This window comes from Prionailurus bengalensis, chromosome A3 (genome assembly GCF_016509475.1).
Source record: "Prionailurus bengalensis isolate Pbe53 chromosome A3, Fcat_Pben_1.1_paternal_pri, whole genome shotgun sequence".
Classification (NCBI taxonomy): Eukaryota; Metazoa; Chordata; class Mammalia; order Carnivora; family Felidae; genus Prionailurus; species Prionailurus bengalensis.
Genome location: NC_057354.1, coordinates 4,276,289 through 4,417,001, shown reverse-complemented (window position 1 = coordinate 4,417,001; position 140,713 = coordinate 4,276,289). Strand labels below are relative to the sequence as shown.

The window sequence follows — 140,713 nt, the reverse complement described above, 5'->3', positions numbered from 1 at the left end:
GGGGACCCTTGGGTTGCCCCCATGTTTTAGCTGCTGTGAATAATGTTGCTATAGATGGGTGTACAAATATCTCTTCAAGATCCTGCTTTCAATTCTTTGAGTATATACCCAGAAACAGAACAGGATGGTTTTATTTGTAATTTTTTGAGGAAATGCCACGCCATTTTGCACACTGGCTGTAACATTTTGCATTCCCACCAACAGGGCACAGGGGTTCCAAATGCTACATACCCTCTCCAACGCTAGTTATTTTCTTTCTGATGGCTGCCATCTTAATGGGTGTGAGTATCTCATTGTAGGTTTGATTTACATTTCCCTAGTGATTAGTGATGTCGGGTATCTTTATGTGCCTATTGGCCATCTGTGTATCTTTTTTGGAGAAATGTCTAGTAAAGTCTTTTGTCCATGTTTAAAACCAGGTTGTTTGATTTTTGTCATGGAGTTTTCAGAGTTCTCTACAGTCATCCCTTATTGATTTTCAAATATTCCTTCCCATTCTGGGGGTGATCTTTTTACTCTGTTGATCCTGCCTTCTGATGAACAAAATTTTTAAATTTTCAGGAAATCTACGTTTTCTGTTTTATTTTTTTCTTTTGTTGTCTGTGCCTTTGGTGTCATATCCGAAAAAAAAAAAAAAAAAAAAAAAAAAAACCATTGCCAAAGTCAATGTTGTGACGTTTTTGTCCTGTTTTCTTCTAAGGTTTTTACGGTTTCAGGTGCTACATACAGATCTTTGATCCATTTTGAATTAATTTTTTGCATGCGCTGTTAGGTAAGGGTCCAACTTCATTCTTTTGCATATGGCTACACAGTTTTCCTAGCATCATTTATTGAAAAGACTATCCTTTCCCAATTGGATGGCGTTGGCCCCTCTTAATCAAAAACCATCCGACCATACATGTAAGGGTTTATTTCAGATCTTTCTACTCTATACCATTACTCTGTTGGCACAATAGTGTTTTGATTACTATAGCTTTGTGTCTGTTTTCAAGTCCTCCAATTCTTTTGTTCTTTTTCAAAATTGTTTTGGTTATTCAGGGTTCCTTGAGATTCTATAGGAATTTTCGGATGGGGCTTTTCCACTTCTGCAAAGCAGAAACGTTAAGTGTGATTTTGATAGGCATACACTGACTCTGTAGATGGCTTTGGGTAGTATGGACATCTTAGGAATGTTATGTCTTCCAGTCCGTGAAGGTGGGATTTGTTTCCCTTTATTGATATCTTCTTTGATTTCTTTCAGTAATGCTCTGTAGTTTTCATTGTACATCTTTCACCTCCTTGATAAACTTCTAAGTCTTTTTCTTTTTGATGTCATTATAAATGAAATCGTTCCTTTTCAAGTTGCCCATCGTTAACGTACATAAATGCAGCTGACTTTTGTATGCTGACTTTGTGTCCTGCTACTTTGCTGAATTCATGCAATAGTTCGAACAGTGTGTGTGTGCAGTCTTCAGGGTTTTCTATGTATAGAATCGTATCAGCCAGGAACAGTGATAATTATACTTTTTCCTTTCCAATGTGGCTGCCTTTTACTTCTTTTTAAAAAAAAAAAAATGTTTACTTATTTTGAGAGACACAGGGTACATGCACATGAGCAGAGGAAGGGCAGAGAGAGAGGGAGAGAGAGAATCCCAAGCAGGCTCTGCACTGTCAGGGGGCAGCGTGGGGCTCGATCTCACAAACCGTGAGATCATGACCTGAGCCAAAAATCAAGAGTTGGACGCTCAAGGTGCCCCTATTTCTTTTTCTTGCCTAATTGCTCTGGCTAGGATTTACAGTACAATTTTGAACAGAAGTAGTGGTCCCTTCCTCCTGATCTTAGAGGAAACATTTCAACCTTTCACTGTTGACTATGATGCTCGTTGCAGGTTTTCCTAGAGGGCTTTTATGTGAAGGTAGCTTCCTTCTGTTTGAGTTTGCTGAGTGGTTTTATCAAGAAAGGTCATCCAAGTTTGTCAAACGCTTCTTCTGCATCAATTGCAATAATCCTGTGAGGTTTTCCCTTCCTTCCTTCCTTCCGTCTGTTAATGTGATATGTTACACTGATGTGTACTTTCGTTTTATTGTCGCAGCTTTACCTGGCTTTGGGATTGGGGTAATGGTAGCCTCATGAAAATCAATCACTCCTTAGAATCACAGTGCAGCTCTTTCTGCCCATGGGTCCTATCCCTGTGCTTTAATAACACACACACACACACACACACACACACACACACACACACACACCATTTTTTTGCCCAGGGAAGGAAGGAAGGAAGGAAGGAAGGAAGGAAGGAAGGAAGGAAGGAAGGAAAAGAATAGAAAAGATAAAAGAGACAAGAGAAGAGGAGAAAAGAAAAGAAAAGAAAAGAAAAGAAAAGAAAAGAAAAGAAAAGAAAAAAGAAAAGAAGAGAAAAGGAGTTAGGAAGTGTTTACTGCTTTTCAGTTGTTTGGAAACATTTGGTACTCATTCTCCTTTTAATATTGAGTAGAATTCAGCAATAAAGGCATTGGGTTCAGGACTTTTCTTTCTTGGGGGATTTGTGATTACCGATTCAGTCTCCTTACTGGTTATAAGCCTATTCAGATTTTCTACTTCATCATTTAATCTTGGTGGGTTTGATGCTTCTAGGAATTTGCCCATTTCATCTAGGTTATCCAATTTGTTGGCATACAGTTTCTCACCGTAATCTCTTATAATCCTTTTGTTTCTGTAGAATTGGTAGTAATATCCCTACTTTCATTTCTGGTCCACGTAGCTAAAGATGTGACAGTTTGAGCGATCTTTCCAGAGAAGCAACTTTTGGTTTCATGCATTTTCTCCGCTGTTTCTCTCTTCTCTATTTTGTTTATCTCGGCTCTAATCGTTATTTCCTTCTTTCTGCCAGCTCTGGGTTTAGTGTTCTCTCCTTTTTAGTTCCTCAAGTTGTAAATTTAGGTTGCTGATTTGAGATCTTTCTTGTTTTTTAATAATGTAAGCGTTTATAGCTAAAAATTTCCTTATTAGTACTGCTTTCACTGCATTCTGTAAGTTTTGGCCTGTTGTGCTTTTGTTTTCATTTATCTCTAAATGTTTTTAATTTCCTATATTATTTCTTCTTTCACCCACTGGTTAAGAGTGTTGTTTCCATTTGCACAGATTTATGAATTCTCCAGCTTTCCTTCTGTTATTGATTTCTAACTTTATCCCGCTGTGGTTGGCGGAGATCCTTTGTATGATATCTCTTTTTTTTTATAACATTTTTTTTTCGACGTTTATTCATTTTTTTTTGGGACAGAGAGAGACAGAGCATGAACGGGGGAGGGGCAGAGAGGGAGGGCGACACAGAATCGGAAACAGGCTCCAGGCTCTGAGCCATCAGCCCAGAGCCTGACGCGGGGCTCGAACTCCCGGACCGCGAGATGGTGACCCGGCTGAAGTCGGACGCTTAACCGACTGCGCCACCCAGGCGCCCCGATATCTATCTTTTTAAATCTATGTAGACTTAAGTTGTGGCCTTATATATAGTCTATCATGGAAAACGTCCCACGTGCACTTGAGAAGAATGTGCACGAGCACAGCTGTCGTTGGTAGAGTGGCTTTCTATACCTCTTAAGTCTGTTACGTGTTAACGTAAGCTTTTTAAGAAAACACCTCACAGCAAATATCTTAGGCTCTGTGGATGAAGGGGAAACTCAATAATGTATGCACTTTTATAACAAGAGAGGAAACTAACTTCACAAATTTTTGATTGATACAATGAGAAATGTGATACTAAATATATTTTTTGTTATTAGGTCTACTCATAAGAACAGAATAATTTTTCACTGACAACCCTTGTGAGCAAAACAGCTGGAATAACATTTAATTGGTGACCAAAGTCAGTGTCCCCGATCATCAAAACCAATCACATGTATTCACCTATTAACGCTGATCTGTACTGAGATCTTCTGTTTTTCATCTTTGAAAGGGTACACACGAAGGTACTGCCCAAACTGGGACCCGTCCACAAGCCTGTGATTTTAATTAAACAAATTCATCACATACAAGGCAGTTACAGAATTCTATTAGGTTTTTCTCCTGATATTTGTCTCGTAGCGTGTCATTCCATTACAGATTAATCACTGCCGATTGACAGCTATGTGGAAGCCGCTCTTTGCAGAGTTTAATGGATTTTGAAATATATAGATTTCCTCTGAGCTTGCATCAAGTTCTAAAAAACACTGCTTGAAATATAGAGTGAGCTCAAAAAATCAACGTACTGCAAGTTTGCACGGGAGTGGGATCTTCCCTCTAATTTCAACTTTTGGCAGCGTGGGAAGTAGCTAAAGCTCACGTTACTTGTGACTCAAGCCGTATTAGCAAAGTTGAAATGACTTTATCACAATGTAAGTTTTGTACATAAGCACTGTATTGCCTGTTAACGTTAGTTTGAATGTACCAAAAAGCATTTTCAAGTCCGTGACAAAATGCAACTTCCAAAGCCATTCAATGTATTCTAGTAGTCATTGAAGGAGGCTCTTTCTACCCGGAAAAACTTCAGGGGCGCCTGGGTGGCTCAGTCGGTTAAGCGTCCGACTTCGGCTCAGGTCATGATCTCTCGGTCCGTGAGTTCGAGCCCCACGTCGGGCTCTGTGCTGACAGCTCGGACCCTGGAGCCTGCTTCGGATTCTGTGTCTCCCTCTCTCTCTGCCCCTCCCCTGCTCGTGCACTGTCTTTCTCTGTCTCAGAAATAAACATTAAAAAAAAAAAAAAAGAAAAACTTCAGTCTCGGCCCTGAGCTCAAACCACCTGGATAAAACCTTACTACTGATAGGCCTTCAAATTTCCATGTTAGGACAAGTCAGGATATTCACTGTGTATTTCTGGCAGAATTCACCGGCCTAATGATGAAGCCCACCAGAGCAAATGGAGGTCACGATGGACACTACTGGGTCAATGAAAACACGACACATTGCAATGTGTGCCTCCAAGTGCCCGCTGAGGGATGAATCTGTGAATTACCACAGGTGCGCTCACCTTCATCTCCAGGAGCCTTGCACGTCTGTCCAGCTCGGCCCCACACACCCCACCGCCAGCTGGGACACATCTTAGTTGTGCTAGATTCCTGTTTCACCCATGCTTTTTTATCAGCCTTCCGGGTATCCTCACCTGGCCTTGTTCAGTCCCGACTATTCGCAGAGGCTGATTCTTCGGTCCCTTTCTAACTCTGCATCAAGCCCTCGACCCGCAACCACCACGCGGTAACCTCTCTCTGCCCTGTCTTTAAACGGCCGTGGCTCCCAAAGTGCTGGATTCTGCAAGCAACTGTTCTCCTTGCCAGGCTAATTTTCTGAAGTTCGGTTCTTGTTTTTGTTTTTGGCCCCTGCACACACATGTATTCAGCTGTTGCCATCAGACACCGTTTGATGGACCCACCGGTTATAAACGGCTATTTCTCTTGGCTAACAAACGAGCCACTTTGTAACTTATCTTGGCGGCAGATCCTTTTTTAATTTTTTACGCGCGTGAAGACATTCTGCCACGACAAGGTAGCGGTTTAAATCTTCCGGGTTCTTTCCCGCCCGTTACCTTCCTGCGATGCGCGAATGCTCAGGAACGCCGGCTCTGGCGGTGGCAACGCGTATCGGACCTTTCAGAGCGGCTGTGGCACCACCGTGCCGCCGCCGTGATGGATGCTATGCAATTTGAGAACGACAGGCCCCACGCTCCGTCATGCCCTGCAAGCGTGACATTCACAGTCTGCTTTCGTCTTCCTTTCTTGTGCTGACACGAAAGACACGCACGGGTCATTTTTTGTTGTAAAGAAGTCACAGGAGGGGCGCCTGGCCGGCTAAGTTGGTAGGGCGTGCGACTCTTGATCCCGGGGTCATGGGTTCGAGCCCCGCGTTGGGCGGAGAGCTTACTTTAAGAAATAAAGAAGTAAAAAACAAAGAAGCCCCCGTGTGCGGTACCGGTGACACTCAGATGCCGCTGGGTTATAGCTGTGTGACTGCAGCGTGCATGTTCCGAGCAGCAGGGGAGAGCGGTGAGAGCGCCGCATGCAGTGCCCCCCCCACAGCGGCAGGAAAACACCCACGGAAAACATGTACACAAATGAGCACGGCTGTGTTCCAATAAAAGCGTATTTATGGACACTGACATTTGAATTTCAAGTAATTCTCATGCGCTACAAAAGAGTCTCCTTTTATTGTTTTCAACCATTTGAAAATGCAAAAAAGTAATTAGCTCATGGGCACATAGAAACAGGCGGCAGGTCAGATTTGGCCCGCGGGTCAAAGCGGTCAACCCCCGCCGTAAGTTAATATATGTTTTCATATCTTTAAAGTTCATAGTAATTTAGGAAGTTCTATAGCTAACACTTCCACAAATCTAAAATGCAATGACTTAGGGGTGCCTGGGTGAGTCAGCTGGTTAAGCGTCCGACTTCGACTCAGGTCATGAGCTCACGGTTTGTGGGTTCAAGCCCCGCGTCAGGCTCTGTGCAGACAAGCGCAGAGTCTGGAACGTGCTTGCTTCGGATCCTGTGTCCCCCTCTCTCTGCCCCTCCCCAGCGCGCACATACGCTCTCTCTCTCTCTCTTCCTCTCTCTCAAAAACATAAAACAAACATAAAACAAACATAAAACAAAATAAAATAGAACTGATGAATGCCACAACAAGGCTGAACCTCAAACACATTAGGCTAAGGGGAAAAAAAAAAAAAAAAACAGTCACAAAAGGCAACATATCCTATGACTGCATTTACATGAAATACCCAGAGCAGGTAAATCCATAGAGACAGAAAATAAATTAGTGGTTGTCAGGGGCTGGGGGAAGGGAATGGGGAGTGACAACTGATGGGAGCGGGGTTCCTTCTTGGGGTGATGAGAATGTTCTGGAACTAAATCATGGTGATGACTGCTACAATCTCGTGAATACACTAAAAACCACTGACCTGTACACTTTAAAGAGAGAAGTCACGTGGCGCGAGAAGTGTGTGTCCATAAGAAAGGAAGTATGTCTCCATATACTACGCGCACCCCTCGCCTTTTCCCCTCACCACTAACCCCGGGGCCAATTTGAGGGAGATAAGAAATGCAGAGACACTGAAATCAACGGGTCAGCCAATTTACAGCTAACACACCGGTAGGTTCAATCTCAAAATGCTTGCCTCAAGGAAGGGAATAGAATCGGAGAGGCTTTCTACGATTGTGCTCAAAGATTCTGTGAGCGGTCCTGTACGTGGGCTCGAGAGCCCTGAAAACGAAACCCATCTGAGACCACCCCTCCCACGTGCTGAGTTAGCACAGTCGAACGCGGGCGCGTCTACACTGCTTTTGACTGAAAGTTACCGGGACGGGTGAAACCGAAGAGCTGGCAGCCGGGCACGGGGCAAAGACACCCAGGGACAGTCTGCGATTCCCCAGCCCCGGGGCCATTCGGAGCTGTTCCTGCGGTGCCTCCCCTCCCTGAGGGAAGATCCCTCCCTTCGGGGACAGATAACCATTTCTCTCGTGCCCTCCCACCGCAAAGGCTCGCTTGGCCGGTAACCAGAATCCAAACTCAATGGGCTCCGGGAGTGAAAGGCAGAACCCGAGCAGGAAAAGAATTACGGCCTGAAAGCACAGCACGGGTTTGCCCACCTGGATCGGCATACGGCTCGCCTGCACCCGGGGGGACGGACCTGCGGGCACCTGGGCACGGAAGGAAGTTCACTCTTTCCCGGGGACGAGGTTATTGATTTGAGGGCATTCTTTTAGGAGGCACGGATGGCTGCTTCAGCAGTTCGCTGTTTTGACTAATGTTCTGAACGCTGCTCTGTACAAAACGAAATGGAAAGGCCAGAAACACTTTGGCATAAGATAGAGGAAAGAATTCAAAGACTTCAGGAGACAGGAATGCTGAATTGGAACTGGCCGATGCTTCCCACTCACCAGGACTCCCCCCGCCCCCCACCCCCAACCGTCAGGTCTCCCGTTAGGCCGGGAAAGACTCCGTTTACCTTTGCCTTGAGGAATGGACGGGTGGGGAAGACGTCAGTCTTTTAAAATGAGCTTTTATTGACTGTTCTCCTAGCCTGGGCATGCTGGTGGTAGGCACTCCAATCGGTTACTGATCGACTGCAGTGGAGACGGGGGAGAGCGAAAGGCGGCTTGTACAGGCGGCCACAGACTGGCTACAGTTATCCTGACAGGCACCAGGGCAGGCATGGCTACTCCATTTGGCAAGACAGTATGATACCCTCGGGATCTTTAGCTGCTGTTAATTAATGACAGGGTTCTCAGGAATTAAAGTGACAGATGACCCTTTTTTCCTTCATAAAGTAAGTCCAGATCCAATGACAGCAGGCCCAACTTCAGAACGTCAACAAAAATCAAGACACGAGAAAGTCAAGGCCTTGTATCTAATTCTCAACGCCGGATCACTTTATCCACTCCGAGGCTCCAGACTCGAATAGATGTCAGGTGGCCTTGAGATCTACACGATCACCCGGGCAAGTTTTAAGTTTTCTTCCTCGCATTCCCCAAAGAGACATGTGCTCGAAGAAAACACACCCCCCCCCCAAGTCTTTGGTCTGCCAGAGATTTATTCTCAGTGGGTGCTAATTATTTGGATACCAAGTACCCTGAACTCTACCATTATCTGCCATTCCCAGGAAGGGGTATGTGCTCCAGAGATCGACGGGGTTGTGATCAGGGCCACCCAAGCCAGGCCCATCCTAGGGCTATTTTCTATTCCGATGTAAGCAACTGGCAGGGACCTCCCGTGCAGCATCAGAATCCCCTCTCGGGCTTACTAAGGAGGGCGTGGACCAAGTCCCGCCACCGTAGGCAGGCCAAAAGGAAAACAACGCAATCCCCCCTTGCCTCCAAAATCAGAATCAAAAGCAGTATTGTGTCTCTGAGGAAACTATCGACGGTCATCACCACCAAATACCGGGGAGGGGTGTGCTCGCCGATCCCTGTGACACCCCGACAGAGCCCACGGTCCGCCACTGAACACAAGGTCGGTGAGGGAGCACAAATTTCCCCAGGCGGCTTCTCCACTGGTAGAGAAAGTCCCGTCTCTCCCTGCTGGAGGAAACCAACACAGTGCCCGGAAACCGGTGTGCGCTTCTGACTCAGCGCACGCATCAGATGTCCTTTTTTATTCCTTTCCAATCCTTCCTCAAAGTTGTCTCACGCTGGGACAGAAATCGGTCCCCTTGGACACCTCACGCGACAGCTCACTGAAAGCATCATGTTGACAGACCAGGAAGGCAGGAAGGAACAGCTGCGCTGCGGATCTGTTTAATGGCTTTTCTGCACCAAGAGACCCTTGGAGGGGTACGAGCGTGTTCATTCATCATCCTGCACGCTGGTTACTGAGGCAGGAGTGATACTCAGACATTACCAAAAGGCATGTGGATCTCAGTAGAGAACTGGACCGGGAGCCGGGTTTTAATTGGACGCGACTTCCCATTCTCTCCACTGGGGAGAAAAAGTGAGATGTTTGAGTTACGTGGGAGAGGCATATGGGGGGGGGGATATTTAACGTTGTACATGCTGGCATTATGAGCACGTGCCGGTCCACATATACATGTGCGCATGCACACGGGATGCACACGCATCCAGCCAAGGGATGGATGGCAGTGAACGCTCACTGGTTTTGCCAGGCCGGTACCCCCAGTGCCTGTGGGGGAATAATGACCCTCAACTCCAGTCACGTGGTACCGGAGGAGGAGCCAAACAGAGAACCATGCTCCTGAGGTCACAGGACTGGGCAAAAGGCTCATGCCAATCTCATGCCAATCATAATTCCTTGTGGGGGGGGGGCGAGGGGGAGGGGAACATTTCAAGTGGCAAGACACAGAAAACTCAATTAAAATGGCTTTTGCATGAAGAACACCCAAGTGCACGGATAGAACACTACACATGGGACGTACTTTTTCTTTTTCAAGAACACAAGGAACACTGACCAAGCTAGACCATATTCTGGGAAATAAAGCAAATCTCACACAAAGTATATTTTCTGCCCACAAAGGAATTAAAGTAGAAACCAAGAACAAAAGATACATGAAATAGTCTCAACTCTTTGGAAATTTACATACTTCTAAACAATCCATGCATGGGTCAAGGAAAAGTCATAAGGGCAGTTAAAAATATTTTGAGGGGCACCTGGGTGGCTCAGCCGGTTAAGCATACGACTTCGGCTCAGGTCATGATCTCTCGGCTCGTGGGTTTGAGCCCCGCGTCGGGCTCTGTGCTGACAGCTGGGAGCCTGGAGCCTGCTCTAGATTCTGTCTCCCCCTTGCTCTCTGCCCCTCCCCCACTCACACTCTGTTTCTCTCTCCTTCAAAAATAAACAAACGTTAAAAAAATTAAAAAAAATTTTTTTGAACTATGGGATGCCTGGGTGGCTCAGTCGGTTAAGTTTCTGACTCTTTGTTTCAGCTCAGGTCTTGATCTCATGGTTTTGTGAGTCTGAGCCCCATATTGGGCTCCAAGCCGACAGTGCAGAGCCTGCTTGGGATTCTCCATCTCCCTCTCTCTCTCTGCCCCTCCCCGACTTGTGCTGTCTCTGTCTCTCTCAAAATAAATAAATTAACTTGAAAAATTTTTTATATAAAAAATATTTTGAAGTAAAAATTTGTGGGGCACCTGAGTGACTCAGTGGGTTAAGCATCTGGCTCTTGATTTCGGCTCAGGTCATAATCTCATCGTTTGTGGGATTGAGCCCCACGTTGGGTTCTGCACTGACAGCACCTGCTTGGTATTCTCTCTCTCACTCTCTCTCTGCCCCTCCCGGCTCATGCTCGCTTGCTCTCTCTCTCTCTCTCAAAATAAATAAACAAACATTTAAAAATATTTTGAATTAAATGAAATGAGCACAAAAGTCGAAGGGTGAAGCTAAAGCAGAAAAAATACTTAGAGAAAAAATAATAGCATTAAATACTGGAAAAGAAGATATCAAATCAGTGATCTGAGAAACTTGAGAAACGAGAAGAGTAACTTGAACCCAAAGCAGAAAGAAACAAATAATAAAGATAAAAGCAGAAATCAACGAATGAAAACAGAAAAATTATAGAGAAAAATTAGTCAAACCAAAACCTGATTCCTCGAAATTGCATTTGTAGTTTTAAATCTTCAAAACAAAACTCCAGGCCTAGATGGCTTCAGAGGTGGATTCCACCAAACATTTAAGGAAGAAATAATACGAATTCTCACAAAATCTTCTGGAAAATGGAAGGAAAGAAATTGCTTCCCAACTCACTTGTTTAGGCCATTATCCAACACCCATACCTGAATTAAATATTCCAAGAAAAAATAACCTTCAGGTCCTTATCCCTCACGAACATCAAATTGTCAAAAAATCTTAGCAAGTCGAACCCAACAATACATAAAAGCAGTAATACATACATCGTGACAAAGTAGAGGAGGTGATCCTGGAAAGGCCAAATTGGTTCAATATCCAAAAACCAATTAATTGTAACCAATAGACCAGAGGAGAAAACCCGTATGAACACCTCAATACAAAAAAGAGAAGAAAAATTCAAAAAGCATTTGACAAACCTCAACATCAATTAATGATGAAAACTTCCCACAAACCAGGAGTAGGAGGAACTTCCTCGCCCTGATAAAAATGCAATTACAAAAAAATCCACAGCTAACACCGTACTGAACCGTGAAACACAGTTTTAGCTTTCTCCTAAAATCAGAGCGATGCAAGAGTGCCCACTGTCACCACTTCCATTCAACATCATACTTGAGGCCCTAACTGGTGGAAGAAGGGAAGAATAAGAAAAAAAAGTCACATAAATTGGTGATAAAGAATAAAACTCTCGGTTCACGGATGACATGATTATGTAGAATTCATACAAAATTATAATTTTTAAAACTTCTAGAGCTAATAAATGAATTTAGCAAGGTCACAGTACGCAATGTTGATTCAATCAATTGCATTTCTACACACTAGCAACGAACGATTAGAAAATGAAAAAGTTTGAAATACCAGTTACAAAGGCATTAAAAATCATGACATGTGTAGGCTAAAATCTAACAAAACGTGCAAAATCTGCATGCGGAAAAATACCCAAAACGGATGAAAGAAATCAAAGAAGGCCTTGGGAAATGCAGAGATATTTTGTATCTTTGTATTTGGGGTTGGAAGACTACATTTTATCAAGGTGTGAGTTCCACCCCCCAAAAAATGGATCTATGAGTTCAGTACAACACCGATCAAAAATCCTAGGAAGATGTTTGTAGAAATAGACAAGCTGATTCTAACATGTATAGGGAAAGGCAAAGAGCCTAGAAATGCCGACACGGTTTTTAACAGAAAGAAAAAAAAGGAGGGGGGGGGGGTCCTGCCCGGTGGCCTGGCGTGTAAGGAGATTTGAAGTCACCGCTCCATCCTAAAGCAAAAGACCGCACAAAAACCTGAACAAACTGAGAAATCGACAAGGGCTCTGGGATCCTCCAGAGGGGTGAGATGGAGACAGAGCAGGGGCTGGAGATCGAACATGCTGGAGCGCCGTGGCCGCACGAGGGGCCTGGCTCTGACCACCGCACCCGTGCGCCCGGCTTCCGGGTGTCCCTCCCGCCCCGTCGGCGCCCGGAAGCCGCCCCTTTCCCGCCTCCGCCTTCGGCGAAACCTACCCGGGCCTTTGTTCCGGGGCCAGGCTGCGGGGCCCTTCCCTTTGTGCCGCGTCCCTCCTCGACTTGCGCTGCGTGGCGAGTCCCCCGAGGCGGTAACAAGGCCACGGGGTCGGCCGCCGGCCCCCAAATCGGCGGCGCCCGCAGGTGGGGAAGCCCTGCAACTGGGGCGCGGGGGCAGCGCCTGGCGGGGACACCCGAACTGTCGTCGACCAGTTGCAGGAGGCTCCGTGTGCACTGTTATGAGGGGTCACAACTCCGGCGGGGGGTGGGGGGGGGGGGCGGGCAGAGCTAGGAAGACCTCCACTTCTGCCGTTCGCGTCCCGGAGCCCGCCGGGGCCTCGGCTGTGGGCATCAGAGAAAGTTCCGTGCTGCTTCCGGTGGGGGAAGGGCGGCCGGAAGCGTTTCCACGCACGCAGGCGCCCTCCGTGCCTCTGCTCCCGGGTGGGTGCCCGCCGGGGAGGCCGTTCCAGCCGGGTGCTAGGGGGCATGGCCGGCCTGGGGGCAGCGAACCCCCGACCCGGGGCCGCTCCAGCGCTCCCGTCCCGCCTGAGGAGGGAAAGCAGGAGCAGAGGCAGGGGGGAAGTGGGCGCAATCTCACCGAGGGACTGGGACCACCCGGCGGGCCACAGACGCTCCGGTCCCCCGCACCTGGCCGCGGCCTTTCTCAAGGCCTGTTCGCTGCGGTGCCTTCTACCCCGCGCATCATGCCCAGCTCTCGGCAGATAATTAAAAGGCCGAATGAAAGGTACTGTTAAGAGACAGAGCAAGCATCAGAACCAGACTCGGAGATGACAGCAGTTTTTAAAAATTAAGGGTAACATGCTCATCATTTTTTACTATAATGTTTATTTATATTTATTTATTTTGACACAGAGAGAGAGAGACAGAATCTGAAGCAGGCTCCAGGCCCTGAGCTGTCAGCTCAGAGCCCCACACGGGACTTGAACTCACAAGCCGTGAGATCGTGACCTGAGCCAAAGCCCCACGGTTAACCGCCTGAGCCCCCCAGGCGCCCCAACATGCTCATCGTTTTAATGGGAAAAGTAGACAGCATGCAAGAACACATGGAGGATGTAGGCAGAGAGATGAAAATTCTAGGAAAAAGTAAAATGCTGGACAGGCAACGCTCTGTGACAGAAAAGAAGAATGCCTTTGTTGGGCTGATCGGTACGCTGGATGCGGCTGAAGAAAGAGTCTCTGAGCTTGGGAATATGACAATAGAAAGTTCCAAAACTAAAAAACCAAAGACAAAAAAGCAAATAAATAAAAAACCCTGAGAAGAAAATGGAACAGAATATTCATGAACTGTGGGACAACCAAAAAAAAGTGTAACATACCCATGATAGGAAGAGCAGAGGAGACGGGAGAAAGGGGTAGAAAAGTCTGAGATAATAATGGTGGCGAATTTACCCAAATTAATGTCAGACACCAAAGCACAGGTCCAGGCAGCTCACAGAACCCCAAACAGGATAAATGCCAACAAACAAACAACAACAACAACAAAACAAACACCTACGCATGTCATATTGAAACTTAAGAAAATCAAAGATTAAGAAAAAATGAAAGAAACCAGAAGAACGGCGACCCGGGACTAGCTGGGGGATGGGAAGTGAAAAAAAAAAAAAAAGAGAGAGAGAGAGAAACCAGAAGAATGATCCACCTCACCTACAGAAAAGCAAAGATAAGATTTCTCTCCAGCTCCTCCTTAGAGACCGCGCAAGCAAGAAGAGAATAGAAAGAAATATTTAAAGCATTTGGAGAAAAAAAACCCACCAGTCTAGAATTCTGTATCTTGGGAAATTATCCTTCAAAAGGGAAAGAGAAATAAAGCCATTGTCAGAAAACAAACCAACCTCAAAAACTGAAGGAATTTGTTGCCTGCATTGCAAGAAATGTTAGAAGAGGTTCTTTAGAGAGAAGGAAAATCATGTAGGTCAGAAACTCAGACCTGCAGAGAGGAAGAAAGAGCACTGGAGAATAAGTGAAGGTAAAATCCAAACTTACTTTGCTTATCCTTAATTGATCTAACAGATGTGACTTTGTTCAAAATAATATCAACAATATGCTCCATTACGTATTGATACATGTACATATCTTATGTGTGCTTCTATATGGTAACATGGATGACAGCAATGGCACAAGAAATGGGAGGGAGGGATGAGGAATAGTTTCTTCTTATAAGATCTATAACTAGGGGCGCCTGGGTGGCTCGGTCGGTTAAGCGGCCGACTTCAGCTCAGGTCATGCATGATCTCTCGGTCTGTGAGTTCGAGCCCCGCGTCGGGCTCTGGGCTGACCGCTCAGAGCCTGGAGCCTGTTTCAGATTCTGTGTCTCCCTCTCTCTGCCCCTCCCCCGTTCATGCTCTGTCTCTCTCTGTCTCAAAAATAAATAAATGTTAAAAAAAATTAAAAAAAAAAAAGATCTATAACTGTACCCACAAAGCAGTCTAGTGTTATTGGAAAGTGGACTTGGATTAGTAGTAAATGTATGGCAAACTCTAGGGCAACCGCTGAAAACAAAAATCTTTTAAAGGAATACAACGTATATGCTGAGACAGGAGAAAAAAAATGGAACCACATAAAGAGCTCAAATTGACAAAGAGCAGAAAGAATGGCAGTGGAAAAATAGGAACAAAGAATAAAGGCAACAAGTAGAAAACAGGAACAAATATGATAGGTATTAATCCAGTAATACTAATGATCCCTTTATTTTTTTAAGTTTATTTATTTATTTTGAATGAGAGATAGAGCACGAGCAGGGGCAGGGCAGAGAGAGGGAGAGAGATTCTCAAGCAGATTCTGCGGTGTCAGTCCAGAGCCCGATGTGGACTTGAACTCAGGAACCACGAGATGGTGACCTGGGCCAAAATCAAGAGTCGGATGCTCAACTGACTGAGCCCCCCAGATGCCCCTTAATGATCACTTTAAATGTAAATGTAAGCACATCAATTAAAAGACAGAAATTGTCACTGTGGATAAAAAAAAAAAAAGACTCATCCATATGTTGTCTACAAGAAACCCATTTACACTTGGACACATACAGAGTAAAAGTAAATGGATAGAGGTGCACCTGAGTGGCTCAGTCAGATGAGCATCTGGCTCTGACTCTGATTTCTGCTCAGGTCATGATCCTAGGGTCCTGGGATCGAGCCCTGCATTGGGCTCTGCACCAAGCATGAGTCTGCTTAAGATTCTCTCTCTCCCTTTGCCCCTCTCCCCCACTCTCACTCACTCTCTCTCTCTCTAAAATAAAATTTTAAAAAGTAAATAAAGATAATGCTAATGCTCATTTAAAAAATGGGAGAAGCTACATTGATTTCAGACAGAGCAGACTTCACAAAGAAAATTGTCAGGGATAAAGACGGCCCTTACATCATGAGAAAGGGGTCAGTTCTCCAGGAAGACACAACAGCCCTTAATGTGTGTGCATCTAACAACAGAGGATCAACATGCTTGAGGCAAACACTGGAGGAACTGCAAAAAGAAATGATGAACCCACTGTCCAAGTAGGAGACTTCAAACCCCCTCTCTCACAAATGGGTAGATTCAGCAGTCAGAAAACCAGTAAGGATGTCGTTAAAGTTAATAATCCTGCCCATCAACTGGATATCATTGATGTCCGTAGAAAGCTTCATCCAACAAGAGCAGACTCTTCTCAAGCTCACATGGAACATTTACCAAAATAGACCACACTCTGGGCCATAAACCAGAATATAAAAGATAGAAGCATACAGTATCTTCTGTCAGACCACAATGGAATTAAAGCAGAAAGCATTAACAGAGAAACCGTTGGAAAGCTCCAAATATATGCAGATTAAATAACACGTAGGTCAAAGAAGAAATCACAAGAGAAATTTTAAAATATTTTGAATTAAATGAGGGGCGCCTGTGTGGCTTAGTTGGTTGAGTGAACGACTCTTGATTTTGGCTCAGGTTATGACCCAGGGTCATGGGATTGAGCCCCATGTCTGGGTCCACTGGGTGTAGAGCCTACTTGAGATTCTCTCTCTCTCCCTCTGCCCCTCTCCCCCGCTTGTGCTCACTTGCTCTGTCTCTCTCTAAAATTTAATTAAAATGTAAAATAAATAAAATATGCTGAACTAAATTAAAATACAACCTTTCAAATTTTGTGGGATGTACTGAAAGCAGAGCTTACAGGGAAATTTATAGCACTGAGTACATATATTGAAGAGAAGAAAGATCTAAACTCAATCATCTAGGGTTCCACTTGAGGAACTAGAAAAAGAAGAGCAAAATTAAATCCAAAGTAAGATGAAGAAATATATAAAAATTAGTGCAGAAATCAAAGAAATTGAAAACAGGAAACCAGTAGAGAAAATCAACAAAACCAAAAACTGATTCTTTGCAAAGACCAATAAAATCAATAAGCTTTAGCCAGGATAGCTAAGAAAAAAAGAGAAGACACAGGGGTGCCTGGGTGGCTCAGTCAGTTCAGTGTCCCAACTTTGGCTCAGGTCATGGTCTCATGGTTCGTGGGTTCGAGCCCCGCGTCGGGCTCTGTGCTGACAGCTCGGAGCCTGAAGCCTGCTTCAGATTCCGTGTCCCCCTCTCTCACTTCCCCTCCCCCGTGCTCACTCGCTCTCTCTCTCTCAAAAATAAAACATTAAAAAATAGAAAAGAAAAAGAAGAAAAAAAGAGAAGCCATAAATTACTACTAATATCAGAAAAGAAAAAGAGGATGTCACTACAGATCCCATGGATATTAAAATTATACTCAGGGAATATTATCAACAACTCTATGCCAACAAATTCAATAACATAGAAGAAGTGGATGGGTCAGTTCCTTGAAAGACACAATCAGCCAAAACTCACACAAAAAGAAACAGACAACTGAATGGGCCTATAGCTATTCAAGAAATTTAATCAATAATTAAACACCTTCCAAAACAGAAAGCAACAGGCCCAGTTTGGTTCACTGATCGAGTCTACTAAACTTTTAAGAAAGAAATCGTACCGATTCTCACCCATCTCTTTCAGTGGAGAGAAGCTGAAGGAATACTCTAACTCATGCCTCTGAGGCCAGTGTTATTACCCTAACACCAAGACCAGACAAAGACAGTACAAGAGAAAACTACAGACCTACATCTCTCATGAACATAAGTGTACTATATATTATATTAGCGCATTAAATCTAATAATATGAAGTAACATCATGACCAAGTGAGATTGATCCCAGATATGCAAAGCTGGTTCAACATTCAAAAATCAGTTAATGTGATCCATCATACCAACGGGTTAAAAAAAATAATAAAACCACAATGCATATTACTAAGTATAAGAAGTTACATATTGTGTGATTCCAAATATATGGCATTCTGGGAAAGGCAAAACTATGGAGACAGTATAAAGATCAGTGGTTGCCAAGGGTCAGGGGAGATGGAGAGGCAGAGTACAGATGATCTTCAGGGCAGAGAAACCACTCTTTATTACACCGTAAAGATGGATATGTAATTATAAATTTGTTCAAACCTTTAGAATATATAACACCGAGAGTCAACCCTAAGGTAATACAGACTTGGGATAATGATGTGTCCACATAGGATCATCCATTTTAATAAATGCACCGCGTGAGGGGGGATGTTGATGTTCGGGGGCTCTGTGCAGGAGGTCTATGAGAAATCTCTGTGTCTCCAATGCTGCTGGGAACCTAAAACAATTAATTTATTTAAAAATGAACGAAAATGGTTGGAAGGAAGGAGGGAAGGGGAAGGGCTGGAGAGGGCAGAGGAGGGGAGGGGAGAAAAAGACAGTCCGTGAAAAGCCTTGTAAACATTTAAGGAGACTGCAGCTTATCCCAAGAGCGTTAGGAAATGGGATGGCTGTTGTATTCATTTTCCATGGCTTCTGTAACAAATAATCACAAATCAGGGATTTAAAAGAAGAGAAATTTATTTTCTCACGGTTCTGGAGGCCAAAAGTCCAAAATCAGGGTGCCAGTGGTCCCCATGCTTCTCTTGAAGACTTTAAGGGAATCCATCCTTCCTCCCTCCCTCCCTCCCTCCCTCCCTCCCTCCCTCCTTCCCTTTCTTTCTCATTCCTTCCTCTTCTATGCTCACCTGGCTCTGATATTCCCTGGCTGTGTCCACCGAAGAATCACTCTAATATCTGCCCCTATTTTCACATGGCCTTCTCCTCTGTGTCTCTTACAAAGACACTTATCATTGGATTTAGGGCTCACCCAGATAATCCAGGATGATCTCATTTTGAGATCCTTAACTGAGTTACAACTACAAAGACCCTTTTCCCAAATAAGGTCACATTCACAGATTCTGGGGGTTAGGACATGAACATCTCTTTTGGGGGACCACCCTTCAACCTGCTACAATGTTAAGCTTCTTAACACACATCTATTGGGTTGCTGCATTAGTTAAGCCTCTTTAGGTGACATTTGCAACCTACTCTGGCCACGGTAAGCCAAAAAGGCAGGGGAGGGGACACATGGGGGTTACTGGAATATCACTGGGAAGGTGACAAAATTGAAGGAAAAGTGAACTAGCTGGCTTTAGAAAGGTCCAGGGCAGCCCCAGCAGTAAAAAATCACGAGTTACTACTTTAGATCAGGGGTTGGCAAATATTTTGTGCAAATGACCAGATTGTAAATATTTTCAGCTTCGCAGACCGTACAGTCTCTATTGGAACTGCTCAACTCTGCTATTGTACACGAAAGCAGCCACGGACAGATACAAAGGAATGAGCATGGCTGTTTTCCAATCGTTATTCCTTGTTTATTTATGAAATTTTCCAACTTGGGGCACCTGGGTGGTACAGTTAGTTAAGCGTCCAACGCTTGGTTTCGGCTTAGGTCGTGATCTCACGGTTCATGGGTTCGAGCCCTGTGTCGGATCCATGCTGTCAACACGGAGCCTGCTTGGAAGTCTCTCTCTGTCTCTCTCTCTGAGTCCCTCCCCTGCTGCTCTCTCGGTCTCTCTCTCAAAAATAAATAAACTTAAAAAAAAATTCCAACTTGGTTTTCAAAAGCAGGAGAGCCTCTCATTAGCGCACGGTGGTCACATGCCCACATCATTGCTGGGACTTAGGGTAAGGTGGGGAACAGCCAATAGATGGACCCACCGAAAACGAGTGAAATTGAAGAGTTTGTTGCCCACAGGAAAACCGAGATGCTATTACCAACAAAAGGGAGAAAAAGGTACGGCCAGCATCCTAGTATCTAGACCCATGCAGAATGCGGGACGTGCCAGGCACGGAGGGCCCTGTATGAACACGAGGCATCATGACTGTAGCTCTCACGAAGCCCAAGGCATACGTGATTGTGGAGTAATAGACAGAGAGGCACACTCCAGAGGAGAGGAACATAGGTCCACCACAGGGTGCCTCAGTCTCAGCACCACGGACATTTGGGGCTGGATAAATCTTTGTTGTGGGGGCTGTCCTTTGTTGTGGGGGGACGTCTAGTAGCACACTTGGACTGTATCCACTAGATGCAAGTATCAAACCCCACCTACCTCTCAGTTGTGACAACTAAAAAGATCTCCAGACTCTGCCAAAGGTCCCCTTGGGTGCGGGGCGGGGGGGGGGAGGGGGTGCAAAAAATGTGCCTGGTTGAGGACCACTGGTCTACAAGAAAATACACTAGGGGAACCTGCTCTCTGCTGGGGAGTCAGAAAGGCTACCCTGGGGAAATGAAGGATGAATAGAAGTCACCTGGACCAGGAAGAGGGCGTCACAACCCAAATCGAGAGAACACGGCAAATGCAAAGGCTCTGTGGCTGGAGACAGCGGCGGCAAGCTGAGGAACCGAAAAGGGAACGGCAAGGCTAGACCCAGCCACGCGGAGTGTGGCTCTGTGCGAAGCCACCGCGATATTTTAGCAAATCAGCGACAGTAAGATAACTAAAACAAACGAAACAAAGCAGCCACAAGAACAAAACTCCCCTGGCTGTAGAACAAAAGCCAGCAAGAAGACGCACGTTGGAGGCTGGGGCTGTAATCTAGGTGAGACAGGCCAGCCCAGTTGGTGGCGTTGAAGACGGAGAAAAGTAAAAGGATTCAAGGTCAGGGGCATTAGGTGATGAATGGCAAATGGGGTGAAATGGACAAGTTTCAGGCATGCCTTTTAGGTTTCTTACCTGACCAGAAGCGGCGATAAGCATTCGCCAAAGGGCTGAAAGAGGACGGGGCGAAGATTAGTATGGGTGGAGGGAGCCCATGCTGTCAACTTTGCCCAGGTTGCATTTGAAATGCCCTGAGAGGGGCGCCTGGGTGGCTCAGTCGGTTAAGCGTCCGACTTCGGCTCAGGTCATGATCTCGTGGTCTGTGGGTTCGAGCCCTGCATTGGGCTCTGTGCTGACAGCCTGGAGCCTGTTTCAGAGTCCGTGTCTCCCTCTTTCTCTGACCCTCCCCTGTCCATGCTCTCTCTGTCTCAAAAATAAATAAATGTTAAAAAAAGAATTTTTTTTTTTTTAATAAAAAAGAAATGCCTTAAGAGACCCCAGGAGCTGTTGACAGAGAGGTGGATGTGTAATGGCCTGGAGCACAGAGAAGGACTTAGGGCTGGGGAGCTACACTTGGGAGTCACGGGGCAAAAGGGTGACGGAATCTGTGGGTGGGGGTGCAAATACAGAGCGAGAGAGAAGGCCTAGAGCGAGCCCTAAGAACCTACCTTTAGGGGCCACCTGGGGGGGCTGGGTCAGTTGAGCATCTGACGCCTGATTTCGTCTCAGGTCATGACCTCAAGGTTTGTGAGTTCAAACCCCGTGTCAGGCTCTACGCTAACCGTGGAGCCTGCCTGGGATTCTTTCTCTCTTTGTCCCTCCCCCCACCCCTTCAAAATACATAAACATTTTCTGGAAAAAAGGAAAAAAAAAATGAATCTTCAACATTTAATGGCCAAGAGGAGGAGAAGGAGGGGTTGGCGAGAGAGGCCAGAGACCAGTGGGAGAAACCTTGGAAAGCTGGAAGAGTGGGAGGTTTGTCTTCTCTTTTATTAATGTGTTGTATTAGATTATTGATTTGAGACCTGCCTTCTTTTCCAAGAGAGGCACCTACAGCTATAAATTCCACCGTAATTTATATGTGACACATCCTGTACATCCTGTACATTTCCTTACGTTGTGTTTTTGTTTTAATTCTCCTCAACGTTTTTTTTTTAACTTCTCTTGTGATTTCTTTTTGGCTCTGTAAGTTATTTAGAAGTGTTGCTCGATTTTGAAAATCTTCAGGTTTTCCTAGGTGTCTTTCAAGTGGGGGTTTCCATTTTAATTCTGCTGTGACCAGAGAATGTACTTTGTATGGTTTTAATCTTTAAGAATTTGAGCCTTGTTTTGTGGTCCAGCTGATGGTCTATCCTGGAGAATGTTCCATGCGCTCTTGAAAAGAATGTGTATTCTTTAGCCTTTGGGTCTTTTCTATAAACGTTAGGTCAAGTTGGTTGAGAGTGTTATTCAAATCTTCCATATCCCTGTTGATTTTTGGAAACTGTGATAAAAACACAAGACATAACGAGGCGCCCGCTTGAGATTCTCTCTCCCTCTCCTCCTCTCTCTCTCTCTCAAAAAAACAAAACAAAACATAAAATGTACCATCTTAACCATGGTTAAATGTACAGTTTAGTAATGCTAAATATGTTCCCATTGTTGAGATAGGGATCTCCAGAACTTTCTCATCTTGCAAAACTGAAACTCTACACCCACTAAAAAGCAACTACCCTTAGCCCCTCATAACCGCTGTCCTACTTTGTTTCTGTGAATTTAAGTATTTTAATTTTTTTTAATGTTTATTTACTTTTGAGAGAGAGAGAGACAGAGAGAGAGAGAGAAAGAGGCGTGAGCAGGGCAGGGGCAGAGAGAGAGAGAGAGAGAGAGAGAGAGAGAGACAGAATCTGAAGCAGGCTCCAGGCTCCGAGCTGTCGGCACAGAGCCCGACGCGGGGCTCGAACTCACACACTGAGAGATCGTGGCCCGAGCTGAAGTCAGACGCCCAACCGACTGAGCCACCCAGGCGCCCCTCTGTGAATTTAAGTATTTTAGACACCTCATATAAGTGGACTCATACAGTATGTATCTCTTTGTGACTGGCTTGTTTCACTTAACATAATGGCCACTGGCTCATCCATGTTGTAGCAGGTAGCGTGTAGTATGTTCATCCTTTTGAAGCCTGAATACTATTGCCCTGTATGCATATACCACATTCTGTCTACTCAGTCATCCATCCGTGGGCATTTGGGTTAATTCCACCTCTTGGCTATTGTCAATAGTGCTGCTATGAACAAGAGTGTACAGATACCTCTTTGAGACCCAGCTTTCAGTTCTTTGGGGTATATACTCAGAAATGGAATTGCTGGGCCATACGGTAATACTATTTTTAATTTTCTGAAGAACTGCCATATTGTTTTCCATAGCTGGCGTACCGTTTCACAGTCTTACCCTTGCTGACTTTTTTTTGTCCAGTTGTTCACGAATTGTTGAGAGCGAGGTATTGAAATCTCTACCTACCGGTATTGGATTGTCTATTTTTCCTTTCGGTTAAGTCAACCTTTCCTTTATTTCTTTGGGTTAATCAATGGAGGTTGATAATATCCATATACATTTATAATTGTCATATGTAACTCACATATTGACTGTTTATCATTATGAGCTGTCTTAAAGTCTATCTGATATTAATATAGAAACTCCAGCTTTTTTTTTTAATGTTTACTTATTCTTGAGAGAGAGAGAGCATGAGCGGCGGAGGGGCAGAGAGAGAGAGGGAGACACAGAATCGGAAGCAGGCTCCAGGCTCCGAGCCATCAGCACAGAGCCCGATGCGGGGCTCAAACTCAGGAACCATGAGATCATAACCTGAACAGAAGTCGGACGCTCAACTGACTGAGCCACCCAGACACCCCAGAAACTCCAGCTTTTTAATGTTACTGTTTGCATGGTATATCTTTTTTTCTATCCCTTTGCTTTCAACCCATTTGTGTCTTTCAATCTATGGTGTTTCCATGTATAGATAGCACATAGTTGGGTCTTGCTTTTTCATCCATTCTGACAGTTTCTGTCTTTTGAAATATTTAGTCTATTCAAGACTGGATATGATTAGATTTATGCCTGTCATTTTAGATTTATGCCTGTTTATTTTCTATCTGTCGTATGTCTCTCTTTTGTTCTCCTTTGCTGTCTTATTTTATGTTAAATATGTTTTCATGAATCACTTTGACTTGTCTATTTTTTTTGTACTATCTTTTGAGTTATTTTATTAGTGGTTGCTCTAAGGATTCCAACATGCATTTTAATTTAGCACAATCTGCTTCAGAATACTAAATTTCAGTTACATACAGGAACTTTCTCCAGCATGTCTCATTTTTCTCCCCGTCCTTGGCGTCATTATAAACGCAACCATACAGTGTTAGGATTATTGCTTTGCCCAATCTCATATTGTGTTCAAAGGCAAGAGAAGAGACGGAATTTACTTATAGAATCTGTTACATTTACCGTTTCTGCTCCTCTTCATATCTTCTCATGAATTCAAGTTACCGTCTGGTGCTAATTTCAACTTGAAGAGCTTCCTGTAGTATTTCTTGGAAGGCAGATCTCCTATCAACAAATTCTTTCAGTCTTTGTTTATCTGCAAAAGTATTTGTTTCACCTTCACTTTTTATATTTGCTAGGTATGGAATTCGTGCTTGACAGTGTGTTTTATTTCAGCATGTTGAGTATGCCATTCTACGCCTCTTGGATCCATTATTTCTGATGAGAAGTCAGTCACCAATCGTATTTCCCTTGTCGCTTTCATTTGACATCCATCTGTACGATAAATAGTACTCCGTCCCCTTGCTTTCAACCGGCAAGTGTCTTTAGGTCTGAAGTGAGTCTCTTGTAGGCAGCATATGGATGGGTCTTGGTTTTTTGTTTGTTTGTTTGTTTGTTTGTTTGTTTTAAATCCATTCGGACACCCTGTTCCTTTGGATTGGAGCATTTAGTCCATTTACATTCAGAGTCGTTTTTTTTCCAGAGTCATTATTGATAAATATGTACTTAGTGCCATTTTATTACTTGTTTTTTTTTGTTGTTGTTTCTGGAGATTTTCTCTGTTCTTTTCTTATCTTTGTCACTTTTGGTCTTTCTCTTATTGCTTTCAAGAGTAGGGGCATCCAGGAGCGCCCAGCTGGCTCAGTTGGTGGAGCGTACAACTCTTGATCTCCGGGTTGTGAGTTCAAGTCCACTGGGTTCAGAGGTTACTTAAAATCTTAAAAAAAGAAAAAAGAATAGGAACATCCACAGGCAAAAACGTCACAGATTTCATACTTAACTGAAGTTTCATAATTTTCATTAATAAATATCAGTTTATTGTATGACTTTGACCAATGTCCAGCGGGTTATGGTGGCTATGTTTGACAGTTTTATCCAGCTTTTTAAAAAAAATTTTTAATGTTTATTTATTTTTGAGAGATGGGGAGAGAGAGAGAGAGAGAGGGAGAGAAAGAGAGAGAGAACATGGAAAATGGGGGAGGGAAAGAGAGAGAAGGAAACAGAATCTGAAGCAGGCTCCAGGCTCTGAGCTGTCAGCACAGAGCCTGATGTGGGGCTCGAACCCATGAACCATGAGATCATGACCTGAGCCGAAGTCAAGACACTTAACCAACTGAGCCACCCAGGTGCCCCTGTCTAGCTTTTTTATTTTTTAAGCTTATTTATTGAGAGAGAGAGTGCAGGGGAGGGGAGAGAGGGAGGGAGAGAGAATGCCAAGCAGGTTCGGTGCTGACAGCAGAGAGCCCCATGTGGGGCTCCAACTCACGAACTGTGAGATCATGACTTAAGCCAAAGTCAGATGCTCAACCAACTGAACCACCCAGGTGCCCCAACTTACTTTCTTTTTGAATATTTTTTAAATGTTTATTTATATTTGAGAGAGAGAGAGAGAGAGAGAGAGAGAGAGACAGTGTGCAAGCAGGAGAGGGGCAGAGAGATGGAGACAGAATCCGAAGCAGGCTCCAGGCTCTGAACTGTCAGCACAGAGCCCGGCTCGGGGCTCGAACTCACAAACTGTGAGATCATGACCTTAGGTGAAGTCGGACGCTTAACTGACTGAGCCACTCAGGTGCCCCCCTCCAACTTACATTTTTAAAAACACCCTGGATACTTGTATAGTTAAGTATTGCTCATAAGAAAGCAATTAGTTAAGTATTGCTCGTAAGAAATACCCCAAATGTATTGGCTTAAAACAACACATGTTTATTATCTCATAGTTTCCGTAGGTCAGAAATTTAGAAGCAGTTTACCTTCATGCTTCTGATTCACGTTCTCTCATGGGGTTGCAGTCAAGTTGTCACCTGGGTCCTGACTGGGGGTCAAAATCCATTTCCAGGTTCGCTTCCTTGGCTGTCGTAGGAGGCCTCAGTTCCTCACCATGTGAGTCTCTCTGGAGGGTTGCCCATGACGTGGCATCGGTCTTCCTCCAAAGCGAGTAATGCAAAAGACAGTGTAACCGAGATGGAAGTCACAGGGTCTTTTTATGACCTAGTCTGAGAAGCCTCACGGTGGCCCTGCTTCGCTGCGCTCATTAGAAGTGAATAGCTAAGTTCAGCCCCCACTCAGCGGGAAAATTAAACACCACCTCTTGAAGAAAGAAGTGCTTGAGAACTTTAGGATGGCAAATGAGTCACCTTAGAGAAACAGAAGGAAATTAAGGGGTGGAAACCATACCCTCTAAATCATTATAGACACAGCTGCCAGATTATTCTCATCATACGAAGGTCTGTCCACGTGATTTTCCTGCTCAAAAGTCTTCATACTTTTCCATTGCCTACACCCGACGGGACGAAGCTTAAAGCTTGTAGCGTGTAATTCAGGGCCCGGCTGCCCCTCTCCCTTTCCCGTGGATCAACCGAACGGAGACATTCTTCTTCCCCACGCCTTTCCTTCTTGTTCCTCCTCCCTAAAATGTTCTTTCCTCCGATCTCAACTTGCCCAAATCCTTTCAGTACCCGCCTTGCCATCTTTGGATTTCTTTCTTTCTGATAAAGTGACTTAGCAAAATTCAAAAAGAAAATGCTTTGTGGATGTTTGGAGAATGGACTGTAATAGAGCAAGGATAGACGTAGTCGGGTTTGTTCAAGGCTATTGCAGACATGGGAGTGAGGGCTAGTGGAGACCTGGACCGAGTGGGAGCAGTGGAGACAGAAGTGGATAGATTGCATGTATGTGTGCTCTTGCAGTGGAACTGATACGGGATTTGCCTTAGCACCGGGTGGGTGTGCAGCACCATGGAATCAGGGATGGCTTCCAGGTGTTTGGCATTGCTCATTGTGGAGCTGGTAGCCCTATTTCCTGTGAGAGGACCACATTTGGGGTGCTCATGCCGATGTGGAGATGCCCACAGGGAAACCTATGGTAAGGTCAAGGGACAGTTAGGTCAATTAGAAACATGGGTCTGGAGATCAGAGAAGACACACTTGAGAGTTCTCAGCCTACAGATGGTTTTAGGATGGGGCATGGGCGGGAGCCCCCCAGGAAGAGAGCGGAAGAAGAGGAGGGTCCACACCTAGTTCCTGGGGACCTGCAGGATCTAGAGAACAAGCAGAGGGACAGCTCAGAGGGAGAAGTCTGAGAAGGAAGAGCTGAAGGGATAGGGAGAGAGCCAGGAAAGTGTGTGCCTTGGATGCAGAGAAAGGATAATATTCCAAGGAGGTTGCAGGGGCGCCTGGGTGGCTCGGTCGGTGGAGCGAACGACTTCAGCTCAGGTCGTGATCTCACGGTCTGTGGGTTCGAGCCCCGCGTCGGGCCCTGTGCTGACAGTTCGGAGCCTGGAGCCTGCTTCGGATTCTGTGTCTCCCTCTCTCTCTCTGGCCCTCCCCTGCTCATGCTCTGTCTCTCTGTCTCAAAAATAAATAAAAACATTAAAAAAAAAGAGGATTGCAGCTGTCTGTGCCCGTTTCTCTTGCATCATTGAATAGATGAAAACGGGGAAGTGTTTTTGGATATGGAAAACTTTTGGCGTTGGCAGGTGTAGTTCAGTAGCAGGAAGGAGACAGAAGAATGAGAGCAGTGTGGTGAAATGGGATGGGAGGATGGAGAATTTAAACACTTGGGTATTTGGTCTACACTCGCCCAGTAAGACCCTGCAAACCACACTGTGTGGCCTCCTAAGCCTCTCCCACGTGTCCTGGCTTCATCCTTACGCCTGCCTCATTCTCAGTTACCACCAGGTCTCACCTGGTCAAGTCCACTAACAGCATCCCCGCCTCTACTTTGCTCCTTCACATCCTTTCTCCACGGCAGCCAGAACGACCTTCGGAAAACCCTACATCTGATCGCATCACTCCTGTGTTTCAAAGCGTTCAATGGTCACCCATTACCCTGGGGATGAAGTCCAAACCACTTGCGAGTTTCTAGGTCATCTGGCTCTGGCCTCCGTCCCTCCCTCTCTCCCCCCCCTTTTCCCACATCTGCCCTCTAGTCCTTTTCTCTCACCGTCACCTTCATTTTTCCAACTGTGCCCCACGGTCGTCGTCCTCCAGGTTCAAGTCTGAAGTCTTAGCTTAAACACAGTTTCCCTAGAAAGACCTTCCTTCACCTCTCCTTGAAGCCCCTCCCCTCTACACTATCATCCGAGATGGCTTTGCTTTTCTCTGCCATTCGCACCAGGCAGGCTGTGTCTGTGCTTTACGACCGTGTCACAGCACTTAACACAAAGTAGGCGCTCAGTAAATATTTCTTGAGTGGATTAAGGGGAACCAAGTTCTCATTTCCATGGTAATGCTCCGCCAGAATCTTTCTTCAATGGGAAAATATCTTAAATGGCTTTATTTACTTTCAGCAATGTAAGCTAATGTGGACATTTTAGATGAGGCTTTTCAAAAATCAACAGGTCAACAATATCTCGGGAGGCAAGACCTAGAGACTCAATTATTCTACATCATTGCGACTTATAGATCGAATGTAATGCTTTCATTAAAGGGTTGTTTGTTAATCCAGTTAATAATGAGTCACCTGTTGAGGTTGAACGAGAGGTGAGTGAAACAATCCCTGATTCTGTAGGAGTGATTAGTTATCCATATATTAATTTGCCTGCTTTCAATTCAGGCACTATTAAAACAAAAAAATCCAAGGGGAGAGGTAGTAGGAGTTTAACAGCCATCCATTCTTTGCAACGTTTTCAGAAAGCAAACGAAAATGAACGCTGAAACCAGCCAACAGCAGGGGCACTCATTAACTTAATGCACTTTAATCTTGTGAATAGAACCTAGAGCTTGAATCATGGAATCTGGAACTGCAGACTTCCACCCCCAGCCACCTGAAAGACATCTCCACATGGCTGTTCTGATGGCACCTCCAATTCAGCACATCCCAATCTGAACTCGTTATCCAACACATTGTGGTTCTTTGCGGAAACCCGCCCTCCTCCTGGGCTCCCCGTTTCACTGCGTGCCACCTCAGACACATAGGCTACCGGTCTCAGCAACATCTTCCTGGGTGCGCTCCTTGGCCCCCAGAAAGTGTCAGGTTACCACATCTTGGGGACAATCTCACAGCAGCCACCCTGGTCCCTTCTCAGTCTCCTGGATAACTCTCACTGAGGCCTCTTAAATTCCTTTCCCACCTCCATGTCCCCCTCCATAAAGCCTCCTGCCTCAGGTATGGAACTCAGCTTTGAAAACCCAGATAAGCTCCTGTCACTTCCGCAAAGCAAGTAAACCAAAAGACCCCCCAAATATTTCATCCCCATCGTAATAACTCATCCTTACTGAACACTGATTGTGTGCAAGCTCCGTGATCAGTGCCCTGCATATGTTATTGCGTGAAATCCTTCCACATAGCCCTCAGTTAACATCCTAACTCCTCACCAACATCTGGCCTCCCTGTCCTGCCCACTTCATCCAGGCTTCTCCCTGGCTCGCCAGGTGCCAGTGGCAGTGGGCTTCGCGTTGCCAGGACACATGGCAAGCCTTGGCTCCTCAAATGCTCTCTGCTTGGTCCAAGCTCGCTTGACTTCTTTCGTCCTATGACTCTCAGCTCAAATGTAAGTTTCACAAAGAAGCCTTGTCTGATGGTCCAAAGTTGGCCCCTCCTATTATCATAGAACACCAGCATTTGTTACCTTCTGTCATTACTTTTGTTTGTTCCCTGTTCAGCTCCCTCAGTAGAAGGTAGGCTCCTCCAGGACAAAGCCCAGGTCTGATTTGTTCACCAGTGAGCTGGAGGAGTAGCATGGGGCCAGATGATTGGGGCGCTCCATAAACAGGAGTCGAATGAATAAGAGAAGGAATGAACGAAATCACAGTTCCCGGTAAGCACTCTGGAAATGGTCGCTATCATCAATATCCTCGAGCTCACATCTCTAGTGCTCTTTCTCACCGACCCGGGCTTTCTCTCCAAGCACCCAGATCTGAAAGTGTTGACGTCCCTGCTCAGATCTTTCTATGATGATCACAAGCCTATCACTTTGGTATCTCCTACTACGTGCAGGGAACCATGATGTGGGCTTAAAAAGCATCATCTCAGTTATCCTTACCGACTACCCCACGAGGTAGACTCTCGTTTCCAGGGCATTTGAGAGCAGTTTTGCCTTCTCGGGCCCTTCTTCTATAAAGAACTATTTAATGTTATATATTACACTGCATCCACTGGTAGAATTCGTATACCAATTATACAAATACAATCCAGGCTGGATTCATTATTACAATATTCATTGTTATTCTGATTTTGAAGGAAATGGGAACATTTTCGTGGGCCCTGGACACTAGGCCCAATAGGTCAGCCCTGCTCTTGTGCCCCGTTGTCAGGTGAGAAAACTGATGCTCTCAGGACCGAAAGTCACGGCGAAGAAGAGTGGAGCCGGGACCCGAACCCAGGACAAGAGCGAGTCTGGTCTTTAACTTCTATCCGGAGTTAAAACCCCTGGGACCCACCCAGGCTGTGCTCCAGGATCCCTTCGGGGCGCTCTTTCCTCCCCGGGAGCCCAGAGCCACCAGCCCAGGACAGCCTTTATGCCCCGCCCCCTCGCTCAGGCCCCGCCTCCCGCCGGCTCCCGCCGGCGTCCGGGCGCCTGGAGCCACGACTGAAGGGCAGCTCTCTGTGCCCCGCCCCTTCCCCGGACCAAGGCGCGCGGCCGCGGGGGGGCGGAGCCGCGGGACCGCGCGTGCGCTCGCCCGCCTCTGCCCGTGCGCATGCGCCGTGTTCGCGCGCGCTCGCGGGAGAGGATGGCGGGGGCCGCGCCGGGCGCCATCATGGAGGAGGACTACTTCGGGAGCGCGGCCGAGTGGGGCGACGAAGCGGACGGTGGCCAGGTGAGGGGGGGCGCCGGGCGCCCCCGACGAGGACCGTTGGTCTCCGTCGCCGGCGGGCCGGCCCCGCCCCCGCCGCGCCGGGCCCCGCGGTCACCGAGTGGTTCAAGCACAGCCCGCCCCGCCCCCTCCCCGCCCGGGGCGCGCTCCCCGCGCCCCCAGAGCGCCCGCCACCCGCCTTCGTCCCCGGGCCAGCGGGGCCCGCCCAGAGCGCCGCTGCCCGTCGAGGGGCGAGCACGCGGCCTCTGTGCGTCTCCGTTTCCTCCCTTGCAAACGAGTGGGGGCGGGGACGGGGCGGGAGACCGGGCGTGAGGTCCCCCGGCGCCGCGGCCGCCTCGCTGGGGTCTGGGTCGCGGAGGGGCCGACCACCCCGTCGTGTCACGACGGGGTCCCAGTGGTCACTCCCTTGGGGCCGGCCTCGGCCTACCGGCCCGCCAGGCGTATAAGGCACGAACTCGACGGCGGATCGGGCTCAGAGCGCCAAATTTGAACAACTAAGTCGCTTAGAAAGTCCAAACCAGCATCATGAGGGGGAAAGTGCAACTTTGGGCTTTCGTAACACGTGTTTTACTGTTTGTAAAACGTACTTTTCGGTGCTTTGGTCTGATCCAGTCAATCCTTCCATCGTTGACCTGGAGGGGTTTGGTATGGAGGCTGAGGAGGGGTCTTCCCTTGTCCCCCCATCCCCCCCCCCCCAGGAGGGTTGGGAACTCCGACCTGGTAGCCCCAGCCCTGCCAGTGTAGTCCAAGTTTATTCTAATCTGAAAACCCACCCGAAGTGCTTGTTTAACATGCAGCTTCTCAGGTCCCTCCGCTGGAGACAGACAGGTTGGCCTGGAGGGGAGCCTGGGGATTTGCCGTTTAGCAAGAGTGCACATCAGGTGTGGGAAATACCGAGCGCTTTGAAGGAAGGACGGAGTGGGGCGCAGGTGGTTGAGGGGGGCAGGGGTGCAAGGGGGGCTTGGGAGCTGAGGATCGGAGATGCGAGGACAGGTGCTGTGTTTGTGGAGCAGAAAGGAGTCCTCGGTGGTGAGCCGTCTGGTGGATGCGGCGGCCCGGGGTCTGCGAGGGAACCAGGTCTGAAGGGCCTTTGACGGCGGCTGAACGTGACTTGTTCAAGAGTGTGGGGCAGGGAGTGACAGCACAAGGTTCGTGTGTTCGGAGGCAGCTTCAGCGGATGGCCCGTGCTCGCGCTGTCTCACTCCCCTCGCAGGATTGCGAGCTGGCGAAGGAATGGGGACCCAGCCCAGGTCCTTTGTCTCCACCGCCACTTTATCACACCGCTGGACAACCAATGGGACGTGAATGAGCTTAGTGGTGGCTTCGTGTTCCGAGCGTCCCGTTCACAACGTCACAGCACTGGTCACTCTGGGCCTTCCAGGCATGACCTTACCACTGACGCATATCCAGGGGCCGTCTAGACCAGGGCCCTCGTTTTATAACCCGACAGTCCACCTTGTGCCCTAGTGTGTGCCGCTAGGAACGGCAGAGCCAAGCGTAGATAGACCCCGCCGACAGGAGGCTGGGGAGTCTCGCGTTTGGGGAACTTTCATCGTGACCCCCATTCAGTGCACCGACCCTCAGAGGCTCTCGGTGATGAGAGGGGTGGACCAGATGTTCCCTTCACGTACATGCTGACTGCTCGGAGGAGGAAGAGGAAGTCCAGCAAGGTGACCGAAGGGGCGACATGAGCTGGATTTTGAACGGTGGGGGCGGGTCAGTTTTCGTGACGCCAGGTCTGCTCGCTTGACGCCACGTTACTGGACCTGAGAGGCGGAAGACGCGCACGGAGGCCACGGTGATGTTAGGTCCAGGTGATGACGATTCAGAGCTGCTGAATGCCGGTAGTGCAGTCTGGCTTCGGGTTGCCGGTGGGGGCTGGCAGGAGACGAGACCGGCGGGGTGGCAAGTGAAGGGTTAAAGTCACGCTAGAGGTTGGAGAGCCTTTCTGAGGGAGACTGGAAACTTTACGCAAGAGAGAAGCATCAGACGTGCGGCCTGTGAAGACCGTGGTGGCGTCAACGTGGAAGGTGACCGAAAGGGAGGCGTGAGGCTGAGCCGCCCGGGACATACTGCTCCTGCAGGCACGCACAAAATAAGGAATGGGAAAGGCGGGAGGAAGGGCCGGCGGGAGAGACCTGTGGGAAGCAGAATGGGCGGGTCCTCACGACGGGACGCGCGGTGGAGTGAGGGAGCAGAGGGTGTGAGGGTGACTCACACCTTTGTGAGTTTGGGGTACCCGGTGGATGACGGAATCCTTTACTAAAACATAGGTGGTAGGACAAAGATCTGTTCAGAGGTCAGTTCTGGACCTAATGAGTTTGGAGAAGTAGCAGGCATCCGAGGGGCAGTGAGAATAAACTGCTGACACTTGAGTCTGGAGCTCGAGAGAAAGAGATCCAGGCCAAATTCTAGATTTATGAGCAGGGAGGTGGCATCACCCAAGAAGAGGTAGCAGGAGAGAGTAGGGCTGAGGACAGAGGCCCCAGAAAACAACAGACCCACAAGGACGAGTCTCGGGGTGAAGGCCAGCCTTCCTTCACGGCCTTGCTCCAGGCTCCCCGCACAAGGCAGGTCTGAAAGACTCCCCAGTCCCCGCAGAAGGAATCTGCTCCCAAAGCATTGCTTACAGAATTGCCCAGGGGTGGGCAGACTTTTTGGTAAAGGACCACATACTAAAGATTTTAGGCTTTGCCGGTCCCTGTCACGACCACTTAACTCTGCCGTGACGGGGAGAAAGCAGCCATAGACAATATGTAAAATTCCAAAAAATTCTCAAACGGGTGTGGCTGTGTTCCAACAAAACTCTACTCAGAGAAACAGAAGGGCTGGATTTGGCCCTGAGCCGCGGTTTGCTGATCCCTGGTCCAGCTCTTACACCATCATGTTAGTCACTTGCATGGAAGGTTGGTCTCTCCTCGTTTGTAAAGTCCTTTGGCAGAAAAAGCTAGATCCTGTCTTCTATTTCCGGGGATTTCTAGAGGCAAGTACGGTGCTCAGTACAGAGTAAGCATCTAAAAAGCATCTGCCTAGTAGTTGGGATGACCGTGTTAACACCGGATGGACCTTGATGTCACACATCATCCTGCTTTGTTCTTAGATTCAGTGACTTGCCTAAGGTTGTTTCCACACAGAACAGGGCCTAGTATCCAGCCAGTCCTGCTGATTGGAGGCAAGTCTGTGATGTCTGCTTCCTAACAGCGTATTGATGGCTTGTGCCTTCGAGAATCACTCTATCAGTCTTTGTTGGAAAGCATTAAATGGCACATGTGAAATAATAATAGTGAAAACAATAATAACTGACATCTGTTGAACTCTCACTGAACGTCAGGTGCTAGGCTTGGTTCGTCCAGAAATTGGATTACAGAATCCTTCCAAAAGTCCAATGGGAGCAGCCACTGGTATGATCTTTAATAGAGGAGGAAGCGGATACCCCGAGAGCTTAAGTACCTTGCATGACCACCGTACACACGCGTGCCAGCATGTAGTTGCGATACAGACCCCCTTGGTGTGGTCCTGGATTCCATTTTCTTAGCCACTCGTTACTTGTCCAGCCCACTTCCTGAGATGATCACAGAAGTCAAATGAAGTAACGTATGTGGAATGCTTTTGAAATGGACAGGGTTCTGCAGATTTAAGGTGAGATTGCAGGATACTTGCGTTGATGAAAAAGTAGCCTGGCTCTTTTTATCACCAGCAGGAGGATGATTATGGAGAAGGAGAAGACGATGCGGAGGTCCAGCAAGAATGCCTACATAAATTTTCTACCCGGGATTATATAATGGAGCCCTCCATCTTTAACACTCTGAAGAGGTGTGTGAGAAAGGTCATGTGTGTGGGGAGGAAGCTGGGGAACTTAGAGACAGTGTGTAATGGACCCAGAGGGTGATCTGCAAAAGCCAGAATAATGTGATTTGGGAATGGAAAGCTTCTAGACCCCACCCCACCCCACCCCACCCCCGCTTTAAAAATCTTAATATCCTGGCTATCTTGTCATTGATCCCCATGCCCGCCTACATTCCTATGAGTGTCCTAGCTTTTTTTGTTACCTTTTCTAGGTATTTTCAGGCAGGAGGGTCTCCGGAGAATGTTATCCAGCTACTGTCTGAGAACTACACTGCCGTGGCCCAGACCGTCAACCTGCTGGCCGAGTGGCTCATTCAGACAGGTGCTTTGTGGGTGGCCCCGTCCTGCCTGGTCACCCCCCCCCCCCACCTTTTTTTTAATAGACCTTTGGATCATTATAATGCTGATAAACCGGAAAGGCCTTGTTTGTTTTCCTGGTTTTTAAGATTTCTGTAAGTGGGAACTGAACTTCTTACCCATGTTCATCTGCTTGATTCCTATCTTTGATTCACTAATTTGAGGTTTATGGGTAGCCTGCAAATGGGATTCTCATGGAGCTGTTTTCCCTACCATGTTGTAGAATTATGGGGTCAGACTGTATACCCTCACTGCGTCATTTCTAAGAGGTCTCTTGTAGCAAGCGGTGGATGATGGATAATTTAGGCCTGGGTATGATTGTGGCTTTTAGCTAATCTGATCAAGGTAGAGCCTCACTGTAAGGCCACTGAGCTGGGTGCAGATGACGTCATGGAGTAGGTGCTGCTGGAAGGCAGTGGGTTCCCTGCTGCCCCAGCTCCTGAACACGGTGCACCTCTCACGGCTGGCATCTGCTCTCTTTGCACCCTGTCGGGTATGTCTTTCTGTCCTCCTGCCTGTCTGTTTTGGCAGTTTGTCCTTGTCTTTACCGAGGCGTCCAAGATGCTGCTGTCCTTTCCGTGAAGGCAGACGGCCTTCTGTGTTCTGCCTTGGGCTCCTTTTTTGGGTCTTACCATTGACCAAGGTTAATAAGTCTGAATTTTTATGAGTGGTCCCGAATTCCAAGTGGTCAGAGGCAATTCTGTGATCTTTGGTTCACATACAGACTTTTGACCTGTCTACTTTTTCCAAAGTAGTGTAACAAATTGAGAGATGGCCATTTTCCATCTGGCTGTTTTCATTTTCTTTCAGGTGTTGAACCAGTGCAAGTTCAGGAAACTGTGGAAAATCACTTGAAGAGTTTATTGATCAAACATTTTGACCCCCGCAAAGCAGATTCTATTTTTACCGAAGAAGGAGAGGTGAGGAGTCTGTCTTCTTTTTCTAATGCCAGTTCTTGGATCTTTTGCTCATTCCACGTGTGCAGTGGAACGTGGCGTATTAGGTAAGTAATGCAAAAAGTTGGGTCCTAAAATCAAGGTGTGAGACAGAAATTGTGTAGAGTCAGAATTGCCCTCAAAATGCTCTCTGCAGGGTAGTGAGCTCTTGCACACTGAGAGGCGCACAGGTGGTGAACTAGAGAGGAGGACTGGCAGACTCACACCTCTCACTTCTGTCGACTCTCGAGCACCGGTCCTGGGAGTGGTGTGGGGTACTCGCCCGGGTCCTCCAGGAAGCAGACGCCAGGACGGGATTCTGTGTGCAGGAGATACGAACAACACGCCTGTGAGAGAAGATGGGCGGGGGCTGGGGAGCCACGATGCAGGTCTGGGCTCAGAAGGCAGAAGGGAGGAAGGAAGGTTGGGGGTGAAGAGCCTTAGGCGACCGTGCAGTTTTCAGAAAGTTCCAGCAGTGTCAGTGGGTGTCTTCAGGCCACAGTCCCCTGTCACTGGAGCCCCATGTCTCCTGGGAACCAGCCTGCCGGGAGCCCTGCCGTACTCGATTGGTGGCTGGGAGTATCCGGCGGGCAGCTGGCCTTGGCACACGTGGGAGGTGGACTCAGAGGGTCTGTCAGTCACACAGTAGGGGAGCTGAGAGACACGTGTTCGCGGCCACCACACATGGCGATGGCCAAAACCTCTGCCCTATCAAACGGCCTTTTCCTCTTGCCAAGGGCAAGATGTGGCATATGCGTTACTTGTGCCTGTGCTGCGGCCACACTACGTGTACTTCCCTAGACTCGAGTGGCTCCAAGAAGCGCTTTTCAGTGACTCTGGTGTGCGGTTGAGTCCTCCAGAAGCCGTGAGTGGGCTTTCAGGGCTCCAGCGCTGCCCCTCAGCTGCCCGTGTGGCATCGCCAGCTCTGGTCTGCTTCCTGTGCCAGGACCACAGGGCTGGAGCTCGACGCTCACGGGGGCTCTTCCAACTGGAATGTCCAGTGGTTGTTTATGCGATACCGTCTTCACTAAAGCTCAAGCGCGGCCTTTTATCTCGCCGTCCGTTTGTTTGTTGGCAGACCCCAGCTTGGCTTGAACAAATGATTGCACATACCACGTGGAGAGATCTTTTTTACAAACTGGCTGAAGCCCATCCAGACTGCTTGATGCTGAACTTCACTGTTAAGGTAGGCAGGGGACTAGTGTCACAGAAAAGGCGAAGGTGTTTATGAGTGAGAGTTATGTTAGTTGGGAAGTGGTCTGTTTCTTTTGAAAGGTCGTATTTGCTTTTTGGTAAAGGTCTCCATCACTTCGCCTCTGTAAATCTGAACAGTGAGAAAGAAAAGCATAGAATATGTATATGTGTTTTTGGATCAACGTGGACTGTGTTTTAGGATTTGGCAGGAACGTATTTTTAGAGTCCATCGTGTGCTGAGAGGACCCTTTAAGAAGGCCTGGTTTGGGGCTCTTGGCTGGCTTAGTTGGAGCATGTGACTCTCGATCTCGGGGTCGTGAGTTCGAGCCCTACGTTGGACACGGAAATTAGTTTAAAAAAAAAAAAAAGAAGGCCTCGTTCGTCCACTTCATGTTACACACGAAGAAACCGAGATGGGATGGTTAGCCGGGGCCACAAGCCTAGTCAGTGGTGAGGCGGGGATCAGAATAAGCGTTTGAGACCTGAGACCAGTGTTTGCTTGTCCCACCTTCCCACGCACACTGACGACAAGCCAACTTCCTGTGAAACGTGTGGTCACTACCTGTTGACACTCTGGCCTCTCGTTTTTGTATCGTAGCTGATTTCGGACGCAGGGTACCAAGGGGAGATAACGAGCGTGTCCACAGCCTGCCAGCAGCTGGAAGTGTTCTCTAGGGTGCTCCGTACCTCTCTAGCTACAATTTTGGACGGAGGAGAGGAAAACCTTGAAAAAAACCTCCCTGAGTTTGCCGTAAGTTCTTTGTGTGTCTCAGAAGGCGGCCGTGCATCGGGGTCCTGCGTTTTCAAACATGAAATGCTTCTTCCCTGGAGAGAATGTCCAGGTCAGAAGGCCAGTTCCAGCATAATAACTTGCATGCAGAGTGGTTGGGGGTTTGGCTCTTTTGTCGACATCTGTCACTGCCGCAGTTATGGAGCCCCAAACTCTCTCCCCCTGCAACGTTCCAGAAGATGGTGTGTCATGGGGAGCACACGTACCTGTTTGCCCAGGCCATGATGTCCGTGCTGGCCCAGGAAGAGCAAGGAGGCTCCGCCGTGCGCAGGATCGCACAGGAGGTGCAGCGCTTCGCCCAGGAGAAGTGAGAGACAGTGTTTGTGCTCGTCCTGGTCCTGTCTAGGTGCTCCCCGCAAAGTTCCCCCTTCGCCCTGTGTTCACCGGCAGAGACTCTAGGCCCTCCTCTTGACAGACAGATTGACTCCCTTCTGTCTAGTAGAGCTAGAAAGGTCAGGGTAGTTTTAGATACACGGAGAGAGCTTGCTTTCTGAAGTTTGGCTTTGATGAGTATTTTATAAGGTACTTGATTATTGTGCAGTTCACTGGATCTGTGACCCTGTGTTTTCATATATTAGGATTCATCAATAGCAAATGATAGCGGTCCTGAAATAGTTGTTCAGTAGTTTAATTGTTCTGTTGCGGTCCATATCTTACGGAATAAAACTAGCCCTTGCTGGCTTTATTCTCTCCTAACGGAGTCTTAATAAGACATGAAAAGTGAGTGGCTCCTCTTGGAAAGTCTGCAAGCTGTATCCAACCCTTCTTTCCCAGTTAGCTCTAAATGCTGTTTTTGTGGGTCAGTCAAGATACCAGTGAATGACAGACATATGAAAAAAAAGGGACCCAAACAATTCCAAGAATGAGGTGTGGGAAAAAAGGAAGGAAAGAGGCAGAGAAGGAAGGAGAGGGCAGGGAGCCACCTTCCTAACAGTGGGATCTGTGCTTTCCCTCACCCAGAGGTCATGATGCCAGTCAGATCACCCTTGCGCTGGGCACAGCTGCCTCCTACCCCAGGGCTTGTCAGGCTCTTGGGGCCATGTTGTCCAAAGGAGCCCTGAATCCGGCCGACATCACGGTCCTCTTCAAGATGTTCACAAGCATGGACCCGCCTCCTGTTGAACTTGTAAGTTGCCTTCATTTTAATAATAAGGTGGGACCCCCTCCATCCCGATTAGAAGGGTTATTTTGGAAAGCCTGTGTTTCTCCTAAGTCTCTGAATACAAATTCGTTTCTGTCCTTTTCCTCATCCTCCCCCGTCACGTCCTCGGCGGGCCCTCACTCCTGCCGTAAGCGCATATGGACTGACCTGACGTCTCCTCCGCGCGTTCCTTTTCATCGAGCCGTGTGTGTCTCCTCAGATCCGGGTGCCGGCCTTCCTGGACCTGTTCATGCAGTCGCTCTTTAAACCAGGGGCCCGGATCAACCAGGACCACAAGCACAAGTACATCCACATCTTGGCGTATGCTGCCAGCGTGGTTGAGACCTGGAAAAAGGTACCATCAGTTCTGAGGATCGATGCACTTTTAGGGGGACAAGTAACCTCCTCTCTTTGGTGTTATTTGGGAATTTGGGCTGTAAGAAGTCATGAGCCCAACTAGTGTCAGAAACCTGTTTGTAGTGTTCGTGCATGAAATAGTCGAAGTGCTGAATGTCTCAAGAGAACGTGCATAGCATCTGTTAATACCTTTCACGCTGGAATTTGAAGCGCGACTACAGAAATAAGCAGGTCCCTCTCTGCCACAGGCCCAGCCTCACTGGCTTGTTCCTGCACGCCGGGCGACTCTGACGGGTGGCAGCCGAAAGGACTCGACTCCAGGGACAGGGAAGGGGGTTTGCAGAGAGGGGTAGCCTGTAGCAGATGACCCCAACTGCAAGGCCACCGGGACTCACTAACTCTGTGTGTGTGTGTGTGTGTGTGTGTTCAGAACAAGCGCGTGGGCATCAACAAAGATGAGCTGAAGTCAACGTCAAAAGCCGTGGAGACTGTTCACAACTTGTGCTGTAATGAAAACAAAGGGGCCTCCGAGCTAGTGGCCGAGCTCAGTACACTTTATCAGTGCATCAGGTGAGCATGTTAAACCTTAGTTCTGAACTTGATCCTTCTGGAGGAAGTTGGTTGAATTTTCATTTTATTAAAAGCTTATGTATTTAACAAAAGCTTCAGAGACACTGATTTCAGTTTTTTTGTAAAATGTATATAGAGGACTTTAAATTGTTTCAGCAGCACGAGTACTTCTCAGGTGCTTATCTGCCGGAAGTCTGTTCATGAATTAGCCTGAGGAAATGGAAGACCAACCAGAATTACAAAAGCTGCTTTGAAGGGAAGGGTCTATTTACCGTAAAAATCAGGCCAACGAAGCGTTGCTTGTGTAGAAGTGACGTGATCACAGCAAGGATACAGACGCCTGCGTTGATCAGACGGGCTCACAGAGAGGGTGGTCCTCTTAGGTGTTTGAGGCTTTCCCCTGGTAGTCTCTACTAGGGACCGAGAGAGGGTTTGCCAAATAAAACTTCAGCCCAGTCCAGGCTCCCTGAGAGTTCTGCATTAACGATCTTCTTTTAAACCAATAGTGGTTGAAAATAAGCCAGTTACTGAGTTTGGGTCCCTGTAGCACACGTTGAGAGGATCCCGGCCTCCTGAGACCGTCTCTCTGACCAGCATCTCCTTGGCAGAGCAGAGGGAGAGCCACTTGCTGGGATAGATGGGGTGGTGGTGGTTCTTCTTTTAACTTCATTTAAAGGAAGCATTGTGCCCCATTTTCCCGTAGGTTCCCGGTGGTGGCCATGGGTGTGCTCAAGTGGGTGGACTGGACTGTGTCAGAGCCGCGATACTTTCAGCTACAGACCGACCACACCCCGGTACACCTGGCCTTGCTGGACGAGGTACGGGGGCTGCGGGGCCTTGGGCGGCACTCCGTGTCCGTGCCTTATCCTGCTCGTGCCTGTCCTGCCGGTACCTCTGTCACTGAATCCACAGGCTACTCGGTACAGAGCTAGTGACTTTTTATCCTCAGGGAGGATTTTCCTTTTAAGGAACTGGTTTTGGGGTGCCTAGATGGCTCAGTCTGTTAAGCGTCTGACTCTTGATTTTGGCTCAGGTCGTGATCTCACCATTCATGAGATTGAGCCCCCCACCAGGCTGTCTCCACTGACAGCATGCAGCCCGCTTGGGATTTTCTCTCTCCCTCTCTGCTCCTCCCCCTGCCCCCAGAAAAAATTTTGTAATGTTTCCCGATCTATTTTAATTTTTTTAATGTTTATTATTAATTCTTGAGTTAGACAGCACGAGCAGGGGAGGGGCAGAGAGAGGGAGGGGCAGAGGGGGAGACACAGAATCGGAAGCAGGCTCCAGGCTCCGAGCTGTCAGCACAGAGCCCGATGTGGGGCTCAAACTTGTGAGCCACGAGATGACCTGAACCAACGTCGGATGCTCAACCGACTGAGCCACCCAGGCGCCCCTATTTTTGAGAGAGGGAGCACAAGCTGGGGAGGGACAGAGAGTTAAGGGGACAGAGGATCTGAAGCAGGCTCTGTGCTCCCATCAGAGAGCCCGGTGAGGGGCTCGAACTCGGGAACCATGAAATCGTGACCTGAACTGAAATCAAGAGTTGGACGCTTAACCACTGAGCTTCCCGAGGGTCCCAAATAAAAAGAAAATTTAAAGAAGGAACTTGTTTCATTGGCTCCATAGATTTCTCAGTTTTTAGCAAGTGTTCCGAAAGGACGAGCAAAGGCACGGAAGCTGACCGGCTTTGGGCGAGGGCTGCCGTCATTAGCCGCCCGCTGTCTGCCGGCCGCGACGGTGATGGCGGTTCCGGGCACCGATGGTGAGCCCGGGGGCCCGGCCGCGGTGCTCAGCGAGGCCCCCTTTGGCGTGTTTGTAGATCAGCACCTGCCACCAGCTCCTGCACCCCCAGGTCCTGCAGCTGCTTGTTAAGCTTTTTGAGACGGAGCACTCCCAGCTGGACGTGATGGAGCAGGTGAGCAGGCGGCCCACGGGCTTCTGGAGGCTGGGGAGAGGACCCGTTGTGACGGATTTGTCTGCCCCCGCCCTTGTAGCTTGAGTTGAAGAAGACCCTGTTGGACAGGATGGTTCACCTGCTGAGTCGAGGTTACGTACTTCCTGTTGTCAGTTACATCCGAAAGTGTCTGGAGAAGCTGGACACTGACATTTCACTCATTCGCTATTTTGTAACTGAGGTCAGCAATACACCGTTTGTTTGTTTCACGTTTCTACTGTTAACGCTAGCGGCGCCTTTTGGCTTAATTAGTTTATTTTGTGCCCAGCTCTGAGAACCGTGCTCTCTGCTAATCGTGGTGACAATGGTTACATACCATTTACCAAGCACATCCCACCTTCAGGAGCCATATTATGTGTTTTGCCCGTAGAACCACCTGGGGTCTTAACGTTGGAGGCTCGTATTGTCACCGGGGAGCAAAGAGCGGGGAGGGGAGGGTGACTGTCCCCAAACTGTCTGCCATTTCATCGGATGATGGTGGGACGCCGCTCGTGGGCTGTGTGGGGAACGACCTGCTGCTCTCTCGTCCTAGGTGCTGGACGTTATCGCTCCCCCGTACACTTCTGACTTCGTGCAGCTCTTCCTCCCCATCTTGGAAAACGACAGCATCGCAGGCACCATTAAAACAGAGGGCGAACATGACCCCGTGACGGAATTTATAGGTAGGGTTGGGACGTACGTGTCCCTCCGCCGCGACCTTGTCACCGTTCACCTCCTGTTTCTAACCCCGTGCCTGTTTTCCTTCTGTGTTAAAGCTCACTGCAAGTCTAACTTCATCCTGGTGAACTAATTCGGTGCACCCTCCGGAGCTGACACAGAACGTTCCGAGACCAGTTGTGGGAAAGCCCTCCCAGGAGCCGTTGCCGAAGAGGCCCCGTCCGCATCTTGGGACCGGGCCCTGGGGGAGGAGGTGGGGACTGTGGAGCCGCTGCTACGGGCGGCCCCCTCTCCTAGGGGCTCGCGCTGCCCCCAGACCCTGCTGCCCGTGTTCTCCCCCTGGCGAAGGAACGGAGTCCCTCCCGCGGGTCGCGGCGAGCTCAGGACCAGAGACTCGGAGATGAACTACCTTCCAAGGTGACTTTTCTCCCAAGAACCCGATTGGTTGACATTTTGTCATGTTAATTTTCCAAGAACAAATTAAAAAGTCTTTCTGCTGGATCGGCAGGTGTAGATCCTGGTGGTGTTCTCGTGTGTAAATAAGGCACGCTCAGGCTCCACTCCCGCGGGGAGTCGTGTATTTTATTCATTACCACTCGGGTGATCTGAGATGGCCTTCTCCACCCCCACCACTGATTCCCAGGTGAAAGAACAACTGGTGATCAGTCTGACCTCGTTTACCACATTATAGGCCACCGCTGCCCAATAGAAAACCAAATCACGTACTGAGGAGAACAGAGACCACACTCTGGCCGGGCACACGGTGCTGCCGGCCCCGGGGTCTCCGCCCTCCCATTTCCGACCCTTGAAGGATGGCTTCCCCGCCAGCTGGGCAGCCGTCCGCTCGGGTCAGCCCCGAGTTCCTGCAGACGGCGGCACTCCCGGCCCAGCGCCCTCAGCGATGGGATCCCCCCTGACGAGGGCTCACGATACCATCTCTTAAACCCCTGCTCTTCCGGAGGCCTGGGTCTTAGACGATGGGGTCCCCGAACGTGCAGTTCTCCTCGATAGCGAGGTTGTAGTCGGCACCCTTCCCGTCTTTGTAGGTGCTGGTCACTATCCGCATCCAGCCTCGCTCACCCTGTGGCGGGGGGGGGGGGGGCACCACACGTTCGCTCATCCCCGTCTCCTGTGCCCCCCGCTGCCCGTGCGCTGCCCCGCCACCGTCTCAGGCACCGTGCCTGCCCTTCCCGGGACCCCTACTCAGAAATACCTTCTGTGAAATACTTTGGCTTGGTTAATATTTAACAAGCGAGGTACATGGCCCTGTGAGCCCAAAGAAAATTAATGTAACTAAAATGTTGACTCTTCAAGCCGGATGACTTAACTACCTATTAATATCCCCGGTTTATGGTCTTTTAATAAAAACACTGAGTTCATCACTTCGACATTAATCACTCTCCCCCACTTCATAGTAATGAATTTGTGTCTTCAGCGGTTAATGGTTAATACTGGGCCTTAGAAATGAAAATTCTGGCAGTTAATTTATCTCCCCTGGATTTTTGACCCAACTCAAAAGTAGTTTTGAAAAAAATGCCGCCGTATTGGGGCGTATCTCCTAAGAGAGCCGAAACTGTGCCGGCAGAAAGGATGAGATGGTTGCGAAGGAACAATCGGGCTGAACCAAAAGTTCCAAAACAGCGCTTTGCAACCAGGGCGGGGTCCCCAGGAGACACTTGGCAAAGTCCAGAGACATTGTTGGTGGCCACGTGGGGCGGGGAGGAGCCACTGGCGTCTAAGGGGTAAGGGGGAATGACAACCCTCCCCCGACGAAGGATCTGACCCTAGATGTCACCGGTGCTCCTGGGCCGGAGCAAGGAGCCCCCCAGCCCCCGCTCAGCGCTGCAGTGCCCGGCTGCGGAGCCTGGGGGAGGGTGGGGGGAGGGCCCTTACCCACGGTTCTCCCCAGGAGTTGCGGACGATCCAGTACTCCGTGCCGTCGCTGACACCCCAGCCGGCCACAGAAATGACGTGGTTTATGTAGGCCTTGTCGTGGTACTCCGCATAGATGCCTCCCGTGTAGTTGACCATCTTCTCCGTCGCCATGATACCGCAGCTGAGCGCCAGCGCTTGAATCAGCACTCGGGTGGGAAGGACTCACCCCCCCTTACAGACGGTCCTGTGGACCCAACCCGGGTCGCGCATCGGGACGACCCTGCCCGAACTTCTGTCCCTCACTCGAGTGTGCACACGTGTGCGTGCGCTTCACCCTCGCTACGATCCCAGACGCCCTACGATCCCTCACACGCCCAGACAGGGAAGTCGGCCCCAGGGAGGGGGCGGGGTGGGGAGGTGACACTGACTGGGGCCCCTGTGCCCAGCTGGCAGGGGGCTCCGGCTCCTCACCTGATGGGGCCGTTGGCGTAGATTTCTGCCATCATCTTCTCCCGCCCGGAGAGGGAGCCATAGTCGCCGACTTTCCAGAGGGTGTAGTTCTGGATGGCATGGCACTCTCTGAATTCAGTACAGGTTCCACACTGGTTAAACTTGTCGCACTCTGCGGGACAGCACGCGAAGTCGGCGTGAGACGGGCCCCTCGGGGACCCGCGAACAAAGAAGCACGTGCACACGCCCTCTCCACGCTTAACTAACAATCGGGAAGCATCTTGCCGACAGGTGCTGCCGAACTAGGCTCTTCGTCCGGCTGCGAGGGAGCGGGGAGGACCCCCTCCCCAGGCTTCGGCAGGGAAGAGCACACAGCTTAATCAGCTCATAGTAGGCACTCAAGAGCGAGCCTGTTCTCCTTTAAAGGCCAAGAGCAGGGTCTTTTCACAACACAGCTGAAAGGAGTGGAATTAAATTATCAGCTTTTAATAAGCTAATTGTATTGTTGGCTAGTGAACAGGCCAATACATTTGGAAAACATTAAGCATTTTCTTATTTATTTATTTTTTTGGTTTGAGGAGGTTTCAAGAAGTAGGCTAAAAAAAAAAAAAAAAAAGACCAAGTGTGGCTCTTAGTTGTGTAAGAAAACACCATCCCCTGCGCTGTCCCCGGGCCCTCAACATCCCACTTTGCACCCCTCCACCCTGCCCTGTTACGGCTCTCGTGTTACCTACTTGTTACAATTTCCCAGATTCCTCCCCCAGGACCACAGGCTCCTTGAGGCCTAACCTGCTGGTTTCGTTTGTCCCCAGGACACCAAGTGCCCCAAGCCCAGTATCACTGGCAAGGGACAGATCCGCGGCCACATTTGCTAATACAAAGAGCGGACTATGTACCGGCAAACAGTCGGCTCTGCTCAGTGGCACTGGTGGGTTGGAGGGGCCTGGCCTAGGCTGGACGAGACCAGTGCAGGGTGAGGGAGGGCAGGGCCCCTGGGACCACCTGATCCCCCATCCTGCAGAGCCTTCTCCCCTTCACCTGCCCTCTCCTTGGTTCTCTGACCCCTGTTGTATTTACCACTTCAACAAGACTCACCCAACCAGTCTGGGGGAATTCGTTCTGGCTGGGCACTACGGCTCCGGAGGCGACGTGAGGGCACCGTGGGTGTGGCCCAGAGTATGCTCGGGCCCTGAGAGGGCACTGGGTGCTGCCGGAACTCACCCTTTTATGGAGGGAGAGGGCAGGGGCGGAAACGCACTCGGGCTCCCCCTTCCTCCAACACTGCGGTCTCAAATGTCCCATTAAGTTCATCCCAGTTCTCCGCCCTGGCCAAGAGGGAGCTCTGCCAGCGACAGGTGACTTAACGGCCAATTACGGGCTGGACCTCCTTTCCTTCGGCTTCCAAGGAAAGCAGCCTAGGGCTGTGCCAGCTCCCGAGACTCCAGGCAGGCTGGCTCTGCTGGTCCCTGCAGGACCCCTCGGCCCCACCCCTGCCCGTGTGCTCACAGCCCAGGCCGGGGAACGAGCTGATGCCGTGTTCCAGCCGGGCCCTCGTGCCTCCAGTTCGGGGCTGCAACCCACCTGCAGGCCTGCTTTCCTCACCCACCCTGGAAAACCTTCTCTTCCCTCTGCAGGGCTCACCTTACAGACGCCCAGGAAACCCCCAAAACGCCAACATGGCAGAACCCAAGCACCGTGGCCAGTCCTGGCCACAGGGGACACGAGGCTGGAGACACCCGCCCCAGGTCTTTTCTGGGGGTCTTCTCAGGAAGGACCGTGGACTCCCAGCTGCCCGCTCCCCCAGCCCCACGGGGTTCAATTTCAAGGTGGCGGGGGGCTCCCCGCTCCGTCCCACCCTCCCCCAGCGCCCCAGCCACGCTTTCCCCGGGGGGACGGTGGGGGCGGGCGGGCACCTACCTTGGTCCTTAGCCTGGTAGTTGTTGCAGGTCTCGTCGGGGATGCCGTGCTCGTGGGCGTACCCCCACACCGGCAGGTCGTTGCCCCCCTCGCAGGAGCCCGCGTCGCCGCAGTCGATGACGTGCTGCACGGACAGCAGGGTGGAGGGCCAGGCCCCCTTCCTCTTGATGTTGATCCGGTCTGCGAGGGCAGCACGCGCACCCGGTCAGCGCCCGCCCCTCGGGGTCTCCGCACTCCAAGGCCCCCCGCCCCAGCCCTTCCGGGCACGGAGGCGTCTGTCCACACCACTGGCCACCCAGTGCCAGGCGGGCAGGGCCAGGTCCTTCTGCCCCGCTGCCCGCGCCTCGGAAGGGCCTGCTGAAGGGCCCGCCGGCCCCCAAGACAAGAGCGCGGGACAGGACAGTCCTGCCCCTTGAGGCGCCACCCCCACAGCAGCCCCGGGGCCCCCTCACCTTCCTGGTGTCACCGCACAGACCTCCACTCATCTGACCAGCCCCGTGCCTTCAGAAACCCGCCGTCAATCTGCGCCTGCTGCCCCTTCCTCCGTGCTCCCTGGCCGCTCCTTGGCCCAGAGAGCTGTCCCTGGGGACAGCCCTGTGCAGCCCCCGGGCCTCCCCGGCCGCGCCAGCTCCAAGCAGCTGCCGCCACCTCACCTGCTGACGACTGCACGTACTTCCCTGGGCCCGTGTCCCGCAGGGCTCAGCTCCAGACCCCAAGCACGCCGCCTGACACGCAGCAGGGGTTCACGAAGTACCAGCCGCGTAAATGAGGGAACGAATTTTCTTTTCCTGACCCGAGCCCGGCCCTGGCTGCTGACCCCGGGAGGTCACGCCCCTGGCAGCTCCTGATGGAGGCTCCCCAGCCTCACACCCCGCGGTGCAGGGCCTGCGGGCCAGGAGAGGGCCCCCTTCGCCCTACTGCCCTCTCCAAGCCATTTTGCCTCCACCGGTCTCGGTTTCCTTCCACACGGCGGTAAGGGTGTCCCCGTTCTTGGGCTGATGCCTGCTGGTGCACGGGAGGGTTTGCCCTCAGCCTCAGCCCCAACCCCCACCCATCCGAGGGCTCTCCAGATTCCACTGGAAAACTCCAAGGCAGGTCCCTCGACTCCCTGCCACCCGGGGTACAGGCTTTCTGCAGCCTGCACCCACCTTCTGTGGCACATCCCTGCCCGCCCACCCGAGGCCCAAGCGGGCCCTGGGCCCTCTCTCCCCCATCAGTACCTGCACACACGTGGACCTGCCTCCCCTTCCTCCCTCCCCCCTCTCTCGTCCTTCTCTTTCTTTTTTTTAATGTTTATTTTGAGAGACTGAGGAGGAGAGGCAGAGAACATCCCACGCAGGCTCCATGCTGTCAGCGCAGAGCCTGACGTGGGGCTGGATCCCATGACTCCGATGCTTAGAGCCACCCGGGTGCCCCCGACATCGGCAAAGGGCCCCTGAGCCCCGCACGCGCCTCCCCACACACTGCAGTTCTCTGCTGCCTCGTGAGGCTCCCGGCAGCCCTCCGGGTCTCCATTCCCAGCCCCGCTGTCCCTTCGGCGCCGGGCCAACCTGGCTGGGGTCTCCTCCCCACTGAGGAAGCTGCTCTTGGAAGGCCGAGGACCTCCATGCTGCCAACTCTGAGGCCTACTTCCCCAGCCTCGTCTCCTCCGGGCCCTGCCCGGCAGCGGTGGGCAGCAAGGCTGCTCCATCCGCGGCCCGGTCTGGCCTCCCCTGCACCCGGATCAGGCGTCCCCTCCCTCCCTGACCCAACCCCCGGGGGGGGGGGGGTCAAAGACGCTCCCCGCGTGGCCCGAACGTAACTGGAAGTTCCTCTCCACCTGCTCGTCTTCCTCCATCACCCACAGGTGCTTGTCCACACCTGCTGTGCGCCCGGCGGTTCTCAAAAACAGTCAAAGCCCCGACCCGTGGGGTCCCCACACAGGACAGGGAGCCCGCGTACAGAGGCTCTTGTAGGTCAAGTAAGCATTCTGTGCTCGCTCTGCGTGCAATCGCGGAGGGTTTCCAGTGGGACAGAAGTACAGTCCGACCTGGGGCTCAGTAGACAGGTGGACGGCAGGGGGGCGAGGGGGCAGAGACCAGGCGGTGCCAGCGCCCGGGGCTCAGAGTAGGGGTGCAGCGATGGGGGCTGCAAAAAGCAGAGGGGTTCAGAACATACCCTGCAGGTGAAACCGACAAGATCCGTCCCAGGATCGAAAGGGGGGCGGCGCTAGGCTTCCACGGGAGCGACGGGAAGGGTGAGTGGCTCGGCCAGGTGGGGTGGGGGGACTGAGGCGTGAGGTGTCCGGGCAGAGGGAGGGCAGCGGACAGCTGGTGTCACGGAGGCGCAGGTGAAGGCTGAGACCCGGGGAACCCAGTGCTCACGGGGAGGGGGAGGAGCTGGCAGAGGATATGGAGGCGCAGCCAGGAAGTAGGAAGAGCCCCGTACTGTGTGGTGAAAGGCGGGGACAGCGCGCCAGGGACAGGTAGGTGATCAAGCGCGACCGTGGAGGGCGAGGCCCGGCGGCTGACGGCTGCACCTGCCGGCGTGGCGGCCCCTCGCGCCGAGTGGGAGGTGAAGGGAGGCTGGACGGGGTCCGAGGACGGAGGAAGGGGCCCGCAAGTGGGGCAGTGGCTGGGGCGGCATGGGCTCCAGGCCTCCTGCGCACGTGCTCCTGGCGATGGCCGGGTCCAAGCACAGGGCAAAGGGCCCGGGGACAGGAGGAGAGGCAGACCACGACCGGCTGTGTTAGGTGGCAGCCCGCCGGGCCGGCGCCCCTGGAAGTCCCCTTTTGAGGGCTTCTGTTTTCTCAGTGAAAGAGGAAGAAGGGTCCTGCTGCTGGGGGACAGCGTCATGGGAGGAGACGGTTGCCCCGGAGAGTCCGCTCCGGAGATGCGGCAGGGCTGACCCTCTGAAAATGGAACCAGGTCGAGGGCTCGCCCTGGTGACCTTTGTGGCTCTTCTGTCCATCCCCCACCCCGAGGGCCACCACAAAGGCCCTCTTTCAGTTCCGCGCTGTGAGCACCATGCCCGCCGAGGCCTTTGCCCTGACCCTCCGCCTGGGCCTGCCCACACCCTGCCCGCCCGGCCCAAGGCCTTGCAGGGGCTGCAGGGGTTAAGCCTCTGGCTCCACATCCCAATCAGGGGGCCTCCCAAGCCTCCCACACCTTGGAATGGCACCGCAGCCTATCTGCCCCCCTTCCTCCTCCTTCCGGCAGGGCCAGAAGGATGCCCCAGACCACCCCCCTCCACTCCTCGACCCAAAGACGCCCAGCAGAAGTCCTGGCCCAAAGGCCAGGCTTCTGGGCTCTACTCCCAGCTGCCACTCACACCACACCCGAGTCTCCTGACCTCCTTGCCGGGGACCTCAGCTTCCTCATCTGCAAAGTGGGAACAGTCCCAGGGCAGCTCGGAGGCTTCAATGGAGCCACCAAGCCTCAGAAGCGGCAGCGGCCTCCCTGTTCTTAATCAAGTTAACACAAGGCCACGAGTACACCAGGCCTGCCCAGTGAGCTGCCCCGCGGGGACGAGGCCGTGGTCCCCTGCCCCCCCAGCCAGACAGCCCCTTCTGCAACGGAGACCCGTCACTGGAGGCCCCTGGGCCGCCACTGGAGGTGGCGGAGCCCCTCCCGCACCTCCCAAGCCAGCGTGAGGCTGAATGGAGGCCCGAGGCTGGGGGAGGTCTTTGCTCCCTGCTCTCCCAAGGCAAGGCCCAACAGCCCTCGTGGGTGGTGTGGCCCTCAGCTTCCCCTCCTTCGTCCCCTCACCGGGGCCAGGGGCCAGATGAGAAACCCGGCCAGCCTTGCTCAATATTCCAAGCCCAGGATGGGCGTCAGCTCAAATATGAGCTGCTGCTGCAAAGCAGTTTCACTTCCTCGTCCCCAAATACTGGCAGGGGACTTTGGGTGAGTCTCACCTCTGGTCTGATCCCAAAGGGCCGGGGTCACAAGCTTTGGGGGAGAAACGGCACCTGGGAGCCGCATGTCACGGGGCGGCTGGCCCTCGTCCTGTCTGCCACCCACGGGCCCCAGGCGGACGCACAGTCCAGCCTGCAGTACTTTGGCCTTCCCTCCACGGGGAGGAACCGCAGAGGTCACAGGTCAGCTCCCCGAGGCTGGAGAGGCTCGGCCACCTCCCGCCCCGCGCTGAGCCCTGGCGCAGAATCCCGGTGGCTGCCTGCGCCGCCCAGGAGGCAGTGTGGACAGGCCTTCGCGGCCCACGGTCCGGAGGGGCTGCGGAAGCCCACCTACCCGCCATGGCGCTGGTGCTGCCGTGGGCCCAGCAGGAGCCGCAGTACTGGGGGATGTGCTGGTTCCTGGTGACACTGGCGTAGTTGACGCCGTTCACGTTCCGCCAGTCCCAGCTCTTGGGCAGGTCCCTCGGGGACAGATACTCGTGAGGCCGGGGGTACGTCCTGGGAAGAGACCAGCACGAACAGATACAGCGCCCGCTCCCCTCCCCAGAATGACAGGCTGTGGGAGCCAGCGCCCGAACCCCCAGGGGAGCCCCTCTCCCAGGGGGCACCCCAGCCCCCCCCCCCCCAGGGGGTCGTGAAGGAGGCAGCGCAACCCCACATGCGGGAACCACATGGCTTCCTCGCAAGCCCCCGCCCCCACCCAGGCCCCCAGGTGAGGCTTGTCCCACCTTCCAAAGGTAAAGAAAAAGAGCGATCCCCCCCCAAAAAACACAGGATCTGGATTTGACCCTCAAAGGTCACGGGAGGCAGGCAGCACGCCAGGTTCCTGGAACCCGGGGGAGCCCGGGGTGGGGGGCCCGGCCCCGCGCGCGGCCGACCTGCGCCCCAGCTTGGACAGCTGGTCCCCCCGCAGGGGCAGGCGGCAGCTGTGACCCGCTCGGAAGTAGGGCCCGGCCCGCGCGCCCGCCAGCAGCAGCAGCAGCAGCAGCAGCGGCCCGGACGGCGCCATGGCTCCCGGCCCGCCGGCCTCTCCCAGCCCTCCCCGCCCCGCCCGGGCCTTAAGCCGGCCGCGCCCGGCGACACACCCCCGGGGCGGGGCCGGCCGCTGGCCCCGACCCCGCCCGCCGCCCCGCCGCCAGGCCCGCGGCCCGGCAGGTGCAGCCGCCCCCGCAGCCCGCGCGCGCATCCCACCGCGAGGCCCGCGCGCGGCCCCAGGTCTGCGCCCCGGGCCTGGCCTTCCCGGCCCCGTTCCCCGGAGGCCCGGGCTCTCCCCGGAGAGGCGCTCCCCGTATGCCGAGAAGGAAGGAGAGATCCGTCTAGAAGATCCCCGCCCCCCCACCCGCCCCAAGGAGAAATTCCACCGGGCCCAGAAATCATTACCTCTACGTTCCAACTTCCAAAGATGCTTGAAAAGCTTTCCTGCTAACAAAACGCGTCATGGGTCAAAGGGGAACCGAAAGCAGAAGTGGGTCCCCGAGGCCCTGGTTTTACGACCTAACAGTGCCTCCCTCCCTCCTGCTCCTCGTGGGTGGCAGTCACTTGAGCAGACCCACTGGCGGCCGCCTTCCTCCGGGAAGAAGAGGTCCAGGCGCTTCATGCCAGGGGCCTCACCGGCCGTGGGGGCCACGGACGAGCCCACGCTGCTCTTGCGGGGCTCGAATGGGCATTCCGTGGCCTCCCCGCGGCCCCTCCCTCTGCCCGCGCCAGGCTGGCCATCAGACGTGAACACGCGTGCCTCGTGGGCTTCCAGCAACTTCCCAGACCACCCTCGGAAGCGCTGAGGTGGTCGGGGAATCCCGGCAGAGCGGGGAAGCCTGTCTGGCAGAGCCTGTCGGAGCCCGGCGGGCCGCAGAGGCAACGTCCGGCCCTGCTTTACCCGTCCAGAAGTTTAGTCCCTGCTCCTGAAAAGCCGTTCGCTGAGGCACCGCGCGGACGTGGGCTCTAACCACTGACGTGTCCTGTAGCTTCTTGCGAAGTCGGCTCCTGGTTGGGAGGTGGGGTGGGGGTGGGATGGGGCTGCCTCCTGGTTCTGGGAGATCAAGCTCAAGACTGCACTGGGGGGAGGGGGCAACTGAAACCCGGCCTCCAGATGCTGGTTTGCCCCAGCACGTGTCCCGAGGCCTGGCCTCAGAGCCCTTTGCTCCACTCTGGGTAGGAAATGTGTCGCACAGGCTTCCCCTGCCGCGTCACATCCACTGAAGTGAATCAGGTCACCCACGTGGGGGAAGAAAGCCAGTGGCTGTCCCTGTCATGTCACCGGGTGGGGTATTCCTGAAAGGTGGACTTCTGGTACCTTCTAAAGAGGAAGCTAGAAGTTCATCACTGCTTCGGGACAGCCAGAGTGCTCACAACATGGCGGGTGACAAATATCTTGGAGACCCTTATCTCGACAGACGGTCACGGTCCAGACGGCAGTCACGTGTTTTACAACATCAGATCCGAAGGTCCAGGATGGGGAGGGCTCACTCAGTGCTTCCCCTCTGATGGCTGGGCTGTGAGGTCTGAGGCCTCATCCCTAATAATGGGTGAAACTGTGCTGACCTGTAAGTTTTTCCACCGCAGGGGCTGAGGGCAGGTCACCCGAAGTGGCCGCTTTGGCGTGAAGGTTACTCTCAGCGGAAGGCAGCTGAGACCCTGCGGGCTCAGAAGGAACGTCTGCCCCTCCCTTAACTCCATCAAAGAATCTAAATTGTGGGTCTTTCCCGGAAGAAAGGTTACTGGCAGAGATGCATTTTATCTGGGCCACCCATCTGTGTGGCAGGACCGTGGACGTCTAGTTCCCTGCTCTGCTCTTATTGAAAGGGCGGGCCTGAGCTCGAGCTAGCTCGAATAAAGGCTCTTTGCTTTTGCATCGGACTCGGCTCCCTAGTGGTCTTTGGGGATCACGAATTCTGGGCATAACATTATCTCCGTGTGAAGGGCACTCCTTCCCTCTCAAGTCCCAGACCCCGTCCCCCTAGTTCAGGTCACGTATGCCTCATTTTGCCTGACTGTCTTTGGAGTTTCTGTCTGCGTGGATTCCCGGTACGCACGCCATTAAGTGTGATTTTCTCCTGTTACTCTGCCTCGTGTCAATTCGGTTCTTACTCCAACTAGAACAACCTTTGAAGGGGACCGGAATCCTTTTTTTTTTTTTAATGTTTATTTACTTTTGAGAGAAAGAGAGACAGAGAGTGAGCAGGGGAGGGGCAGAGAGAGAGGGAGACACAGAATCCGGAGCAGGCTCCAGGCTCCGAGCCGTCAGCGCAGAGCCCGACGCGGGGGTTGAACTCACGAACTGCGAGATCATGAGCTGAGCCGAAGCCAGGTGCTTAACCGACTGAGCCACCCGGGTGCCCCAAAGGGGACGGGAGTTCTTGCTCCCCAACATCATTCATACCGCAGTGGGCGAGCTGGCTGCTCTGAAGATGCGCTGGGTGTAGATACTGCGGACGCAAGCATGTGACCCTGTGCTCAGCCGGTGCCCCGCTCGGTCTGACACTGGCTTTTGCACCAGGCCCGGGTTTTATTTTGCTCCAGGCCCTGCAAATTCTTTGCTGGGCCTGACTGCTCACTAGGCCTCTCGGGGTGGTCAGGGTCAGACAGAGGGGTGGTGTTTTAAGGTTCCCTGACCCAATTGTAGCCTGAGACGTGGGTCCCCTTCCCGCTACCCCCCCAAACACCAAGCAGTTCTCAGACACCAGTTGTGTGTCTGATTTTTCAGTTCAAATCCTGACATGGTCTGGTGCCGGATTCCAGTCCTACAAGACTGCCCCCACCCCACCCCCCGCCCCCATCAGAGGCCACTTGTGAGCCCCAGGCTGTCACCTGTGCTTCTGGCCGATCGACTACAGATTGGAGGTTCCAAAGACCGCCCCCCACCCCCCAACCTTACATTCGATTAATTTGCCAGAGCAGCTCACAGCACTCGGGGAAATACTTACATTTACCAGCTTATTAAAGGATAAGAATCAATGGCCAGATGAAGAGATATGGAGGGCGAGGTACCCAGGAAGGGGGCGGGGCTTCCAGGTCCCCTCCGGAGGCCTCCCTCCCCACCCTGCCTTCCATTAACATAACAAAAGACTTTTATCGCCCCGAACGATTTCACAATTCCAAGGCTTTAGATTGCTGTGAGCTAGAAACTGTGGACAAAGACCGAATACCTGGGAGAAACAGATTTTGGTCATCCAAGTGACCAAATATGAAGTTCCTATAAATCACGACATTGCAGGTGGAAAGTCAGGTGGAAAGGTCTGGAAGCATCAGCCCTGTGGAAGGCAGGTTGCAGGGAGGGGCGGGGTAACGAACAGGACCTCTGGAGGTGGCAAGTTGGGACACCCCAGGATCTTCCTGACAAAGAAGCAGCTCACGCTCGAAAAATGACGGAAAACCGGACAGGAGGAGGGGTAGGGAGTCCGGACATTTCAAATCACAACTTTCAGGCCGCCTGGGTGGCCCAGTCGGTTAAGCGTCCGACTTCGGCTCAGGTTATGATCTCGAGACTTGTGGGTTCGAGCCCCGCGTGGGCCTCTGTGCTGACGGCTCGGAGCCTGGAGCCTGCTTTGGGTTCTGTGTGTCCCCCTCTCTCTGCCCCTCCCACTCACACTCTGTCTCTCTCTCTTTATCTCTCGCTCTCAAAAATAACTAAAACATTCAAAAAAATTAAAACCACAAGTTTCAAGGCAAGGAGAAGGAAGTGAGGTCTCATGTGATCACCCTGTCGCCTCGGCCCCTGTGATGTCTCAAACCCGGGGAGCCAAGCGGACGTGGGGCTCTCTCTCACCTCTGAACTTGGCTGTGGTCTGTGGGCGCCTGTGTGCCTGGCTGACCGCTATCAGAGCAGGCTGGCTGTGTCATTTTGGGGGTTACTGGTGTGGCAGGATTTTTTACCACAATACCCGGGACTCATTGCTGCTTCGAAGAATGAAGAGGTGAACACAAAATGAGCAGCAGCCAGAAGTTTCTTAGACCGTAAGATCCGAAACAGAATAGTAGGAAAGCTCTCTCTACAGAGAAGGGACGTTGCGAAAGTGAATGCCTGAGGACTATAGGCGAGGGTCCTTGGTTGTTTTTTTTCTTTATTTTACTTTTTTAAGGTTTATTCATTTTTCAGAGACAGAGCGTGAGCAGGGGAGGGGCAGAGAGAGAGAGAGGGAGACACAGAATCCGAAGCAGCTCCAGGCTCTGAGCAGTCAGCACAGAGCCCGATGCGGGGCTCGAACTCATGAGCCGTGAGAGCATGACCCGAGCCGAGGTCAGACGCCCAACCCAACGAGCCACCCAGGGTCCTCGTTTTATAACGTTCTGGTCAGCGCCCCCTTCCCTGCCTCCTGGTTCCTTCTCAGGTTCTACCCTTACTGGCTTGACAGCTCTGGGCACTGGATTGTCCTTCCCGATTGGCTCATTTCCGTTGTACAAAGGGTGGTCTGTGGCCATAAAAACTTAGGTCTTTTGTCAAATTCGAGGGCAACCTGGGGGGGGGGGAGGAAGTGGGGTCTGTTCCATTCTTAAGTTCCAAGATAGGTGTCTTCCCCCTCCCCCACTCCCGCCAGGGACCTCAGGCCCTAATCTTTCCCTCTCTGCCCACTGAATCCTACAGCCACTGGGTGGGGGACTCCTTTCCGCCGACGCTTCCGAAACACGTTCCATTGAGGGGGTGGCTGTGGACACAGGCGAACCCGATTTCGGCCCAGCGGCTGTGCCGAGAGCAGTGTTGGGATGAACTGCTGCTGGTGAAGTGGGTTTGGCCCCGGAGCCCTCGGAAGGGCACGCAGATCAACTCGGACGGTGCCTGGGACCCAGAGGAAGGCACCTGCCTGAACTGGCCACCTCCCCCAGTGGCTGCCCCGGGTCCCGGTGGAATCTACCCTCAGGATCTGCTCTCTTCAGAGCAGAGCCACCGGACCAGCAGCTTTGGGGACTTGGCAAACCGGACTCCCATTCGGTTTCGACTCCACTCGGCTGGTTCCCGACTCCACTCGGCTTGCCTGAGGGCATCATCGAGATAATGATTCCTCTACTCTACCCGCCTGGGCTGGAGGAGGCTCAGGGCAGGGCCCCAAGCCCAGCTCATCTCTGGGGCCCCCGCTGCCTGGGCTTGGCTCTGGCCGCTGCCCTCTCAGCTATGGTTAAGCCACCGGCAAGGAGTCTGGGGCAGCATCTAGAAGCTATGTGAGAGCTCAGAGCCTCCCCTGAAACCGCTACAAAGTGCCTCTGCCCCCAAGTGCGTTCGCCGCCACACCCTCTCCCGGCTGCACCCGTCCGCTCGGGAGGGAACGCGGCTCCCTGGGGCCCCACCGGCAGGCTGACCCCCAGCATCACCTTCAGAATGCACGGGGCACAGCTGGGCAGGCCACATACAGCCCACTCGGGAGCTGGCCCGTGACCAGAGGGGTCCTGGACACTGAAGGACTGATCAAGCCTACGGCCTCCCTACAGTCAGGCCGTCAGCGGTTTGTGGCAGGTCACTGTCCCAGCCCTGGGGATACAGCAGAGGTAAAGTCCTTGGGGCATGCTGGAGACAGGGGTCCTCTGGGGAGTTTGGTCTGGGACGGTTCTTTTAGCCATCCAAGGGGTTGCTGGGATTGAACGATGAGGACATAGCCATGGAAAGTGCTGGACTCTTAAAACAGAAGGATGTATGCAAAGGCCTTGAAATACAAACACACTGGTAAGCGTGACCAACTGGAAGAATCCAGTGGGGGTCGTGAGTGGCCGGGAGGTAGGCAGGGGTGAAGTCACCGGAGAGCAAATGGGACCCTCTGCGCACCTCCCAGACCTCACAGCCACAGGGACCCCAGCTTCGACCTTGCACCCCAGGCGATGCTCCCACAAGAGCCTGCCCGGTTCTGCCCCCCTCTCAGGGCAGGCCTGCACCTGGCTCTGCTCCGGCTCCCCCCACAGGCCCCTGACAGGTGTCTCCCATCAGGGATCAGAATGACGACACATCAACTGTGGCATGAGGGTGAAGAAGGTTGGTTTTACGCTGGTTGCTGCTAGTTTCCCGGAAGGCAGTGGGCGAGGTTTGATTTCTGTTTTATGAGATCTTGTGACCATGGGGAGGGTGAAAGGAAAGAGGCAGGAACGGGGGGGGGGGGGGGGATGGGGAGGTCCAGGGGTCCTGTGGTCGTGGGTGGTAGAGCTGGTGGCGATTGGGGGTGGGTGCTCCCGGAGAGGTGGTGACAGTGGACGCATAGGACCACGCACCTGGGAGGTGGACAGACCCACTTACCGACCAGAGGCGAGGAGGAAGGTGAGCTGAGCCGAATGGTCCAGATGCCTCAGATGCCCAGCTGGAGGCCGTCTGGCCAGCCTTCTTCTTCTTTTTCTTTTTAATGTTTATTTATTTTGAGAGAGAGAGAGAGAGAGAGAGAGCACAAGCAGGGGAGGAGCAGACAGAGAGGGAGAATTCCCAAGCAGGCTGCGCACTGTTTGCACAGAGCCCAGCGTGGGGCTTGAACCCACCGACTGTGAGATCGTGACCTGAGCCGAAATCGAGAGTCGGACACATAACCGACGGAGCCACGCAGGCGCCCCAGCCGGCCTCCTTCCCGACCTTGAAGCGTATCCCTAGATGTCAGGGTCCAAAGACCCGGGCCCCATCTCCGTTTCTGCCATGTTCTCCTGGGAGGCTCCCTCTCCAAGCCTGTTTCCACCGCATGTGGAGAGCACCTTGCTCCAAGGCGGGCCCAAGATGCCAGAGAGCTGGGCGAAGGCCAGCGGGAAGGGGGCGGTGCTGTGCCGTCTCTGGGGTGTGGGGCCCAAACCTTCCTCTTCCCGGAGGTCCCTCAAGCCCCCACGTGGTGCTCGGCCAATATTTGTTGGGTAAACGGATGGATTTCTGAGACTTTACAGCAGAGGTTTCTTGGGCAAATATGGGGCCTTGAGCCGTACGTGTTCTTGTTTGATTTCGGCTCCGGGTACTGGGCCATACACACGGTGCTTATCTCTGCTGCTGCCACGGCATAACGCTGACCAGGAGCTGCACGCCTTGGGAGACGGGAGACATTCGGCTGAGGTTAGCGTGGCCACCCACCTCCAGGGTCACCGCGGCCCAGGGGACGTGATGTGCGTGCACCTGCGTGTGCGTCTCCTCCTGCAGACCCGCAGCACAGCGTTGACTCTACCCGGGCCCAGAGGCTGGACGGGGGTGGAGGGCAGCCCGGCGAGTCCCACGAGGTGCGGCGGTGGGGGCGACGGGCTGCCCTCCTCCGTGCAGCGGGGCAGCCCGGCTTTGGTGGAAACCAGCGATGTCTTCCCGGTTCTCTTCTCTTCTACTGACTTATTCATCCTCCCAGAACTTTCTTTCACAGTAAGAGAACACGCAGAGAAGCGGAGTACAAGAAAAGTAGAACTCAGTTCATCTGATGATCTGCCCACACCCGCTGACTCACTCATAATGGCCCCTCAGATGTCAGTTTCTTGCGAAGACATTTGGAAAAATTTCTGCTTCTGAATCACAAGCAAACACTATAATTCAACAATCTTCTCTGAGTTATTCAAGGAACTTCAATGCGCTCAGAGGTGGAAGGATCAGGGGTGGATGAAATCGATGAAATCTCTGAGTACCGTGCTTTTCTCTTAACTTCGTTCGCCAGATGGAGGCGGGGGTGGGGGCGGGGCTGGATCTGACCACTGAGGGGCATGTCCCGGGGAAGTCTGGAAGCGGCCGATTGGGGGTTTCTGGGTGACACTTGGTTTTCCTTATCGTCTTAGGGCTGTTCCCATAATAGAGTCAAGTGTCATCCAGGAAAAGGCCGGCTACCACCGCCTCTTCTCGTGGACTGATGGCCTCGGCCTGCCAGGGAGAAGGTGTCACGGCTCAGGGCCGGCCTGGTCGTACTTTGCCCTCTCGGCGTCCCTGTCCTGTGGCATCACCCACCGTGCAGTCGCAGGGAGGCTTTTGCTCCTGCCCTCTGCCTTCTCGGGCGGTGCTCTAACCAGCCTCTGCCACAGCCCTTCTTCGTGGGCAGAAAATGACTTTCTCCTTCATCACAGACCGTCGCTCTGAATCCCTGCTGCTGTTCAGGGCGGCGGGGGGCGGGGGGGGGGGCGCCTTCAGCCGGGCTGGAGAACGGACCACGGGGAATGGTGGCCTCTCAAGGGCCACTGTTCACCTGCGTCCCGGGAAGGGACCATTTCTGTGAGTCTGAGAAAGGCACACACATCCGCCATTTCCCTGGCTTTTTGCTAAGCGGGCGTCCGAGGAGAGCTCTTTCCTCGGGGGAACAGGTACCTTGGTAAAGGACACCAGAGCGGAGGCGGTGGGGTCTGTGCATCAGACCTACCGCTTTCCCCTGGGCTCCCTCCACACGGTTCAAGCCCAGCGCGGAGCCCTCTGTCTGTGCCCCTGACACACAGTAGGCACGCAGTTCCTAGGTGCCGAATGAAGGGCGTCGTCCACGCATCTGCCTCCAGCCTGTGACGCCCGTGTGAAAAACACTGCCTGCAAAGGGGTGTTGGGGGGCCGCCCCTGCCTACTCTGTCTTCCTTGCAAACCCGGGACTCAGGACCATCATCCCATTTCACAGCTGAGAAAATTCAGATCTGGGGAGGAGGTGGGCCCCCCTTTCGAGCGGCAGGGCCGGTCCCTCCCCCCACCCCTGGCCGCAAAGTGTCCCTGCCCAGATCTGCCCTGCCCCGCACAGCATCCGAAGCTCAGACAGCCACCCAGACTGAGTCAACACTGCCGGTGGAGCCCAGAATCAAAGCAAACAGGGCTCCTCTGCCCCCCCTCCCCTTTTTGCCAACTGCCCCATTAACAGAAAAACCTTTTAAGCGCCCATCTGGAAAGCTGGCCTTTTCCCTCCCTGAGCAAACTGAGATGACCAAGGGGAATGTGCTCCAGGGTGTAGGTTTGGCGGCGGGGGGCGGGGGGGGGACCCCAACACACTGGCTCCTGCTCATACAGCAAAGAATGAACACAGGAAGATCAAAAATGCCCCCCTGGCCCGGCCCGGCGGTCCCTGCGGCAGCCAACACGGGCTCTTTCAGCAGCCCTGCCGGCCTCTGCTTCCCATAATAGCTCGTGTGGTCGTTCCTTCTACGATCTGCTCCTGGCGCCCAGTTTTCTTGGAACCGTTTCTACTTTCAGTCTAGACCACCTCTTAGGGGCCAGAGAGAGAGGTCCTCAGGCACCACGCCCCCACCTGGCCCACCAGGACATACTGGTGAATAAATACATCATGGGCTTTAAGAAAATTTGCCATTCTGGGGCGCCTGGGTGGCTCGGTGGGGGAAGCACCCGACTTCGGCTCGGGTCATGATCCTGCAACTCTGAGTTCGAGCCCCGCGTCGGGCTCTGTGCCGACAGCTCGGAGCCTGGAGCCTGCTTCGGATTCCGTGTCTCCCTCTCTCTGCCCCTCCCCCGCACGTGCTCTGTCTCTGTCTCTCTCAGAAGTGAACAAACGTTAAAAAAAAAAAAAATTAAAAAAAGGAGAAAAGGAAAGTTGCCATTCTGAGCATGGCCTCAGCCCTGCCCAGCTGTCGGTGTGCGCTCTAACATTTACTGAGGCCCCCTCATGGATCGGGCACTTTGGGGACTCAGAGGTGAGGTGACAGGGCCGGCGGGGAGATGAGGCAGGGGCATAAGTCATTAGCAAACACAGCCACGTGCAGACACTGTCCGCTCAGTGCTGGCGAGGCCGCGGGGTCCCTGACCCAGGGAGCTGCCAGCAGGACGACGGGCTCCTGGGGCACAGCCCACGGGCTGCCTTGGGCTTTTGCGCTCTGATGAACAGGGGGAGGGCGGGGAAGGCAGGTGAGGGGTCACCAGGAAAAGCAAAGGGTCGAGCAAAGGCAAACTCGGGGCCGGCGGGGGGTGGGGGGGTGACTTCTATGGGAGCTGAAAGGCTCATTCTGCCTGCATTTTGTACCTTGTGAAAAAGACTGCTAATTCCATGCAAATTTCCTGCTCTTGAATTTACACTTTCTTCTCTGTACTTCTCTGCACCACACTTCTTCTGTTTGCGGCTGGCGGGATTTGGACCAGAAGCGTCCGTACTCAGGCGGTCATTCGGATTTGAGTAGGAAAAGATTCCAAACTTAGAAATGTTGCAAGAGTATTCACCTTGCACTCGGTTTGCAAAGATTCACCGACTGTTAACATTTGGCCGCATGCGCTGAACCTGTCTCTCTCCATTTACCACATTGTTACTGTTGTTGCCCAACTGTGTGAGAAGACCCTGGACCCTGAATATTACATAGTACCTTTTGAAAGCAAGAATTTTCATTTGTGTAACCCTGGCCATGATCAAATTCCGGAGCTGTAACACGGATTCACTGTGACTCTCCAAGCCACACAGTCTGTATTTAAATCTCATAGTTGTCCTGGGACCGTCCCTTACGGCAACTTCTCTCCTGGCCCGAGACCAGACCCAGGGGCCCTGGGTGCTCTTGGCTGGCACGTTGCCTGTGAGGTCACTGGACAGCGGAGGACAGGAGTGCGGTGCCGGCATCCGCAGGACAAAGTCCTTGTTTCCCATGTGGGTTTTCTCTCCTAGGGTGCTGTTCAGCTGCTCTTACTTTGTGGCTGAATCCCTTGGGAGAAGGAGAAGCTATTTTCCAGCAAAAAGGCCACGAAAAAGCAGTTAATGACTTTCCCGTCCGTATCACTGACCTCGTTTCTTGGGCCTCACCTGGCTCGTAGAAAGTGCACAGGGTTTAGGAGCTGACTGTCAGGGTGGGGCTTGGGCCGAGGCAAGGCAGACCCCTTGGTCAAGGTCACCTGTCAGAGGCAGGGGCAGGGGCAGGGACAGGAGCAGGGGCAGGAGGGCCCGGGGACCGGTTTTCAGTTCTGCCTTTGAATTCACGTCCAGGGGCCTGTGGCTTCCATGGAGAGTTCCTCCACCAGTTCAGGGACTGCCCACATCTGTCTCTGTCATTTCCATATCCCCGGTTCCCAATGTGTGCCCGGCATATGGCAGGTCCCTGTCTGTAGCTGTTGGGGAGCCTGGCAAACACTGGAGAGAGGCCTGGAGAAGCAGGTGCTCGCCCGGGGTGGTTACCTGCTTCCCGGGGGCTTGAGGAGAGAGGCCCCGGCCTGGGAGAAGTTCTACAGTCCTCAGAAGGGCAGGGATTGGCGTGTAAGGCAGGGCGTGAACCAGCGTGGCGGGAGAGGGAGGTGGCCACAAAGCCGACGGCCCCACGTGGAGGCATCCAGAGCTCTGACGGCATCCTTGCCAAGGAGTGAAGTCCAGGAAAGGGGCTGGAAAGGAAGTTTGGGGCTACGTGGAGAAAGGCCTCGATGGAGAACCACGGAGTTTCGATTTAATCTCTCTCTTTTAAAAAGTTTATTTATGTATTTGGAGAGAGAGAGAGAGACAAAGATTGCAAGCAGGAGAGGGGCAGAGAGACAGAGAAAGAGAAAATCCCAACCAGGCTCTGCACTATGGGTGCAGAGCCCAATGTGGGGCTCGATCCCACAAACCGTGAGATCATGACCTGAGCCAAAACCAAGAGTCGGATGCTTAACCGACTGAGCCACCCAGGCGCCCTTAGATTTCATCTCTTGATAGTTTCCCCGACTCCGAAGAATCACATGTTGCCTTCACAACTTTGGCCAAGTTCAAAAGGACACTTTCTCTTATCATTTTACTATTACAAATACTAGTTATTTTTTTCTATTAACATTAAAGTAGACAAAGTAAGAATAAAAAACTGTCCCTTCATGGTCCACCCCCGAGGGCCCCTCTGTGCTGCCAGTGGCTGTCAGACCAGTCCTTAGGAATCACAGCTGAAGAGCCTGGGAGCCATGGCCAGTTCCTAAGGCAAAGTAGGGGCATGTCTCACCAGTCCTGTGGCTACAGTGAAGTCACTTCATGCTCTGGGATGTTGTGGCCTCATCTGTCATGTGATGGGCTTAGACAAAAGGATTTCTTTCTTCTTTTCTTTTTTTTTAACGTTTTATTTTTTGAGAGAGACAGAGCGTGAGCAGGGGAGGGGCAGAGAGAGACAGAGACACAGAATCCGAAGCAGGCTCCAGGCTCTGAGCTGTCAGCACAGAGCCCGACGCGGGGCTCGAACCCACGAGCCGCGAGATCATGACCTGAGCCGAAGTCGGACGCTTCACCAACTGAGCCACCCGGGAGCCCCTGGACAAAAGGATTTTTAATAACACACCTGGCTTGGTCAAGGAAAGCTCCCTACAGGTGGTCCGGTCACCCCCGATCTGGGAGCTGGGAGCTTGTCATAGCGTGAGCCCGGGGCCAGCGCTGGTGCCCCGAGTCCACCGTGGCAAGACCCACACCTGCTGTTAGACCACCGGGCGCTGTGCACAAAGACAGCCTCTGGTCTTAAACTCTAGGAAGTGACTGGGTAATATTCTGTGTTGGGAAAGGAAGAAACACCCCTCTCACCAGGATGATAGCAGAGTGGGGGCTGGGTCCCTGGGCTGGACACACCCTTGGAGCAGTCACACTGGGACGGGCTTGGGTCAGCTGGTCCCATCACCGCAGTGCCCAGAGTGTGTGGGGGTCACACCAGTGAAGGGCGGCTCCAGAGACGGAAGGTTCTGCGAAGATCTTACACTTGGACGGGAAGCGAGGATGCGTGAAATCGTACACATTCAGATCGGCCAGTGTGGTAACCAGATCGGAGCCAAGGTAAGGAAAGTTCTATTCCTAGGACCAGCTTGCCTACTGCCCCTAGGTGTAGCCGGCAAAGAAATATCTTAAGTCAGCAGGTGAGACAACAAGTCAGCAGATGGAAGGAAGCACTTGCTGAATACTTGCCTCCTTAAACCACACCCTTCGTTAAAGAGACACAGGAAGTAGTAAAGGCTTAAAGCGTCAATTTAATTCATGTTAATTTCATCATCAGTTACATGCCACCCATGTTTACCTTTATGACTTTAGCAATGAATTTTTCATATCTAAAGATATGAAAACGCTGGGCTCACTTGGTTAAGCGTCCGGGACTCTTGGTTTCAGCTCAGGTTATGATCTCACGGCTCATGAGTCTGAGCCCTGCGTCGGGCTCTGGGCTGATGGTGCAGAGCCTGCTTGGAATTCTCTCTCCGTCTCTCTGCCTCTCCCCTGCTCACATCTGTCTCTCTCAGAATTAAAAAAAAAAAAAAAAAAAGAGTAATTTTCTCAAAACAGTTTTCCAGTTTGTTGGGCAACTTTTTACAGCATATTACTAAGATGCCTTCCTTCTCTCATGTTTATACTGCAAAGTTTAAAAAAAATCAACATGTTTGATTTAGTATGAAATAGAAAACTAAGGAGGCAAACCTAGAAGTTTTGGGGTGTGGTAGCAGAAACAATTAAAATACAGTCTCTGGAATGAATACGAACGCGTGTTTGTTCTCCCCACCTAAATTTTTGTACAAAGTGCCTGCTTCAATGGCTGATACTATGAAAACAGATGATACAGCCTAACAGGTCTCTAACCTGAATTTGAATCCTAATTTTACACAACTGTACTGTGTAACAGCTGATTGTTCCCTTTGCCATTCCGAAATTACTTTCACTAGTATGAACCGCATTAAAAATGTAATTGCATTGAGCGTGAAGTTCTTAAAAAATTGTGGTAAAACTGGGGGGCCTGAGTGGTTCAGTTAGTTGAGCATCTGACTTCGGCTCAGGTCAGGTCACGATCTCACTGTTTGTGAGTTTGACTCCCGTGCCGGGCTCTGGGCGGACAGCTCGGGGCCTGGAGCCGATTCTGTGTCTGAGAATTCTGAGCCGATTCTGAGCCGATTCTTCGGATTCTGTGTCTCCCTCTCTCTCTGCCCGTTCCCTGCTCACGCTCTGTCTCTCAAAAATAAATATGACATTAAAAAAATTTAAAAATTGTGGTAAAATACAGTGTACTGTTTATCATACAGCCACCTTTTTTTATCATTTAACCACTTTTTTTTTTTTTTTCCTGGCACTGTCTGTCTGAGAGGGCACAAGTGAGTGAGGGCGAGAGAAACAGAGAGAGGGAGAAAATCACATGAATGACAGAGAGGGGGAAGCAGGGCTCACTCAAAGTGGCTCAAGCTCACGAACTGTGAGATCACGACTTGAACTGAAGTCAGATGCTTGACCCACTGAACCACCCAGGGGCCCCATCCATCTTAACCATTCAAAAGCAATTTTTTTAATGTTTATCTATTTTTGAGAGACAGAGTGCGAGTGGGTGAGTGGCAGGGAGAGAGGGAGGCACAGAATCGGAAGCAGGCTCCAGGCTCTGAGCTGTCAGCACAGAGCCCACTGCGGGGCCCAAACTCACGAACCGTGAGCTCATGACCTGAGCCGAAGTCAGAGGCTCAACCGACTGAGCCACCCAGGCGTCCCTAAATGTTTATTTTTGAGAGAGAGAGAGAGAGAGAGAGAGAGAGCGAGCATGAGTGGGGGAGGGTCAGAGAGAGGGAGACACAGAACCCGAAGCAGGTTCCAGGCTCCGAGCTGTCAGCACAGAGCCCGATGCGGGGCTCCAACTCATGAGCCGTGAGATCATGACCTGAGCTGAGTCAGACAGTTAACCGACTGAGCCACCCAGGCGCCCCATCCATCTTAACCATTTTTAAGTGCACAGTTCAATAGTGTTAAGTATATTCACCGTGTTGTGCATCTAATCTCCAAAGTGCTTTTCCGTTTGCAAAACTGAAACTCGGTCCCCAGTAAATACTAATCCCCCACACCCCCTTCCCCAGCCCCTGGCACCCACCCTTCCACTTTCTGTCTCTAAGAATTTGAACTCTTCTCGGGACCTCACAAAAGTGACATCACACAGTATCTGCCCTTCTGTGTCTGGCTTATTTGTCTCAGCATAACGTCTTCAGGGTTCAACCACGTTGAAGCCAGTGTCAGAATCGCCTTCCTTTTTAAGGCCGAATAATAGTCCATTGCGTGGATACACCACGTTTGGTTCCTCCGGTTATCCGTCGACGGACTCACGGGTCGTTTCCCACTTTTGGCTATGGCGAGTAACGCAGCTACGAAAAATGAAAGTCTTCTAACGTGGGTGTTTAAAACCTGGGGCAAAGAATATCACTGCTTGGAAAGGAGTTGCCACCTTCCCATGCCACAGCGATGAGCTGTTCCTGAGTCAAGCACGCGGAGAGGTGGGAGGCCCAGCCCCACTGCTCTGAAATGGGGAGATAATCCGGAGGGAGGCTCGGGAGAGGAATTGCGGGGTCCCGATAGGGTCTGAGCACTTACTCCACAATCACGTTGTCTGGCAGTCCCAGCCGCACCGACTACTGATTACTTGGGGTCATAAGAACTGTAAGAGACTTAAATTTATTTATTCTTTCAGACCCAGAACAGTGCAGGTAATTTACTATGAAATAGAGTCTGGTTAATGAGACCAAGGCCCGAGCAGAGCCATCGCTTATAAGACATGGCTGGGAAAACACCCTTGAGGATTTTAACATAAATGAATATATTTTCATTGCACATATGTGCTTCTCCAGGGCAATGAAAGGGGCCATTTCAGTAACTGTTTCCATATTAAGAGCTGTGCGCGTTCCTATATTAATAAATACTGTATATGTGATTGAAATTGTCATATGTTTCAAACAGTTACAAGAGCTGTACGTAATTTTGAATTGTATGCATCCCTGATCATGAAAAATGCACATTGCTAAAAACCATGCCTAGATGTCCTAGTTATGGGCTTTTTGGGAACACTGCATGAAAATAAATCCCCAAGTGAAAGGAGATATTACTGTGAAATCAGATAAGAATTCAGTCTATTTTCATTTAATGGGATCTATACTTTACTAGCTTGAAGCACTATACGGTGAAATTAGAGATACACTCACTGTCGGATGTGAAATTGTAAATTAACAGCTTTAATGTATACAATGGCCTCCACTTAATAGGAGCAAAATCCATTTTAATATTTTATGTGTTGGCATTTTATGTAAGGGGTTCGGGTGGGGAGAAAACACAGTCTTCATACTCCTGTTTAGTGGGGGCAAGAGGAAATTATACAGTGGTGGAGTGGGCATAAAACGGGCCCAAAAACATCCGGGGAGAGAAAGGGCGGCCAGACAGACCCCACCAAGCAGGCCCAACGGCGCTCACTGTCCGTCTCTGGCCAATCTGCTGGCTCACGGGTGCCTCTCTGGACCTTTCTTGGGGTCCCTCCGTACACTGACCTCCCCTCCTGCCGTTTTCAGTTCTGGGAGGTGATTGGCAAGGAGCATGGGATCGACGCGGCGGGGGGCTACTTTGGCGACTGTGCCTTGCAGCTGGAGAGGATCAGCGTGTACTACAACGAGGCCCACGGTAGGACACTGTGCACGGGTGGCCGTGGTCACCAGCCCCAGGTGCACGGTCGCAGCAAGGTCTGGGCAGAGCAGCAGGATCCCGAGGGTGACAGGTCCCCGGGCCTCGTGCAGGGCAAGGACCCGGGAAGAAGTCACTGGGGGGGAGGTGGGGGGGGTAGCGGGGGAGGGGGGAAGGGCATGTCTCAACACCAGCAGGTTAAGCACCAAGTTTCCTTTTTAGTTTTTACATAAAAACCGGAGTCCCTTCCACGAGGGACAGCATCTCTGTGGTTGGCCAGACGGCAAAAGAGAGCACGATGGGAAAAGCAGTTCTGAGGTATTTGAGAGATGTGTGCCCTCGCCGTAGGCATCAAGGACGTTATTTCAAATGTCTTTCTGCCAGAGACACCTTCTAGAAGAATGCCATTTCCTTTGGCCGGTGTCACAGGGTTCTATTTTGACCGAACGTTAACTTCTAGAAACGCGGGTGTCTGCCCACTTCTTCCGACCTTCCTCCACAGGTGGGAAGTACGTGCCGCGGGCCCTGCTGGTGGATCTGGAGCCGGGGACGATGGACAGCATCCGCTCCAGCCAACTGGGAGCCCTCTTTCACCCGGACGGCTTCATCTACGGTAGGTTTTCCTGCAAGGCCTCCGGGACCCGTGAGGGTGCCCCCTGGCGGGCGCCCCGTCCCCCTCCCCCTGGGGGCCAGGTAACCGGCCTCCTCCCCCCCCCCCCCTCCCGCACAGGTAACTCTGGGGCCGGCAACAACTGGGCCAAGGGCCACTACACGGAGGGCGCCGAGCTGGCCGAGAGCGTGCTGGACGCCGTGCGCAGCGCCAGCGAGGCCTGCGACTGCCTGCAAGGCTTCCAGCTGGTGCACTCGCTGGGCGGCGGCACGGGCGCGGGCATGGGCACGCTGCTGCTGAGCCGGATCCGCGAGGACTTCCCCGACCGCATCCTGAACGCCTTCAGCGTCCTGCCGTCGCCCAAGGTGTCGGACACGGTGGTGGAGCCCTACAACGCCGTGCTGTCCCTGCGGCAGCTGGCGCGGCACGCCGACGCCTGCTTCTGCATCGACAACGAGGCCCTGTACGACATCTGCTTCCGCACGCTCAAGCTGGCCGCGCCCAGCTACGGCGACCTCAACCACCTGGTGTCCCTGACCATGAGCGGCGTCACCACGTCCCTGCGCTTCCCGGGCCAGCTCAACGCCGACCTGCGCAAGCTGGCCGTGAACATGGTGCCCTTCCCGCGCCTGCACTTTTTCACGCCCGGCTTCGCGCCGCTCACCAGCCGCGACGGCCGCCAGTACCGCGCGCTCACGGTGGCCGAGCTCACGCAGCAGGTGTTCGACGCGCGCAACGCCATGGCCGCCTGCGACCCGCGCCGCGGCCGCTACCTGACGGTGGCCTGCTTCTTCCGCGGGCGCATGTCCACCAAGGAAGTGGACGAGCAGATGCTCGCCGTGCAGACGCGCCACAGCGCCTGCTTCGTGGACTGGATCCCCAACAACGTCAAGGTGGCCGTCTGCGACATCCCGCCGCCGGGGCTCGGCATGGCCGCCACCTTCGTGGGCAACAGCACGGCGGTGCAGGAGCTGTTCGGCCGCGTGTCCGAGCACTTCTCGGCCATGTTCCGGAGGAGGGCGTTCGTGCACTGGTACACCTGCGAGGGCATGGACGTCGGCGAGTTTGCCGAGGCCGAGAGCGACATCCATGACCTGGTGTCCGAGTACCAGCAGCTTCAAGACGCCAGAGCGGTTCCCGAGGAAGACGGAGACGTCGTGGGGGAGGCAGAGATGGAACCGGAAGACGGGCCCCGGGCACCTGGCGGGGCCGTGTGAGCGGCGGCCGCAGGGAGCCCCCCTCTCGCCGGGGCGCCCCGGGGCCGCGCGACCGCAGGGACCTCAGGGCCTTCCGCCGGCATCTGCTGACCTTCCAGACTCCGACGTTCAGTGCACCCACCCTCTATTAGCTGGTTTGAAATAGCAAAGCGAATTCGTGGGGGAATTGCTCCCTTTGGGCCGTTCCTGGGCGCACGGCCCCGTGCCAGGCATCGAGACCCCCCGCCTGGGTCTCGTGGGCGGCCTCTGCAGCCCACGCTCGCCTTCGACCCCCTCGGGCCGCCCAGCGGCACCCGGGAGCCCTTGCCCGGCATCCTCGCCAGGTGTCTTACCTCGGCTTCTCTGCCATGCACTCTGCCCAGCACCCTACCTCCTGGTACTTGCTGGCCTCCGGAAAAGCCAGGTGACTAATTGGTGCGTGGGGAGCTCCGCAGCCGAGGCAAAACGTGAGTCAGCATCCACTAGCGAATAGTGCAGACCTCGTGTGTGCCTGTCAGAGTACTAGCCGCAAAGGGAAAAGGGAAGGACCAGAACGAGTGGCAGTGCCTGATCCACTGAGACACCTGGCCAAAGACACCCCCAAGCAAGCAAGACCCACCAACTCCAAACCTCTGCTCTTTACTGCTGCACAGCTGGCTTTTAACATACACGGTTACACTGTCGGTTCCCTCTTAGTGCTGGGTTCTGGGAATTCATGAATCACTGTCTTCGGTTTCCCTTGTAAAGGCTATTTCAAAATGCCCTTTTCACTTTCAGTCAGTAATCACCTTCTGAAAATGCTCTGTGGCCTCTGCTCTTTCAGAAAGGGCACACGGCGCGGTGCGCCGGGCAGCCATTCGCATGCAGGAAGGAGGCAGCACCGGGCTGGCCGGTGTCCTTCTCGGTTCCAGGAGGACGCCGTCTCACGAGGGAACTTTCACAGTTCAAATTAATTTGCCGAAGTCGCCATAAACGTCGGCACGACGAGACAGCTTTCACCGTTACATGATTTTCATCTGCTCACGTTACAACAGGACGCAATACACAAGAGTGTAATTGAATCATCCATAACTTTTTAATTAAGGTTTACCTATTTCTGACATACAGCACAGCCATCCCTTCCGGGCCCATAAGGGCTTTAATGGCCTTCTGGAACGACCACTGAGCTATACTATATGATCCGTGGTCAGTCAGCAATGGGAAGATGCTCCGACCTTCACTGCAGGAAATATTTACTTGCAGGCCACCAGGTTCTCTCCCGATTCGTTTTTGTCACCTGCAATAATACAGTAGCAGGTGGACGGATGACAGTACCTCCTTCAGAAAAACTTCACTCCTTCCCATATGCATTGTTAAGGAAGTAACGAAGACACGTACAGAGAGAAAATTAAGTCTTGCTGTCAGTATCATGACAAGCCTTCTATTTACAAAACTTAAAAAAAAAGTTGTATACACTTTCTCCTTGTGGTTCAAGCACTAAAAACAAAAGCAGATTTAATAAGCTGTTACCTATCCACTCTCAGAAGTTCATAACTTCTTAGAAGCCAGAAAAGACTTACGACCTCTGAGTTTACAAGAATTTATACACACGCTTCCTCTAGCAAGCACTTTCCTTCTCAAATCCGAAAAGGCAATCAAGTAGATGCAAGGAAGGATACAGACCCAAATTAAAAAAACCAAAACCCAAAAAACCTGCTGATTTATATTGCTGTCAAGATTTTTGTTGCTCAATAGTAATCATTGAAATACAAGGAAATTCAATTTTAAATGGCTAAATTGCTTTATTTCAGACTAAATAAATTCCTTTTCTTGGAGCCTAACCGCCCAGACTGATTAATTTGAGTAGTTAAAAATATTTCAAAATGTATCTCACCATCCTACTCTTTTCTATGGTAGGAATAGATTAAAACACACACAACACACACACACACACACACACACACACAAGCCCACCAGAAACCAAAAGAAATCTGTCCCCTCAGATTTGGAGGAGCCTAGTCCTTCAGTGGTACAGTTGCCATGGCAACACTGGTCTCAGAGACGAGAGACCCGGGATCAGAATTTGAGAGCTTGTCCGGTTCCTTCACTTCACTCCCAAGAATGCTGCGCGAGCAGAGATTGATGAGTCCCTCAGAAATCACTCACATGGTTAGTGAAATACCCACCACTAGGTTTGATCAGGGTCCCCTGGTCATCTGGACATAGTAGTCCTGCCAGCTGACCCCCAGCCCCCAGGTCTAGATGCAGGAAGTTTACTTTATCACAGTGATCAGTTCAGGATTTTTAACTACAGAGAAAGAGGCTCAAAGAATCTTTGCTGGGTGGTAACCTGGCTATTTTTTACTTTCCCCCTTTCCCTAGAAGCAACCCTGGCCCCGAGTCTCACCTTCATTACCTCCCAAGCTGACCGAGGACGTCTCTCTAGTTACTCAGCTGCAAAGAATTCAGCCCTTTGACCATCAGCTTCGTCCATGAAAAAGGCCTGATGGCCTTGAGATTCATTTATTCCTGTCCCTGTAATGAGAGATGCTTCCTAGTGCCTTGACCTTGGGGACCTCAGCGCCGGGAACTGGGGTGCCCTGACTTTAGAACAGCACAACAGCCCTGAGGGAAAAAGCTCACGAATGGGGGGGGGGGCTTGGAGTGGCTACTGCCCCACGGCCACCACCCCCCCCACCCGCCCCCCATTCATCCTGGAGCTCTTCCTTGAGTGCCCTGGGCCAAGAATGAAATAAAACCTACAGGTCAAGTGTCCCGGGGCGGGGGCAGGAAACTGCCTCCAGAAGGCCGAGAACAAAGACATTTTCTTGGGCTCCTCCTCGGCCCTGCTCAGTGGCCCCGAAAACTTATTGTCAGCTTAAGTACCGTGGTGAGAACTGGTCCTGGCAGAGAAGCTGAACAGTGTTTCAAAATTTCCCGTTCACATTTGATTTCTCCGTTCTCCAAAAACAGTGAAAATCAAGCAATGAACTTTGCAGTGGGTGTTTTACTCAGCCAAGTGCTTCCAAGTTTCAAAGGAAGATAAAAACAAAACATTTGCAACAAGTCTTCATGCCTGAGTATTTAATGAGTAAGCCAGTCACCACACAAACGCCACCGAGCTGTCGTCATCCCCGCGCCCCGAGACCTGCAGGCAAGAATCTTACGAGATTTAACTTCAGCTCTGAGGAGCGAGTTACTGAAAGGCTCTGCCCCACTCCCCGTGCGAAGTGCTCCCAGGACACAGATTCACCCACAAGACCATGTGAAGCACGTTTCTTGCTTAAATCCCGACATTAGTAATTCTTCTCCACAGGTGTTAAGTGTACAATAAAAAAAAAAAAAAAAAAAAAAGACCACACTGTAGTGTTTTCTCTTCTAATCTATGCTTTTAGCAATTATTTTCATTATAACCCATCCGCCACTCTGACGTGATTTCGTAGTTCAAAGATAAGGGACGGTGAAAGCCTCACCAAGAGGCTCCTTTTGTTAAGTGACATCACACAAAAGAGAACTTTCTATCCCGAGACATTTAAAACATGGTTCTGGCATCCCTCAGCTCACTAGATACCACAGCTGCTTGCCCCAACTTAAGAGACTCTGGCTCGTGAGGTCCTATGCTGCAGGTACGCAGAGTTCCTCTGAAGAAAAAGCCTGAAGGAAAACACACACCAACAGCAGGAGTGGACCATACTTCGATTTATTGGCATCGTCCATCTAGAACAAGACAGGGGTTTTTTTGTTTTGTTTTTTGACGAAGGGAGGTGGTTTCCAGTCGGCCATAGCATATACCCACACATCTTCACCTTGAAAATGCAGCATTTCAAGCTCTGGGCGGGTCTGGGAGGAAAAAAGAAAATGCAACAGTTGCGAGTTCTTTGTGTTTTAACTGTCCGGCACGACCGTGGCAGTGACTTCCTTGTCATGAGCTAAGATAACTCTGGCGTCACTTCACGTGGCTAATGCTGACCCTTGGCTCTTGGCTGTAGAAAGTGCCAGTTCACGTGCACTGCCTCAGCTGCACAGGAACTTCCCTTCTAAGTAGAACCAAGTTCTCTCCTAGCAATAAAGAAACTACTCGGCCTTTCAAAAGACACTAAAAGCCCCCTGTGCTGATGGGCTGGGGTCATCCCCTGCAGGACCTCGGGAGAGCTGTTTTGTTCTACTGGATCTGGATACTACTTTCTGACCCCAAGGACACCACAAGGTCAAGGGAGCGCGATGCGCAGCGTGGCTTGGCCATGCTGCAGAGGCTCAGTGACTTTGGCAGCCAGGTCACTTTTAAGACAAAACAACCCAACGTAAGACCAGGTCTCATTACTTAGAATTATGAGGGGAGACAGAGAGCCCCTAGAAAAAGGGCTTAGAAGAAGGGCTAAAACACCGCATCTCCAGACTCATGATAAAATATTTACTAATTCAAAATGAAAATGAAAAGTGCTTAGGGGAGACGGTTCCAATAAGTAAAATTGCTCATAACCACAAGCTGCCAAAGGATGAATATTTATCACATTTCTCTGCTACTGCAGGTCTGAAGCCTTGTTTAAAGCAAAACAAGAAAATTAAGTCTGAAAAACAGCTCTCTGGTTATTTGCCTTGTTTATCTTTGAAATAACAACGTCAAGAAAAAGGTTGAGAGATCACGTCACTTTAGCAGTTTGGAGCGAAGAGTCAGAACTTCTCGAGTGTACGAAACTGTCTTTTACTGCACAGGATGTAACTCTACATGACCGACACCTCTGGAAAAGTAAAACGCACCAAGCACTCAGAAAGAATAATACATTTAGCAAAAGCAGTTTTCACTGCAGGGTCTTGGATTCTGCTGCTCGATAACTTAGCAGGACCCTGGCCTGTACTCGCAGCCCTGATGTTCAGGAAGCAGTCCTTTGTGAGAACACTGGCAGACGTGGGGGAAATGAAGACGCAGAGCACTGTAATTTGTCATGCCCCTGAACTGTTACATAACTCTGACGGCAATTACAAAAGCGGGGAGTTTATCCTCCGAATTATTTGATGTTGTGCAGACAAATGAAACAGGTTTAATTAAAATAAGATGGCTCTCTACCTAAGCATTGCTAAATGAGCTGAAAATCAATGTGCCAATTACTTCTGCCTGTCAGGGCCTGAAACGAGATCCTTTTATGATGCCGCGGCACTTGTATCACCTCTGTGCTTTAAATTACTACCCCACGGACTAACACCTAAATGTACTGGTTGAACGAAAAACGGGCAGGATTGAAAAACTAGAATTACTTCCGTTTCACGTGCTCTAAGAACTTAAGATGCAGCTCTTCTAATAAGTCAGTAACTTACCGATTACTCCTTCTTCACTTTCACAATTTTCACGGTGCTGCCAGAAGTCTTCTCGGCATTTGCTTTGAATTCTGTCTTCAGTGCATCTCTCACTGCTTTTGCACAAATCTGGGAGTATCGGATGTAGCTGGGAGGAAATCAGAGACAACATACAATTCATTACCAATGACCCAGCCAGACTGGCTGTGTTACTGTGATTTTTTTTCTTCCCATACGTTAACTTTTGGTTTGGTTGTACAGTATAGTTGCACTGGATTTAAAGTTCACCAGTGCCAGAAGGAATCTATACAGAGCAAAATGTATATGTACTAAAGTCTTAAAATGAAGACTTAAAATGAAATGTACTAAAGTCTTAATCTTGGTGTTTGCATGGGTAATCTTGGTTTCTCTTCTTTGTACCCATTTAATACCTGTTCATTTAAAATAGAAGACTCACAGGTATTTAAAAAAATCCTACAGCAGAGGAAATAGACTGAAATGTTATGAGAGGCTCTGACAGAAGGGGCATTTCCCCCCACGTCTCTCCTCGAGATTTTTTCTTTACGCATGTTATTCTTACAAGGTAAAATACATAAAATTAAAAGAGAAAAACTATTTTGAATTCAGCAGTTCTTCCTCGGAGTAATTATCTAAAGGTTTTTCTGGAGAATACTGGATTTTGTTTCATACGTCTGCCATTGAAGATACTTCCCAATCAAGGTTTCTAAATTAAACCTAAAAGCTCTTTGAGAACATCATCAATTCTAACAAAAGATCTAACAGCCTGCTTCCTGTTTGGTAGATGGACTCCCATCAACATCTTATTTTCCAAAAGATGTCAGTTCAGTCTTTATACTTTTTGAAAACAGGAAGGCGGGGGGAGGGGGGGGGCTGCTGCTGTCTATTTTCTCATGTTTCAGATTTGTTTTCTGGGCCAGAAGCAGGCGTTCCAACGCCTGTCTGCACAGTGACTAATTGGGTTGACCTTCAGGCTGCTTAATCTTTCCGGCTACTTTATCCACCTGTAGAAACGAGAATAAAACAGAAGACTAATATTACTGGCCCCACTGGTGGATGGGAGGAGACACAAGTGTGAAGGGCAGGGCCCAGCACACCTGTCACAGAGTAGGTGCTTGATTCAGTGGCACCCGTTACAGGGACTGTCATCCTTCCAAGGCCACAGATCCGTGCTCACCCCCCCCCCCCCCCCCCCCCCCCCCCCCGCTCAGGTCAGGCACCTGCTGGGCTGCTCAGCTGTCCCAGTCATGGGCCCACTAGAAGGTGTCCCTCTGGGCAAGTCACAAGCGCTAGCTCCATCGAGGGCACAAAGAGCTCAGGTGCGAAGGCCGCACCGCTGGTGCCCCCATGTCACTAGAGGTCGTGTCTTCAGTCGCGTCAGTACGTGAGCCTCGCAGGAGCACCGCCCCCCTGCGTGCAGCGCTCTCCAGTGTACAGGGGCCTTCCCCCTTCTCACCGGGCAGGAAGCACAGGCATGTGCGTGCTGGGCAGAAGGCCGGGGCGCTGGCAGCGCCGGGTAGGGGCACGAGGACCCTGCACGCGGGTCCCGGCGTCGGCGCGCCTCGCGTTCACCCGGGGCGCTCGTGGGGGCGCGGCCGCACCCCCAAGCGGACGAGCGTAGGTGCTCGGCCCGCGGCACAGGCCACGCGCCCCGCACGCTCGAGGCCGCCCCGGCCGCCATCTTGGAGCCGCGCTCCCCCGGCCGCGACCCCCGCCGCGCTGGCGCGACCTCCGACCCCGGGCCGCGCCGCCGGCCCCCGCCCCCCAGGCGCGGGCCTACCTGAGTCCAGCCTGTCGCCAGTACGCCACCATGATGTCGCGAGAGTGGGCGAGTCGGGCCAAATCGCGAGGACGCCTCAATGTCGGCCCGGTGCGCGGCCCAGCTGCAGGAAGGTCAAGCCTGTGAACCGGAAGAGGCGGGACTCCGGACCTGCCAATCCCGCCTCCTCTTGCCCCGCCCGCCGGCCCGAGCAGCCCCTGCTGCCCCGCCGCGGAATCCCCCCCGACGCCGGGAGCCAATGGGGACGCGCGGCCGGGGCCTCGCGTGCCAATCCCCGGGCGGGACGGCCGGCAGCGCCCCCCGATTGGCTCCGCGGGAGTCCCGAGCGTGTTCCCCGCGGGCTTCCGTAGTGCCCCGGCCGACGCGGCCGGGTGAAGAGGGCAGCTGGGGGCAGCGCGGGACACGGCCCCCACCTCAACATCCCCCCCCGCCGGGGTCACGGCCCCGCCCGGACGTCGGCACGGAACCCTTGAGCCCCCACCCCCGAGAGGCAGGGATCAAAAGCGAACCTCGGCCCTGACACAGCCTTGGCTTTCGGGGTGGTCCCCCGACGTGCGACAGGACGGGCCAGGGCCTTGCTGGCGGCGCGCGGGGACGGAGGGGGGGGGGTGGGGGAGCGCGGGCGGGGGGCGGGGGGGCAGGTGACCCAGTGCATTCGCAGGAGGAACAAAATCTCTCTTGCGCTTCACAGTGATTAAAAAGAAATTATCATCAGGAAACACATCATAGTTAAAAGTTTTCAGGAAGAAAGGTTTTTCTTAATATAGCTTCCATTTTTAATATTAAATAGGATTAAGGTGCTCCATGGTCCCCGAGTCTAATCTGCGAACACCGTCCAGTTTAGTCTCTCAAACACATCTACTTGCTGTAGATTTGTATTTTAAAAGGTAAAAGCCACAAACTACCAGCTATTTCACTGAAAGTAACTACACTGGAAAATGAAAATTTCTAGAAATTTATCATTAGGTCAGAGTTAAAAAAAAAATCAAACAGGAAAAAAATTTGTTCAGAAATCGTTTTATCATTAGGGCATTACACCTTTTTTACAAGTATAATTTACAGAAATTATACAAGGCAACTTTTAAATCAAATATCAGTATTTTCCAATGTTTTGTTTAACTGAAATGTTATTTCAATTGTAAAAACCATCTCCGGTTACAAAAAATAAAACCTTATTGGATTTCAGTTGCTTTTACAAAAGTCCTAAGAAGTCTTAAGCTAAACAATACTCTGAGTAGAAAAACACTAATTTTTAAATAGTTTGCTATAGTATTTCTGTGGTTTATGTACATATATTAACTGGTTTCTTTTCCAGGAAACCTGAGGAGTTTGTTACATTAAGCTTTGTAAAATAAAGACAAGAGCTAATCACCTTCTAAGAAAAATACTCCGTATGCAACAACTGCACGTATCAAAGATATTATTTACTGGTTGGGAACTGCCTGCCTACAAAATGGGAAATACGTTTTCAGACCGCAGCTGCCCCGTGGTATCCAAAGTAAGGATTTCCCATAAATAAAAGCTGCAAAGCAATTCACAGAGTGGTTGGTTTAGGTCAATGCTTCTTTTCTCATCATTATTCTTTTTTTCTTCCCCTCCGCCCCCACCATATTACTAAAAACACTGAGTACCCGGGATTTATGCTTCAGGAAGACATCGGTTTGAGTAATTTCAAATGACGTACAGCTCTTCATGTAAAAAAGATGTTTTGTGGTCACAAGTACTTCAAAAAGTAATTATATTCAAATAACCTGACATATCATGCTTTAGCAATTACGGAGCCAGGATTTTGACACACGGCAATTTGTAAGTTAGGCAAATGTGAAATGCTAGAAGATGTGTACAGCTGTTCTGTTTCAGTTTGGAGTGCTGCAGGATTTCGGTAATGACTTTATTTTTTCAGTGAACATCACCAGCCCACGGGAGAGCACGCCAAGTCATAAAGTACAAATCCAAGGGAGGTGATACCTTTCCCTAAGTTACAAAACTTTGGCAAATTAACACAGAACTCTTTAATACGATGAAATCCTTTCTGTTGCTGTTGGGAGTCATGTATTCTTTTAGTGATAATTTTCACCCCGAAAATGTCATTGAAGTACCAAAACCAAACACTGTGATTTTTTAATGATGGTTTATAGCAGAGCAAGTTATTTTACACAAATTAGCATGTCCTTTTAAGACCATGTAATTTCTCCTTTTAAAGAGCACCCCCTCACGCCAGCTCGCGAAGTTTACCGCAGCGGGGTAACTGCGTGAACTTAGACGGCTCTGCTTTGTTCTGGGGTTGGTCCAAAGCTAGGTAGAGTTCCAACGCACGAAAATCTTTAAAATACTACCTTAAGGGAGATTTAACGCGCCAATGAGATTTTCCAAGTACTTTTCGAAAACTGTTAAATTTTCACATAAATACTAGAATCCTCACAATTAGATGGTCACTTCAAACCATACTACTCCTGGATGATCCCTTGTATTTAGAAACCCCGCACCTCTTTGTTTTGATCCAAAGTCATACAGCTTTCCTTCAGCTTAAAAAAAAAAAAATCCTACCTAAAATATAGTTTTATTTTTTTAAATAACAAATAAATACATTGCCAGCTTGCAGAGACCTGGGGGGGGCGTGGGGCCTTCGATCCTCACTTCTCTACAAATGCCGCCGCTGCCATCGGTGTCCTTATGCTCCCTCTCGCCGAAGCCGCCAATTCTTCAATCTCGGCATTTAACTTATGTATTACCCACTCCATCGCTTCTCGGCCCTTCAAAAAAAATTCAATACATCTATTCTCACCATTGAGAGCGAAGGCACGTATCACATAAATGGCACATCAGGAAGTAACAAGGAGCATTACAAATGTAACTAAATCTCACCGGGATGGACCGTTTTTGTCCTTGCTTTTTTTTTTTTTTTTTTAAATGTTTATTTATTCTGGAGAGAGAGACAGAGCATGAGCAGGGGAGGGGCAGAGAGAGAGGGAGACACAGAATCCGAAGCAGGCTCCAGGCTCCGAGCTGTCAGCAGAGCCTGACGCGGAGCTCGAACTCATGAACCATGAGATCGTGACCTGAGCGGAAGCCGGAGGCTTAAGCGACTGAGCCACTCAGGCGCCCCTGTCCTTACTTTTTGTTCTTTAATATTGTTTACCAAATTATCGAATGCTTTGGGCAACTAGATTGATCTATAAACTGCTTTTTCTTTTGCATGCAAAAGATGTTCTCAAAAGAACCTACAATTAAATGATAGTGATGGTTTACTTATTTCTGATCAGAGCGGTCCCTTTCTTGGGGGGCCAAAAGGTCAAACTCGGTTTTTCTTTTTATGTCCATTATTTTAAACCAAAATCCTGCAAGAGGCCCTGAAAGAGCTGGTCCCTGACTTTTTCTTCAACCATTCTCTCCTGGTGCTTGATGCAGTTCCTTTGCTGGAAATGCTTCCTAGCATCCCCCTCACAACCAACATGCCCCTCCTTCAGCACTCAACACAACACTCATTAAATACTCATGTCTTTTTGTACCTTTCCTTTCCTAACGACGTGTGATTAACGTTGACTTCTTCTTAGTTCCATGAGGGCAGGGACCATACTTGTTTTGTCCCCTGCTGTATCCCTAGTCTAGCCTAGCCCTCTGCCTGGCACGGAGAATGCAGCTAGAAATATCTTTTGACTGCCAAGTAAGTATAGTAAACCTGTGTTACAGAAGAGTGCATTATGTACCTCTTTCTCTAAACTTATTTTGTTTTAAATCATGCATTCTCCAAGGGGCAAAAATCAGTTGGGGGTTGGGGGAGGTGGAAAAATCTCACTCTTTTTAGGTACAAAGCATATCCACCTATCCATGGTGTTGAGTGTTAAATACTTTCATGAGCTGGTGGCTGTTCGAGAAAAAAAGGTCTGTGATGGACCTGGGGGTTGTTGGGCGGAGACAATAATGAAAAGGGTTGAGAATTGGGTGTTTTAAACAATGGCACACAGTGACACATCATCAAGCACTTCCCACATGCTGGGCCCTGGGCCACACGCGCTTTCCATACGTTGTCTCATCTCATTTAGTCTTCATGCCCAACCCGGTTAAGATGGCTAACTGACCTCCACTTCACAGATGGGAAACTGAGGCACAGGAAGGTTAACCTAATTGTCCAAGGTTGAAAGGCTGGTAAGAGTTACAGCCTGCACGTAAACCCAGTGGGGCTAGACCCTACTGTGCAAAAAACGGCCTTTACGGATGCTCACCGCATCATGGTTCAGAATCCGTTTTCCAGGACAGACACACGTTTGGTACTAAGCTCTTCCAAGAAAGGAAACCCAAACCCAGGAGTAACAGCATAGGGAGCAGCCTGACTTACTTTATTAGCATTTGAAGATATCGTACTCGCCATTAGTCCTTCAAGGTAACTGCTGAGACTGACTCCTTTCACGGTGATTATGGCTTCTTGAGTCAAAACAGTTCTGGAACAAAACACATCCACACAGCTTCAGGATGACCTTGCATTTTTCAAAGAAATATATGACTTGAATAAAAAATTCAAACACCCTGTAAAATAAGTTTGTCAAAACATTTTTTTTACTCACTTTCCTGGGTCCTGAGGATGTGGTTTGTATATGAGTCTCTCATCTACTGAAACCATATTTGTAAATGAAATCTACAGAATGAAAAAGAAAAAAATCAAACCATTTTGGAAACCAAGATTAAAAACATTCCCCAAATTAACTCACAAGCCCAAATCTTGCTAGGTAAATACACAAATAAATCACTTTGATATACTGCAAATCCGGAACTTAAATTTCACCATTCACTGCTTTCTTTTTATTAAAAAATAATATAACAAAAGTGTTATCGTCACAATATGCACACGATCCCGAATTCAATTTATTGAGTGCTGACCCCTAGAAATAATCAGTGGGCTCATGGGAGCAGGAAAGCTCGAGGCTGCAAACAGGAAAGACAATGCAGCACATGAGCGCTGATTTCCTGTTGAAGAGTATACATGCGCCTGTGTATCAACTATAACAGAGACCACCGCCCCCCCACCGACATTAAGCCGAATAGTTTTAAATTAAAAGGGAGCTCAAACTTACATTAGTAGATTTAAGTTCCATTGTTCTGTCTACGGGATCAACTACAGAATGTTCTTGCACGTATGTTTTTGTTCTTGCTGCACCAATAAGCTAAAAAGAACATTCACAATTAGTAATCAGAGGAGGAAGGGTTTCTTAACAAGTAAACCAATGTTTTATTTCAAGGCAGAGACCTGTTAACATCTCGAACTGAAAAATCTGCTTCCTAAACAACAGGAGGAATCAGACAAAGGTCAGAAAGGAGGCCCGTTTGAGGGTCACGAGAGTTCATGCGCCATGAATGAGAGGGGACTAACAGACACACAAAACCCTTCCCAGAGGCAATTAGCGACCAGCCCAGGGAGAATGCACGCAGTATAAAGCAGACCCCGAAACCACCAAGGTGTGACAACGGAGCACTGAGCCCGAAACATGGAAATCAGAATATCTGGGTAAACACGGCGTCTAGAAAAACGAGAGCTCAAGAGTCTGTCGAGGCTTTGCTAGAGCAGCCTGAGGGAGACGGTGCCGTGGCTTGGTTCTCCAGGGAGAAAAATGGCCATTTCATGACGGAGGATAACGCATCACATCCGACATCACCCGCTGGGCTGAGACCCCAGACCACCCCCCGACCTTGCTCATTTCTGTGTCCTCACTACCGAACACGGTGGTTCGTACCAAGGAAGCCATCAGTACATTCCTGTTGAAAAATGGGTCCTTTGGTTTTCTGAGTGGATCTATCTTCCATAAGGAGAAACTCTAAAGGAAACAGAGTCCATTCATTACGCCAGAACTCTTTCACACTGTAATGATCTGGCATTCCGGTTTCTTACTGAAAGCCTGCTCACATGTAAAGGAAGAGAATTCTGTTTTTAAACATACGGGGAGGAGTGTCAGACCTTGGAAGAAAGGTGGCGAGAGCAAAGTCTGAGGATAGGCTCTTCGCTCAACGCGCACGAGCCACCACTGACCACGGCGAGCGCAGCTAACCACCACCACCAGCCCACTGCTTCCAGACCTTACTACGGGCCTGGAGCTGCCGGCCAATGCAGGAGGAGCAGAGCAGAACTCCTTTTAGATTACAGAGCATTAGCCGGCTTCCTTCAGAAGGTTTTATCGGGTGCCTTCATGAAGACTGTAATAATATTTCCAATTCATTATACACTCATAACTCAAGTTTATTATCATACAATTTGAACTGATGCGAAAATGACACTCAGAATCGGCTCCCACAACCTATTTGAAATTATAATGTGGTTTAGAAAACTTCTCTACAGCAGTCACATTTCCACAGGAATAAAGACGCACTTACAGATTTCACAATGGAAGGCAGTCCCCACTCTGTGCTGAGAAGTCTATGGCTGTGCAACTTTCCAGAGCGATCTATATGCCTGTCCAGTACGTCCACCCCAACCACACTCGGGTTCATAGGGTTTGGGTATTTCTGCATTGCAGCTGTCGTAACGGTTTCCCAAGGGTGGCTGTGGACAGGAACCAAGAAAACCAAATGCTTGAAAACATACGCATATAAGCTAAACCATTTTCATAACCCAGCAAATCATTCTTTACAGTTGGAAGTTTAATTAATTTAACTAGGGAAAATTATTTTCTGAAACACCGAGCGAAAGATGATTCGGGGAGCTCAATCTACATTTTAAACATGTACGGAAATCAGTATTTTTTGAGCACACGGGCTGCTACATGGTACAAGTGATGTCCATAAAGATAAACAGAGCCGATGATGCATTACAGTACAGTTTCGCACACAATCTTTCCTATTTACCCGTGTTCACTTTCACATGCGAATCCTGTTGCTAAGAACCACTGATTCATAACCATGTATTTACAAAATGTGTTCTATGGAAACAAGCAGCAAAAATTATTATCATACCATTTACTCTTTTGCCTGGTCCCAAGTCCCCAGAGTTATAAAGAAGTTAACAAAAGTTAACGAACTTATAGACGCCATAAATTCTTTTAGGGATTACAAGAAGATCCAGAGCCTTATGGATTTGAATACCGTAATATTAAAAAAAGTATTCTTCTCTAGATTAAGGTAATAAAAAATAGTGGCCCCTCCAGTCAATCTTTCTTTATTGCCTTCCTCAAAGGAGTGATTCTGATTTGTTTTGAAAGGGTCACACACTACCACAAAGTGCTTTTAAGGTACTCCTAACACACTCTCTTCTAATATTCTCTCTCAGTTATTGTCTTCTTGAAAAAGCACACGTGCTCGGAGGATTCAAAATGTGATGTACACGTGTTCGCTTCACAACCTGTACGAAGGTGATGCTGCTACAGGAGCCATCCTCCTCCAAGGAGCCCCTTATGAAGGACAAGGGGGGGTGAGAGGTGACCGGGCCCACCGGCAGTCTGATGCTACCCTATCTGTGCGCGTGTCTTCGCTGAAAGGAAAAAGAGGTCTGGAGATGATGTTTCACCACATTTACCCATAAACCACACAGCATTACTTTTTCTCTTTCTAAAAGCAGAAGAGGGCGGGAGGCCATTAATCTGGTTCAGCTTTTCAGAGAACCAAGCCTGATGCCGCCTCCTTGCCAACAGAAGGGAAATGTCAACACCATGCATTTCCCAGAACCCTGGACAACCGGTGACATGACTTCTCATGTTTTCATCTTTGCCACTGTATAAACGAACCCCACTCTGTTTTTAATCTCAAGCTGTATTTGGCAAACAGTGCAGGTATATAAGGGGAGCTACTTCATAAATCTCAACGGTCCGCACACACAGAAGTGATACAGGCCGAGCACTCAGATGGTTACCAAGGCAACTATCTAAAATGAAAGTCAGATGAACCCTGTCCCTGTCTCCATCTAGTCATATACCACGGTTAGCTGGCTTCCTTGCACTTATCTCTTCCCCCGATTCCCTCCAAAAAATTAATAATTGCATGGCTTCAGGGTGGTTATGTATTATTTGTAATATAGTCCTTCTCTTCCGTGAGCCAACCTGAAAACATCGGTGTTGACTTAACTTGAACTGAGACTGCTTTATGGAACATCATCAGCTCAAACATTACGAAGGATGCATGCTAGCAGTCTTCCAGCAATTAATCTGAACCCTACCAATGTAATTATGTGAAAAGACACTCAGAATGGCACCAGAGGGCAGGCAGAACCTTACCCACCTGCCCAGGTCCTTCACCTATAAAATGAGGTGGGCAGACACTTAAGGACACACAAAACTCCAGCCAGGCAGCAACGATGTCTTGATTCATCTACCAAGATGTAACCAAAGAACAGCCCAGGCACATAGTAGACATTCCTATCTGTTGAAGGAGTCAATGGATGGCTTCACCTGGATGCCAACTATAGGTGAAGTCTCAGAAGGAAGTGCTGGACACATATGGGCAAGACATGGAATGAGGACTTGCGATACTGTAGACAGTAGAGCCCTCAAGATGGGAAACACGGCAACGCAAGATCTGTGCGGGAAGATGGTAACTTCCAGTTCAGGGCGGAGTTTGGCGAGCCCACAGGACGTGTGAGCAGAGATGCCTGGTGAAGACCTGAAGATGAGGATTTGAGGTTCAAGAGAGGCTGGAGCCCAAGGTACAGATCTGGGCGTCCTAAGTATGGATGTATCGGCTAGGACCCTGACCGAAAAGCCCGGATTATTTGGGGAGAATCGGGGACAGGGCTGCTGCTCCCAGGACACGTACGGCCTTTATTTGCACACGTCTGTCTTCTGGGAGGAGAGTCCCAGCACTCTCATCAAATCTCAGAGAGGTCTGTGGCACAAAGATTAGAATCACTGAAATGGCAAGACGAGAAGGCCAATAACAGAATCTCCTTGAACTTTTAGGGGAAGAGGGGGAAACACTGGCGAGAAGAGCAGAAAGAGTAGAAACGGTAGCAGAGAGGAGTGTTAGGGAAGACAGAGAGAAGAAAGTTCTAAGGAGACGCGGGGACTCCAAATTTCAAAGAACCTCTGAAGCACTGACATCCAGAAGCAGACCGTCAAACGAACGCCATCCGTGATGCCAAGGGCTGAAACAGAGTAGTAAAGGCTGTTACCGGGTAGGGAGCAGCACAAAGACCACAAATCCAGGGTCTTTTTTTACCCAGGAGAGCCAGCACTGGGGAAAGAGGAAATCTCCCCTCTGATTCTAACATTCTATACATTCCGGGACCCGGTGGACTCTTGGATGAGAGTGGGTCACCGAGGACGCAAAAAGTTTACAACTTCTTTTAAAACTGCCCTCGGAATCATGGTTTAAACGATCAAATGGCTGAACTAAAACATACTTCGAAGCTATGAAAATTAAAACAGTGTGGCGGCAATAACAAGATCAGAGGAACAGAGAGCAGAGAGCTCAGCAGTGGATTCAAATGTAAAATCACAACAGTGTGTAGGACAACGGTGGCATTTCAGAAGAGTGACAAGAAGACGCATTAGCCCGCTGAGGAGTGCTTCCCTGGATTAACTATTAGGATTGTTTCTTTGCCCAAAAAATGATAATAGCTGCTTAAACGCCTGCTTCGTTTGTATACGGAACCGCGGGACCAAAAGGGAATTTCATTCCCAACGTCCACGTGGGGTCAAGGCCTATTTTGTTACCAAGAACTTTTTCCAACCAAGAGACGTCCCTGAGCGTGGCCTCAAAGACATCTCTTGGTGGCAGGCCCTGACGGCACCGTCATCTTCCGTGTCTCCGGTGCAAACGGGAACCCAAGGTCACGCAGTTTGCTGGAACCAGAGCTGGACCTTGGACTCCAATTTTCAGGCTCCGTTCCTCAGGTCTCGAGCTGCCGGAAAAGTTTCGCCTCCTGGTCGTCCGACCTCACCCGGTACCATCCTCCTCCCGAAAGGTGGCCGGGCGAGGTGGCCCGGCGAGGAGACTCGCCCACGCCTTCCCGCTGGGTTCCGCCGGGGTGGGGGGACCCGTCCTACCGGGTTTGGCAAGGCCGATGTGACAAGCAGGGCCCTCTGCCACCCGAGTGCAGTCGAGGACTTCCGTGCCCGGCGACGCCCCCACCAGCCTGGGGGGGGGGGAGGGGGCCTCCCTGGGGGGCGGGCCGCTAGTGCCCGTCCCGGGCCTCCCCCACAGCCCGGGCGGCCGCGGGGACTGGGCGTCCGAGGGCTCCCTCCTCGGGGGACCCGCTCCGGGACGGCAGACCGAGAGTCCCCGCCCCCGGGGCCCCTCGGGGCTCGGGCCCAGCTCCCCCAACTAGGCCCGACGCCTGGAAGCTTCCTGAGGGGCGCCCCGGCCTCGCCACCACTCCCGGCCCAACCTGCCCTCCCCACCCTGCAGTTGCCCCGTGCGCCCCGCCGACCGGCCCAATTTCCTCAAACTTACTCAAAGACGTGCTCTGAAGTCCAGATCTTCATGGTGCCGGCAGCCTACGCGATGCCCGGGCGGCGCTAGGGCACAATGAGGCAAAAAAGCCACACTTGCCCCCGCCCCGCCCCCCAGGCCTCCCCGCCGGCCGCGCAGCGCGCACGCGCCGTCGGGCCCGACGCGAGGGACGTCCCGACGCGCTGCCCCACGCCCTATCCCGGCCCGGGTTTTGCCCCGGTCTTGCGCGCGGCGCAACGAAACCCCGCCCCTTAGCGCCGGGCGCAACGCGCCGGCGCAGTTCCGGGGGCAGCGCCCGGGGCCGCCGGCGTAGGCGCTGTGCTGCGCAGGCGCGGGATGCGCCCGGCCGGCTGCCCCCTCGCGGGCGTCGCCGGGAGCGCTGACCTCTGGACAGAGTTGGGCCGGGCCCAGCGGGTGCCTGGGCGCCCTGGCCCTGCCCGCCTCGCCTGCAGTTTCCCGCCCGGCTCCTGGCTCGCCTTATGCTGCCAGGCCTGTAGACGGGTCCAGTAAACCCGCACACGCGGACGGTCCTGTGGTGTGCGCGTGAGCAAATTGTCATGGCACCTCGTTACAAAGTTCCAACCAACTCTTCTCTTAACCCGGACTGTGGGTCTCCAAAGTCATCCAACCAAACAACCAGCCGCCTCCTGTCTCTGCCCGGACTGCGGGGGCCCCAAAGTAATCCCACCAACCCACCAGCCAATCAGCTCTGTGCTTATGCTTCTTGCCCTCCACGCGGTTAGGACCCCCAGGTGGGCGGAAGATACGTAGACACGGAGAAACTAACATCAGACAGTGTGATTGATGCCCAAATGAAAGGTGCATTTAGGAAGAATGGGTCCTAGTTGGAACAGAGGAGAAAACTTCATGGCCCTGGGTTTATAGATGGGTCTTATCTCAGATGTCCCCCCCTGAGGGACACCTCTCATCACCCTTCCTTAGACATCCTCCAACCCTTAGTTCCTCCATCACAACATCCCACTACATTTTTCTTAGCATGCATCAGTCTATGAGACTGTCTTATTTGTTTAACTCCCACTTGAATGCAAGCCCTTGAAGGCAAGGATCTTGCCTGTTTTGCCCAATAAATGATTCTCAGCACCTCGTATATAGTAAAGGTTCAATGATTATTTATTGAAAAATGAAATAATAATTTGTGGAATGAACGAATTACTGAGATCATCGGGTGTATCTGTTTAACTTCCACTAGACTGTAAGCCCTTGAGGGTGAGGCTCTTGCCAGACTCGTTCCATGATTCCCTCATCCCTACGTAATAATTATTGGCTGCCTAAGCGAGTGAGTCACTAAGAAGCGAGCGCCAGGCAGGAATGGCCTGTGATGTCATACACAGGTGAGCCTTGCCCAGTGAACAAAGTGCCAGGCCTAGGTTTCAGGCTAAGCCCTCCCCTCCCCCCTGCCCCTCCTGCCCCTGTGCCTAAAGGTACAGCTTGCCATTTTAAATGATGGCTGTGGACAAAATCTTTACATCTGGTTACTTAGAAGCCGGTTGGAAGCAGTGCCTCATTCTTGTTCTTAGCTCGTTTGATTGTTAAAAACAAATAAAAGCCAGGTTCATTTAGGAGGGAGGATAATTTTTTAAAAATAGCTCAAGTCCTTTATATAGAAAAACAGAAAAATTACATTAGGCAGGAAGGAAATAATATGGTTGGGTAGTTGCTAAGTGCAATTTGCGGTGCCTAGGACGTAAAAAAAAAAAAAGCTCTGTGGTACTTGGAGTGAATTCTTGGGGAGGTAATGCTTTGAAGGCGGCCCAGAGTGGCTCAACCTTGATTAAGATGCGAAGTTAATGTTGCCGGGTGTTTAAAACACTGGTTCAGGACCCGAGAGCACAGAACAACCTGTCCCTGCTATTCCTGGAGCTCCACGGAGCTCTTCGCCATCCAGGATTCCTATTCTGTTTATTCGAAAGAACACCATTCTTCCCCCTCGTTCGAGATTTCTGTTCTTCAAAGTTAGGAAAATTAATGGACACCGATCTCCCACTCTCACGGTATCAGTCTATTGATGTTACTTGCTGCCTCTGGAGTGAGTTATGGGGCCAGGGGCATGGGAGAGTGGGACTTTAGGACCCGATTGTCTTTTCTGTGCACTTCCCCGAGGTAGAAATAACATCACCTTGCGCTTGGACTTAGAGAGCAAGACCTTTACACGTATTATCTCCCCAGAGGAAACAAATGATTGGTTTTTAGATAGCTAACAATTGCATCACTGACTGTGCCTGTCACAGAAACAGGGAAACTATTAGCAGGTCATAACTTTAACCTGAAATGAAGTAGGTGACTGGCCCTCACGGCAGTTGCCCCAGGGTGACAGCCAATCCCCAGGTCTCCACACCCTTCCCTGTGTCTGGGGCTGGAGGGTGGGCCCAGGGAGGGAGGAATGTGAGTGTAATTCCAACCGTCAAGGTACTTCTGGCTGAGGATCCAAAACACAAGTCAAGAGATGACTAGAAGATACCCAAAGTGAAGGTTAGGAGTTTGGAGCCAAGAGATCATGGCCGTGAACCGCAGTCCCGGGGGCAGGCGTCGTGGAGGACGGTGGGCAGAGCACGAGGCTCCTGGGGACTGGTGGTGTGGGCACGCAGAGACCGGGCCGTCAGGACAGGTGGATGAAGTCACACATCTCAGCTTCAGCTGGGCCCCAGCTCCTTTTATGTCCTTCCAAACCTCCGTCCTTCACAGTGCCATCTTCACAGTTTGCCTGCCTAACCTGTCCCATGATGACTTAATGTTTTATATCAGCTTCTTTGTGAGTACGTTTAAATGAAACCTTGAATGGCTACTACTGTCAACAGAATGGGTATTTTTTAATATCTACACTAAACGCCTTACTATTAATGTAAAACAGTAAGCCTGTGGGCTCCCGCTGTCTTTCATACATCCCAGGAGTGTGTGTGTCTCCCTTAAAGCTTTCTCTATACTTTTGTGACTCTCATCCATCCTCTGAAAACTCCAAACCCACCTTTTCTTCTGAACCTCTCAGCAATGACCTTTATCTCCGAATTCAATGAGATCTCCTGTCGCTTTCCTCCACTTCTCTTTAAAATGGTTTGTGTTCTTCCGTATGTCTTCTGGACTCCGAATGTATTCTTTCTCTCTCTAATCGTGTTGCCTTTGCTCCCTTCCTTTATTCATTTAACAAATAGCCCCAGATCACCCATTGGAGGCCATCCCTATCCAGGCGGAGTTTATCCTACATCAGCGGGTTCTCGACCAGGGGCGATTTCCTCCAGGAGATGTGTGACAATGTCTGGAGACCTTATTGGTTGTCACATACAGGGAGGGGCTGCCGCTGGCAGCTAGTGGGTAGAGGCCAGGGATGCTGCTAAGACCCTACAGTGCCCGGGACGGAGACCGTGCCCTGCAACAAAGAAGTAGCTGGCCCCAAATGTCCACAGTGTTGCAGTGTGGAAAGCCTGTGCCGTCCCTAACAGGCTCTTAGAATCTGGCCCAGGCCTCCCGTCTGGACTCAATCTTTTGTCCTTCCATCCCTCAACTCCACCGAACCCTGTGGCTGCTTCCGTTCCTTGCTGTTCACAGCAGGCCATGCATTTCCACACCCTTGAACTTTGTGCATGGTGTTCTCTGTCCAGAATGCACTTTCCCCCTGCCTGTCCTGAAGAGTCTTACTCACGTCTTGAGACTGTGCAAATACTCCACTGCCCCGAGGGCCTCACTGATATGCCTCTTCCCCGGCTCAGCACAGCGCTTTGCTTCTGCTTTGGGGTTCCTGTTGGCACAGGCACCTCAGATTGTAGTGTGTGTGTGTGTGTGTGTGTGTGTATGTGTGTGTCTACAACTTAGTTTGTTCGGGCTGCTGGAACAAAGTAGCACAGAGTGGGTGGCTTATAGACAACAGCTTATTCTCACAGTTCTCCAGAAGTTCGAGACCAGACGTCAGCGGGTTCCGGTCACTGACTTCTTGCTGTGTCCTCCAGCGGTGGAAGAGGCGAGGGAAGTCTCTCGGGTCTCTTTTGTAAGAGCGCTAATCCCATTCCCGAGGACTCGTGATGTAAGCCGCTCCCGAAGGCCCACCTCCTCACACCATCACACTGGGCATTAAGATTTCAGCACATGAGGGGCGCCTGGGTGGTTGAGCGTCCAACTCCCGCTCATGATCTTAAGTCATGATCTCGCCGTTTGTGAGTTCGAGCCCCGCGTCAGGCTCTGTGCTGACAGCTCGGAGCCTGCTTCGGATTCTGGGTCTCCGTCTCTCTCTCTGCCCCTCCCTGGCTTGTGCTCTGTCTCTGTCTCTTTCAAAAATAAATAAAAAACATAAAAAAAAAAAAAGATTTCAGCACGCGAATTTTGGGGGGATACAACCATTCAAACTATAGTAACTTCTGTGTTAGAGGGACTGGGAACCTCTTATTTAACTTTCCATTTTTTGAGTACTTGCTGTAACATGGCTGCAGACGGAAGCAAGAATCATCAAAACATGAAAATATTCACTACCAAACCAAGTACTTACAGACGTGATGCCGTGTGAAAATGCTAGCCTGGACCCTCACCTGTTGGGCCCCAGGGTTTGCTGGTCAGTCTCTCACTGGCTGTCCATGGCTAAAAGTGTACCAAAAATGACTGGAAAGTAAAGTGGAAACTCTTGGAGAATAGGCATGGTCTCAGCAGATAGCAGAGGGCGATGCTTGAGACCTCCCTCCTCCGTCGTACATGAAACCGCCGAGGGACGACTTCATGTGAATGAAGGCAGCTAACAACTGAGAAGAGAAAGCTGACGAGGGATGGAACTCAAAGCAAAAGCACATCCTAAGGGAGTAATTTAAATAGCTAGAGCCTGGGAGACACCCATGGGGAAGCTAATCAACTCATTGACTATTTCTGCAAAGAGCTCCGTTCCTGTGATTGAGCTGTGAAGTCCGGATGGATTGGGTAGTGCTCTTACCGTTTGGTGGGGAAGATTGTGGTAAAAAACCAGCACTTGATTCATTCTGTGTAATAAGAATTTGCATAGACTCACAATTTTAGCCTAAGTTGTGTGTGTGTATATGTATTTCATATGTGAATATATAATCATATGTATACGTATCACCACATATATGCATGTGTCTCTGTGTGTATATATCTCATATATAAATATATAATTATATGTATATGTATCACCACATATATGCATGTCTATATGTGTGTATCTCATATATGAATGTATAAGCATATGTATATATATATCACTGCATATATGCATGTGTATATGTGTGTATATATATCTCATCTATGAATATATAAACATATGTATATGTATCATCACATATATGCATGTGTCTCTGTGTGTATATATGTCATATATAAATATATAATTATATGTATATGTATCACCACATATATGCATGTGTATATGTATGTGTATCTCATCTATGAATGTATAATCATATGTGTATATATATCACTGCATATATGCATGTGTATATATATCTCATCTATGAATATATAATCATATGTATATGTATCACCACATATATGCATGTGTATATGTATCTCATCTATGAATATATAATCATATGTATATATATATCACCACATATATGCATGTGTATATGTGTGTATATATATCTCATCTATGAATATATAGTCATATGTGTATGTATCACCACATACATGCATGTATGTATGTATGTAGATATATCATATGAATATATAATCGCATGTATATGTATCACTGCATATATGCATGTGCATGTGTGTATGTGTAAAAACTTGCTTTCATCATTTTATATTTCCTTTTTCAGGATAAAGTCTCAGCCACACACTTCGTTTTTCATTAGTTACTATGAAATTTGGTGTTGGTTTTAAGTGGAGTCAGTGGGCTTGTTAGGCGCCAATTATACACTAAAAAGGAGAGCTTTCTCAAACCCTCAGGTCTGGGTCTGACAGAGGGGTGTGGCTAGGGGAAAGATGCAGAAGTCCACGGGGTGACAAGCAGCGGGGGCAGAGGTGGGGTGGGGCGGGTGGCATTTTGGGGAAAGCGCTGTTGCCCGAGGCCTTGCACAGACGCTCAGCTTTCCACGTAGTGACCTGAACAACCCTCACAAGATGGAGAGCCAGGGTCTGCATGTGGCCTGCCAAGCTCCAGCTGAAGACTTCGATGTCCCGCGGCCTCTCCGGTGCAGGGTTAGGTGTTGGGGGGTGGGGTTGACGGTTCCCCTGGCGCTGGAAAGGGAGAGGAGAGAGAGCAGGAGGAGCCCAGCACCCTCCTCCCCTTCAGGGATCTCACGTTACTTGTAATTGGACAAGTGTCTCGAGTCAAATTCAATTGCATTCCCATTAGCGACTGAAGATTTCGGGTAATTGCTCTGAACTTCCTACCCACGTGATTCACCCCCGCCTCGTATTCACCCCAGTGTCTCACTGAGCTCTGCCTACATTCCTAGCACAAGAAATGAATCTCTCATAAGAAATGAATCTCTCCCAGGAGGACTTTGACTATTCCAGTAACTCCTCATCCTGAGAAATTAAAGGTCATTTCTTCAAGCTGAATCGATTTGTCCTCTTTGTGGTCGTCCCCTCACCAGGCAGTGCCTATCGAAATGAGCATTACTCCGTGCGCAGCACCTCTGCCTTGGAGAGACTTCCTTGCACAGACCCTCGCACAAAGGTCTAAAGCCTGGCCCGGGGTCCTTCCCGGGAGAACAGAAATGTCACCATCGCACGTGTGCCCGGACACAAGCAGCTTCTGCAGTCCTTTGGCATTCGCCAGATGTACTTTGTTTGGTCCCTGTTACCACGCCGGGAGGCGGGAAGGTGGAGGGGGTGCGCTGGCCACGAGTCGAGGTTCTGGAGGCCAAAGAAGCCCCAAAGTAGCATCTTCACGGGCAGACTTACGAGCTTTTTCCTTTTTTTTTTTTAACCCTCGTGAAGGACCTTTTTTTTTTTTATCTGAAGTCACCCAGACGGTGGTCTGTCGTTTGATGGCCACGACAAAAATGGCAAACCAATTCCTCGCCTGTTGTATCAGAAAGGGAGAGGGCCTACGGTCTGTGCTGAGAGGCACAGTCTCTCTGAGAGGCATGATTAGGTTTGCGAAGGGAGACAGCCTGGCTTTCTGTTGTCTGCGGAGCTTGGCAATCTCCCGCGTTTTGCCGGAGGCAAATTAGTTCTCTAGCTTTGCTGGAGGCCAATGGACCCATCCAGAGACAGATGAGGCCCTGTAGGGGGCTCCCCTGCCAAGTACCCCCATCCACAGGGGACCCCGGGAAGCAAGGAATTACAAATGCAGCTGCATATTGGCTGGGGTCGGATTCAGACAGCTCCTTTTTTTGTGCGGCCTATTCTGGCTTGACTTCATCTCGATGGCCTTTCAGATGTAACGTTTCGGTGGCCAGCAGCGTGAACACCGAGGGAGAGAACGATTATAGCCAGGGTCCTGAAAGCCGTTCCGCTGCCTCCGGTTTCGAAAGACCAGCCCCCTGGGGTCCGTCCCATTCAATAATGAGTGTCAGGCCGTATTGTGAGGTTGAAGAAATATCTGGCCCTTTCTCCAAGGTCTTTCTCCAAGCTCTCAGCTTAGGGCACATAACACGTATTCTCTCACTGGCCAGGGTGACACCTTGCGCAGGGAGGAGACGGGGGCCATTGTTCCAGCTGGGAGATGGAAGCCGAGGGACAGCCCCGTCTGTCCCGTCACAGGTGCCTTCTTCTCCCCAGCCCAACTCTCTCGTGGTTACATTACGGCGTGGGGACAAAACTTGTGTACCGCACTTCCTCATTGTCTGGGTCCGGCCACGGGAGAGCACAAAGGTTTGCAGTCAGCATACGACGTGCCCAGGTCACCCTCATTCCGGCTGTGAGAAGGTGGCTGCGCTCGAATGTCGTAAACCTGAGCGGAAGTGCACTAAATACCCCGTGGATTCTATTCAGAGCAAGGGGGGGGAGAGGCAACTTTTCCTTTATTATGGTCTTAAGAGGTCCGTTCTGCAGCAATGTGACGTTTCGTGTATATTGTAAAAATTGTCATGAAAATCAAGCACAACAGGATGGAAAGGCGGAAGAGAAGTCAGTGGTTTGCCACGAACCGTCTCGTAAGCGCTGATCTGGCCCTTTCAAAAAAAAAAAAGAATACATTATTTCATTATCAAGACTCAGTTCCTGGTACAGGAAGGTAGCATAATGGTGTGGAGTGCGCTGAAGAGCTTAAGAGCACGCGGGTAGAAGGTTCTTGAATGTGGCTCCAACGGGAATATTCAGATGGTACTTTAACAAAGCCTTGGGGGTCAACAATACAAACAGCAAGTACCTATGGGCCCAGCAGGGGCCCCTCCTCTACTCACCTGTGAGTCTGTTGCCTTTTGTGATGCCACGATACCCAGACTGGTTACTTCAGGCAGTTAATGAAAGGATGACTAAACTGGATTATTGGCATCCAAGATGGAAACCAGAACACTGGGGGCCAGGCTTGCTGGCAGTGTGTAGGCATAGCCTCTATGCAGCCGAGTACCATGTTGGAAAACCTTTAGGGAGAGAAGACATATCGACTTCCATTCCTATCGTATGTTCTGCCGCCTCCCAGACAAAACCAAACAAAACCAGACAAAACAAAAGCGCGTGTCCTTTCTATTTTTATGGCTGCTTCTTGACCGACTGAGGGAACAGAAGGTCTATTCACGTCTCGATGCTCCGGCATCATGTTGGAAATTTGCCAAGTGAGTTTTCCATGAAGTGTGAGATGAACGCATACCAACGTAGACGATGAAGCAGACCAAACCCCAGTACTTAGGATGGGAGGGGGCCAGAGGCTTGCAAGAATGCAGGGGTTTGATCTTGGTTCTGGTGAGAGCACCGGACAGAAGGAGCATTCTGGAGAGATGGCCTGTGTCAGTCACAGCTGAATCTCCAGTGCCTACGACCAAGCACAGTGCCAGACATCGCTTCGCTGTTCAGTAAGCATTTGTTGAGTGAATATAAAGGGATGATAGGAAGCCATGATTCAATGTCTTATTTATCAGTGGGGCCACCGCAAGTATAGACAGACTTATAAAACAGAATCGGGAACTCGCAAGGCACAACCTGAAGGTCCGTAAGCCAGAAAGAACACCGAAAGGGTACTGAGCGAGTGCCTCAGTCTGAGCAGTACCCCCAGCAGCGCTATGGGTCAGTCTCGGAGACTGGTCTTGGAGGCCAGAGCAGAGAGAAGCAGGGACAGGAGCCCAGCTGGTGGCTCAGAGCAGGTCTGGAGGGAGGGAGGTGCCCACAGCCGAAACTGCCTTCATTTGAAAGAACAGCTGTTTGCCTGGACCTAAGGCTGGGGAAAAACCGCTGAGCCATATGTCCTTAGTAAATCAGTGCGTGGCCCTATTAGAAGATGTGCCCGAATGATCAATGAGAAGGTGGCCAGTCAGCCCCTGCAATTCATGTTGGCCTTTCTTCCAGACATTTCAGACACCTAGCAGATGGGGAAACAGAGGCACCAGAACTCACGTGTTGACAATTTGGGGGATGCAGTGAGGGAAAACCCTATCTGTGTATCCGGCTTTTTCCTTTTCTGAGCTGTCTCATCACTGAGAGTAATAGTGTTGAAAAAGCCTTCTGTGAGAGGTCATTTCAGAAGTGTCCTGTTTCTTCAAATGGCATCGACTATAGCTCTGAATAAGACAAAATCCTCAAATTGTTTCAGTTATTTACATCAGCCAACTGGTGTCTCAGCACATTCAGATATTTACATTTTTAACAGGATTTATCAGCACATAGCACTGGTTGTATATCCACTCAAATTTTACTTTGGGCAATACCCTGAAAAGCTAATACAGACCCTTTTAAGTTTTACCTAAAATTAATTGAAAAATACAAAAATCAACAGCTTTCCTTCACACCAGCAAAGATCATTTATAAGCAATAATGGAGAATTTTCACTCAAAATTACCCCAATATGGGATACCCAGGAAGAATTCTTAAAAAATGTTTATTTATTTTGAGAGAGAGAAAGGGAGAGAGAGCAGAGAAGGGGCAGAGAGAGAGAGGGAGAGAGAGAGAATCCCGGGCAGGCTCCATGCTGCTAACAGTGAGATCATCACCTGAGCTGAAGTCAAGAGTCAGAAGGTTAACTGACTGAGCCACCCAGGTGCCCCCCTAGGAAGAAACCTTAACAAGAGGTATATAGGACCTATATGAAGAGAATCACAAACATTTAGAGGAATATAACAGGAAACTTGAATAAAGGAAGACCGTGCTCTTGAGTTGGAAGACGGAATGTTTTGATGTCAATTTCCCTCAAATTAGTTTAGTGGAATTGCGATCAAAATCCCAACAGGGGGCGCCTGGGTGGCGCAGTCGGTTAAGCGTCCGACTTCAGCCAGGTCACGATCTCGCGGTCTGTGAGTTCGAGCCCCGCGTCGGGCTCTGGGCTGATGGCTTAGAGCCTGGAGCCTGTTTCCGATTCTGTGTCTCCCTCTCTCTCTGCCCCTCCCCCGTTCACGCTCTGTCTCTCTCTGTCCCAAAAATAAATAAACATTGAAAAAAAAATTAAAAAAAAAAATCCCAACAGGATGCTTTTTTGCCACAATCACACCTCATAGAGTGATTCCAATGTTCACTTGCAACAATAAATATGTGAGAATATCCAAGAAGGTTTGAAAAGGAAAAGAGGAAAATTTGATCTACCAAATATTACAACATATTATCCAGCTACGGTAGCTAAAATAGTATACTGGGAAAATAGAATATAAAAGTATAAAAGTACCTAAAAAGTAGATACTGGACAAAAATGGAGAAAAGGAAATGGATAGTCTTAAAATTAATCTTAGGATATATGATACTTAGTCATTTGACTTAAATTAGCACATCAAATCCAAGGGGACAGGATAGATTAGCAAATAAATGGTGGTAGGATAGTCCCTTAAGTATTTGGGTGAAAAAAAAAAAACAAACAAACCAGAAAGTTGTATCATCTCAGGCTATATACTTAAACCAATTCTAGGTGAACTAAAGAGATAAATGTTAAAAATCTAATTATTCATACGGATTCAACTGAATAAGTAGGACTGATTCACAAACACCGAAAAGCATCAAAAACAAAATTAGGAAGAAAATGTAGGAAAATATTTATCACAAATATGATGAAGAGCTAATTTTCCTAATGCATTAAAAACCCATAGAACTATTAAAAAGTCACTCAAAACTCTTTAGAAAATAAGAATACTATGCACAGACAATTCATAGAAGAGGTGCAAATGGTTAATAGGTCTGAAAAATGCTCAACTGTATTGGTGATCCAACATATGTAAATCAAAACGGTATGCCCTGTTTGGCCTATTAAGTTAGCAACAACTAAAATATAGCTCTTATTCAGAGTTGGTGAGTGTGAAGTGAGAAAGGCACTTTTATACACTTCTGTTGCAAATGCAAATTGGTCCAATCTTTCTGGAGAGCAATTTAGCAATATTATCCCAGACCTTAAGCATTCCTCTTTGCCCTGGTGATTCCCAAGGCAGAAATCTACTGTAGCCAAATATCCAGGGATCTGGACAAAGATCTAGATCTCAGAATTATTTGCAGTAATGTAAAACTGGAAAAACTCGAGTGCTCAGAGAAGGATTTACCGGTTGGGTCATGAAGGAAAAGAAGTAGTCTTTCGAGGGGAGGGAGGAGGTGAAAGAAAGTTCCAGGAAAAAGAAGAGCAGGGGTGAGGTGTGTGTGAAATTTTCAGATGGGTGTGTGAAAATTCACTGTGTGGCCAATTTGGAGATGGCAGCGTGCTTGGACATGGCTGAGGTGGGGCGTGTAGGGGGAGTGGGAGAAAGTGAGGCTCAGAAGCTCCTCTGGAGTTGTCTACCTCCCCCATGAGAATTTAAGGTGCAGGGATTCTGTGTTGGTCATTTATACGTCCTCCCCAGTTTCTACTAGGTGCTGAATAAACGTCTGTAAGTTAATAAATAAATAGATTTCTTTCAGATCTTGAGTGGCTTTGAGTTACATGTTATTGAGTTCTGGGGTTACTCTAGAGCCAATGAAGATCCAGCAGGGTTTCTTAGGAAGAAAAGTAATAAAGATTCTTCCTGAGTAACTGGGTTGATTCATTTTTTTTTTTTTTATGACATGCTTTAAATGATATTTTAAAACAGACTCATTTGGACTTCAGTCAGTAGGGGGTGCACCAATGCTGGAAATTCCAATACTAATAAAGAATAATGCTTGTTTATTACTCTTATGGGTTTTCATCCTGGGTACTATTTACCTCCTTTGCACCCTTCTCCTTGCTATCTATCCCCCACAATTTTTCACTTCTCGCTGCCACGCACACTGCTAGTGGGTATGTAATGCCTGAAAACAACCAGTTATGAAACTGGTTTTAAAAAGAGTTAATCTAATATTGTTACTTGTTACAGTTGTTAAAAGTAAACGTGACATTTTTAAGAAATTATGGTAAAAGGAGGAGGGCTTAAATTGTGCTTGTCATTTACTCAGGACAAGCTTTCCATCAGAATAGGTGAGAAAGGACTAGAAAAAAATGGAGGCGATAATTTGATGATTTATGGGAACACTAATACTATAATTGGAGCAAGAATAATAGTGACCTTTAGAGAATGGATATTTTACAAAGGGTTCATTAACACGAAGGATTTGGCGTTTGGGACATTTTTTCCCCTTAAAGTTCTTCATGAAACAGAATTAATAAAATGCTATGGTTTATTGAAATTTAAAAAAAAAGGACAGAAAGCTGTGGAGTTGTGTAGAAGAATTGAGGGGAAAGGAAGATGATTTTGTACATGGCATTTTTGGGGACAGAAAGGAACTTGAATGGTAAATGTATAATAGGAAGATGATAACTAAAAATACTGTACCAGAATAATTAGTGTTGATATCAAAACCTAAGAAGTAGAAATCAGCATTTGATGGAAGACAAATGAACAGGTATAGAACGCAAGAAAACACAACCCAAGTAGAAAAAGAGCTATTTGTAGTGGTGGGAAGTTTGGAAACTTAAAGATGCTTACATTTCATTAGACAATGTTGTGATCTTTTGGAACGATGCTATATGGAGAACCAGGGATCCTCTCCCCTTTAATTCTCTTAAAATGCTAACAATGTGGTTTAGAAGAAAGGAAAAAATCGCAATGGAAATGATTATTCAGATGCATCAAATTCAACCAAAAGTTAAAAAACTTTTGTAGAAGGAAAAAGAATAAAACTAAAATAAGAAGACAAACACTGTATGGAAATTTCTCTAAAAGGCAAAGATGCTCAAAGGGGATTCTAAAAGATATTTCAACATTGTGCAGTTCAAGAATGACATACTTATAAAAAGTTGTACAGACAACCTAAAATCAAAAAGTTTCATAAAGATATGGCAATGATAATAAATACAGGAAAGCAAAGCTTGCAATAACCATATCAAATAAGTCATGATAAAAACTATTAAGTGAAATAAACGGGTAGTTATAGAAAGATAAACACTTAAGTACATACTTAGGAAATAATAATTGTCAATTTATATGCACCTAATAACATAGCAACAAAACACACAAAGCAAAGAATGTAAGGACTTCCTGTAGAAACTAGGAAAAATTCAGTTACAGGGGAGCATTAAGTTCCTTATAATCAAGACCAGAACAAGTAAAGTAGACAAAATTCTGTAGTCTATACATGAGGTAGAGTGTCTTCAGAATTACTTGAAGAACACTTATTAATCTTATCCCTTGCTAGTTTGTATAAAATTGAGTGAATAAACTTCACCAGAGGGTATTATAGGCTACATTCTAACCAAAATACAATTAAAAATTGAAATTAGAAGTCTTAAGAATAAACAAACAAAACTATAAGTTATTCTGATACTTTTAAATAATCTCCTGAAGAGCAACTGGGACAATGGGAAAGTCAAGAACTCAATAACGATTTAGAAAATAATAATAATAATACACTACATACCAAAATCAGTGGTTAGAGAAAACGTTAGTGAAAGTTTTAAATGTTTTATTGTTAAATTAAAAAGAAAGTAAATAAATTATTCAACTTAGTATCTCAGAGAATAAAAGACACAATAAAATAAATAAAAAGATAAAGGCATAAATTGGAAAGTAAAAAATAAAGTCAACAAAAGCAAGAGATGATTCCTTAACTTTTATTAATATGGACAAGCTTCTGATAAGCCTAATAGGAAAAACTAAACAACACATAAAAATAGAAATTAGAACAGAAATAGAGATGTATTTAAATAACTGTAAGAAATAACTATCTATAAGTATGCTATTGTACTTGTAACTCTAAAAGAAATGGGTAATTTCATTCAAAATAAAAATTCCTAAAGTTGATACAAGACAAAGAAAATCTTCATAGATTGATGAGAGGGGAAGAATCAGAAAGTCATAAAAAATTATTACAATGTCAAGGAAAAAACTCTGAATTCTGAGGCAATTTTAAAAAATATTTTAAGAAATAGATAATACTATGTTACAAAGAGTATTCCTGCAGAGAATACACTTCTGATAAGTATAAACACCCCAAACAACTAGTAAATGCAATGAATATAGATGGGAAAATCTTAAATAAAACCTGTAAAGTGGGCATTGCAATATAAAGTTAAATGTATCCCTGAAATGCAAGGATGGTTCAATTGCAACATCTTATAAGACATCAGTGAATTAAATAAAAATCCATATACATAGGCATTTCCATAGATGCCAGAAAGTAATTAAAAAAATTCAACACATAGTCCAAGTACACACTTTTTTCCAAGAGGATTAAAAGTCTTTCTTTCTTTCTTTCTTTCTTTCTTTCTTTCTTTCTTTCTTTCTTTCTTTCTTATTTTTTTAAAGATTTTATTTTTAAAATAATCTCTATACCCAACATGGGGATGGAACTCACAACCCTGAGATCAGGAGTCACATGCTCTAGTGATTGAGCCAGCCAGGCACCCCTAAAAGTATATTTTATTAATATATTATGAAATTATTTTTTTCAATAATGTTAAGTGACAATGATGTAGTCAATGGACAGCCCCAGAGCCATTTCTTTAAAAGCAGAATAAAATTAAGGTGCTGCCTTAATTTAACATTGTTTTGTAATGTCTGTTCAATAAATTAAGAACCAAAATTAAGACATAAGAAGAATTCATGTTGGGCCCATAGAGACAAAATATTCAATTTCAGGTGATAAAAAGTGCAAATAAGCTTTGCCATGTTGTCAGATACACGAAATGTCTAAAATCAATAGTATTCTAACGTTCCAGCATTAACATCTCATTAATTATAACAAGAAAGAAATTACAACAAGAAAATTATGCATTTCTTACTTAGGAAAACAGACTATGGAAAGCAATGAACAATTTCCTGGTAAGTACAGACAATGGGATGTAGACCAATGCTGTGTTCTAGAAGAGAAGAAATTTTCCAAGGATGATAATTCTCCCCAAGTTGAATAAAAATTCCTAGATAATGTTAAGCAGAACAAACAAATGAAAACCACCAAAGAAAAGAATTATAAAATTCATGAGGACAAAAAGACCACAATACCATATGTTTTCACTCTTATGTGGATCCTGAGAAACTTAACAGAAGACCATGGGGGAGGGGAAGGAAAAAAAAAAGAGGTTAGAGAGAGAGGGAGCCAAAACATAAGAGACTCTTAAAAAACTGAGAATAAACTGAGGGTTGATGGGGGGTAGGAGGGAGGGGTGGGTGGGTGATGGGTATTAAGGAGGGCACCTGTTGGGATGAGCACTGGGTGTTGTATGGAAACCAATTTGACAATAAATTTCATATTAAAATAAAATAAAATAAATAAAATAAAATAAATAAACAAATAAATAAAAGAAAAGAAGGGAAAAAAAGACCACAAAAAATGTAAACAATTTAAATAAGTGGTAACTAGTCCCGCTGGCAGAAGTAGATATGAAAGTTAAGTTCTTATAGTTTCTGTAAATTTTACAAAAGTAAGTGTGTTTCCATTATATTTCTCCATCCTCCAAATTGGTTAAGCTCCCTCAAATTGTAGAAGATGCCACAATATTTCATTCTACCATGCCAGATAAAATATTATGTTATAAATCTACAATAATTAAAAGTTTACCCAAGTAGAAAAACAAATCAATAGAATGGGAAAAAGAAAAAGCTAGAAGTAAGTCCACTGATATGTAAATTTTAGCTATATGAGAAAGTGTCACAAAAATGTGATGAGCGGATGAATAATTTAATATAAGGTGTTGGGTAACAACTCAGGTGATGTCCAAAATATTGGCAACAGTATGGGATGTGCATGGGAACACATGTTGGCCGTTCCTACCCGGTGTCACTCTACAGGTGGGTGTGAACTTGATTTAGCTCTGTCTTAAATTAGGAAATTGGGAAAAATACACTTTAGATCCATATTCCACACTATGTTGAACTCTGGATGGATTAGCACATTAAACATAAGGTTTGGGTTCTTTTTTTTTTTTTCCTTTTTAAAAAATGTTTACTTATTTTTGCGAGAGAGTGGGGGAGGGGCAGAGAAAGAGGGTGACAGGATACAGAGTGGGTTCTGTGCTGACAGCGGAGAGCCCAATGCAGACCTGAGCTCACTAACTGTGGAGATCATGACCTGAGCCGAAGTCAGATGCTTAACCGACTGAGCCACCCAGGCGCCCTGAGGTTTGGCTTCTAACTAGTTATTTAGAAGAGGGATACAACTTTCTAAGGGCTGAGCAAAACAGGAAACTGAACATGTGACTATTGGATTGTATGCCACTTTCATAAAATGAAAATTAATGAAATAAAAAAGGAAACAATTACTTGGGAAAAAATGTGGGAGTCAAATATAACAAAGGGTTAATGTTTAAAGAAGCCACTTAAATACGTCAATACAATGAAGAGTCCAATTAACAAAGAGACACAGTTCGGGGGCGCCTGGGTGGCTCAGTCGGCTGAGCGTCTGACTTGAGCTCAGGTCATGGTCTCACGGTTCATGGGTTCGAGCCCACGTCGGGCTCTGTGCTGACATCTTAGAGCCTGCTTTGTGGATTGTGTCTCCCTCTCTGCTCCTCCCTTGCTCGTGCTCTGTCTCTCTCTCTCTCAAAAATAAATAAACATAAAAAAGTAAAAAACAAAACAAACCAAAGAGACCGAGTTCATAAGTGAGCAATATACACAAGTGTGGAGATGAAGCAAACATAAGAAAAGGTGTTGGCCTTCCACACGAAATGAAATAAATGCTAAGCAAGATAGCTATAGGTGCTGTTAAAACAATTCACATCAGCAAAAGTGTTTTTTTTAAGAGTATTTATTTTGAGAGAGAGAGAGCACATGGGGGGCGAGGGTAGAGAGAGAGGGAGACAGAGAATCCCGAGCAGGTTCTGCACCGTCAGCACAGAGCCTGTTGCGGGGCTCAAACCCACAAACCTTCAGATCGTGGCCTGAGCTGAAACCAAGAGTCTGACCCTTAACCGACTGAGCCACTCAGGGGCCCCAGCAAAATGTTTTAAAAGATTGGGTGCCTGGCTGGCTTAGTCGGTAGAGCGTGCGACTCTAGTTCTTGGGGTTGTGAGTTCCAGTCTCACATTGGGTGTACAGATTACTCAAAAATAAAATCTTTGGGGCGTCTGGCTGTTTTGGTAAGTGGAGTGTGCTACTCTGGATCTTGGGGTTGTGAGTTCCAGCCCCAGGTTGGGTGTAGAGATTACTTAAAAAAAAAAAAATAAAATCTTAAAAAAAAGATAATGCCTATTGCTGGTACAGCTGCAGTTACACTGGCAACTGTGTACGTTACATGTAGTAGTTTTCTTTCAAACAGAAATAAAAGGAATATATTTGCAATATGAAAAATAGAATAATAAAAATGTTTCTGCCTCTTTATAATCATACATCTGAGAAAAATCACAGTTCACCAAGAGGATATGGAATGTTGAGTCGGGAATTTTAGGTTTGAATCTGGATTCTAGTATTTTCAAGCTGCGTGATCCTGGGAATGCTGTTTACTTTTTCCTCCTCAGTTTCCTCATTTGCAAAGGTGAAATTATCATATGTATCTCAGAGGATTGCAGGGAGGGTTAAATGCAATGGTGTGCATGGAAATTGAAAAGTGCTGCATTTCCGTGACACTTTGCACCTTTGCCCACAAGCCTCAGCTTCCTTATCTGTCACATGGGGACGATGATACATACCTATTTCGCGAGTTCTTTGGGATAATGCACGCATTCTTTCATTCAACCGCCAGGATTCAGTAGTCATGGGGGTGCTGACCTAGGTGCTGGCCGCACTGGGGTGATCCAACTGGACTTGAGTCCAGGGACAAGCTTGTCCGGTGGTGATCATGCTGTGGGGCTCAACAAACACAAACGTGCTATCATCAGCCGTTCTGGGAACGTGGTGCACTCAGAGCTCCTCCAAGGAGATCTCGCATTTGCAATCCTTATTTGCGTCCTCGGCATAGAACGGGGGCTCAAATTAATGCTCCCCCAATTGGATGGAGGGGCAAATGCATGCATACATGTTTACAGGAAGGTGATTGTTTTAATGAATAATCTGAAGTCCCCTAAGTGCCCAACAGAAGACGAGTGGCTGAGCAAACGGTGTTGCAATCATTCAGCAGAAGAGTCTGCAGCCGTTAAAATGGAAAATTAGGAGGATCACGAAAGACAGAGACACACTGGATACAATATTACATGGGGAACAAAAGCAGAATACAAAGCAGCGCATACCTTCCCAATTACAACTGTATCTCCACGTGAAAGCATACTGAAAACAAACGCTTTTATTACAGTAGCGGGGATTCTGGGTGAACTAAAAAAAAATTCCTTTGACGGCTTGAAACACTAGGTATGCAATGAAATAAGGAGAAAGAAAATGGTTGTCGTACAGAGAGAAAGCATAGGTGACCGTATTCAATTTTTGCCCTGAAGTAGAACGTGCAAAGTGCACTGGGGCGTACCCTCCGTGCATCTGTGTAACCTCCACCCGGATCAACTCCTAGAACATTAAAGCTGGGTAGTTCTAAACAGGAAAAAGGGCTTTGCTGTATACCCGCGAGGGGGTGCAGGGAAAACTAACAGACAATCCTACTTTGCGGAAAGCTATCGCTGTGTTTCCAACGGGAAGATGCGACGTTAGACCGTGTAAAATCTGCAATTTTCAGACGGAATTGGGAAGTTGACAGATTTCCCAAGGCAAACAATGCGAGCAGGTTTTTTTTTTGTTTTTTTTTTTTCTCTCCTCCCCTTCCCCTTTTTTACACTAAAAGGCCCAAATGGAAGAAAATCGCTCGGAATGATTCCATATAATATGCATAACTGCAAATCTGACACCACCCAGGTAATAGGCATATAAGCTCCCTGGTCTCTGCACCAAGATACACAAAGTGACACGGAAAAATCCCACTGGAGCTAGGACTCTGGATTGGGCCCCCACCCCCCCACCCCTTCCCCAGTTTGGGTGGGAAAAGACCGGACCCGCCCGGGAAGCGCAGGTGTGTGTGGGGGGGGCGGGGGTGGGGGGGTGTCTGTCCGTCCCTGCCTCAGTTTCCCCCAGGCGCGGATGCCCCGCAGCCCCCCAGATCCCCAGCCGCAAACACTGCCGCCCGCCCCGGCGTCCCCGCTTTCCCTTCCGGTGGGTGACTTGGGGGGGGGGGCTCGTGTCTCTCCAGGCCTCTCCGGGCGCTTCCGCAGACCCCCCTCCGCCGGCGGGGGCGGGCGCTGGGGCTGAGTCACCGGCGCGGGAGGGGGCGCGGGTCAGGGACCCTGACGTCAGGACGCGAGCCAGACTTTAAAAATAGTGAAATGCTCTGTGAATCAAAGATGATCCGATGGGGAGAAAACAGGCGGGCGGCGCAAGGTCTTTCTGCTTTTTCCTGCAAGTAATTTGTCCTCGACCTGGGGCCGCGCCGAAGTTACAGACGGAAACAGACCCAAGCGCCTTAGGTGTCCGGAAACTCAGGAGAAGCAGTCGGGGTGCACTGGCCTCGTTCTGTGCAGTCCGGGGCCAAGGAAGGGGCTCGGGGGAGGGGAAGGGCGAGGAGGCCCGGCCCCCTTCCCCATCGCGGTGCCCCGGGCAGGTGGGGCCCCTTCCCCATCGCGGTGCCCCGGGCAGGTGGGGCCCCTTCCCCATCGCGGTGTCCCGGGCAGGTGGGGCGGCCGGTTTCAGCCTTAGGACGGGTAAAACATCCGGCTCGTAGGATGGGGATCCGGGGGTGCGGACGACAGAGCCTGCTCTGCTCAAGCCGTCCGCGTTGACCCCAACCCCAAAAGGATCTATGTTTTGGGACTACGTAAGGTGTCCAGACTGGGCCGCCCCGGCGGTTCATTCGGACGTGCCTCCCCTGCTGGATACTCAGTCGGCCCCGAGCTTTGCCAGCTTTCATTAATTTAATTGGTTTTCTTCTTTGGATGGAAAATAGAAATATATTAGTCAACGACTTCAAATAACCTCCCCGCCCCCCAAGGAAAGTCTCGGTGCATTCTCCGTGATGAGGCCGCTAAGTTCTTAAGCGGATGCTTCCGTACGAGCATAGAATCGCAAACGTAATATTTAAACTGCACTAAAGCCGGGCACGCAGCTGGCATTTAATAAATTCCAAATAACGAGTCAGACCGCATCAGTGGCTCTAAATTCAAAAATCAATTCTGTAACATGAATAATAAAAACAATCACCTGTGGGAATTAGTGTTTTTTTTTTTTTTTTGCCTTTTTTTTTAGTGATTCACACGCTTGTGGGAATAAGTACAAAAAACAGGATTTACCCACTGGATAAAAAATGTTCTATTTATAAAAACAAAGCAAGGCCCATAATTAAACACCATATTGCTTTAAAGGATAGTTTCAAATTTTAGTTTCTTGATACAATTAGCTAGCTCTATTTTTTTTTTAAATGATAGTACAGGAGGCTAGAGGGCGTATAAAAAATAATCTGAAGCAACTTTATAACAAAAACAAAAAAGTTACTTTCACTTTCTGTTGTTAGTCTTCACATATTATCAAGATGTTGCCATAAATTGTGAGCTCAAGGTGGAGGGCAGGTTTTAATGAGGCCCTCTGGGCTTCTCCTCACCGCCCCCCCACCCCCCTTCGTTTCAGGTACATTTTATCCACGTGATGAAACATCAGTGTAGAATTAAATATTATACTGGCGAAGGGATACAGAAAATAAACGTGTTTTATTTTACCTCTGATTTTCTCCCGGTGCACTTAGGGCTATCAGCGACTTGCACATGAGGTGTAGCTACAAGTATCAATTTGTGCTGTTGGGTACCATTGGAATAATTTATAGCAACAAGGGCTGGTAACAAATGGTTGCAGGAAAAAATCCAGCTCCATCTATAGAGATAGAGGCACGAAATATATAAAGAAAACCTTGGCTGGGATTATGAAATGAGAATGAAATAAAAAACTTGAGATTGCATTACATTTTTTAAAGACAATTATCTGGGTATTGGGGGAGGTGAAGAATCTGACTATATAACTGGACATTATGACTCTAATTTTCTAATTACCGCCACGCTCATTTATAACGGTCTAGGGGGATGAAAAAGATAATTGTTTTTTCAAATGAGATCTCATGACTTCTCAGAGGGAAGTCACATTCTGTGTCACACTGTAGAAGAGAGTCACTGCCCTTTTCTTTTAAAGGGATTCGGAAGCATAAAACATATTTATGATAAATAGGCAGCTATTATATTGGAACAAGTTGGAGTCTGCAATGAATTAGAATGATTTAAAAAGGAGATGTTAAAAAAAAAAAAAAACAGGCTTGCTTTCTTCCCAAGCACTTTTGAACAATTGGTTCTATCTATTAGATGAAAAATTTCAACCTTTAATATCACCAAAGGATAAACAGCAAGGATATTCAGAATAAATAACAAGTTAAATATCCTACCTCTATGACAGAATAATGCCTTTGCCTTCATCATTATAAAATGTTAATTGGAGATATTTTAAGAGACATCCTTTAGAAGAAAATAACATAACCCAGAGACCCTGCAATGGATTGCCCGCAATATCTGACATATGCTAAAAAATAACCCCGTGAAAGGAAAGACAAGAAACGTGACTGAAAAATAGGGACATCAGAGAAACAGGACAAGTGGACAGAGGGTATCCAGGTATCGGAGTGAACAAAAAGTAGTTCAAAGTCACTATGCTTAATATGCTTAAAGAACACAGAGACAAGTGTGGACCAAATGGGTGAAAAGATGAGGTATTTAAAAATGAATTAAAATCGGGGCGCCTGGGTGGCTCAGTCGGTTGAGCATCCGACTTCGGCTCAGGTCATGATCTCGCGGTTCATGGGTTCGAGCCCCGCGTCGGGCTCTGTGCTGACAGCTCGGAGCCTGGAGCCTGCCTCGGATTCCGTGTCTCCCTCTCTCTCTGCCCCTCCCAGCTTGGCGCTCCCCCCACCTCTCTCTCTCTCTCTCTCTCTCTCTCTCTCTCAAAAGTAAATAACAAATATTGAAAAGAATGAATTAGCCTGGATCAAAAAGCCGATAGGACTGGCTATGGTCCCAGCACAGTGCTGACCAGTGTGGTCCTGGTCGTCAAGGTATCTTGCTCCTAGCCTTACCGAGCCTTAGCAATGATGTCGACTAAAGGGTTTTTGTAGCTGTGCCTTTAAAGTCACTGTACTGCCTGTAAGTTACATCTCAATAAAAAGATACATTTCTTAGGAGATATTCTTATTTGGATGTCAAATTGTTCCCAAAGAGTCTGACCTCTATCTTGTACTTAAAAAAAAAAAAAATGCCAAAATGCTCAGTCTAATCTCTTTTCAGTCACTGAGAAGTGCGGCATTAGGATCCCGATGGTCTCCCTAAATTATTCCTGACATCGGCTGTAAACGAAACGGGAAGTAATTGCTTGGAAACCTCAAAACTGATGGAAAATTATTCCGATCAAGATATTTTTATTGAAATGTTATCGTTTCGAAATCTGGCAATTGGTTTCTGGTCTCACCATGATGCCAAATGTGATACGAGTCAAATATTCAGTGAGCTATCCGGGTGGGTCAAGGAATACGAACTTGTTAAAATCTCTGCTGCTCATCCAGGCCGTTACTTATGTCAGCAACCAGCTTAGTAATGGCCGTGACTGAAAATGGGAGAAGGGGCCGGCCCCGGGGGTGTCAGGCAGTGACGGGTGACTCAGTCTCCTTCCTGGCTCGGCCTGGACTAGAACCCAGAGGAGGCAAAGTGCCAGCAAACCCAGACAGGGGGGTGTCTTCATCTCTCACCCCTGTAACCCCAAGAGCAACGAAGCTGTTCATTCATTGCTTTCATTAGAGGCGCCAACACAGGATATCAAACTTGCAAGAATTCTTTTCACATAAAAGATTTCTGATGGCCGTTTCATCGCTAGTTTCAATTTCCTGTTCATTGCAGACACTACTGTCTGGGAGCAGCATTTAAATGGAAGATATCATGCGTTTCCCCCCAAACATTTTCTGCTACCTGACGGGAAACATGATGAACCATTCTTTTAACCTGAGTGGGGTGTTTATTTCCTTGGTTTTCAGTGCTGTCTCCAGCGTTTCAATTTTCTGAGCATTCAGAGGCTTCTACTGATTCTCCCTTCTTCAAAGGTTGTCAAGGCTGCTGCCAGCCCAGGACTGTCTCTGAGTGTTGTTTTGCTGGCACACGACAGACGGAGATTAGATTCTTGCTTCCTGGTTTGCCACAGGCATATTTTGGAATCAATAAACTTCCCTGTCACAGCCCCTGGCGGGGGGAGGGGGATGGCGGGGGTGGGGTGGGGTGGGGGGGAAAGGCACGCTGACGCTCGGAGGCATGGGTGGACAAACCAGGGCCCCAAGGCCAAATCCAGGCAGCTGCCTTTTTGGTGCAGCCCAAGGGCTAAGGAGGGCTGCTACATTATTAAATGGCTGGGAAAAATCAAAACAGGAGGAATACTTTGTGACACGTGAAAATTACATGACATTCACATCTCGTTCATAAACAAAACATCATTGGAACATATGGTAGCACACGTACCGAGCATGGCCACGTTCATGCTGCAACAGCACGGTGGGGTCGTCGTAGCCGAGACCCCATGGCCACCTCCATAGCCCAAGGAGCAGCGAAGTTCTAGGACTTCGGGACCTAACATATCTACCATTTGGCCCTTTAGAGAAAAAGGTCGCCCGCTGATCGGGATTCAATGATGCCCCTTCCTCCCAGGAACGTGACCTGATTTGGAAATTGTTTTTTTTTTTTTTTTTCTTTTGTAAATAATCAAGAGGAGGCCTGGAAAGGACCCTTCCGAGTGCCTTCAAGGAAGCGTGGCCCTGCTGACATCTTCATTTTGGGTCTTCCCGCCTCTAGGATTTGTGAGACAATAAGTTTCTGTCATTTGAGCCACCCCGTTTGTGTATTTTCTGATGGCAGCCCCAGGAGATGGAAACATCCCTCCTGATCTAAAGTGAAATACCATAAACATCATCCCCTAGAAGGTTCTCGTGCCCTTTCCAGATCATTGGGTTCTTAAGAGCATCTGATGTCATCAAAGGCCACAGATCTTTCTCCCCTCTCCTTCACCGCACCTGTGGAGGGCCCTGGGCTCCCTCTTGGTAATGGGCCCCCTCAGTGATGTCTTTTTACCCTCCATGCGCTCTCCAGCTCCCCCCATGTGACACATAGCTTATTTTTCCCAAATAACAAATGAATCAAGAACTGTCAAACTCCCACCTGAACCAACTTCTCATAGCCTCCTATTCAAAAATTATAATTTTCCCAAAGAGGCTTTTTCCCCCTAAAAGATAAAACGAGAATGGTTGCAGGTGATTTTCTTTTTCTACCAATATTTTCAAGAGCATTCACCCGGGGAAGCGTCCAGAAGAAGCCCAGAATATGGGGGAAACCTTCGGCTTTTCATTTTAATATCCCAGATAATAAAATGAGGAAATAAATGTTTGGGGAGCTCCTTTCCAAAACATTTTAAAGAAACCAAACCTGCTTTTTTTTTTTTGTAATTTTAAATGTTTTTATTTATTTTTGAGACAGAGGCAGAGCATGAGCAGGGGAGTGGCAGAGAGAGAGGGAGACACAGAATCGGAAGCAGGCTCCAGGCTCCCAGCTGTCAGCACAGAGCCCGACGCGGGGCTCGAACTCACGGACCGCGAGATCCTGACCTGAGCCGAAGTCGGATGCTTAACTGACTGAGCCACCCAGGTGCTCCCAGACCTGCTTTTCAAAAACATGTTCAGTTAAAATATTTGATGAAAACAGATTACCAGTGAGAACAAAGAATAAAGTCTTCTGATCTACATTCTCCAATTAGTTGTTTACAGTTCTAAAAATGTCTAAACCATTTGGGGAAGTCACTCCAACACTGGTATAAAGCTCCTAACGTAACACAATACGGACACTTAGATATGCATAAAATATAAGCTGAAGGGTGGTTATTCACTTCAACAACAGGGCTTTGGGATTCCTTTATAAACGGTTTGGTTTATAAACGTTTGCTTGCGTTGGTTTAGAGCACATATCTTGCAAAAAAAATCAAAGCTCCAAATACTAATCAAACAAAAGCTTTACTGAGAAGCCGCTAGACGTCCAGTTCTCATTCTGGTGCTCTGGGGGAAAAAAAAACATACTAAGACATAAACTTTGACCTCGGTGAATTTATGGAATTCGTTTTTAGTCTGCTTGCAAAGATTAGAAAATTACGTAGTTAAGGGCTAAATGGGTGGAAAGATTTATATGTGCAGCCATTTTCCGGGCAAACAAAAGGTCCTTGCACCTGTCGTGAAGCCACGCGGGGGGTGGGGGTGGATGTTCATGCAGCTGCACCTTCAAGGAAGAATAGACACGAAAAAGAGGGTGGGGAAAGGAAGTTCACGATGGTACAAAGCCTGACAAAGTAAAATTAAATGGCACAGTTGGAAGGTATGAGTGGTCCCCCCAGCAGAAACGGGCTATTTCCCCAAAGGGTCCTTACGAGGGTTTTTAATTTCTTTTTTCTTTTTTTTAATTTTTTTTCAACGTTTATTTATTTTTGGGACAGAGAGAGACAGAGCATGAACGGGGGAGGGGCAGAGAGAGAGGGAGACACAGAATCGGAAGCAGGCTCCAGGCTCTGAGCCATCAGCCCAGAGCCTGACGCGGGGCTCGAACTCCTGGACCGCGAGATCGTGACCTGGCTGAAGTCGGACGCCTAACCGACTGCGCCACCCAGGCGCCCCAAATTTCTTACAGAACATATGATAATCAGTGGTCAGCTTCTTGCAATTAGCCGATCCTCACAGTTTATCTAATCGTATAGCGTAAAGGGCGTACGTCCCTATAATCACGAAGGAGACGCTAGGCGCTCCAACATGGCACCAGAGTTGTCGCTCTTTACCTCTCGGTTCTTCCTGATCTCTGTTAGACTTCCTCAGTCTGTGCTCTCTGCGTTGTGGCAAAAATGGCCACTGGCACTTCCTGGCCTTTATCCTACCAGCTCCGGCGACCCAGCTGGTCGGTAATCGTGCACTTACACTGGGCCCTGTGGCCGCATGAAAAAATCAAATCAGTGATACCGACCCTGCCTTTCAAAGGGTGATGTTTTGTTCATCACGGATTATTTCTTGCATTAGTTTTCATTTTAAAATATACTGCCTTCGACTAGTCTTTACTTCGTTTACTGAAGGTAAACATGTTTACATGTTGTGCCCGGGTGAGTGCCTGGCTCACTTCAACCCGGTTCCATCCTTCCCCGCCCCCCCCCCCCCAAGTACATGTTATGGGTTGAAATGTGTCTTCTCAACAGGTTGGGGAAAGTCCTAGCCCCCCTGTACCTAGGAATGTGACCTTATTTGGAAAGAGGGTCTTTGCAGATGTCCTCAGGTTAAGACGAGGTCATTCAGGTGACTCTGTGTGAACTAGAGGTGTGGGGAGAAGAAGCCAGGGGAGGACGGAGGAGGATGTTGGAGGGCTGCACCCACAAGCCAAGGAAGGCCAAGCACTCTCAACGAATCCCAAAGCTCCAAGAGGCAAGGAGGGGCTCTGCCCTACAGGTTTCGGAGGGGGCGTGTTAGTGCCAACTCTGGACTGCACACTCCTGGCCCCCAGAGCCGTGGGGGTCCCCAGAATGTGCGATCACACATTTCTGTTGTTTTCAGCCGCCTGTACTCTGTCACTCACAGCCCTCGGAAATGGACAGTCCCTGTGCCTTTGGCCCCTCCTTGCGGCTTAACTCCTGAGACCCAGACCCTAGAAGCCCACGCTGGCTTCTCGGCCTCTTTGCAATCTTCTCTCCCTTTGTCTGCTGCTTAAACGTTGGCTCCCTCAATGGGAGGTCTCTTGTGCGGTGTTTCCAAACACCCCCCCAGCCCCCACTTCTATTGTGTAAGAAAAAGAACCACTCCCCTGGCCTGGCAGCCAGGGGTGGTAACGACCAAGAACAACTTGGAGGAGGGGGGCTCAGGACAAACTGGAAGGCAGTTAGCAGTCTGGGGCACAGACCACAGCATCCTGAGGATAAAGATCTGGTGATGGCAGTGGCGGGGGGGGGGGGGGCGGGGGCCGGTGGGGGGGATGCATTAATTAATGAAAGGTGCAACTTCAAAGTTACCTTTTACCCCGCTCTAGGTTTTTAGCCAGGTGATAAATCCTACCGTTCCTCCTTCAAACCATCTTGCCCCCCCGGTTGCCCAGACTGGAAGAATAAGGTCTTTTTCTCTGATTTCACTTACTGGCTGCTCCCAAACAGGCTGATTTCAGGCTTTGAGGCATTTCTTATTACTTGGTCACAGAGGGCCTGATCTTCTATAGTGCTTGATATTGCCGCCTTTAAGAAAAACACGGCATAAATGGAATTTCACAGCAATCTGCTGAGTACATGGGATTGCTATCAGGAGTTCATAAATCTCTTTCTTGAGGAGGTGAAGGGGAGAGGTAAGGGCGGGGGAAGATGAGCTGGGGAAATACAGTTCTGTGGTCAGGTTCGCAAAGAGCAGAGACCAGCGTTCAGTAATTAATTCCGCACGTGACGAACAGCGAGAAGCAAATGGAAAGGGCCTCGCGAGTTGGTGATGACCATGATGAAATCCGCACACCCTAAACACAAACTCGGTCACGTAGGCTGAGGGCATCTTTCCAGCTCCCAGAAACAAGCAAAGGGCAACTCACATCAGCTCAGAAGTACCCTGCTGAAAAAGTGGGCTTCTTTTTCTGATGCCTGGAAGGCATCGTTATTTGATCCCATGAATTCTTCGAGAACAAGAATAAAAATCAAGCCGGTGTCGGTGAGGCAGGACATCAGTGCACCGTGCTGGGGAGCTCGACACGCACGGAGATGAGGGGCCACAGAAAATGCCTGTCACGTCGGCCCATGTGCAGGAGCACCTCACACGGCACATGTCTTATCTACCAGGAGCCCTCCCGGTGCATACTTTGATGCTTAAAAGGCAGTAGGCATTTACTAAATGTGCTTTATTCTGATCCACTCTGTCGCACTTCTGTGATAGAGAAACTTACCAGCTATCTTCCCAGCTCTTAACACACCAAGGTGGGGGGGGGGGGGGGAACAACTTTCAGAATTACCACGCTGAACTTTAATGCTACTCTCAGAAAGTTACTGCTTAATTCCACATCTCTTATGCAAACTGAGAGGCACACGATTTCATTTCAACTTATTAAGTCAATTACCTGAAAAATAGACACCAAATTACAATGTATACTGTTTTTTTTCCCACTCTATAGAGAATCAAAATGTCACAGGTAGGTGGGATACAACAGAATTTAAAAAGTTTTCTGCTTATGAATGATACATAATTTCAAATGACTCACAGCACTTGTTGAAACAAAGTATCCAGCCTGGCTGACTCATGAGAGCTCTGACACTAGAGTTTCAAATAGAGTTTCCATAATAACAAAAATTGACCCAACATGTACGCATTGCCGAGAGTTGTCCTGACCATAGCAAATCGGTGGTGATCAGGCTATCAATCATCTGAACAAGCAGTTCTATCCCAGGATGATGCACTCAGTGACCTCTCCCCATCTGGATGCCTCCCCAGAGCTACCGTGAGGACTTGAACAGCATGCTATGGGATACATTTAAAAATCTTTTTAAATGCCGGCTCTATTGTAAAGCTCTAATGAAAAAGGAACGCTCTTTATTCGCCTATAATTTTGAAAATGGCCTCATTTATTCTCCAAGTACATTCAAGACACTTTGGATAATTTAAGAATATTGTATTTCTTAAAAAACAAGGTGTGAGAAATGTCAATGTTATTTGTTTCATCTCCTCTCGCTCCCACAGAGCCCGAAGAGATCACACAATGGATTTTTCACTTTGGTGTCTTTTCAAGGAGAGAGTATCGGAACAGAAAAATAGAACCCCAAATAATTGAGACTGATTCACACTTACCGGTTCGCAACCACTTCTACTTACTAATTTATAACGCCTTTGTGAAAAGTCAGACCCCCTTCATTCCAGCTTCCTCTTCCGATACGGAAGATGGAAATGTTACTTTAGCTGCAGAACTTCAAAGGGGAGAACTTTGGAAACAAGCTGAGTAGTCTCTGCCTTCTGTCGTCCTTTCTAAAAGAGGAGAGAGACTAATGGATTTAAGCGAGGAAGGTGAGCAGGTTAGCGCTTATTCAAGTCCCTTATTCGTATCGTTCAGCTTCGCTGTCCTTATAAAAACACCTTTGCTGTGTGAAGAGGGCACCCAGGAATTTTGCTTTTCCCCCAGAGGAAACTTCTCAGGAGGAATTACAAAGTTCTGAGGAGCGGTGAGCGTCTCCCAAGAGCCGATTGTTCCAGAGTGTTCTAGTGTCCTAATGGACTCGTCTATGCACTCGGCCAGTAACTATCCAGGACCTACTGTGTGCCAACCAGAGAGGAGAACAAGAATGAAATGGCACCCGACTTCACAGAGTTTAGCCTCCAGCAGGAGAGAAAGCTTCCGAACAAGCAAGCCCTTCATTCATCGCAGAGCGTGATGGGTCATGGGAGGGGAGCGGGGGCGGAGGGCGAGGTGGGCGCTCACTGAGCCAGACTGGGTTGGGTCCCCGAGGAGGCGACTCTTGACCTGAGCTCCGAAGGATGGAGATGTGGCCCCTGCCAGCAGGGGGGAGAGTTCTCCGGAGATGGGACGGAGGCTGGATGCCCTGAGGTCTGCAGGGCTGGGCTGTATGAGGACGTAGGAGGTCAGAGGAAGCAGGGGCAGTGTTCTCTCTCCTCCATCTCGTCCCCCCTTCTCCCCCTGCTCCTTAGGAGGATGCCGAGTCACGCTCAAGTCAGCTGAGGGTGCGGGGCTCCGAGTGAAGCACGGACGAGCGCAGCCCTGAGAGAGCGTGTGCCTCCGCCCGCCCTTCAGCGGGCGCAGGTGCGTTCTTGCCCAGGAGGGGACTCTCCGCAGCTGTAGCCCAGCCTGTCTGCGAGACCCCGAATCTCCGAGCCACCTGTTTGCTCTCAAGTCAGTCAACAGTGTGAACGGCACCCCTTTCGGCGTGGTACGGTGCACAGCTCGAACACCCGTACACGGCCGCCCTGGGGGCGAGGGAAGCAGCAAGGATGATGCAGGGTTCCGGCTCCTGCTACTGGCAGTGCCATGAAAGAGTGAGGAAGAACTAGGGGGCCAAGTTGAAAAAAAGAGCAGGAATCCTCGCCCCTATGTTTTTTCCACTTACACCGTGTAAAATGTCACGGGGGCAATGGGCAGTCTCAATTTGTCCCTTTATCCTTTAAACCCAGTAGGGGGACACAAACTGAAAGCCAGCTCCAGCACCCTTGTGACTATCACAAGGGTGACGGCTTCGGGATCTGGGGTCAGGCTGCTTTGCTGCCTGCTGGGCCTCTCCGTCTGCCAGCTAGCAGGTCCCTTCACCTGGGCCTTCACCTTGCCATCTGTAAAGTGGGGGGTCTTGGTGACCCCAAGGTACGCTCCCTCTGTTGTTCTGCCCTGTGTCCGGATTCGCAAGCCATGCTGGGTGGGGGGGGAAAGGGCACTTCTTTATTTAAAGCAAACATTTAAATTTTGCTTTTTTATTCATAGAAAAGCAACCTAAGTTTTTCTGAGCAAGTGAATTTTAAATACAGAATATCAAAATTTTCAATAAGGGAATATCACGTATCTCCTCTTGGCCCATGTAACATGCGGTAACAATTTACAAATTTTTTCCAAAATGTTTCTAGCCTTTGCCAGGGGGAGTCAGGGAAAGAAATGGCTTCTTTTTCACAGAGCTCAAACACAATGTGGTCAGCAGGAAGGATACATGTACACGGTCCCAACGTACAGGGCGGTCATAACTAAGTCAAACTTGGCCTGTTTCACGTATCTTATTCTTTCCTTTATGCCTTTGAGTTTTATTTTATCTTATGTTCTGGAGCTAGTAAAGCCTGGCGGGAGAGTACTTAGATTTTGGGAGATCCTGAGAACTTTCAAAATAACGTCAATGCTACCAGGGAAAGACAGTTAATGGCACAAGAATGGCCCACGCAACCGTCAGCCCATCGTGAGAAAGATCTCCGTTGAAACCGATCACATGCGCTTTTGGAATGGACCCCCCGAGACTTCCGTGGCTTCACCTTATCCTTCAGCGGAAGGTTTGGCTCTTTGTACCATGATGCTGGGCAGCCGGTCTCGGCACCTCTGGTCTCCACTCAGGGGAGCCGAGAACCCGGGGCCAGGGGCACTTCCGGGAAGAAGGGGTAACGCAGAGCCACGGTATCCAGCACGTGGCAGGTGTTATCCTGTTCCCACCGACTTCCAAGTGAGACTGGGGTGTCCGCTCAAGAGTCTCCGGATTTACTATGCTATCATTTCAAGAGAGTATTTCTTGTTCACACGCCCCACGAGCTCGCAGCAAATCCCCGTCCCAGACAAGAAAATGTGGCGATAGTTTCTGATGTACCTACGGAAGTGGGGTCCAGCTTGATCTCCCCCATAGAGTCAAGTGAGAATGATGTTCCCTTTCCTACCGGCTGATAGGTTCTGGTTTCTACCTCAACTGTGGGACTCTGTGATCTGCCTGCCGCTGGATTTGGGGTTCAAAGAAAAAAAATGGACAGTGTCTTTACCCTTTCTTCGTTCCTCAGAATAATACCTTAAACAGAACGGTTCCTCAACAAATATTTGTTGAATTTGAATTTCAAATTTGTTCTCTATGAATAGATTCAATCAGTGATCAGCCCAGGATTTGTATCTCAAGTTGAAGCTGAGACGTTCACTGTATCAATCAAGAATTCTGATTACCAACTGCAGAAATCGATTCTGATTAACTCGAAAGGAGAGGGATTTCTGGGAAGGACATCGGGAGTTCACGGAGCCAAGGAGAAGGCTGGCAAAATCGTCTTGGAAAGCTAACGAGACGTGCAGGAGCAGGAAGCCAAGAACACCGAGATCCCAGTGCAAGGACCGTCTGGCTGGGCCTCCCCCACGGACAGCTGTCTGTCTGTGCACCTGCCATCGCCACCCCCTGGCTCCTAACTGCCGCCGTCATGGTTAATAATCCGTTGGTTGGTTGGGGCCACTCCCTCAAAATTCAAGGCCATGGACAGGAGTGAGCAGTTGGCTGGGACTAGGTGTGTGCCTGTATCCTGGCTGCTGGAAAGTGGGGAGAGAGCACATCTACCTTCTTGCCTCCTGGAAGACGGGGACCTCACCGTGGAGAATTTCACCGAAATATGAAGGGTGTTATCAGAGTGGAGGGAGCAGAGGGAGGAAGAGAGGGAGGAAGGCGGAGGCAGAGGAGGGGCAGGAGGAGGAGGAGGAGGGGAAGAGGGGGAGGGGAGGAGGAGACCTATACCCACTAGGTTAAGGAAGAAATTTTTTGATTTTGTCAATGATGCTGTTTAAAGCGAGCTGAGTAAGCTCTTCAAAAACATATGTGCTTATAAACCGCAAGAGACTCTTAAAGATAGAACAAACCGAAGGTTGATGGAGGGGAGATGGGTGGGGGATGAGCTAGATGGGGGATGGGCATGAAGGAGGGCGCTTGTGATGAGCACTGGGTGTCGTATGTAAGCGATGAATCACTAAATTCCACTCCTGAAGCCAGCATTGCACTCTATGTTAACTAAGACTTAAAATAAAATTTGAGGGGCGCCTGGGTGGCTCAGTAGGTGGGGCAACCGACTTCGGCTCAGGTCACGATCTCATGGTTCGTGGGTTCGAGCCCCACGTTGGGCTCTGTGCGGACAGCTTGAAGCCTGGAGCCCGCTTCAGATTCTACCTTTCTCTACCCCTTCCCTGCTCATGCTCTGTGTCTCTCTGTCTCTCAATAATAAATAAATGTTAAAAAAAATAAAAAAAATAAAATTTGAAAAGAAAAGAAAAAGCACATGTGCGTTTTCTGAATAAATTTATCTAAAAAAATCAAAACGTTTTGTGTGAGTAGAAACAGCTGAAGTAAGTCTTCAGTATAAGTGACAAATTCTACTTAATGACACAACATGCAAGGAACTTTAAACATTTAATAAAACCAAACTCTAAAGAGCAAACGTTGTTCCTTATTTCAAGCCAATAAAGACAGAGCTGTTTTAGAATAGAAATCAGAAAATTAGTTATTAACTAGAGAGTTATTAATTAGGTCCCAGTAGTTGAAACTGATGAGCTGTGTAATAAACGCTCTCGTATATGATGTCTCTGCCTGGTTCACATCCGGAGATAAAGACCATCTGTGACACGCTAAGTAGCTATGTCCCAAAGCGTGTTCATATATTGGGAGCATGAGTTATAAATCATTTTGTTTTCTTACACTAAATAAAAATTCTCTCCCTGGGGCAGAAATGATTCGTTCATTATGATCATAATGATTGTCTGTGCCATGCATCTAGGCTAAAAATTCCCTCTTCGATACCTTTCACTTTCTCCCAGTCTTCATGAATTAGTTATTTGAACGTTTCTAAATTGCTCACCTGACTCTGCATTTGTGCACGCTCCTGGAAAAATTAGGGCCTTACCTTATTTATGCCGCATCAACTTTAAGTCATGTTCCCAAAAGATTGAACGCTATTATGATAAAATAACAGGCTGGGGAAAAAAATCACGAAATCACGGTTAAGTTTTTCTGGAGGTGGGTACATGCAAATTCCCGCTGGGTAACTTGTTCATACTGTCCTAGAAATAACCCAAGCAAATACTTAAAAAATTAAAATTGTATTTTTCTTCAAATTCTAACTCTATCTAGGACTTTCAAGGTGCCTGGATGGTATTTCCTTGGCACATAGTGAAGTGGGTCATCAACACCATGAAAAATTTTACTTTATGTCCCACGGAGGGAAGTTAGACCATCACCCAAAAGGCACTTTACGGCCCGGATGGCAACATGGACCATCCCCTTAACAAAAGAGTAAAGCAACCTGACAGCTGATGGTCACACAGAAGAGGGAAGAACAGGTGTCTCAGAATAGGAACAACCAATACATTTTCGGGGAGGGGCATCTGATTGTACGAACGAAATGCCCGGACTTAGCGTGTAATCAAAGCAATGAGCCGCTGCACAAGCCACGTTGTTAAACTGGGACACCCCAATACTTACATTGGACTATTTATCAGTTGAGCTGCCTGGATAATGGGCTTTTCATGTACATTTAAGCTCAGACTTTTTTTGAAGTTTCTTTAATCTCTACACCAATGTGGGGCTCGAACTCATGACCCCCTGAGATCAAGAGTTGCACCCTCTTCTAACTGAGCCAGCCCAACGCCCCTAAGCTCAGATACATTTATTTATTTATTTATTTATTTATTTATTTATTTATGTAAAAGATTATTTATTTTGAGAGAGGGAGAGAGAGAGAGAGAGAGGGGAGGGGAGGGGCAGAGAGAGAGAGGGAGAGAATCCCAAGCAGGCTCCTTACTGTCAGCACAGAGCCTGACATGGGGCTCGATCTCACCAGCTGTGAGATCATGACCTAAGCCGAAATCAAGAGTTGGGTGCTTAACTGACTGAGCCGGCCGGGCAGCCCTAAGCTCAGATGCTTTTAAAGTACAACGTTGGTTGTCCTTTTTAGCCAAACAGTAGAGCGAAACCCACAAGTGCAAATAAATGGCAAAGATTTATATAGGCTCAGTGCCAGCAGGTTTTAATGCAGGCAGCAAGTTTTGTTTTTTGTTTTTTGTTTTTTGTTTTTTGTTTAAACGCTTTTTACATAGTTTGGCAAGAATGAGTAACTTATAAAAGAAAAGGTCAGATATGACAGGAAGTGTAAATTTGGATCAAGATTTCTTTCTTTTTTTAAAATGTTTGTTTTTATTTTTGAAAGAGAGAGAGAGAGAGAGAGAGAGTGCAAGCGGGGGGTGGGGTGGGGGCAAGAGAGAGGGAGACCCAGAATCCGAAGCAGGCTCCAGGCTCCGAGCCGTCAGCATAGAGCCCGACGCGGGGCTCGAACCCACGAACCGGGAGATCATGACCTGACCCAAAATCAAGAGTCAGACACCCAACCGACTGAGCCCCTCAGTATGGTATTTCTTTTTTTTTTTTTTTTTAATATTTTTATGTTGATTCATTTTTGAAAGACAGACAGAGACAGAGCACAAGCAGGGGTGGGGAAGAGAGAGAGGGGGTCCCAGAATCCGAAGCAGGCTCCAGGCTCCGAGCCGTCAGCACAGAGCCCGACACGGGGCTTGAACTCACGAACCGTGAGATCACGATCTGAGCCGAAGTCGGACGCTTAACCGACTGAGCCACCCGGGCGCTCCTGGATCAAAATTTCTTGAAGGCAATTTGTCGATACGTGTCCCAATCCTCAGGTGTCGTGTTGTCCAATGAATCCCCGTTGAGGGATGTCTCTTCAACACATAATAGTAAATAAATTTGTGTGAAGATCATGCCAGGAGGATGTTCATTCCAGCATAGTTTATAAAAGCAGAAAATTATTAAGCGTCCACCATCAGAGACCTAGGAAAATAAATCACACACACGATATGCAGGCTGGGAAGCTGGGAGGCCTGTAGAGACCCGAGTCACGTGACAGACCACTTTACACCCACGAGATGGGCCATCACTAAATCGTCAGAAAAGAGCGAGACTGGGGAAGGACTGGAGAAATTGGAATCCTCAAATATTGCTGGTGGGGAATGTAAAATGCGTCTGCCGCGGCGAAGAACATTTTGGTGGTTCTTTAAACAGTTAAACACAGAATTAACCTACAGCCCAGTAATTCTGTTCTAGAATACGCCTGTCCAGCACGACTCACAATCACCAGAAGGGGGGAAACAACCCAAGGGTCCACAATCAGAAGAATGGACACACAGAGTTGTGGTCTGGCCCCCCAGTGGGGCACTGTTCAGCTGTCAAGGGGAATGAAAGGTCGACCCTCAATATGACGTGCACGAACGTCAAAGACATGATTCTCAGCGCAAGCAGCCGGGCACAAAAGATCACATGTATATATTTTTACATTTCAATGTTTATTTTATTTTCGAGAGAGAGAGAGAGAGAGAGAGACAGAGCACGAGTGGGGGAGAGGCAGAGAAAGAGGGAGACACAGAACCCGAAGCAGGCTCCAGGCTCCCAGCCGTCAGCAGCACAGAGCCCGACACGGGACTTGAATCCACGAACTGCGAGATGGTAACTTGAGCCGAGGTCGGACGCTCAACCGACTGAGCCCCCCCAGGCACCCCAAGAGGTCACATGTTGAACCATCCTATTGACATGAAATATTTGGAAGAGGTAAATCCATAGAGACAGAGAACAGACTAATGGTTACCAGGGGTTGACAGAAAGAGGGAATGGGGGTGATTGATCAAAGGTTTAGGTTTCCTCTGGGGTGATGGAAATGGTCTGGAACTGGACAGAAATGATGGTTGCACCACACCGTGATTGTACTGAGTGCCATCGAATCGCTCACTTTAAAATGGTTAACCGTTAACTATATGTTATGTGAATTTTTCCTTAGTAAGAACAAAAAAAAGGCGATGGAGAAGAGTATCTCATGATAAGTAAGAATGTTCACCATATATCTAGTCAGAAAAAATAAATGAAAAGTAGGTAAGAAAACAGTGGGTATAGGAATTAACTGTACTTGCTAATATATATACATATATAATTTATATATATAATGTATGATAATACACAAAGACACTGACAGCGATGATTCTTGGTGGTGGATTTAGAGGATTATGTGGTGGGATTATGGTTGATTTAATTCTTATCTGTATTTCCAAATATCTCATAATTACCACGAAATACTTTGGATTAAGAAAAAAATGTATGGGGGCGCCTGGCTGGCTCAGGCAGTGGAGTATGAGACTCTTGATCTGGGGGTCATAAATTCGAGCTCCATGTTGGGTACAGACCTTAGTAAAAAAGAAGAAAAGACCACTTAAACCATTAAAAAAAAAAAGAGGGGTGCCTGAGTGGCTCAGTCGGTTAAATGTCTGACTCTTGATCTCAGCTCAGGTCTTGATCTCAGGGTCGTGAGTTCAGGTCAAGCCCCTCATTGGGGTCCATGCTGGGAGTGGAGCCTACTCAAAAAAAAAAAAAAAATGTACAGGTAATATAACAAAAATAGGAGTCAAACATTAGGATTAGGGCCAGGACTCACAGAGCGCCTCCATAAAACACAGTAATGACGGGCACGATTTTTTCCATCAGCTCATTTGTATTACTGAGCAAATTATGTCTCGTGACACATAATAACACAGTGAAAAGCGGGATATATCATGCTGAACAAACAAGTTAGGATCTCCAAAGTGCTGCACTGTACTTCTGCTCGAAGACTTAAACCTTTTAGTTGAGATAATATTGAGGCAATTATAGTAACACAATAGAGTTACATGCCTTTTGAAAGCACTCAGAAGAAATATACTTATAAGAAATAGCACATCAAGAAAATAAACCCACAAGCTGCATTTAAATATGCTTTTAATAAAAATGTAATTGACTTAACATCATTAAGAGAGCTTGTTCTGTTATTCGTAAAGCATATAAAACTGTGATCAATTTAACCAGCGTGAAATAAAATATGACACTTTACCATTTTTCTACCACTGTTTTGCATCGTGGTTAAAAGAAAGCTACCCAAATGAAAATATCTACATTTTCATGCTTTAAGAAAATTTGATAAAAATGCAAACACGAAACAGGGAAATCACACGACTAGCAATTGCATTGTAAAAAGAAAGACTAAACTATTCTGTGACACAAAGAGTTCTTTCAGTGCATTTTGAAAATTTCAATTTTTCCTCGCGTACACAGTTGCTACAACTCTCGAAGCTTCTGCCTGTATCGACACTTATTGGTCTAGATGTTACTAATTGTTATCACGAAGATTCCCCTGTGATCATGTCTGGTTTTCTTTTTCATTAGCAGAGGCTGATATCCAGCCACTTCACTTAACAAGGATTTGAGGAGTATCTACTCTATTCCAGGGAGGTGCCCAGGGGCTGGTGGACTGAAGGCTTTGGTCTTACTCTTGGGTCGTAAGTTGGGATGCCCAGTGCCTGGAACAGTAATGGCACCCAGCAGGCACTTGGTAAATATGTGTTGGATATTGGCTTTAGGAGGAGGAGTCTGAAGGAATCCCGAAATGCACGTTAGAGCCTCCCCCAGGGTCGAGCACTGGCCACACAGGCTTGCACATTACAAGACGGCAGGGGGATGCGAGCTAACATCGAACATCTACCAAATTCCGGGCCCTGTTCTGAGCACTCTATATGCACCAAGTGATTCGCTTCTTGGAATGGTCCATGGATCTGTCAACCGTTACTGTCGCCACTTTACAGATGAGAAAATTGAAGTCCAAGAGGTTTAAGTAACTTGCTTGAGGGCATAGATAGTAACACCTGGAGGCTACATCTGCTTGCCAAGGGTGAGGGTGGGAGAGGAAAGTGATGAGGACCCCAGAGAGCGCAGCTCAGATGGTGGCTTCTAATCATCACTGTAGGATGTTTCCATCTTCGTCAAAGCTCGGGCAACGTGATCTGGGGCAAGACGGGAGATGAAATGGGTAGGAAAACTTCAGAGTGGATTCGATGGGCACGTACACCCCGCAGTCACTTAGGCATCTCCCACGGCAACTTTCTGTCCCGGGTGGATATTACTGGATTTTCCATCCATGGTAGTTTCCTTTCAAAATAAATCCATTTCGGTAAAATCAGTGAAGTCCACTATGGGGAAACGTGGAGTAAATAATGGGAGAGATGATATAGGACATGACGAACCTCACGAAGGTTGGGTGTAGACCAGGGGACACAGGACGATATCGAAGCTGGGAGCGTATTTCCTTGTTTCAAGAACTTAAGACTCAATGTTTTTCAAAAAATGCACCGTTCATCGCTTCACCTGCAATGCTGGAGTCTGGCTAGAGGGTGCCACATCTCAGCCCAAACCAATGCCTGTCTTGAGAGAAGAGGGGCGGAGGCCCCGGAAGGCTTTCCAGGCTAGTGTTGGCAGAGATGGTGGCCTGAAGAAGCGCCCAGCCCAGCAGGAGCGCGTGCATTTGCAGCCATGCGCCCAACAGGTCTCATACTATTAAAGAAAAAAAAAACAAACCCAAATGAAACAGCTACAATTTTTAGTGTTCCTTTCCAGGCAATATATCATTTCATCTCACTGCACGTTCGTAAGGCATTTCAAAAGGAAGTGGAAAAAATCTTTGCTCTGATGGCCGAGAAGCAGAATAAACCAAATGGCAGAGTTTGGTCCTTGCCTCCCGTGGCAGACATTATTGTGTCTCTTGGTGGCACCCGTGGCTGTTGCCGGTTATGAAACCGATTCTGGGTCCCGAGACGTAAAGGGACCTATGGCAAATGCCAGCTTCTTATTAGATTTTAACCTCCCTTTTAGGTTGTCCTCGGACTACTGAATTGACCCACCAATCACCCCCCTTTAACTCTACGTGTCAAAGACTAGTTGCTATGTAGCGATGAAAACATGGGAGGTTCCAGAACTCCTTTCCCGCTGCAGGACATTCATGGGGCGCACAATCAGCTTTATAAGTTACAGGTACATGTTGAAAATAAAATTCTGACCTACAGCAGATGTATGGGCCTGCCTTGTAACGGATGGGGCAAATTACCTTTTTCTCCTATTCACTTCATTTCCAAAGTCCTTCCAGCGAGGTATCACTGATGTTGAAAACAAGAACCCTTGGAACCAGGATACTCTACGCCGGTGTCTTCTAGATCCCCAGTGCTGTCATTGTACCACAGTTGACCACTGTCTGGTCCAAGAGCAGCAAGATGGAACTTTCCTGGGGGCAGAATGACTGCACCGTTGCATCAGAAAGGAATCTGCTTGATGCATAAATCACGTCCCTGCTCCGCTTGCCAGATTCGTAAAGAAAGCGGGTCACTTTGTAGTGCCTGAGTTCAAAATAGAGACATTCCGATTTATTGGGAGGGAAAAGCAGGGCTCAAAATGAAAATATTCCACATAAATGAAGATTCAGTGAAAATCCATTAACCTGATGCTAAGAAAGGGAAATCAAAAGACACAAATCTTGATTTTTTGGGGGCGGTCTTATCCTCTAGCCAATTTTAAAACAACACCAGCTACATAAGCTGCATTAAAAAATAAGACCCTCGATTTCTGGTGTCATGAAATGGATAAAAAACAAATTTTAAATAGCATAAAAACACTAAATCTGATTTTACAGCACTTCCTTCAAAACACTAATTACATTAAATGTGAATAATGTATGCATTTATTAGCCAGAAAGCTTATAAGCCTTCTAATAAAATCTGTGCAATTCTTTAGAGGGTTTTATACAGAACAAGACAGACATTAGGATGAAAATACAAAAAACATGTACTTGTCTAAAACTTTGAAACAGTGACCAGGCTATGCCTGGGAGAGTAAGAATTCCCCTGAGTAAAAGAGAATGATATTTTCATCATTTTAATGTGTGTTCAGAGGCTAGCCAGATATCAACCACAAAAATGGGTAAATTTTTGTTAATCAGTTATAAAGGTGACTTATGTACCATATGACAAGGTATGTGACTGATGTGACTTATTCAGATGCAACCATAATTTCAAGACTTAATTCATTTTTTACAAGTATTTTTAGTAAATAATCAAGAAAGCACCAAGTAAATATTAGGGTAGGAATAGAATAGTGAATTCCACGTTACTACTAGACATTCTTAGCATGTGTATTCTACAAATGTTTTTGGGAATGGAAGGCGCTGATGGAAAAAAAACTGCTCACTACAGGAGGGGTGAGCAAATTGTGGCCTGCAAGCCAAATCTGGCCCACCACTTGGTTTTGTAAATAAAGTTTTATTGGAATACAGCCCCATGTATTTGTTTACATTGTGTCTTGGGAAGCTTTTGTGTTACAACAGCCGGGTCTAGAAGTTGTGGCAGAGACCATCTGGCCTGTGAAATCTAGGATATTTCTTCTCTGGCCCTTTACACAAATGTTTGCTGACCCGTAGCTCGCGAAATCATTCAGAATCGTGATAATCCATATGTGCTTTAAGATTCACTGATGGTAGTGAGTTGGCAAATTAATTAATTTTGCTTCTCTTTACTTTTCTACATTCAAAAGAGATTACATGTTTATTTTAGACCTTGTGGCTGATCAATGCTCAAAAGCAAATAAGCAAAATCACTCATCAGAACTAAATACTCTGCAAGTTATTTTCATAAAAGTAAATGAGGCAGAGAATAATTAGTAGATACAATGGATAAGATAAATAATGAGATACTATCTGGAGCTGAAGACTACCTTAAGGCTGCTAAGATAATGCCCGAGAGTGATAGGAAGTGATTAACCTCCCTAGGAACGTAGTCTTTTCTCTGAAGGAGATGTTCCCGTGGAAGGTTTCGTGACAACGTTAATAGAAATAAAATGTGAGAAGTCCTATACTGTGTGGGAGGTGGGATTGCATTCTCCTGCTTAAAAAAAAATTTTTTTTTCTCTTATGAGAAACTCATGGTAAAGAACTGAAATTTTAATTCCACAGGTCATACTAGTTGCTGAACTTGGGTTGCAATTGTAATAAGTATATAATAAGATTCTCTGAAATGAAAGATACTGATCATCAGGGTTAAGATGAAAATAATTTCAATGATCAAAACGTAATTGAATAAAAAGAGATAATATGAATTGCTTGGGGGCAATTCAGTAGGTGGGTAGAATGCTCTGGAACGGGCCATTGTCCCTGGTCAAGCGGACCACCAGGGGGCGCCTCGTTTCTAAGATTTCCCCGGGGGCCGTTCTAGTTGGTTAAGATTCCCGGTTTCAGGATTCAACTAAGAAACTTGTGTTGTGGTTTTTTTTTTAATTTAATTTTTTTCATGTTTTTATTTTGTTTTGAGAGGGAGACAGAGTGTGAACGGGGAAGGGGCAGAGAGAGAGGGAGACACAGAATCCGAAGTAGGCTTCAGGCTCTGAGCTGTCAGCACAGAGCCTGACACGGGGCTCGAACTCGTGGACCTCGAGATCACTCACGACCTGAGCCGAAGCCGGACGCCCAGTCGTCTCAGCCACCCAGGTGCCCCTCAACTCAGAAACTTTAGAGAGACCCTGAAATTGACTAAACTGAGTTCTTTCTCAAGCCTGGCCCTAGAATGCTCCAGCGGATCCTAGAAGTACGGTGGGATGGTTATGCCCCCTAAATTTGGGACCCTGTGTTTTAACTGATGTAGCCTTCAATCTACATAGGCTTTAAAAGCCTACAGTCAAGTGAAACGCCAACTCCTTTTGACATGAATTGTGTTTCAGTTCAGGTTTAGTCCATGAGCAACTCTTTGTAGAAAACGGAAGAGTGTGTTTTGGAGCTCGGGGGACCTAGATTAGCTTTGTCTCATATTTACACTCTGTGACCTTGAAATTCCTTGATGTCCACGGGCTTCAGTTTTGCTCTTTGCTCCTTTGCATGACTGTCACAAAGACGTGCTGAGGTCATGTCTGTCCCACGTTGGATGCACACCACTTACCAAGCCGCTGTTACCCTGTAATTGTATTAAAAAAGAAGAAAGAAGAAAGAAAGAAAGAAAGAAAGAAAGAAAGAAAATCCATTTCTTTATAGTCACTCTTGTTTCATTTTTTCTTAATTTTGGTCCATCTTTGACCTGTGAAAACCCTCATTTTTGGGGGGAGACTTGTCTTGAGTGACCTCCAGAGCCTTGCTTGGGTAAGTCAAGCTCATGGGCAAAGATGTATATTCTCACTTGTCCCTGCCCCTGGAGTCCACCGTTTCCAACCCTTGTTGCTTTCCTGCTGACTGTCAGTTGGACCTCATGCCTTTTGGTGGCCCTTGGTGTCTCCCCACTCTGTTAGGCTTTGGGTGGCTTGGTTCTGGGACGTTCTTGTAGCATTCTCACGGCTTCAGACAATGCAGAGAGGAGACAGGTGGTGTTCACCTCTTGTTTGCCTTCGTCCTCACTGCCTCTCTTGAGGCTTCACGCCCAGCGTTGGGGATTGGCTTTGTCCTTGGCAGTCAATGCACTTCTCTCTACCCACCTCGGATGACCTGGCTTTGGAACACTCCTAGACCTGTGTTGACTGTGAGGCAGTAGACGCAGTGTTTATTTTTAAAGTTGTTTTAGTTCCCTTTACCGTGTTACTTGCAACACATTCACAAGGGTCAAGGCAGAGGGCAGTCGAAGAGTGCCGTCTAGGACCACAACAACCACAGCTGAAGTCACAACCCGGACGTCCGGCCAGTGCCGAGGAACGTGAAGCCTTCCAAGCTCAAGGAGAATGCCTTGCCTTGTGAGTTTCACAGACATGGTAAGGAGTTAGGGTATCTGGTCTCCTTTCTTTTTTCTTTTTTTAAAATTAAGTTTAAATGTTATTTATTCATTTATTTATTAAAAAAATATATATATGGACAACTACATGCAAGGCATGACTTTGGATTGGATCCCAGGCCAGGAAAAAGTTGCTTGTGAAATACGGAGCAACACATCACTCCTCATTTGCCCTTGACCTCCACTGTGTCTTTCACCCCCTTTCTACCTGTAGATTAGATGAGAGTATTTTATCCACGTGAAAGTTCCTGAATGTAATCACTGCATTGTCATTATATTAGAGGATGTCCTTTTTCTCAGAAAACGTACACGGAGGTGTTCGGGGTAGAGGCATATGATGCACACACTTTAATCTCAAATGTTTTAGGCGGATGGAGAACGATAAAGTGAACACAGCAAACTGACAGCAACTTGTGACATTGGGTGAAGGCTACCGGGAGCTCCTTGCACTGTTCTTGCACGTTTATGTAAATTTAAAATTATTTACAATGGCAAGGTAGTCATTTCTAAGATTATTAAATCTTTTCTGAGATGCACTGGGCACAGAAGCCATAGGCCACGGAGAGCCAGGGCTTAGCGGTGGGAATGATACCTCCTTATTCAATCATCCCTCTACTTCCTCTTTCTCTCCTCCCCCCCCCCCATCCCTTTTTCCTCCTCTTATTGTGTAAATGTGGCCATGCCTGAAGGTCCCTTTGTTTGCTTTTTCTCTTTCTTGGTGCTCTCAAGTCTGCTCATGGCTTCTCTGGCATTCACCAGTTGCATTTGGACCCTATGGTGATGGGCACTTGGGAGAGCTGTAAGTGTGCCATTCAGGGTAGGTGCAGATTCGGCAGGTGCCCACAGGGTGCTTCCGATTTGGGTTTGAAGGGAACCGTGGGCGTGAAGTGAAATGGGAGATCTTCACTTCCTCACCGCGCCCACACTCCTACTGAGCAGACGGGCTTTGGTTTTCATCACGTTCAAATCAGGTGCTCTTGGTAGGTCACCAGGAACTTCTAAGTGGAAATCCAGTGGATGGCTTTCCAGCTTTGTCAGATCAACCTTTTTGGAAGCTGTGTGACTTGGGATAAGAGTACTGGCAGAAATTTACATAGAGCATACTACGGCAGACTCTGTTCCAAGCACTTTACATATAATTCCTAATTTATTTCTCTCAACAGCCCTACTGGTTATCCTCTGTCTCTGTCCATTTGGGCCACTGTAACAAACTGAGAGCACCACAAACTGGATGGCTTATAAACAGCAGAGATTTATCTCCCAGTCCGAGAGGCTGGGAAGTTCAAGATCAAGGTGTCAGCATGGTTGCGTTCTGGTGAAAGCCCTCTTCTGGGTTGCAGACTTCAGGCTTCTCACGGTGTCCTCACCGGCTGGGGAGGGACAAGGGAGCTCTCTGGAACCTCTTTTCTTTTCTTTTCCTTCTTTAAAATCAATTAATTTATTTTTAAATTTACACGCAAGTTGGTTAGCATCTAGTGCAATAATGATTTCAGGAGTAGAATCCAGTGATTCGTCCCCTGGTATAACACCCAGTGCTCATCCCAACAAGTGTCTTCCTCGGTGTCCCTTGCCCATTTAGCCATCCTCCCACTCACAACCCCTCCAGCAACCCTTACCTAGCTTCTTCTCCATATTTAAGAGTCTTTTATGTTTTGTCCCCCTCACTGTTTTTATCTTGTTTTTGCTTCCCTTCCCCTACGTTCATCTGTTTTATATCTTAAATTCCACCTATGAGTGAAGTCATAGGATATTTGTCTTTCTCCGACTAATTTCGCTTAGCATAAGGCCCTCTAGTTCATTCCACGTTTTGCAGATTGGAGCCTCTTTTCTAGGGGCACAAATCCCCTTCTTGAGGACTCCACCTTCAAGACCCTATCACTCCCTAAAGGTCCTGGGGGCTTAGGTTTCAACATATGAATTTAGGGGGAACACAGACATTCAGAGTCTAGCATTATGATTCCCATTTCACGGCAAGAAACTGAGGCAGGAGACGTTAAGTAAGGAGCCTGAGGTAGTAGGTGCTGGTACCAGGAGCAAAGCCTGGGAATCTGCACACTCACCTAGCACTCTCCACTGCACAGGATGGTCTAGCACTGGGCTGTCCATCACGGCATCCTCTAGCCCCATGTGGCTTTTGAGCCCTTGGGGTGTGGTTAGTGCAAACTGAGATGTGCTTTAGGTGTGATATGCACATTTGGTTTTGAAGATTTCACATGCACACAAAAGAAATAAAATGCAAATAAATACTCCAGGACAAGAGTCATAGCAAAAATTGTACATAGAGCATACGATGGCAGACAATAACGTGTACCTCTAAGTAAATATCTTGACAGTTAAAAAAAACTTTTGGATCCAGTGGCATACATAAAAAAAATACATTGGTAACACGAATATCCCATTAAAAATTTCATGCTAAAAGATGTATTTATTAGAAGATCTAGAATTGCTTATATGGCTCGCATTGAGTTTTTGGTGTTCAGTGTTGGCCTAGAGACTGGAAAGCAAGCATGAAGCCAGGAGCTTTCCGGGGCAGAAGCATGGGGCCCTTGAGGGCTGATAAGCTCCAGGGTGAGCAGAAGAGTTGGAGGGGGCATTGGCATGAGACTCCAGGGATCTGCACAGCTGCCAACACATTCACACACTGCCTCCCCTCCCTCAGATTCAGGGCCACAGAGGAAGGAGGCTGCGTGGAACCTCTTAACGTTCACTGTAATGGCTCCAAATTCTGGGAAGCAGACAAGGCCACGTCCGTCCCCCATCAGACACTCAGGGGAGCCAGCAGGCGCCATGTTGCCCATCTCCAGTTAGAGGAAGGCTTCTTCCGGTCTCAACGGAAGTCCCACCCCCGAGCGTGAGGCCCCGCCTCCTTACTCTCACCACGCACGCACAGGCAGCAGCTGCTGCCTTATGTGGATTTTTTTTCTGGAAGCTCTGTTATTTCCAGGAGACTTGTAGTTTTTGGAAAAGAGTTGCCTTAGAAGTTACCTGTCTAATAGTTTAGCCTCCTCTCCCAGTGCTGGAGGGAGGGCCAGGGACTCCCATCACTTGCAGTAGGCTCCTGCTGGAACAACTTCACCTAGCTCTGTCCTGTGAACGTCTGGTCTCGGGACCGACGCCGACACCTGCCTCTCTTGTGTGCTGGCCTCAGTAAATCCCTCCTCCACTCGTTGGGGCCAAGCCCCGGGCATCTTCTTCGCTCTCCATTTCCTTCCATCTCTTTGTCCAGTCAATCAGCAGTTCTGTGGACTGTGCCTTTTAGGGAGCACGGGAGCCTCCCCACTCGTCTCCCATCCTGGTCTAGGTTACCTGGACGATTGGAACGGCCTTCGCTTTTCAGCCTGAGCTGCATGACAGCAACCAATCTGCATTCCCGAGGGTGCTCTTTCTAGAGCGTACATCTGATAGTCACCTGGCATCGTTTCCATGAAGTTCAAGGTCCCTCATATGACCGGCTGGCAGGATTTTTATCAACTGGCTCCTCCTTGCCCCTTCAGTCTCACTGACCATGCTTCTCCCCCTCCCACTTTGCAGTTCAGCCGTCTACAGCTCCCTGGCCTTCTGCCTGAAATTCACCCTCCATTAGTACTACCGACACCCTCCCACCACTTCCACACCGAGACTTCTGTCTGGCAAAAGCTGATTCTCCCTTCGGGTCTCAGTGTAGCTATAAACTTACTCATCCCCTCTACTTGTCCCCCATAAGAGCACTTTGCGTTCTCCTTTATGGGCTGATTTTGAGCATGGACTGCTGTTGATCTCCATTTATACCTCTAGCACTCGGAAAGTACCAAGGAAAGAGCAGGTACCTAATCAGTATTTGTCACACACGTGAACGGACTCAACCCCGCTGGCTGTTGCCAGAGGGTAACTAATAGCCACGTCAAGAGGACTTTAAGGCCTATGTAGACATTGACACTCAGGCCTGCCTGATTTCCATCTTCTTATAAAAAAAAGTAAAACTGTCAAGGTCAAGGGCACGAACGCTCTAAAATCCAAATGCCTTTTTTTCTTGGCCAGTTGAGGAAATGTTCAACTGTCCAATCCCCAGAATCATTCCTTGCTCCCCTTTTGCTCATTTTTCAAAGAGTGGCCAGACTAAGAATGTGTCAGTGGAGGTGAGACCAGGGGGAAAATTGGATAGAAATGCTTTCTGCCTGGCTGTGGAGAGTGAAGTAACTTTTTAAAATTGTTAACTACTTCATACTTTTAATCAGCTTACTCTTTTCAAGTATCATTCCCAAATTAAATTTGAGTCATTTTGGGGACCCAAGGTACCCTTCTGAATTATTGGATGTGGCTGTGAAATGTGTTCTCAAGGAGCCCCTTGTAAATTTCCATGAGCCACTGTTATTCTAAGTCATATGAAGGCAGTAATCCATCAGAGTTTCCCCATGTGCACAAGAAAGGATTATCTGGAATCTAATTTTATCTCTAACTCTATAAACAGCCAAGTGGCACCATTTATTATTTTACATAAATCAGCCCTGAGACCAAATTCTCTTTTAAACGTGTCCTTCAATCTTTTCCGGTACTGCTTAAAAAACCTCAATAGCTTGGGAGAGCTCTGCGGCCTCTGCCTTTGGGGAAGGAAAGAGGGGCTGCAAGAAGGAGGGAGGGGGAGGGTGGTCTTGAGAAGGACGAGGGAACCCCCTCTCCAGCACGACTGTCCAGCAAGGCGTTGGCCCCACGAACCAGAACATCTGGATGAAAAGGGAAGTCAGTGGCTGGCCTATTCTCAACTTGGCCAGATGCCTTTTTCTATTCCCATTTCGAATGTCCTTTGGAAAATGGGAAATTGGAGGCCTGCATCGGTCACTATTAGAAAAACTTGCGCAGGACCTTATTCCCTAGTGACTTGACTTGGAGAGTGGCCGGTACCCATGGGTCCTTCATCAGTGTTAGTGAGAGACCAGGGCACTGATGAAGATAGATGCTGAATGATCGCTATGCTTCCTGTAGCTCCATGGAAAGGACATGGCATTGAGCATAATGGCGACATGGAAAATCCACTTCCCTCTCCCAGACATATTTTTACCAATATAATATTATAATATGATTCTCTCTTGTTTATCCCCTTATTTTTTATAGTTAAAATTTTAATTTGGTGTTTCAATGTAATTTGAGTACTGCCTAGAGCTCTCTAGAGGCAAGGTGATATCAATTCTGCAGACAGAATAACTGTAATTTTCACGTGGCGTTTTGATGGTGACCAGGGACACGCTGTTGCCTCGTGACTGGGTATCTATAAAGCTCCTACCATCAGCCTCCAAAGCATGATCGTGAGCGAATGGGAAACCGATAAAAATAAATGTTTCCCTCCTTCCAAATTCAGTTACCAGAGTGGAAAATCAACTTGTTATCTTTTCTTGCCATACTTTATAGGATGAAAATCTGGTCTTTAAAAAATATTTAGGAGTAAATAGCCTGGTTTCTTCTTTCTGTTCAGCTAGGGGCTGAATTTCTGGGCGGGTAAGTCAACTGTAAAACTTAATCCTTTCCTGTCTGATTTTGGATGCCGTGCTCGGGGACAGATTATATTTTGTTGTTGTTTTTGCTTGTTTGTCTGTCATCCTCAGTCCAGTGAATCCTCCTGTCTGACTTCGACCCAGACGCCATTTACATTCTCAGCGTTTGGCGTCCTTGGATGAAATCAGGAACGGCAAACAACTTTGAGAACTCTCTGCTCATGTGGTTATAAATGTACTTGCTGAACGTTTTTGGTTTTGGTTCAGTTGTAAGCTGATATTGGTTTTGGAAATGAGAAAAGAAATCTCAAGGAGATGTCGTCATCCAAAAATTTATTGCCCCACAAGCATTAATTGACTGTCTCGTGTGCACCAGCCCCTATCTTAGCGGTAAGGTGGCGGATAGGAGTAACACAAGGCTCCTGACTTGGGGGGGGGGATTTGTGTTGTACAGGGAACAGAAAAGGGAACCGTATACAACAGAAAAGTGAACCCAGAGAAGTAAACCAGTGATTACCCTATGGCACTGTATTGGCCAAGGTGGTTGGTGGTATGGAAAAACAGTTACCTCTGTGGGTAACTGTGAAAACCAAGGCCTGATCTGACCTGAAGCTTCAGTTCCTGGTTGTATCATTAATATCTTTGTGGTCCTGGGCCTGCGATTTCACCTCTCGGAGTCGCAGTATTCTCACCTGTAACGTGGGGCTAGTCACAGCTCCAATTTCAACTGTGAGGGTTAAATGAGTCACTGCACGTAAAACACTTAACTGAACGCTTAGTGCATCATTCCTGTTTGGCAAATCTTGGCCGTTGTTTTTATCACCATTAGGTACATTCAAGGTGTTAGGGAAGTCCCTCACCTCACTGTGAAGTTTCACAGGGGAGGTGATGTCAGAAAAAGATCTTGAAGAATGAGTAGGAATTTGCCAGAAGGGTAAAGTGGGGGCATGCTAGGCGGAGGAAATGACACTTGCAACTGCCATACCAATGGGAAGTGGCTTGGCAAGGTTGCGAACTACAAGTCCAAGAGGATTCCACATGTCATGAGTACCTCTTCTGTGCCAGGCATGTTTCCAGGTACTGGGGATTCAGTACCCCTCAAGAAGACTTGGTGTCTGCTGACATAGCACTTACATTCTAGTGGGGAAGATGGTAAACAGATAAATGCAGACATTTACAAGACAGTTTTTGGTAGTGATACATACTATTCACATCCATTCTTTTCAGGAGCCCATTATAATAAAGCAGGGAGGCAGAGAGCTTCTTGAATAGAAGAGCACCCCAAGTAGCCCCTTATGTGAAGTGAAGAGTGTGTGGGAAGCTGATGAATGGCAATGAGCCGGGAGTGGCAGGAGATGAGGTCAGGGAAGAAGGAAAGCACTAGATCATGAAGGACTTTCCAAGTGTTTCTGCCCTTGACTGTAGGTTGATGATCACCGAACTTCAGTCGTCTACATGTTTTGCTGTATTTGTAGAAATTACAAAATTTCCATGCGATTATTTGTTTAGAATGTCTATCTAAGCAAGCTCACCTTTTGGCATTTATTTTCAAAAGGAAGTGTCACAGCACAGCCGCGAATGGAAGATCAGGATTACCTGTCATGGAAGTGACAAGCGGGTTAAAGAAAAACACAACCATGAAAAAACATTCTTTATCTGCGTGCCACGTAAAACCACCTCGAGTAGTACCGTTGGTACATTCCCTGCATGGCAGGTCAACGTCGATGAGGGCAGGGGGAGTCTCAGAAAATGGTGAACGTGATCCTTGGTGGCTAATGGATTAAAGAAGGGGAGAGGGGTCAACAAGATGGTAGGATGTCCTTGTAGGTGGTTGGTGCAGGGGAAAAGGCGGAAGCCCAACTAAGGAAGTGTCCGGGGGTGAGGTACGATAGGCAGATACAAAAGATGCTTTGAGGTTGGATGAACAGACCATGGGCCCAGTTGAATGGAGGGATGAAGGAGAGGGAGGCACCAAAGAAGATGTCTATATTTTTGGTGTAGGTATCATCATCAAGAAGTATTTTCATGTTTGTACACAGAGCTATCTGAGCAAATATTACTGGCATCTGGACTGACAAATAAGCTTTGGAAGTTAAAGGGTGTTCAACCTGGAGCCACTGTCCCCCATTAAAAAGGCATTGAAATCAACACCATAGACCAGATGGCCCTACCAGACACATACAGGACATCCTGTCCATCCTCATCAGAATATACATGCTTCGCAAGCACACCTGGCACATTCTCCAGGATGAATCCTATGTTGGGCCACAAAACATGTCTTAACAAATTTAAGAAGGGTGATCGAGTACCACCAAGATATCAAGATATCAAGTGTCTTTTCTGATCATGGTGGTATGAAACTAGAAATCAATAATGGGAGGAAAACCGGAACATTCACAAATTCATGGAAATTAACACTTGAACAACCAATGGGTCAGAGAAGAAACCAAGAGGGAGATCAGAGAGGAGATCTTGAGATGAAAGAAAATGGAAACACGACACACCAAAACCTACGGGATGCCGAAAAGCACCTCTAAGGGGACAGTCTATGGCTGTACGTGCCTACATGAAGAAAAAAAGGAAGATCTCAAAGAAGCAACTTTATACCCCAAGGAATGAGAAAAAGAAGAGCAAAGTAAGCTCAAAGTTAGCAGAAGGAAAGAAATAGTAAATATTTGAGCAGAAATAAAGAGTGACTCGAGAGACAATAGAAAAAAAAACAATGAAACCATGAATTGGTTTTTTGAGCATGGAAATGAGGTTGACAAATGGTTAGCTAGGCTAACAATAAACAAGGAGAGGAGTAAATAAACGACATTATCAATGAGAGAGGAGACACCACAATGGATGCCACAGAAACATAAAGGATTGGAGGACACTTGGGACAATTCTATGACAGCAAATGGGACCACCTAGAAAGAAATGGGTAAGTTCCTAGAAACATTAAAACCAGCCAAGAATGACATCTCCCAATAAGAGAAAGTCCAGGACCAGATGGCTTTGCTGGCGAATTCTACCAAACATTTAAAGAAGAATTAACACTAACTCTTCTCAAACCCTCCCAAAACTTAAAAGAGGAGGGAACCCTTTTAAACTCATTTGATGAGCCTAGCATTCCCCTGATAACAAAACCAGAGGACACAGCAAGCAAAGAAAACAACAGGCTAGTACCCTGGACAAATATAGACACAAAAATCCTCAACAAACCAGTGGCAAACTGAACGTAACAGCAAAAGAGATTTTTCCCTGGGATAGGATAAGTGCATTTGTAACTCCAACATTTATGGCGCAGAAACAGTCTAGGTGTCTGCTGACGGTTGAGTGGGTAAGGAAGGTGTGGTATATAGACACAAGAGAATATTACTCAGTCGTAAAAAAGGAAGAAATCTTACCGTTTGCGACAACATGGATGAGCCTTGAGGGCATCATGCTAAGTGAAAGAAGTCAGGCAGAGGAAGACAAATACTGTGTGATTTCTCTTATATGTGGGATCTGAACAAGTCACACTCACAGAAACAGAGAATCAGTTGGTGGTTGTCAGAGCCTGGGGGGTGGGGACAACAGAGTGATGTTGGTCAAGGAGGACAAACTTCTAGTTATAAGACGATGAAGTCCTGGAGATCCGATGTGTGGCGTGGGGACCGTAGTGAACAGTATCATCTTGTATGTTTGAAAGTTGCTGAGACAGGACATCCTAAATGTTCTCACCGTACACGCCTTTTTTATGCAGCTGTGTGAGGTGATTAGTGTGTTAACCAAGCTTATTGTGACATCCGTTTCATGATGCGTATGTGTGTCAAAACATCGTGTTGTACACCTTAAATTTAGACAACGTTCTATATCAATGATATCTCTAAAAAGCTGGGAAAAAACCTTTCACCCCCAGGGCCAAGTACTTATATTTTTGGGTAAGGACTTCCTTCCTCCTATTTCTAAAGGAATTATTTATATTCCAAAGGATCGTAAGATGTTAGGGTGCAGAGGTTCTCTCTCAGAGGGGAGGGGGTCAGTGTGATGCCTCTGCCTAAAAAGTCCTACCAGATTCACGATTTGGGGGTTCCTGTCCTGCAGTACAGACCCCCAGACGTACACAGGGACATCTAGTTCTCCTTGGGTTCCTCGGGGCATTGGGTGTGGGAATCTGGACATTTATTGCTGTAAGTAATGACTGTGATCTCCTCTAGAAACTCATGTTTGCTTCTAGGATAAAAATGAAAAAGTCTAGGGACGCCTGGGTGGCTCAGTCGGTTGAGCGTCTGACTTCGGCTCAGGTCATGATCTCGCGGTCCATGAGTTCGAGCCCTGCGTCGGGCTCTGTGCTGACAGCTGGGAGCCTGAAGCCTGTTTTGGATTCTGTGTCTCCTTCTCTCTCTGACCCTCCCCATTCATGCTCTGTCTCTCTCTATCCCAAAAATAAATAAACTTAAAAAAAAAATGAAAAAGTCTAGATACGAAAAACTTTCCAGGGGGCAGGTGACAGACC

At 48.7% G+C, this 140,713-nt stretch overlaps 5 protein-coding genes across 9 annotated transcripts; 2 read left to right on the top strand and 3 right to left on the bottom strand.

Annotated features, from left to right (window-relative positions):
• Positions 1-30,684: 30,684 nt before the first annotated feature.
• On the top strand, positions 30,685-43,124 carry NELFCD (negative elongation factor complex member C/D). Of its 3 annotated transcripts, none has more exons than XM_043553566.1 (15): positions 30,685-30,825; positions 34,520-34,635; positions 34,881-34,990; positions 35,836-35,945; positions 37,039-37,146; positions 37,753-37,905; positions 38,121-38,251; positions 38,905-39,070; positions 39,306-39,440; positions 39,873-40,012; positions 40,716-40,830; positions 41,832-41,927; positions 42,007-42,147; positions 42,499-42,628; positions 42,722-43,124. In XM_043553566.1, the coding sequence occupies exons 1-15, from the start codon at positions 30,706-30,708 to the stop codon at positions 42,754-42,756; spliced, it is 1,806 nt and encodes a 601-aa protein (XP_043409501.1). In that variant the 5' UTR covers positions 30,685-30,705; the 3' UTR covers positions 42,757-43,124. The 3 variants fall into 3 exon arrangements, 2 of the variants coding, with proteins under 2 accessions (XP_043409501.1, XP_043409502.1); XR_006292860.1 differs by having other exon boundaries at positions 30,694-30,825; positions 42,007-42,058; XM_043553567.1 differs by having other exon boundaries at positions 30,705-30,825; positions 34,523-34,635.
• A 60-nt stretch (positions 43,125-43,184) lies between these two features.
• On the bottom strand, positions 43,185-51,819 carry CTSZ (cathepsin Z). The gene is made up of 6 exons (XM_043553568.1): positions 51,639-51,819; positions 51,095-51,258; positions 46,866-47,045; positions 44,970-45,120; positions 44,517-44,679; positions 43,185-43,704 (listed from the first exon to the last, which is right to left on the bottom strand). Exons 1-6 carry the CDS (start codon positions 51,767-51,769, stop codon positions 43,594-43,596), a joined length of 900 nt encoding a protein of 299 aa, XP_043409503.1. The 5' UTR covers positions 51,770-51,819; the 3' UTR covers positions 43,185-43,593.
• A 12,088-nt stretch (positions 51,820-63,907) lies between these two features.
• TUBB1 (tubulin beta 1 class VI) lies at positions 63,908-71,590 on the top strand. 2 transcript variants are annotated; one of them, XM_043553561.1, is made up of 4 exons: positions 63,908-64,343; positions 67,856-67,964; positions 68,467-68,577; positions 68,695-71,590. In XM_043553561.1, the coding sequence occupies exons 1-4, from the start codon at positions 64,287-64,289 to the stop codon at positions 69,789-69,791; spliced, it is 1,374 nt and encodes a 457-aa protein (XP_043409496.1). In that variant the 5' UTR covers positions 63,908-64,286; the 3' UTR covers positions 69,792-71,590. The 2 variants fall into 2 exon arrangements, with proteins under 2 accessions (XP_043409496.1, XP_043409498.1); XM_043553563.1 differs by lacking the exon at positions 63,908-64,343 and adding an exon at positions 66,690-66,793.
• On the bottom strand, positions 70,822-76,978 carry ATP5F1E (ATP synthase F1 subunit epsilon). 2 transcript variants are annotated; one of them, XM_043553565.1, is made up of 3 exons: positions 76,840-76,978; positions 75,063-75,189; positions 70,822-71,046 (listed from the first exon to the last, which is right to left on the bottom strand). In XM_043553565.1, the coding sequence occupies exons 1-2, from the start codon at positions 76,869-76,871 to the stop codon at positions 75,066-75,068; spliced, it is 156 nt and encodes a 51-aa protein (XP_043409500.1). In that variant the 5' UTR covers positions 76,872-76,978; the 3' UTR covers positions 70,822-71,046; positions 75,063-75,065. The 2 variants fall into 2 exon arrangements, with proteins under 2 accessions (XP_043409500.1, XP_043409499.1); XM_043553564.1 differs by lacking the exon at positions 70,822-71,046 and adding an exon at positions 73,434-73,589.
• Positions 76,979-77,840: 862 nt separating this feature from the next.
• Positions 77,841-87,458, bottom strand: PRELID3B (PRELI domain containing 3B). Its single transcript, XM_043553560.1, has 6 exons — positions 87,208-87,458; positions 83,200-83,368; positions 81,909-81,998; positions 81,402-81,472; positions 81,176-81,278; positions 77,841-79,592 (listed from the first exon to the last, which is right to left on the bottom strand). The coding sequence occupies exons 1-6, from the start codon at positions 87,237-87,239 to the stop codon at positions 79,473-79,475; spliced, it is 585 nt and encodes a 194-aa protein (XP_043409495.1). The 5' UTR covers positions 87,240-87,458; the 3' UTR covers positions 77,841-79,472.
• Between the last annotated feature and the right edge of the window lie 53,255 nt (positions 87,459-140,713).

Coding starts and splice junctions, on each gene's coding strand:
- TUBB1 (XM_043553561.1), top strand. CDS start 64,287: ATGCGTGAAATCGTACACATTCAGATCGGCCAGTGTGGTAACCAGATC. Junction 67,965..68,466: donor GTACTACAACGAGGCCCACG/GTAGGACACTGT, acceptor CTTCCTCCACAG/GTGGGAAGTACGTGCCGCGG. Junction 68,578..68,694: donor CCCGGACGGCTTCATCTACG/GTAGGTTTTCCT, acceptor CCTCCCGCACAG/GTAACTCTGGGGCCGGCAAC.
- ATP5F1E (XM_043553565.1), bottom strand. CDS start 76,871: ATGGTGGCGTACTGGCGACAGGCTGGACTCAG. Junction 75,190..76,839: donor TGGCGACAGGCTGGACTCAG/GTAGGCCCGCGC, acceptor ATTTCCTCCCAG/CTACATCCGATACTCCCAGA.
- NELFCD (XM_043553566.1), top strand. CDS start 30,706: ATGCGCCGTGTTCGCGCGCGCTCGCGGGAGAGGATGGCGGGGGCCGCG. Junction 35,946..37,038: donor TTTTTACCGAAGAAGGAGAG/GTGAGGAGTCTG, acceptor GTTTGTTGGCAG/ACCCCAGCTTGGCTTGAACA. Junction 39,071..39,305: donor ACCCGCCTCCTGTTGAACTT/GTAAGTTGCCTT, acceptor GTGTCTCCTCAG/ATCCGGGTGCCGGCCTTCCT.
- PRELID3B (XM_043553560.1), bottom strand. CDS start 87,239: ATGAAGATCTGGACTTCAGAGCACGTCTTTGA. Junction 83,369..87,207: donor ACTTCAGAGCACGTCTTTGA/GTAAGTTTGAGG, acceptor TCCTGTCCACAG/CCACCCTTGGGAAACCGTTA. Junction 81,473..81,908: donor TGGAACTTAAATCTACTAAT/GTAAGTTTGAGC, acceptor TTCATTCTGTAG/ATTTCATTTACAAATATGGT.
- CTSZ (XM_043553568.1), bottom strand. CDS start 51,769: ATGGCGCCGTCCGGGCCGCTGCTGCTGCTGCTGCTGCTGCTGGCGGGC. Junction 47,046..51,094: donor CAGCACCAGCGCCATGGCGG/GTAGGTGGGCTT, acceptor CTGCCCTCGCAG/ACCGGATCAACATCAAGAGG. Junction 44,680..44,969: donor TACGCCAACGGCCCCATCAG/GTGAGGAGCCGG, acceptor GCTGGCGCTCAG/CTGCGGTATCATGGCGACGG.